The sequence below is a fragment of the Lolium rigidum genome, chromosome 7 (genome assembly GCF_022539505.1).
Source record: "Lolium rigidum isolate FL_2022 chromosome 7, APGP_CSIRO_Lrig_0.1, whole genome shotgun sequence".
NCBI lineage: Eukaryota > Viridiplantae > Streptophyta > Magnoliopsida > Poales > Poaceae > Lolium > Lolium rigidum.
Window position 1 is genome coordinate 351673924 of NC_061514.1, and position 144179 is coordinate 351818102.

A 144179-nucleotide genomic window follows, 5' to 3' on the forward strand; every position below is an offset into this window, starting at 1 on the left:
CAGCCGTCCAAATTGATGCCCGACAGCTGGCTCTTGGCCCGTTGTCTCCCAAACGTTCATGCCAGCCGTTGAAATCTCGGCTGAATCATCCGCGTGGACGATCTCTACTTCATCTCCATCCCACCGTATTAAGCATTGGTGCATCGTGGATGGAATGCAACAGCTTGGCGTGGATCCAATCTCTCCCTAGCAGGACAAGCATAGGTGCTCTTGCCGTCGACAATAAAGAACGTCGTAGGGATGGTTTTCCTTCCTACGGTCGGATCCACGTTCGTAACACCTTGTGCGTCGGATGCTTGGCCGTTGAAATCGCTCAGTGTCACGTTGGTCTTGATCAGATCCGAGCTAGAGCGTCCCAACCGACGTAGCATGGAGTATGGCATAATGTTGATCGCCGCTCCGTGTCCACCAACGATCTTGTTGACAGAGCTGCCCATTGATATAGCCTCGCAAGTACAGTGGCCTTCGGATGTCCGTAGCTTCTTTCTCGTGGCTTCTCAAAGATAACCGGCCGTGGGCCGCAGTCAAGTTGTGCCACAGGTGCTTCGTCTAATCCTGGAGCACTAAACTCCGTTGGAAGGATGAACACCATGTTTGTGCCAGCCGATGTCTCATCATCGGCTTTCTTTTGTCCCACCGGGCGTGCCAGAATGTGTTGCGGTCAGAAACCCACCGGCGAGCAGCGACGGGCAACACGGTAGAACCGGGAGGCTCCCGTGATCGCGGCCGGCCCCTGGTCCCTCCGAGCGACGGCCCGCAAAGACTCGGCACGCACGTCCGATGCCGGTGCAAGGGCGTGCCACCCGACCTATACCCGGTCGTGAAGGTGTTGGATGTGCCTCGCTTAGTTTCTCGCATGGCATACACGTAAACATTAAATACGAGCCTCGATCGGCTCTCAGGTTGTCTCCGTGAATCGGCTCAAAGAGCCGATCCACCCATGATCCGTACGAGGTGTACGAATATATGGTGGTCCCGCTTGATCAAAATAAAGCTAAAACGACCTACTACGATTTAGGGTTTTCACCACATAATCGGAACATCCTACTCGTGATTGAGCTCGGCGGCCACGCACGGTGATCGTAAACCGACCCTAGACAAGGCCAAAAAACCAACACGAAGTTGATCCCCGGAACATCCCGTCTAGGGCTAGCAAACTACACCCTACGCGCCACCGGATCCTTCAACCCGTTTGTAAGGCCTAACTATGCGTATATTAAACTAATCCTTCAAGAACAAGGAGCAATCATAACGGATCGGATCTACTAAATAATGATCAAGCGGGTGCCGCCCTTACACCTAAGATAGGTGTAAGGACGGCTAGACGTCTAAGGGTTGCACGTACGAAAGCATATGATACTATGAAACAATGCTAACCCTAACACATCTATGATAACTACATTGCTCGCCATCAACAAGGCTTCAAGCACGAGCAACGCATGAACGACGAATAAACGTATCGCCTAGATCGCAAGATGCGATCTAGGCAGCATGATGCTTACCCGAAGAAACCCTCGAGACAAGGGAGTTGGCGATGCACCTAGATTGGTTTGTGGTGAACGTGATTGTTGTTTATTTCATAAACCCTAGATACATATTTATAGTCCGTAGACTTTCTAACGTGGGAATAATCCCAACCGGGCACGAGCCAAACTCTATCTAACCGACACGTATCCTACTATATTACGTATACACGGGCAAACTAGCCCAAACATTGCATATAAGGCCGATTCATGTATTTCTTCCATGTATATCCTTCAAGCCCATCTTTAATCGCGGCCCACCTCTGATCCGGTCAAATTCTGGTGATAACATTCTCATCTTCAAGAAAGGAGGTAAGGAGAAACCAAACGAGATGGGTGGCAGCACCTGTGCGTATGTCTTATGTCATCCCAAGTAAAGAAAAAGATTTGTAAACAATTTGTACCCACCGGTAAATACTTGTTCGCTACCAATCAGGCGTAAGTTTTACCACTCACAGTGGCGGAGGTTATCAAAAATATGTCACAGAATCAATCGCAACTGAAACTGCTAGAAATTTTGGACAATTGTCCTGAGCTCTTGCAAGCATATGAACGAACAGATTCTATGGACACCAATATAAATACTTGTTTTTTCTCCCCATGTGAGCAGCGAAGAAGGCTAACAGCGGCCCAGCCTAGAAAATGGACGCCAATGTAATCTGGTGCTCATCTCAAGCAGTGGAATATCTCCATGTGTAGGAATACGCTAGTGTAAGGAGCTAAGAACATGGGGCGGACACATCTCGTTTCCCTCGACGTGGAGAGCCACGTTCCTGCACACCCGGTCGTTCAGGCAAGCGCGAATTTCAGACCTGAAAACGAAAAGTTCAGTCATAGATCGCGCGGCAGTTCGAGCTGAGACGCGCAGCAGAGCTACTGGGATGCAGGGGGCGAGCCAGCGAGACCAGCAGCAACCACGCGCGTGGTGTAGCAACTCAGGGAAGTGAACTGCTCCTCCGCCTCCAGGACGGCCTCCCCAAGGAAACGGAAGTCATCTCCGTCGGCTCCTCGTTGAAGTGCGGCCGTGGGGTAGGGGCGCACGGTGGTAGGGAAACGGGGTACCAGAGTAGGTGAACGGGGCGTCGGGGAAGATGCAGGAGGCAGCGGCGGTCGGGGAAGATGCAGGAGGCGGCGGCGGTTGCCGCGCACGGACAGGGAAGGCGGCGACGGTGGTTGGGGAGACGGGGCAAGCGGCGGCGGTGATTGCCGGGGACGAAGCAAGCGGCGGCAGCGGTTGCCGGGGACATGTGAAGAGGCCGCGGTTTTCGGGGACAGGGGAAGCGGTGGCGCTGTCGGAGACAGCGGAGGCCGGCGGTTGCCAGGGACAGGGGAGGAGGCGGCGGCGGTGCTTGCCGGGGTCACGGGAAGGCGCAGGCGGCGGCGGCGGTTGGGGAGACGAGGGAAGCGGCGGTGGTTGCCGGGGACAGTGCTGACGGAGGAGGAGTTGGTGGTGGTGGGTGCGGCCGTGCGGGGCAAGTGGTTGACTTTCTTTTTTCCCGCATCGCGCTCCTTATAGGCCGGTTGGTGCTCGTAATAATATTTTGAGCACCGGTTGCAAAATAGTGCAACCCTATATATATATATATATATATATATATATATATATATATATATATATATATATATACATATATATATATATAGAGCTATACTATTCTCGAACCCCCTTAAGAGTGGTTCTAGAATAGCTATTCTAGAACCCCCCAGGATGTTATAGACTAGTTATTCTACAACCCATCTCTAAAGACCTTCTAAACCCGACACAACCACCCAATCCCATCCAACCTTCCGCCGGCCCAACCCAGCCACCTCCCGCCAACCCCACCCCCCCTAGCTACCGCCCCCCAACCCCACCGCCCGTCGACCCCACCCTACCCCTCGTCGACCCTACCCCACCACCACCACCCACCAACCCCACACCTCCAACTTCCGAAGATCCCACCCACACCACCTCTCGATGACCCCACCCTACCTTACCTCCCGCCGACTCCATCCCGCCTTCTATCAAACCCACGCCACATACCGCCGAACTCATTTTTGAAAGTTCGCTTCATTTTTTGGAAGTTCGCTTCATTTTTCTGAAGTTCACTTCACTTTTTTGGGAAGTTCACTTCATTTTTCTGAAGTTCACTTTTCTTTTTTGGGAAGTTCACTTCATTTTTTGGGAAGTTCACTTCATTTTTCTAAGTTCACTTTACTTTTTTGGAAATTCACTTCATTTTTTTGGGAAGTTCACTTCATTTTTCGGAAGTTCACTTCATTTTTTTGGGAAATTCACTTCATTTTTCGGAAGTTCACTTCATTTTTTTGGGAAGTTCACTTCATTTTTGGAAGTTCACATTACTTTTTTCGGAAGTTCACTTCATTTTTTGGGAAGTTCACTTCATTTTTGAAAAGTTCACATTACTTTTTTCGGAAGTTCAATTCATTTTTCGGGAAGTTCACTTCATTTCTCAGAAGTTCACTTTAGTTTTTTTGGAAGTTCACTTTACTTTCCCCGGAAGTTCACTTCATTTTCGGGAAGTTCACTTCATTTTTCGGAAGTTCACTTTACTTTTTTTGGGAAGTTCACTTTACTTTTTCCGGAAGTTCACATCATTTTTCGAAAGTTCACATTACGTTTTGTCAAACAAGCTGAAATACTTTTTTTTGTCAAAATTCACTTAGGTTAAAACATTAGTTCACTTTGTACACTACGAGGAAGTTCACTTGGCACCACGTAGAAGTTCACCTTTTTGCACGCCGATAAAATTACTTCTTGTGGGAATTCACTTTTGTAAAAAATGAATTTCACTTTGTACCGCGTGGAAGTACACTTTCCATCTCATGGAAGTTCACTTTAAAATACGTCGTACAACTACATTTTGTTGAAATTCACTTTGGTCAAAATGACAGCTCACTTCGCAACGTCCTGAAGTTCACATTGTACCTCGAGGAAGTTCGCTGTAAAAAATTCAACACGAAAAAGTTGCACCTAACCAATATCTTTTCAACAAAATTTCAGTTGGAACTCGAAAAGTAGAATCATGTTTTGTCAAATCTGCTCTTAAACTGTGAATAATTGGTGAAAATTATATATATAAAAAAGTTGCGCCTAGTCAATAGCTTTCCAATGGAATATCATATGAATCAATCCAATAAACTCGTTTGGAAATTAGACCTCAAAAACCGCACGAAATTAGTGAAATCCGCGAAAATGTTGTTTTGTATATTCGAAATTATTTTTAAACAATAAAGAATTTGGAAAAACAATGAACACGAAAAAGATGCGAAATTACTATATGAATCCAATAGTATATTATATGCATCATTCCGATAAGCGATTCAAAGATTAAATTAAAAATACTCGTCCGCATAAACATTTAATTCTAATGTTCCGAAAATAGAATTATGTTTTTTCAAATCTGCTCTTAAACAGTAAAGAATTGGGGAAAATGATCTATATGAAAAAGTTGCGCCTAGTCAACAGCTTTCCAATGGCATATCATATGCATCAATCCGATGAACCGTTTAGAAATTAGACCTCAAAAACTGCACGGAATTAGTTAAATCCGGGAAAATACTGTTTTGTATATTCAAAATTATTTTTTAACAATAGAGAATTTGGAAAAACAATAAACACGAAAAAGATGATAAATTACTGTACGAATGCAACGGTATATTATATGAATCATTCCGATAAGCGATTCAAAGATTAAATTAAAATTACTGTCCGCATAAATATGTAATTCTAGTGTTCCGAAAAGTAGAATCATGTTTCTTTTTCAAATCTGCTCTTAAACTATAAAGAATTGGAGAAAACGATCTATATAAAAAAGTTGCGCCTAGTCAACATCTTTCCAATGACATATCATATGCATCAATCCGATGAACCTGTTGGAAATTAGACCTCAAAAACTGCACGGAATTGCTGAAATCCGCGAAAATGTTGTTTTGTATATTTAAAATTATTTTTAAACAATAGAGAATTTCGAAAAACAATGAACAAGATAAAGATGCGAAATTACTATACGAATCCAACGGTATATTGTATGCATCATTCCGATAAGCGGTTTGAAAATCAACATGAAAATACCGTCCGCACGAATATGCACTCGGTATTCCGTCGAGAAGTTCACTTGTGAAACACGCGGAAGTTCAGAAAGGGTTCGAGAATAGTTATTCTCGAACCGGTTCGAGAATAGCAGACCTATATATATATATATATATTGGTGTTAATCTAGGGTTTGCTAGTCATATATATAGAGCATGTTTTTATTAGATCGGGTTATAGGTAGTAGGTTGGGGTTATGTGTTTTAAGTAGGGTTTGATTAGCTAAGGTTAGTTATATATATGGTTTAGGGTTAATGCATGGCACATTTAATTTAATTAGAGGACCGTGAGCCCCCGGCCTGCTTGATACGCAATTAAGTGTCGTTGGCCTATATATAGGGTTTAATTAGGGTTTAGGGTTAGCTAGGGTTTAGGGTTAAGGTTAGGGTTTAGGGTTTAGGGTTTAATGTTTAGGGTTTAGGGTTTAGGGATTAGGGTTTAAGGTTTAGGGATCATCGATCGAGTGCGCACACACATTATTAGAGGCACCCGCGCCTTTGCGCATAAAGTGCATGCGTATATATGTGTGTTGTTTTGGCCACCCACGATATATAGATCGAGAGAGATTGAAATCCCCAAGAATATGTTCAAATATATAAAATATATGCATGAATGCATGGTAGGCCATTGTGATGCCCCGGAACCGGTACTCGAGGATTCCAGCCGATCCCGCCGAAATCCGCACGACATCGATCTCGAGACGCCCTCCGACACGACGTGCGCGACGAATCACACACGTGATGCCAGAGGAATTACCACGAGTAGTAACATTACAACAGGATTACAATAGAGCCCACAAGATACATATATTACAACAACGAGTCCGACGAGTCAAGATACAAATATACAATACAAAGATCCAAATCATACCGAAGATCGAATACATCCGAGTACGGACAAGATACAAATTGGACTAAGAGTCCTGAAGATAATCAGCGGCGTCCATAACCCTGCCCAGGCCAATCCGGAAGGGTAACCTTGCTAACGTCGTCTTCATCGAACATATCTTCATACCTGCCCGGTTATGTCCCATAAAAGCAGAAATAAGTACGGGTTCGTACTTAACAAGACTTCAAGACGTATAAGCATTCGTCAACTAGTCGTCCTTTGTACTTGAGGCACGCAGGGGACTTAGAGGACGCAAGAGGAACGTCATAGGCAATATGGTGGGGTTAAGCGGCAGCGCGCAAGCACTAAAAACCTATAGAGACAGTCTACAACATTCGTCTAATCAAAGAAGATGAGAGAGCGCATAAACTAACGAGCTCTATACTCGCAAACATAACACGACTCGATGTGTTCCCCCTCGCAAGGAAGTACTTACAAAGGCACTCACACGGTTGACAAGTTTTAACCAGCTATTATTTAAGTTGTTCTATCTTACTATGCAAGTTATTAGTATCGAGACAACAGGTGTAAGTTGTCTATGGTCGAGTCATACAGCTCCAAGTCGTCCATAACCGCGGACACGGCTTATCGATAAGATGTAACCCTGCAGGGGTGCCCAAATGTGCCCACACGCACGATCAACCCACTTACGACAGGTGGATATCACGACACTCACTCTCCTTCACTACAACAATGTCCAGGAATCCACCTAACTAAGTTAACCCGTTTCGGAGCCCGATCGAAACTCCGACACGGACCTAGCTGTTTGCGTCTACGTCTAAGAGGATCAGAGCCCACTAGAGGATGACCTCTTAACAATACTTACCACATCCTACGAGCGTGCAAGAGACAACGGGGTTACAAGGCACTCACGGCTTCCCCAAAAGTAACATCATATCATCTGACCACAAAGAAACAAGCTTGCACGCCCGAGAGAAACAAAGCATTCAAACTAATTGTGGCCACTGGACAAAGCTTTAGATTCCGGCAGTGGTCGAGGGGATACCCAGTAAGCATACCCACGTGTGGTTAGAGCGCTCAGTCTCGGAACAGATAACAGGAACTCGGGTCCTAAGGTAATTAGGAAACACAAGTGAGCCGTCACAAAATGATCAGCTGACCCACCGATGCCTCCGCTAAACAATTATCAACAACTAAAGTAACCATGATTCTTTCCAACATTTAACCCGATAGGATAACAATAGGGGTAACGAGATAAAACAACACTAGCATGCACTAGGACTCGCAAGGCAGACCCGATAACAAAACAACAGCTGTAGGGAGGTGGTGGTGGCAAAATATAGGCTTCTTGAGGTAACAAGTGGATAGGACACGTGACAAGAACGCAACTTAAGGCTAGCAAGAGGGAGAAGGCAAAATAAAATAGGTGAGCGAATCCTGCAGGGACAGGAGTATAGGGGAAATGATTGCATGTGAAAGCTTGCCGAGGGACATCCGGAGAACTTGGCGTATCTCACCGCACCACTTCGCGATCCTATCCGGGAAGAAGAAAATGCTGGATAAACAACAGGTGCAAGTCTTACTACTACGGAAGAAGAATCGGCATGCTCATGATATGATATGCATGCATGACATGGCAAACATGATGCGACAATGCAACTTATATCGAATTTAAACGGAATCGGAATTCCGACAAACAATTATTAGGTTCAAGTTATTTATCTACCCCGCATATTAATTGTTGGTTAGCATGGCAAAGACATGGCATATGTGATCTACGGCAAAATTAAATGGAACCGGGACAAGATATACAATCCCACATAATTCCATATTTAATTATTAGGTGTTTCCCTATTTAACCCCGAACAACCACAAGATGCACGATGCGTTGCAACATGTATGGATGATGTTGATGCAAAAGATATATGCACATGATAAGAGATGCAACAAGATATATAACACATTTATAAAATAGGATTGGATTGGCTTAGGGTCAGAGTCTCACGGTATCGGAACAAGGATGGTCGCCGGATTCAGGTTCAGAGGGGAAGAAGACACCTTCGGGTATGGGAACGGTCTTCGTTTCCGTGAAGAACATGAGGTTTCGGCTTCATTTGTCAGTGGCGAACTTGACCTTGCAACTTGATCATGCGCCGACGGTGCGGTCGAGGTTGCACTTGGTTTCGCGGGGAAGATCTCGAGAAGATCATTTGCGTCGTGCAAGAGTACCACACCACAAGCATCGCAACAACATCACCACATCGGAGTTGTAGCAACAGCTTCATCACTCCACACACCATCACGGCATCACCAGCATCAGCACATCACCAACTTCAACAGGAACTTCACCAGATCACATGAGCACCAACATGACGCGTTGACAGCGCATCATCAGACAAACATTGCCCGAGGCGCGTGCACCGGCGAGAGGCCAAACGACAGGTCGATGCTTCTGATTACCAAAATAGAGTTGTGGCCAAGCTGCAGGTCGGGGACAAGAAGAAACGCGACCGGAGGAGGCGAGCAGGCGCACGGGATGGCGTCGTTGAGGGAGGTAGCCAAGGCAGCTCTGACGAAAGAACCGACGCGCGCAGCAGCAGCGTGGTCCCGTGGCGAAGCTGCTGCGATGGAAGACGAGCACGGCCAGGACGAGGGCGTCCTGGTGGCGGCGGAAAACGGCGAGGGCTAGCGCAGAGAGGTGGAGGCCCGCACCCGTGGGGGCTCCTAGCAGTGCGGAGAGGCGACGAATGTGGCCATGGTCGAGCGGGGAGATGCTGGGCCGCAGGGTCGGGGTCCAGCGGCGCACGACCAGAGGACGGGGTGGCGTGGAACATGGCGGCAGCAGCCGACGTCGTTGGGAGGCGAGGCGCACGACCGGCGGGGTGGAGGCGAGCTCGGGGCGAGGAGGAGCGAGGCGAGATGGAGGCGTCGGGTTCGGAGAGGAGAGACTGAGAGGAAGAGGTGGGAGGACCTAGGCAGTAAAACAAAAGACAGAGGGGGTTTTCTGCAAGGAGGGCGAGCCGGCGGCGGGGGGTTAGGAGTGCAAAAATGCCAGGGGATGCATGAATGCATTGTAGGCAATGCATGCACACTAATTAATTATACATATATTATGAGGCAACATAATGAAATGTGTTTTCATTCGAGAGAACTTGTCAAAATTCAAGTTAATTAATTTATCAACGATAAATATATAATTAATTAATGAATCTCGGGGAAATGTTATTCAACATGATCGATATGATATAGGCCATATATATATATATTTATTGGTGTTAATCTAGGGTTTGCTAGCTGCTATATATAGAGCATGTTTTTATTAGATCGGGTTATAGCTAGTAGGTTGGGGCTATGTCTTTTAAGTAGGGTTTGATTAGCTAAGGTTAGTTTTATATATGGTTTAGGGTTAATGCATGGCACATTTAATTTAATTAGAGGACCGCGAGCCCCCTGGCCTGCTTGATACGCAATTAAGTGTCGTTGGCCTATATATACGGTTTAATTAGGGCTTAGGGTTTAGGGTTAGGGATAGGGTTTAGGGTTTAATGTTTAGGGTTTAGGGTTTAGGGATTAGGGTTTAAGGTTTAGGGATCATCGATCGAGTGCGCATACACATTATTAGAGGCACCCGCGCCTTTGCTCATAAAGTGCATGCGTATATATGTGTGTTGTTTTGGCCACCAACGATATATAGATCGAGAGAGATTGAAATCCCCAAGAATATGTTCAAATATATAAAATATATGCATGAATGCATGGTAGGCCATTGTGACGCCCCGGAACCAGTACCCTGAGGATTCCAGCGATCCCGCCGAAATCCGCACGATATCGATCCAGAGACCCCCTCCGACACGACGTGCGCGACGAATCACACACGTGATGCCAGAGGAATTACCACGAGTAGTAACATTACAACAAGATTACAATAGAGCCCACAAGATACATATATTACAACAACGACTCCGACGAGTCAAGATACAAATATACAATACAAAGATCCAAATCATACAAAAGATCGAATACATCCGAGTACGGACAAGATACAAATTGGACTAAGAGTCCTGAAGATAGTCAGCAGCGTCCATAACCCTGCCCAGGCCAAGCCGGAAGGGTAACCTTGCTAACGTCATCTTCATCGAACATATCTTCATACCTGCCCGGTTATGTCCCGTAGAAGCAGAAATAAGTACGGGTTCGTACATAACAAGACTTCAAGACGTATAAGCATTCGTCAACTAGTCGTCCTTTGTACTTGAGGCACGCAGGGGACTTAGAGGATGCAAGAGGAACGTCATAGGTAACATGGTGGGGTTAAGTGGCAGAGCGCAAGCACTAAAAACCTATATAGACAGTCTACAACATTCGTCTAATCAGAGAAGATGAGAGAGCGCATAAACTAACAGTTCTATACTCTGCAAACATAACACAGCCGATGTGTTCCCCCCTCGCAAGGAAGTACTTACAAAGGCACTCACACGATTGACAAGTTTTAACCAGTTATTATTTAAGTTGTTCTATCTTACTATGCAAGTTATTAGTATCGAAACAACAGGTGTAAGTTGTCTATGGTCGAGTCATACAACTCCAAGTCGTCCATAACCGCGGACACGGCTTATCGATAAGATGTAACCACCGTAGGGTGCCCAAATGTGCCCACACGCACGATCAACCCACTTACGACAGGTGGATATCACGACACGCACTCTCCTTCACTACAACAATGTCCAGGAAGCCACCTAACTAAGTTAACCCGTTTCGGAGCCCGATCGAAACTCCGACACGGACCTAGCTGTTTGCGTCTACGGCTAAGAGGATCAGAGCCCACTAGAGGATGACCTCTTAACAATACGTACCGCATCCTACGAGCGTGCAAGAGACAACGGGGTTACAAGGCACTCACCGCTTCCCCAAAAGTAACATCATATCATCTGACCACAAAGAAACAAGCTTGCACGCCCGAGAGAAACAAAGCATTCAAACTAATTGTGGCCACTGGACAAAGCTGTAGATTCCGAGCAAGTGGTCGAGGGGAGACCCGGTAAGCATACCCACGTGTGGTTAGAGCGCCGCCTCGGAACAGATAACAGGAACTCGGGTCCTAAGGTAATTAGGAAACACAAGTGAGCCATCACAAAACGATCAGCTGACCCACCGATGCCTCCGCTAAACAATTATCAACAACTAAAGTAACCATGATTCTTTCCAACATTTAACCCGATAGGATAACAATAGCGGTAACGAGATAAAACAACACTAGCATGCACTAGGACTCGCAAGGAAGACCCGATAACAAAACAACAGCTGTAGGGAGGAGGTGGTGGTGGCAAAATATAGGCTGCTTGAGGTAACAAGTGGATAGGACACCTGACAAGAACGCAACTTAAGGCTAGCAAGAGGGAGAAGGCAAAATAAAATAGGTGAGCGAATCCTGCAGGGACAGGAGTATAGGGGAAATGCTTGCTCGTTAAAGCTTGCCGAGGGACATCCTGAGAACTTGGCGTATCTCACCGCACCACTTCGCGATCCTATCCGGGAAGAAGCAAATGCTGGATAAACAACGGGTGCAAGTCTTACTACTACGGAAGAAGAATCGGCATGCTCATGATATGATATGCATGCATGACATGGCAAACATGATGCGACGATGCAACTTATATCCAATTTAAACGGAATCGGAATTCCGACAAACAATTATTAGGTTCAAGTTATTTATCTACCCCGCATATTAATTGTTGGTTAGCATGGCAAAGACATGGCATATGTGAGCTATGGAAAAATTATATGGAAACGGGACAAGATATACAATCCCGCATAATTCCATATTTAATTATTAGGTGTTTCGCTATTTAACCCCGAACAACCACAAGATGCACGATACGTTGCAACATGTATGGATGATGTTGATGCAAAAGATAGATGCACATGATAAGAGATGCAACAAGATATATAGCACATTTATAAAATAGGATTGGATTGGCTTAGGGTCGAGTCTCACGGTATCGGAACAAGGATGGTCGCCGGATTCAGGTTCAGGGGGGAAGAAGACACCTTCGGGTACGGGAACGGTCTCCGTTTCCGTGAAGAACATGAGGTTTCGGCTTCATTTGTCGGTGGCGAACTTGACCTTGCAACTTGATCATGCGCCGACGGTGCGGTCGAGGTTGCACTTGGTTTCCCGGGGACGATCTCGAGAAGATCATTTGCGTCATGCAAGAGTACCACACCACAAGCATCGCAGCAACATCACCACATCGGAGTTGTAGCAACAGCTTCATCACTCCACACACCATCACGGTATCACCAGCATCAGCACGTTGATAAGTCTCCAACGTATCTAGAATTTCTGATGTTCCATGATAGTTTTATGACAATACCTACATGTTTTGCTCACACTTTATAATGATTTTATGCATTTTCTGGAACTAACCTATTAACAAGATGCCGAGGTGCCAGTTCCTGTTTTCTGCAGTTTTTGGTTCCAGAAAGGCTGTTCGGGCAATATTCTCGGAATTCGACGAAACAAAAGCCAAACATCTTATTTCACCGAGACGGACCAGAACACCGAAGGGGAGACGGAGAGGAGGCCCAGGGCCCCCAGACCACAGGGCGGCGCGGCCTAGAGGGGGGGCGCGCTAGCCTATGGTGTGGGCCCCCAGGCACCCCCTTGCGCCGCCTCTTCGCCTATAAAGTCCCCCGCGACGTAAAAACCCAAAACCAATTGACGAAACTCCAGAAAGACTCTAGGGGCGCCGCCGCCATCGCGAAACTCCAATTCGGGGGACAGAATCTCTGTTCCAGCACACCGCCGGGACGGGGAAGTGCCCCCGGAAGCCATCTCCATCGACACCACCGCCTCCATCATGCTCCGTGAGTAGTTCCCCCATGAACTACGGGTTCTAGCAGTAGCTAGTTGGTACTCTCTCTCCCATGTACTTCAATACAATGATCTCATGAGCTGCCTTACATGATTGAGATCCATCTGATGTAATCGGTGTTGTGTTTGTTGGGATCCGATGAATTGTTACATTATGATCAATCTATCTATAAGTTTGTGAAGTTATTGTTGTTGCAATCTTGTTGTGTTTAATGCTTGTCACTAGTGCACGAGTGGCATGATCTTAGATTTAAGCTCTGTACTTATTGCTTAGATTGTATCTACAAGTTGTTTGCACATGTCTATGTCCGGAACCCGAGGCCCCGTAGTGACAACGAATCGGGATAACTGGAGGGGAAGGCTTAGGTATGAGGATCACATGTTTTCACCAAGTGTTAATGCTTTGCTCCGGTGCTCTATTAAAAAGAGTACCTTAATTACCAGTAGATTCCCTTGAGGCCCGGACGCCACCGGCTGATAGGACAAAAGATGTTATGCAAGTTTCTCATTGCGAGCACGTATGACTATATATGGAAAACATGCCTACATGATTATTAAATTGATGTTCTGTCTTAATGCTATTTCAATCCTACCAATTGCCCAACTGTAATTTGTTCACCCAACACTTGTCACTTGTTATTGGAGAGTTACCACTAGTGTAGATAGCTGGGAACCCCGGTCCATCTCTCATCATCATATACTCGTTCCTATATGACATTGGAAGTAGTATCAACTATTTTCTCGGTGCCATTGCCTCCGTGTTATCTAGTATCTGCTCGTTGTGTTACTCGTTACTATTGCTCTCATATTACTGTTGCTTTCACATCACCCCTGTTACTAGTGCTTTTCCAGGTGCAGCTGAATTGACAACTCCGTTGTTAAGGCTTATAAGTATTCTTTACCTCCCCTTGTGTCGAATCAATAAATTTGGGTTTTACTTCCCTCGAAGACTGTTGCGATCCCCTATACTTGTGGGTTATCAAGACTATTTTCTCGGCGCCGTTGCCGGGGAGGCATAGCTCTACTCATAAGTTCACCTGGGGAGTACACTCTACCTCTCTCTCTGTTTTTATTTTATTTTATTTTGTTTTGCTTAGTTTACTTTTGTCTAGTTTATTTGTGCTTAGTTTATTTCTGTCTAGTATTATTTTGCTTAGTTTAGTTCTGTCTAGTTTGTTTTTGCCTTGTTTTATTATATACCCAAAAATCCATAAAAAATTGAAAAACCGAAAAATTAAAAACTGTTGTTATGGGAGAACCCACAACCTATTTGGAGCTTATAGAATTATATAATAATTATAGAGAATCAAAGTCATGAGTGCTGTGATAGAAAAATTGAATACAATTGCTAAAATCTTGCTTAAACTCCATGATATAAACTGTTGCTCTAAACAGGATACTAAACATCTTAAATTCCAATGTGGCTATAGTGAAGAAGTTTTAATTAAGAACTATAATTGGAATAACTATATTCATTTTGGGTTCGAAGAGGTAGAACAATTTTTCTTATTTATGGGAGCCTCTGAGATAGAATCCTTCATGGTTAAAAATTATGAAACTTGTGTTTCTTGTAAGGACCTTAAAGATTATGTCTCTTCTATCCTTAATTTTTGCATAGAAAGTTACAGCGATAATCCTTATATTGATTATAAAGAGAGACTCATTAATGCACAAGAATGCACTCACAATTTGCAGGAACCTGTGAAAGAAGAAATTGATGAACCTGAAAGCTCATTGGATGAAAAAGAGGAGGAAATTGATGAACCTGAAAGCTCATTGGATCAAAAAGAGGAGGAGAGTGATGAACAAAAGGAGGAAGAATGGATTAGCTACCCATGCCAACCTTCTAATGAGAGTAACTCTTTATCTCTTACACTATTTGATTGTCCTCCATGCTTACCAAAGGAGGATGAATGTTATGTTCTTATGGATTCTCTTGAAATATTCCCTATGAGTAAAACTTGTGAGAATAATTATGCTACTGTTATCTATGATAATCCATGCTATTTAAATAAATCTTATGATAATGCTTTGTTTGTGCCTGACGTCGAAATGCATGGTACTAAAGAGTTTCGCTTGGCAAATGTTTATGATAAATCTCTAGATGATGGTCCTATGTTACTTGATAATATTAATTGTACTACTAATGAAAATGGGATTGGAGAGGTCTTGACTTTATCTAGGAGTCCCATATCTCTTGAGAATGATCAATCATCTTGTTACATTATTGATAAAAGTGGGTTTGAAAGTTTTAATCCCATTATTTTTGAGCTTGATAAAAATTATGTGTTTGTGGATCATGAGAAACATGCTTTATGTGATAGTTATATTGTTGAGTTTATTCATGAAGCTACTGAAAATTATTATGAGAGAGGAAAACATGGTTGTAGAAATTTGCATGGTACTAAAACACCTCTCTATATGCTGAAACTTTTGAAGTTACTCTTGTTTTATCTTCCTATGCTTGTCACTTTGTTCTTCATGAATTTATTTGTGTACAAAATTCGTATGCATAGGAAGCAGGTTAGACTTAAATTTGTTTCATACTTGCTTTTTGATGCTCTCTTTGCTTCAACTTTCATCTTTATGTGAGCATCAATAAATTGTTGAGCCCATCTTAATGGCTATAAAGAAAGGACTTCTTGGGAGATAACCCATGTTTTTATTTTGCTACTGTTTTGTTGTGTCTTGGAAGTTGTTACTACTGTAGCAACCTCTCCTTATCTTTATTTTATTGCAGTGTTGTGCCAAGTAAAGTCTCTAATAGAAGGTTGATACTAGATTTGGATTTCTGCGCAGAAACAGATTTTTAGCTGTCACGAATTTGAGTAGATCTCTCTGTAGGAGACTCTAAAAATTCTGCAAATTTTCATGCGTGTTCCTCAGATATGTACGCAACTTTCATTAGTTTTGAGTTTTCTGATTTGAGCAACGGAAGCACCTCTAAAAAATTCGTCTTTACTGGCTGTTCTGTTTTGACAGATTTTGTCTCTGTTTTTTGCATTGTCTCTTGTGGACTTTAAGCAAGACTTTCTAGACATGGAGAGCTGTAGCTAATGTTTTATTGAGTTCTTGCAATGTGTCACTACAAGACTAAAGTGGATTAAAGTTTTTTGAGTACTAACCGCTCTAATGAAGTTTATGAGAAGTTTGGTGTGAAGGAAGTTTTCAAGGGTCAAGAGAGGAGGATGATATATGATCAAGAAGAGTGAAAAGTCTAAGCTTGGGGATGCCCCCGTGGTTCATCCCTGCATATTTCAAGAAGACTCAAGCATCTAAGCTTGGGGATGCCCAAGGCATCCCCTTCTTCATCGATAACTTATCAGGTCACCTCTAGTGAAACTATAATTTTATTCGGTCACATCTTATGTACTTTACTTGGAGCGTCTGTGTGTTTTTATTTTTGTTTGTGTTTGAATAAATTCGGATCCTAGCAATCCTTATGTTGGAGAGAGACACGCTCCGCTTTTTCATATTGAACACTAGTGTTTTTAGTTTTACTTTTAATGTTCATGGCAAAAGTTAAAAGCTGTTGCATTTATTGCTATTTGGTTGGAAACAGAAAATGCTTCATATTTTCTTGAATAATTTGATACTTGGCAATTGTTTTGAGCTCTCAAGTAGATCATGTTTAAGCTCTTGCACCATGTAGTTTAAACCTATTAGTGGAGAACTACCGTAGAGCTTGTTGAAATTTGGTTTGCATGATTGGTCTCTCTAAGGTCTAGATATTTTCTGGTAAAAGTGTTTAAGCAACAAGGAAGACAGTGTAGAGTCTTATAATGCTTGCAATACGTTCTTATGTAAGTTTTGCTGTACCGGTTCATACTTGTGTTTGCTTCAAACAACCTTTCTAGCCAAAGCCTTGTACTGAGAGGGAATGCTTCTCGTGCATCCAAAACCTTGAGCCAAAACCTATGCCATGTGTGTCCACCATACCTACCTACTATGTGGTATTTTTCTGCCATTCCAAGTAAATACTTCATGTGTGATACGTCCAATTGCATCACTATTTTATATCATAATTTGCTGTTATTCATTGATATATTTCATATTGGGACACAATACTTATGTTATTTCATCTATTTTGCATGTTTCATGATTACTTGGAGATTGAGCACCGGAGCCGAGATTCTCGCTGGAAAAAGCACCGTCAGGATGCGATATTTCGGAAGATCAACTCGTGGAAGGAAGTTTTACGTAAAATCCTATTTTTCCGGATGACGGAGGAAGCCGGAAGGGGGAGCCAGCCTGGACCCGGGGTGGGCCCACACCATAGGGTGGCGCGGCCCATGGCTCCGGCCGCGCCACCATGTGGTGTGGGGCCCCCTCGGCCTCTTTCACCTCCTTTTCTTCGCGAAACCCTTCGTCCCGAAGACCTAAGCCACAGAGGAATCCTCACGAAGGGTTACAGCCGCCTCTGCGGGGCGGAGAACACCAGAGAGAAAAGAGCTCTCCGGCGGGCAGGAATCCGCTGGGGAAATTCCCTCCCGGAGGGGGAAATCGACGCCATCGTCACCGCCATCGAGCTGGACATCATCTCCATCACCATCATCATCATCTCCACCATCATCACCGCCATCTCCACCGCTGGACATCGTCACCGCTGTAGCAATTTGGGTTTGATCTTGATTGTTTGATAGGGGAAACTCTCCCGATACTGATTTCTACTCGTTGTTTATGCTATTGAGTGAAACCATTGAACCAAGGTCTATGTTCAGATTGTTATTCATCATCATATCACCTCTGATCATGTTCCATATGATGTCTCGTGAGTAGTTCGTTTAGTTCTTGAGGACATGGGTGAAGTCTAATTGTTAGTAGTGAACTATGGTTGAGTAATATTCAATGTTATGATATTTAAGTTGTGGTGTTATTCTTCTAGTGGTGTCGTGTGAACGTCGACTACACGACACTTCACCATTTATGGGCCTAGGGGAATGCATCTTGTACTCGTTTGCCAATTGCGGGGTTGCCGGAGTGACAGAAACCTAAACCCCCGTTGGTATATCGATGCGGGAGGGATCGCAGGATCTCAGAGTTTAAGGCCGTGGTTAGATTTATCTTAATTACTTTCTTGTAGTTGCGGATGCTTGCAAGGGGTATAATCACAAGTATGTATTAGTCCTAGGAAGGGCGGTACATTAGCATAGGTTCACCCACACAACACTTATCAAAACAATGAAGATTAATTAGCCGTATGTAGCGAAAGCACTAGACTAAAATCCCGTGTGTCCTCGAGAACGTTTGGTCATTATAAGTAAACAAACCGGCTTGTCCTTTGTGCTAAAAAGGATTGGGCCACTCGCTGCAATAGTTACTCTCGCACTTTACTTACTCGTACTTTATTCATCTGTTACATCAAAACCCCTTGAATACTTGTCTGTGAGCATTTACAGTGAATCCTTCATCGAAACTGCTTGTCAACACCTTCTGCTCCTCGTTGGGATCGACATTCTTACTTATCGAAGATACCGCGATACACCCCCTATACTTGTGGGTCATCAAGACTATTTTCTGGCGCCGTTGCCGGGGAGTGAAGCGCTATTGGTAAGCGGAATTGGTAAGGAAAACCTTTACTCGTTTGTGCTGATTTTATTTCTGCTCGCTGCTATAAGTCATTATGGAGAGATCTTCTCTTCAATTTCTATTTGGGAAATCTACTACTACTGCAACGGTAGTGGATGAGGTGCCAGGTGAGGAAGTAATACCATATAAAATACCTACGAAAATTATTGAACGTGTTATGGATAACCGCTATGAAGGGGATGGAACTGTCCATCCTGGTGATCATTTATTGTTTTTGCATGAATTATGCGGGTTATTAAAATGTGCAGGTATTGCTATGAATGAAGTTAGGAAGAAGCTATTCTCTATATCGCTGTCTGGTAAAGCGGCGCATTGGTATAAATTGTCGAAGAATGGTGATTCTCTTGATTGGGAGGACATTGTGCCTTTATTTTATTCCAAATTTTATCCTCCAAGTGAAATTCACAAAGATCGGAACCGCATATATAATTTCTGGCCTCATGATGGAGAGAGTATTTCCCAAGCTTGGGGGAGATTGAAGTCTTTAATGCTCAAATGCCCCATTCATGAGCTTCCTGGTAATATTATTATTGATAATTTCTATGCAAGACTTTCTTTTCAAGACAAGACCTTGCTGGATACTTCTTGTTCTGGATCATTTACACGCAACAAAGAAGAGTTTAAAAGGGACCTTCTTGATCGGATCCAAGAAAATACCGAAGGTTGGGAGAACGACAAAGACAGAGAGTCGGTATAATTTATGATTATAAATGCATTGAAGCTTTTATGGATACCGATACATTTCGTAATATTAGTGCTACATATGGTCTTGATTCTCAAGTTGCTGCAAACCTTTATAAAGCTTTTGCCTCTCATTATGAATTGCCTAAGAAGAATTTTGATAAGTATCATGAACCGTACAAAGATAAAATTGATTCATCTATTAATAAGTGTGTTGTAATTGAAACTGCTGATCGCGTTATTCCTGAAGCTTATATTGAAAAAACTCCTTTTCCTGCTAAAATGAAAGAGTACTCGTTATAAATAGTGCGGTTCATAAAAGTGAAAAGAAACCTAGAGAACCTCGAAGAACAAATAAAAGTTGAACTCCGTTGTTGCCATAGTTAAAGATCTTGTGACTGAAAATGATGGTCATATTATTTTCTGTGAAGATGCTTCTAATATTGTTTCACATCCTAATAAACCCAAACAAGCTAGTGTTCCTATGCTATCTGTTAAAATTGGTGATCATTGCTATTATGGTCTATGTGATATTGGTGCAAGTGTTAGTACTATCCTTATGAGCTATACATGGAGATTATGCACGAAATTGATTCTTGTGAACTTGAAGATATTGATGTGGTTATTCAGCTGGCTAATAGAGAAACTATTTCACCAATTGGTATTGTTCGAGATGTGGAAGTTCTATGTGGTAAGATTAAATATCCTGCCGACTTTTTGGTACTTGGTTCCGTCGCTAGTGATTATTGTCCTATCATTTTTGGTAGACCTTTTCTAAATACTTGTGGAGCTATTATAGATTGCAAGAAAGAGAAAATTTTGACTAAATTTGCTGGTGAATCTTATGAGTTTAACTTCTCTAAATTTACTAAAACTCCTTATAAAGCTGATTTGCCTAGTAATGATTTTAAAATGGAGCAAGTGTGCATCTATTGTTCTTGTTCCTAATAATCCTTTGCAGCAACATTTGGAGGATAGCGAGAGTGAAGTTTTTAGGAAAGAAAGAGATGAGCTTGAGGAGATTTTTCTTCGCCAACCTATTCTCAAACATGATTTACCGGTGGAAGACTTGGGTACAACACCGCCACCAAAGGAAGATCCTGTTTTTGATTTGAAGCCTTTGCCTGATAATCTTAAATATGCTCATATTGATGATAAGAAAATATATCCCGTTATTATTAGTTCTAAGCTTACAGAGTTTGAAGAAGAAAGATTATTGCAAATATTGAAGAAACACCGAGGTGCTATTGGCTATACTCTTGATGACTTGAAGGGGATTTCTCCCTCTATTTGCCAACACGCCATTAATATGGAAGATGATGCGAAGCTCGTTGTTGAACCTCGGCGTCGTCTAATTCCTAAAATGAAGGATGTGGTAAGAAATGAGGTATTACGACTTCTTGAAGCTGGTATTATATATCCTATTGCTGATAGTAGATGGGTTAGTCCCGTGCATTGCGTTCCTAAGAAAGGAGGAATGACTGTTGTGCCTAATGATAATGATGAGCTCATACCTCAAAGAGTAGTTGTAGGGTATAGAATGTGCATTGATTATCGAAAAGTTAATAAAGTTACTAGGAAAGATCATTACCCTTTACCATTTATTGATCAAATGCTAGAAAGGTTATCTAAAAATACTCATTTTTGCTTTCTTGATGGTTATTCTGGGTTTCACAAATTGTCGTTAAAGCTAAAGATCAAGAGAAAACCACTTTTACTTGTCCCTATGGAACTTATGCTTATAGGCGTATGCCTTTTGGTTTATGTAATGCTCTCGCTACTTTTCAAAGATGCATGTCCGCTATTTTTCATGGTTTTTGTGAGAGTATTGTGGAAGTATTCATGGATGATTTTTCCGTCTACGGGAATTCTTTTGATAGTTGCTTGCGAAACCTTGATAAAGTTTTGCGGAGATGTGAAGAAACTAACCTTGTTCTTAATTGGGAGAAATGCCACTTTATGGTTAATGAAGGAATTGTATTGGGACATAAAATTTCTGAGAGAGGTATTGAAGTTGATAGAGCTAAAGTTGAAGCCATTGAGAAGATGCCCTATCCAAGGGATGTTAAAGGTATTCGTAGTGTTCTTGGTCATGTTGGGTTTTATAGGAGATTTATTAAAGATTTCTCCAAGATTTCAAAGCCTCTTACTAATCTTCTTCAAAAAGATGTACCTTTTGTTTTTGATGATGATTGTAAGGAAGCTTTTGAAACTCTAAAGAAAGCCTTAACAACTCGCTCCTATAGTTGAACCTCCTGATTGGAATTTACCATTTGAAATTATGTGTGATGCTAGTGATTTTGCTGTAGGCGCTGTTCTTGGACAGCGAGTAGATTAAAAATTAAATGTTATTCATTATCCTAGCAAAACTCTTGATGCTGCTCAAAGAAATTATGCTACTACTGAAAAAGAATTGTTAGCTGTAGTCTTTGCTTGTGATAAATTTAGATCTTATATTGTTGATTCAAAATTTACAATTCATACTGATCATGCTGCAATTAGATACCTTATGACAAAGAAAGATGCTAAGCCGAGGCTTATTAGATGGGTACTTCTTTTGCAAGAATTTGATTTACATATTGTAGATAGGAAAGGTGCTGATAATCTTGTTGCTGATAATTTGTCTAGATTGGAAAATATTGCTTATGATCCTGTTCCTGTTAATGATAGTTTTCCAAATGAACAATTGGCTGTAATAAAGGTGAGTTCGCGAGACAGTCCTTGGTATGCTGATTATGCTAACTTTATTGTTTCCAAGTACTTGCCTCCAACCTTTTCAGCTCAGCAGAGGAGGAAATTCTTTTATGACTTGAGGCATTATTTCTGGGATGACCCACACTTATATAAAGAAGGAGTGGATGGTATTATGCGAAGGTGTGTTCCCGAATATGAACAACAAGAGATATTGAGTAAATGTCATGGCAGTGCTTATGGAGGACATCACGCCGGAGATAGAACCGCGCAAAAGGTTCTACAATCAGGTTTTTATTGGCCAACTCTCTTCAAAGATGCAAGGAAGTTTATTTTATCTTGTGATGAATGTCAAAGGGTTGGTAATATCTCCAGTACGCAATGAAATGCCTATGAATTATACTCTTGTTATTGAACCGTTTGATTGTTGGGGATTTGACTTCATGGGACCTTTTCCCTCTTCAAAAGGTAACACTCATATACTTGTTGCTGTTGATTATGTTACTAAATGGGTGGAAGCCATACCTACAAAAAGTGCTGATGGTGAGACCTCTTTAAAAATGCTTTTAGATGTTATTTTTCCTAGATTTGGAGTACCTAGATATATTATGACTGATGGAGGTTCTCATTTTATTCATGGAGGTTTTAGAAAAACTCTTGCTAAGTATGGTATTAATCATAGAATTGCTTCCGCTTATCATCCTCAAAGTAGTGGTCAAGTAGAACTATCAAATAGAGAAATTAAATCTATCTTGCAGAAAACCGTTAATCAATCTAGAAAGAATTGGGCTAGTAAATTGAAACACGCACTATGGGCTTATAGAACTGCTTATAACAACCCCATGGGAATGTCACCTTATAAAATGGTTTACGTGAAAAGCTTGTCATTTACCTTTAGAACTAGAACACAAAGCTTATCGGGTCGTTAGAGAATTGAATAAAGATCCTAAACTTGCCGGTGATAAGAGGTTGCTACAATTAAGTTCTCTAGATGAATGGAGAAGTGAAGCTTATGAAAATGCTAAACTCTTTAAAGAAAAAGTTAAAAAATGGCATGATAGAAGGATCATCAAAAGAGAGTTTAATATTGGGGATAAAGTCCTATTGTATCGGTCTCGTCTCGCATTCTTTGCGTGGAAATTACTCTCGAAATGGGAAGGACCATATGTTGTTGAGGAGGTGTATCGTTCAGGAGCAATTAAGATTAGCTCTCTCCAAGGCAATGCTACGCAAGTGGTGAATGGACAAAGACTCAAGCATTATATCTCGGGTGATTCTTATAATGTTGATGTTGATATTGTTCGAGTGGAAACACCGGAGGCTTTCATCAAAGGACAAATTGACAATCCGCGTAACTCGACTTTGAATAGGTAACAAGATCTGGTAATGAAAAGTTCGCGATTTACTTTCCGAACATTATTTTTGTTGTTTTTGGAAAATATGAAAAATTACGAGTTCGAAACGGAGTGGAAAGGACGCACGAGGGCGTGCCACCACGGGCCGGCGCGGCCCGACTCGGGCCCGCGCCGACCTATGGTCCGGCCACCTCGTCGCCCCTTTCCGACTACGGTTCGACCTCGGTACTTTCCGTTTGCTCGAAAATTTTTATTATAAAATCCCCCGGACCCCTGTAGGTCCGTATATCGTTTTCTCGACGTGTTTTGTTTCGAGCTGTTTCTGCCAGGATCTGTTTTCAGTTTAGAAGCACCATGGTCTCTAAGAACAAGGGCAAGGAGCTTCCGGATGAAGATAATCAAGATCGTGAGTGGAGAGAAGAGGACAAGAGCGTCAAGGAAGAAGCAAAGGAGGATGAAGGAGAAGTCGAAGAAGTTCCGCAAGAGCACCCACGCACCACCATTGCAAGCATCGAAGTGGTGACTAACTCGCTCAACGCCAAGAAGAGCGCACGGATTAGGACCGGAGGAGGACTTCCCCGCCATTACCTAGCTCCAAGGACATCTTCTTCAGGCATTCACCATCCTTTCCACAATTTAATCTACAATAATCAAATTGAAAGGACTCCCAAGGCAGCACTGCCTAGCAATTGGGATATAGATCGTTCTAACAATGCAGGAAAGACGGAGCCCGAAGCTGAAGGTTGGGGAAATAACTCCAAGAGTTGGGACTCGTCGTCGGACAGACTTCTTACCGCGTCGAGCACAATTCGGAAATGATTCGCAACCTCATATACAGGATTGATGAGCTTCAGGAACTTATTGAGAAGCTTGTCAGGAATTCATCACCACCATCGCCAAAGGAGTAATTCATCATCGGTATTGGCATCCCCTTGGTTTGTTCCAAGCTTGGGGGAGTGCCGCGGTATCACTTTATCATTACCTTTTACTTTTTACTATCAAGTAGTGTCATATCATGAGTAGGGAAGTTATCGTATGAGATGGGTTGCGGTATGGAAGTATCTCTCCTTTAGTTTGTCTATGTATCCCTTGGTGTGAGTTATCGTTATGGAATATTAATGAGAAGTCTTATCATTTACATATTGCACACCTTATTCTAGTTTGCAATTTCTATTATATGATTGATCTTGATTTTAGTATTGGTACCACTTTGGGATCATTGAGTAAATCTATTTGGTTTTGGCAAACTTAGCAATGGTCAATAGCAACAACACTTTGAGTTTAAGAATAATAGAGGAAACAAATGTAGAAGATATTATTATCTTTCTTATCAGTTCTTAGCTTAGTATTCTAAAAGTTAAAACTGTTTGTGCTTACAAGTAAGATGCATGATTGTTTCTATCACATGTATATTTGTTTGTTTCCTTCAACTCTTATGCTTGCTATTTAACCTTGCTAGCCAAAGACCTGTATTGAGAGGGAATACTTCTCGTGCATCCAAACCTGAACCCAAACCTATGCCATTTGTGTCCACCATATCTACCTACTGCATGGTATTTTCTCGCCATTCCAAGTAAATACTTCATGTGCTACCTTTAAACAATTCAAAACTTATTACTTCTTATTTGTGTCAATGTTTTATAGCTCATGAGGAAGTATGTGGTGTTTTATCTTTCAGTCTTGTTAGGCAGCCTCCACTAAAGGACTAGTGGCTTCATCCACTTATCCTATAATTTTGCAATAAGAGCTGGCAACGGGGTTCCCAGCCCCAATTAATCAACTTTCATTAATGATTCTCTTCACATGTTTTGCCCTGATTCATCAGTAAGCAGCTTAATTTTGCAATAGACACTCCTCCATGGTATGAGATTGTTGGAAGGCACCCGAGGATTCGGTTAGCCATGGCTTGTGTAAGCAAAGGTTGGGGGGAGTGTCACCCTTAAATAAACTAAAATACATGTGTAAACAAAAGAGAAGAGGGATGATCTACCTTGCTGGTAGAGATAACGTCCTTCATGGGAGCCGCTCTTTGGAGGTCTCGTTTGGCAAGGGGGTTAGAGTACCCGCTACCAGTCGTTGACAACAACAAACACCTCTCAAAACTTTACTTTTATTCTCTTTATATGATTTCAAAACTGAAAAAGCTCTAGCACATGATTTAATCTCTGCTTCCCTCTGCGAAGGGCCTGTCTTTTACTTTATGTTGAGTCAGTAAACCTATTTCCCTCCATCTCAAGCAAGCATTTGAGTTGTTGTGATTGAACTATTATATTGTGATTTGCTTCATCATGTCTTTATTCTTTCTTGTTTAGTACAAGTTTTACCTTGAATGAATATAGCTTTGAAAGTCATCAATGATTAATATGATTGAGTATGCAAGTTTACCATAAGCTTTAATATGAGAGCGCTGCTCAATAGATGAATATAATCTGTTAAATGTTCTCTGACCAAGAACAAAGTTTGCCATCACCAATTATGATTCCTTATGCACCTTTATTTGTGATTACCTTATACTTGTTTCAAGTTGAGTTATATGAGGAAGTTGTTTACTATAATGTCTTGTGTGAATGAATATGATGCTTCTCGTCCGTATTTTATTTATCGACTCTTCACTCCATAAACATGTGGTCCTGTTTACCGAGTTCGGTTTCGCTTGGGGACAAGCGAAGTCTAAGCTTGGGGGGAGTTGATACGTCCAAATTGCATCACTATTTTATATCATAATTTGCTGTTATTCATTGATATATTTCATATTGGGACACAATACTTATGTTATTTCATCTATTTTGCATGTTTCATGATTACTTGGAGATTGAGCACCGGAGCCGAGATTCTGCCGGAAAAAGCACCGTCAGGATGCGATATTTCAGAAGATCAACTGTGGAAGGAAGTTTTACATAAAATCCTATTTTTCCGGATGACGGAGGAAGCCGGAAGGGGAGCCAGCTGGACCCAGTGGTGGGCCCATACCATAGGGTGGCGCGGCCCATGGCCCGGCCGCGCCACCATGTGGTGTGGGGCCCCCTCGGCCTCTTTCGCCTCCTTTTCTTCGCGAAACCCTTCGTCCCGAAGACCTAAGCCACGAGAGGAATCCTCACGAAGGGTTACGGCCGCCTCGCGGGGCGGAGAACACCGCAGAGAAAAGAGCTCTCCGGCGGGCAGGAATCCGCCGGGGAAATTCCCTCCCGGAGGGGGAAATCGACGCCATCGTCACCGCCATCGAGCTGGACATCATCTCCATCACCATCATCATCATCTCCACCATCATCACCGCCATCTCCACCGCTGGACATCGTCACCGCTGTAGCAATTTGGGTTTGATCTTGATTGTTTGATAGGGGAAACTCTCCCGATACTGATTTCTACTTGTTGTTTATGCTATTGAGTGAAACCATTGAACCAAGGTCTATGTTCAGATTGTTATTCATCATCATATCACCTCTGATCATGTTCCATATGATGTCTCGTGAGTAGTTCGTTTAGTTCTTGAGGACATGGGTGAAGTCTAATTGTTAGTAGTGAACTATGGTTGAGTAATATTCAATGTTATGACATTTAAGTTGTGGTGTTATTCTTCTAGTGGTGTTGTGTGAACGTCGACTACACGACACTTCACCATTTATGGGCCTAGGGGAATGCATCTTGTACTCGTTTGCCAATTGCGGGGTTGCCGGAGTGACGAAACCTAAACCCCCGTTGGTATATCGATGCAGGGAGGGATCGCAGGATCTCGTAGTTTAAGGCTGTGGTTAGATTTATCTTAATTACTTTCTTGTAGTTGCGGATGCTTGCAAGGGGTATAATCACAAGTATGTATTAGTCCTAGGAAGGGCGGTACATTAGCATAGGTTCACCCACACAACACTTATCAAAACAATGAAGATTAATTAGCCGTATGTAGCGAAAGCACTAGACTAAAATCCCGTGTGTCCTCGAGAACGTTTGGTCATTATAAGTAAACAAACCGGCTTGTCCTTTGTGCTAAAAAGGATTGGGCCACTCGCTGCAATAGTTACTCTCGCACTTTACTTACTCGTACTTTATTCATCTGTTACATCAAAACCCCTTGAATACTTGTCTGTGAGCATTTACAGTGAATCCTTCATCGAAACTGCTTGTCAACACCTTCTGCTCCTCGTTGGGATCGACATTCTTACTTATCGAAGATACTGCGATACACCCCCTATACTTGTGGGTCATCAATGTGCTACCTTTAAACAATTCAAAAGTTATTATCTCTTATTTGTGTCAATGTTTTATAGCTCATGAGGAAGTATGGGGTGTTTTATCTTTCAATCTTGTTGGGCAGACTCTCACCAATGGACTAGTGGCTTCATCCGCTTATCCAATAATTTTGCAAAAAGAGCTGGCAACGGGGTTCCCAGCCCCAATTAATTAACTTTCATTAATAATTCTCTTCACATGTTTTGCCCTGATTCATCAGTAAGCAACTTAATTTTGGAAATAGACACTCCTTCATGGTATGTGAATGTTGGAAGGCACCCGAGGATTCGGTTAGCCATGGCTTGTGAAAGCAAAAGGTTGGGAGGAGTGTCAACCATAAATAAAACTAAAGTACATGTGTAAACAAAAGAGAAGAGGGATGATCTACCTTGCTCGGTAGAGATAACGTCCTTCATGGGAGCCGCTCTTTGAAGGTCTGTTTGATGAGGGGGTTAGAGTGCCCACTACCCTTCGTTGACAACAACAAACACCTCTCAAAACTTTACTTTTATACTCTCTATATGATTTCAAAACTTAAAAAGCTCTAGCACATGATTTAATCCTCGCTTCCCTCTGCGAAGGGCCTTTCTTTTACTTTATGTTGAGTCAGTTTACCTACTCCTTTCTATCTTAGAAGCAAACACTTGTGTCAACTGTGCATTGATTCTTACATACTTGCTTATTTGCATTCATCATATTACTTTGTGTTGACAATTATCCATGAGATATGCATGTTGAAAGTTGAAAGCAATTGCTAAAACTTAATCATCCTTTGTGTTGCTTCAATGCCTTTTACTTTGAATTTATTGCTTTATGAGTTAACTCTTATGCAAGACTTTTTGATGCTTGTCTTGAAAGTACTATTCATGAAAAGTTTTGCTATATGTTATCTATTTGTTAACAAACTATAGATCGTTGCCTCGAGTCACTTCATTCATCTCATATGCTTTACAATAGTATGATCAAGATTATGTAAGTAGCATGTCACTACAGAAAATATTCTTTTTATCGTTTACCTACTCGAGGGCGAGTAGGAACTAAGCTTGGGGATGCTTGATACGTCTCCAACGTATCTATAATTTCTGATGTTCCATGCTAGTTTTATGACAATACCTACATGTTTTGCTCACACTTTATAATGATTTTATGCATTTTCCGGAACTAACCTATTAACAAGATGCCGAGGTGCCAGCTCTCGTTTTCTGCTGTTTTTGGTTCCAGAAAGGCTGTTTGGGCAATATTCTCGGAATTCGACGAAACAAAAGCCAAACATCTTATTTCACCGAGACGGACCAGAACACCGAAGGGGGGCGGAGAGGAGGCCCAGGCCCCCCAGACCACAGGGCGGCGCGGCCTAGAGGGGGGGCGCGCTAGCCTATGGTGTGGGCCCCCCAGGCACCCCCTTGCGCCGCCTCTTCGCCTATAAAGTCCCTCGCGACGTAAAAACCCAAAACCAATTGACGAAACTCCAGAAAGACTCCAGGGGCGCCGCCGCCATCGCGAAACTCCAATTCGGGGGAACGAATCTCTGTTCCGGCACGCCGCCGAGACGGGGAAGTGCCCCCGGAAGCCATCTCCATCGACGCCACCGCCTCCATCATGCTCCGTGAGTAGTTCCCCCATGGACTATGGGTTCTAGCAGTAGCTAGTTGGTACTCTCTCTCCCATGTACTTCAATACAATGATCTCACAAGCTGCCTTACATGATTGAGATCCATCTGATGTAATCGGTGTTGTGTTTGTTGGGATCCGATGAATTGTTACATTATGATCAGTCTATCTATAAGTTTGTGAAGTTATTGTTGCTGCAATCTTGTTGTGTTTAATGCTTGTCACTAGTGCACGAGTGGCATGATCTTAGATTTAAGCTCTATACTTATTGCTTAGATTGTATCTACAAGTTGTTTGCACATGTCTATGTCCGGAACCCGAGGCCCCGCAGTGACAGAGAATCGGGATAACTGGAGGGGAAGGCTTAGGTATGAGGATCACATGTTTTCACCAAGTGTTAATGCTTTGCTCCGATGCTCTATTAAAAGGAGTACCTTAATTACCAGTAGATTCCCTTGAGGCCCGGCTGCCAGCGGCTGCCACCGGCTGGTAGGACAAAAGATGTTATGCAAGTTTCTCATTGCGAGAACGTATGACTATATATGGAAAACATGCCTACATGATTAATAAATTGATGTTCTGTCTTAATGCTATTTCAATCCTATCAATTGCCCAACTGTAATTTGTTCACCCAACACTTGTCACTTGTTATTGGAGAGTTACCACTAGTGTAGATAGCTGGGAACCCCGGTCCATCTCTCATCATCATATACTCGTTCCTATATGACATTGGAAGTAGTATCAACTATTTTCTGGTGCCATTGCCTCGGTGTTACTCATTATCGCTGCTGTGTTACTCGTTACTATTGCTCTCATATTACTCGTTGCTTTCACAACACCCCCGTTACTAGTGCTTTTCCAGTGCAGCTGAATTGACAACTCAGTTGTTAAGGCTTATAAGTATTCTTTACCTCCCCTTGTGTCGAATCAATAAATTTGGGTTTTACTTCCCTCAAAGACTGTTGCGATCCCCTATACTTGTGGGTTATCACACGTCACCAACTTCAACAGGAACTTCACCAGATCACATGAGCACCAACATGAGGCGTTGACAGCGCAGCATCAGACAAACATCGCTCGAGGCGCGTGCACCGGCGAGAGGCCAGACGGCAGGTCGATGCTTCCGATTACCAAAACAGAGTTGTGCCCAAGCTGCAGGTCGGGGACAAGAAGAAACCCGACCGGAGGAGGCGAGCAGGCGCACGGGGTGGCGTCGTTGAGGGAGGTAGCCAAGGCAGCTCTGACGAAAGAACCGACGCGTGCAGCAGCAGCTTGGTGATGCGCGTAGATGACACGTCCGTTGGGAACCCCAAGAGGAAGGTGTGATGCGCACAGCAGCAAGTTTTCCCTCAGTAAGAAACCAAGGTTATCGAACCAGTAGGAGTCAAGAAGCACGTCGAAGGTTGATGGCGGCGGGATGTAGTGCGGCGCAACACCAGGGATTCCGGTGCCAACATGGAACCTGCACAACACAACCAAAGTACTTTGCCCCAACGAAACAGATGAGGTTGTCAATCTCACCGGCTTGCCGTAACAAAGGATTAGATGTATAGTGTGGATGATGATTGTTTGCGAGAAAAAGTAGAACAAGTATTGCAGTAGATTGTATTCGATGTAAAAGAATGGACCGGGGTCCACAGTTCACTAGAGGTGTCTCTCCCATAAGATAAATAGCATGTTGGGTGAACAAATTATAGTTGGGCAATAGACAAATAGAGAGGGCATGACCATGCACATACATGATATGATGAGTATTGTGAGATTTAATTGGGCATTACGACAAAGTACATAGAACGCTATCCAGCATGCATCTATGCCTAAAAATTCCACTTTCAGGTTATCATCCGAACCCCTTCCAGTATTAAGTTGCAAACAACAGACAATTGCATTAAGTATGGTGCGTAATGTAATCAATAACTACATCCTCGGACATAGCATCAATGTTTTATCCCTAGTGGCAACAACACATCCACAACCTTAGAACTTTCTCGTCATTGTCCCGCATTTAATGGAGGCATGAACCCACTATCGAGCATAAATACTCCCTCTTGGAGTTAAGAGTAAAAACTTGGCCGAGCCTCTACTAATAACGGAGAGCATGCAAGATCATAAACAACACATAGGTAATAGATTGATAATCAACATAACATAATATTCTCTATCCATCGGATCCCAACAAACACAACATATAGCATTACAGATAGATGATCTTGATCATGTTAGGTAGCTCACAAGATCCGACAATGAAGCACATAAGGAGAAGACGACCATCTAGCTACTGCTATGGACCCATAGTCCAGGGGTGAACTACTCACTCATCACTCCGAAGGCGACCATGGCGGTGAAGAGTCCTCCGGGAGATGATTCTCCTCTCCGGCAGGGTGCCGGAGGCGATCTCCTGAATCCCCCGAGATGGGATTGGCGGCGGCGGCGTCTCTGGAAGGTTTTCCGTATCGTGGCTCTCGGTACTGGGGGTTTCGCGACGAAGACTATATGTAGGCGGAAGGGCAGGTAAAGGGGCGTCACGAGGGGCCCACACACCAGGGCCGCGCGGCCAAGGCTTGGGCCGCGCCGCCCTGTTGTCTGGCCACCTCGTGGCCCCACTTCGTAAGTCCTCCGGTCTTCTGGAAGCTTCGTGGAAAAATAGGCCCCTGGGCGTTGATTTCGTCCAATTCCGAGAATATTTCGTTACTAGGATTTCTGAAACCAAAAACAGCAGAAAACAGCAACTGGCTCTTCGGCATCTCGTTAGTAGGTTAGTGCCGGAAAATGCATAAATATGACATAAAGTATGCATAAAACATGTAGATATCATCAATAATGTGGCATGGAACATAAGAAATTATCGATACGTCGGAGACGTATCAGCATCCCCAAGCTTAGTTCTCGCTCGTCCCGAGCAGGTAAACGATAACAAAGATAATTTCTGGAGTGACATGCCATCATAACCTTGATCATACTATTGTAAGCATATGTAATGAATGCAGCGATCAAAACAAATGTAATGACATGAGTAAACAAATGAATCATAAAGCAAAGACTTTTCATGAATAGTACTTTCAAGACAAGCATCAATAAGTCTTGCATAAGAGTTAACTCATAAAGCAATAAATCAAAGTAAAGGTATTGAAGCAACACAAAGGAAGATTAAGTTTCAGCGGTTGCTTTCAACTTATAACATGTATATCTCATGGATATTGTCAATGTAAAGTAATATAACAAGTGAAATATGCAAGTATGTAGGAATCAATGCACAGTTCACACAAGTGTTTGCTTCTTGAGGTGGAGAGAGATAGGTGAACTGACTCAACATAAAAGTAAAAGAAAGGGCCCTTCGAAGAGGGAAGCATTGATTGCTATATTTGTGCTAGAGCTTTGATTTTGAAAACAAGAAACAATTTTGTCAACGGTAGTAATAAAGCACATGTGTTATGTAAATTATATCTTACAAGTTGCAAGCCTCATGCATAGTATACTAATAGTGCCCGCACCTTGTCCTAATTAGCTTGGATTACCGGGATTGTCATCGCAATACACATGTTTTAACCAAGTGTCACAAAGGGGTACCTCTATGCCGCCTGTACAAAGGTCTAAGGAGAAAACTCACATTGGATTTCTCGCTTTTGATTATTCTCAACTTAGACATCCATACAGGGACAACATAGACAACAGATAATGGACTCCTCTTTAATGCATAAGCATGTAGCAACAATTAATGTTCTCATATGAGATTGAGGATATATGCCCAAAACTGAAACTTCCACCATGGATCATGGCTTTAGTTAGCGGCCCAATGTTCTTCTCTAACATTATGCATGCTCTAACCATTAAATGAGTGGTAAATCTCCCTTACTTCAGACAAGACGGACATGCATAGCAACTCACATGATATTCAACAAAGAGTAGTTGATGGCGTCCCCGGGAACATGGTTATCGCACAACAAGCAACTTAATAAGAGATAAAGTGCATAAGTACATATTCAATACCACAATAGTTTTTAAGCTATTTGTCCCATGAGCTATATATTGCAAAGGTAAAGAATGGAAATTTTAAAGGTAGCACTCAAGCAATTTACTTTGGAATGGCGGAGAAATACCATGTAGTAGGTAGGTATGGTGGACACAAATGGCATAGTGGTTGGCTCAAGGATTTTGGATGCATGAGAAGTATTCCCTCTCGATACAAGGTTTAGGCTAGCAAGGTTATTTGAAACAAACACAAGGATGAACCGGTGCAGAAAAACTCACATAAAAGACATATTGTAAACATTATAAGACTCTACACCGTCTTCCTTGTTGTTCAAACTCAATACTAGAAATTATCTAGACTTTAGAGAGACCAATTATGCAAACCAAATTTTAGCAAGCTCTAGGTGTTTCTTCATTAATAGGTGCAAAGTATATGATGCAAGAGCTTAAACATGAGCACAACAATTGCCAAGTATCAAATTATTCAAGACATTTTAGAATTACTACATGTAGCATTTCCCGATTCCAACCATATAACAATTTAACGAAGAAGATTCAACCTTCGCCATGAATACTATGAGTAAAGCCTAAGGACATATTTGTCCATATGCAACAGCGGAGCGTGTATCTCTCCCACACAATGAATGCTAGGATCCATTTTATTCAAACAAAAACAAAAACAAAAACAAAAACAAAAACAAACCGACGCTCCAAGCAAAGCACATAAGATGTGATGGAATAAAAATATAGTTTCAGGGGAGGAACATGATAATGTTGTCGATGAAGAAGGGGATGCCTTGGGCATCCCCAAGATTAGACGCTTGAGTCTTCTTAAAATATGCAGGGGTGAACCACCGGGGCATCCCCAAGCTTAGAGCTTTCACTCTCCTTGATCATATTGTATCATCCTCCTCTCTTGATCCTTGAAAACTTCCTCCACACCAAACTCAAAACAACTCATTAGAGGGTTAGTGCACAATTAAAATTTACATGTTCAGAGGTGACATAATCATTCTTAACACTTCTGGACATTGCACAAAGCTACTGAAAGTCAATGGAATAGAAAAATCCATCAAGCATAGCAAAACAGGCAATGCGAAATAAAAGGCAGAATCTGTCAAAACAGAACAGTTCGTAAAGACAAATTTTATTGAGGCACCAGACTTGCTCAGATGAAAATGCTCAAATTGAATGAAAGTTGCGTACATATCTGAGGATCACTCACGTAAATTGGCATAATTTTCTGAGTTACCTACAGAGAATTAGGCCCAGATTCGTGACAGCAAAGAAATCTGCTTCTGCGCAGTAATCCAAATCTAGTATGAACCTTACTATCAAAGACTTCACTTGGCACAACAATGCACAAAACTAAGATAAGAAGAGTTTTATACAGTAGTAACAACTTCCAAGACTCAAATATAAAATAAAAATACTGTAGTAAAAACATGGGTTGTCTCCCATAAGCGCTTTTCTTTAACGACTTTCAGCTAGGCGCAGAAAGTGTATATCAAGTATTATCAAGAGACGAAGTATCAACATCATAACTTGTTCTAATAATAGAATCAAAAGGTAACTTCATTCTTTTTCTAGGGAAGTGTTCCATACCTTTCTTGAGAGGAAATTGATATTTAATATTACCTTCCTTCATATCAATGATAGCTCCAACAGTTCGAAGAAAAGGTCTTCCCAATATAATGGGACAAGATGCATTGCATTCAATATCCAAGACAACAAAATCAACGGGGACAAGGTTATTGTTAACGGTAATGCGAACATTATTAACTCTCCCCAAAGGTTTCTTTATAGCATTATCAACAAGATTAACATCCAAATAACAATTTTTCAATGGTGGCAAGTCAAGCATATCATAAATTTTCTTAGGCATAACGGAAATACTTGCACCAAGATCACATAAAGCATTACAATCAAAGTCATTGACCTTCATCTTAATGATGGGCTCCCAACCATCCTCTAGCTTCCTAGGAATAGAAGCTTCACGTTCTAGTTTCTCTTCTCTAGCTTTTATGAGAGCATTTGTAATATGTTTTGTGAAAGCCAAGTTTATAGCACTAGCATTAGGACTTTTAGCAAGTTTTTGTAAGAACTTTATAACTTCAGAGATGTGGCAATCATCAAAATCCAAACCATTATAATCTAAAGCAATGGGATCATCATCCCCAATTGTGGAAAAAATTTCAACAGTTTTATCACAGAGCAGTTTCAGTGAGTTTTAGCATTTTCCTAGCAGTTTTGCAGGCTTTGCATTAGAAGTGGAAACATTGCCAACACCAATTATTTTACCATTGATAGTAGGAGGTGCAGCAACATGTGGAGCATCAACATTACTAGTGGTGGTAATAGTCCAAACTTTAGCTACATTATTCTCTTTAGCTAGTTTTTCATTTTCTTCTCTTTCCCACCTAGCATGCAATTCGGCCATCAATCTTATATTCTCATTAATTCTAACTTGGATGGAATTTGCTGTAGTAACAATTTTATTATTATGATTTTCATTAGGCATAACTTTCGATTTCAAAAGATCAACATCAGCAACAAGACTATCGACTTTAGAAGCAAGTATATCAATTTTCCCAAGCTTTTCTTCAACAGATTTGTTAAAAGCAGTTTGTGTACTAATAAATTCTTTAAGCATAGCTTCAAGTCCAGGGGTGTGTTCCTATTATTGTTGTAAGAATTCCCATAAGAATTACCATAACCGTTACCATTATTATAAGGATATGGCCTATAGTTATTACTAGAATTGTTCCGATAAGCATTGTTGTTGAAATTATTATTTTTAATGAAGTCTACATCAACATGTTTTTCTTGGGCAACCAATGAAGCTAACGGAACATTATTAGGATCAATATTAGTCCTATCATTCACAAGCATAGACATAAGGAAGAGGTTTCTTCGACAGAATTTACCTTCTTACCTTGTGGAGCTCTTTCCGTGTGCCATTCAGAATAATTAATCATCATATTATCAAGAAGCTTTGTTGCTTCACCAAGAGTGATGGACATAAAGGTACCTCCAGCAGCTGAATCCAATAGGTTCCGTGAAGAAAAGTTCAATCCTGCATAAAAGGTTTGGATGATCATCGAAGTAGTCAGTCCATGGGTTGGGCAATTTTTAACCAAAGATTTCATTCTTTCCCAAGCTTGTGCAACATGCTCATTATCAAATTGTTTAAAATTAATTATGTTACTTCTCAAAGATATAATTTTAGCAGGGGGATAATATCTACCAATAAAAGCATCCTTGCATTTAGTCCATGAATCAATACTATTCTTAGGCAGAGATAGCAACCAATCTTTAGCTCTTCCTCTTAATGAGAAAGGAAACAATTTTAATTTTATAATGTCACCATCTACATCTTTATACTTTTGCATTTCACACAATTCAACAAAATTATTGAGATGGGCAGCAGCATCATCGGAACTAACACCGGAAAATTGCTCTCGCATAACAAGATTCAGATAAAGCGGGTTTAATTTCAAAGAATTCTCGCTGTAGTAGCAGGTGGAGCAATAGGTGTGCATAAGAAATCATTATTATTTGTGGTTGTGAAGTCACACAACTTAGTATTTTCAGGAGTACCCATTTTAGCAGTAGTAAATAAAGCAAACTAGATAAAATAAATGCAAGTAACTAAATTTTTTTTTGTGTTTTTGATATAGAGTGCAAGACAGTAAATAAAGTAAAGCTAGCAACTAATTTTTTTGTGTTTTGATATAATGCAGCAAACAAGAAATAAATAAAATAAAGCAAGACAAAAACAAAGTAAAGAGATTGGATTGTGGAGACTCCCCTTGCAGCGTGTCTTGATCTCCCCGGCAACGGCGCCAGAAAACAGTCTTGATGCGCGTAGATGACACGTCCGTTGGGAACCCCAAGAGGAAGGTGTGATGTGCACAACAGCAAGTTTTCCCTCAGTAAGAAACCAAGGTTATCGAACCAGTAGGAGTCAAGAAGCACGTCGAAGGTTGATGGCGGCGGGATGTAGTGCGGCGCAACACCAGGGATTCCGGTGCCAACGTGGAACCTGCACAACACAACCAAAGTAATTTGCCCCAACGAAACAGTGAGGTTGTGAATCTCACCGGCTTGATGTAACAAAGGATTAGATGTATAGTGTGGATGATGATTGTTTGCAGAAAACAGTAGAACAAGTATTGCAGTAGATTGTATTCGATGTAAAAGAATGGACCGGGGTCCACAGTTCACTAGAGGTGTCTCTCCCATAAGATAAATAGCATGTTGGGTGAACAAATTACGGTTGGGCAATTGACAAATAGAGAGGGCATGACCATGCACATACATGATATGATGAGTATTGTGAGATTTAATTGGGCATTACGACAAAGTACATAGACCGCTATCCAGCATGTATCTATGCCTAAAAATTCCACTTTCAGGTTATCATCCGAACCCCTTCCAATATTAAGTTGCAAACAACAGACAATTGCATTAAGTATGGTGCGTAATGTAATCAATAACTACATCCTCGGACATAGCATCAATGTTTTATCCCTAGTGGCAACAACACATCCACAACCTTAGAACTTTCTCGTCATCGTCCCAGATTTAATGGAGGCATGAACCCACTATCGAGCATAAATACTCCCTCTTGGAGTTAAGAGTAAAAACTTGGCCGCAGCCTCTACTAATAACGGAGAGCATGCAAGATCATAAACAACACATAGGTAATAGATTGATAATCAACATAACATAATATTCTCTATCCATCGGATCCCAAAAAACACAACATATAGCATTACAGATAGATGATCTTGATCATGTTAGGCAGCTCACAAGATCCGACAATGAAGCACATAAGGAGAAGACGACCATCTAGCTACTGCTATGGACCCATAGTCCAGGGGTGAACTACTCACTCATCACTCCGGAGGCGACCATGGCGGTGAAGAGTCCTCCAGGAGATGATTCCCCTCTCCGGCAGGGTGCCGGAGGCGATCTCCTGAATCCCCCGAGATGGGATTGGCGGCGGCGGCGTCTCTGGAAGGTTTTCCGTATCGTGGCTCTCGGTACCGGGGGTTTCGAGACGAAGACTATATGTAGGCGGAAGGGCAGGTAAAGGGGCGTCACGAGGGGCCCACACACCAGGGCCGCGCGGCCAAGGCTTGGGCCGCGCCGCCTGTTGTCTGGCCACCTCGTGGCCCCACTTCATAAGTCCTTCGGTATTCTGGAAGCTTCGTGGAAAAATAGGCCCCTGGGCGTTGATTTCGTCCAATTCCGAGAATATTTCCTTACTAGGATTTCTGAAACCAAAAACAACGGAAAACAACGAATCGGCTCTTCGGCATCTCGTTAGTAGGTTAGTGCCGGAAAATGCATAAATATGACATAAAGTATGCATAAAATATGTAGATATCATCAATAATGTGGCATGGAACATAAGAAAATATCGATACGTTGGAGACGTATCACGTGGTCCCGTGGCGAAGCTGCTGCGATGGAAGACGAGCACGGCCAGGACGAGGGCGTCCTGGTGGCGGCGGAAAACGGCGAGGGCCAGCGCAGAGAGGTGGAGGCCCGCACCCGTGGGGGATCCCAGCGGCGCGGAGAGGCGACGTATGTGGCCACGGTCGAGCGGGGAGATGCTGGGCCGCAGGGTCGGGGTCCAGCGGCGCGCGACCAGAGGACGGGGTGGCGTGGAACATGGCGGCGACAGCCGACCTCGTTGGGAGGCGAGGCGCGCGGCCGGCGAGGTGGAGGCGAGCTCGGGGCGAGGAGGAGCGAGGCGAGATGGAGGCGTCGGGTTCGGAGAGGAGAGACTGAGAGGAAGAGGTGGGAGGACCTAGGCAGTAAAACAAAAGATAGAGGGGGTTTTCTGCAAGGAGGGGGAGCCGACGGCGGGGGGTTAGGAGTGCAAAAATGCCAAGGGATGCATGCATGCATTGTAGGCCATGCATGCACAATAATTAATTATACATATATTATGAGGCAACTTAATCAAATGTGTTTTCATTCGAGAGAACTTGTCAAAATTCAAGTTAATTAATTTATCAACGATAAATATATAATTAATTAATGAATCTCAGGGAAATGTTATTCAACATGATCGATATGATATAGGCCATATATATATATATATATATATATATATATATATATATATATTGGTGTTAATCTAGGGTTTGCTAGCTGCTATATATAGAGCATGTTTTTATTAGATCGGGTTATAGCTAGTAGGTTGGGGCTATGTGTTTTAAGTAGGGTTTGATTAGCTAAGGTTAGTTATATATATGGTTTAGGGTTAATGCATGGCACATTTAATTTAATTAGAGGACCGCGAGCCCCCTGGCCTGCTTGATACGCAATTAAGTGTCGTTGGCCTATATATAGGGTTTAATTAGGGTTTAGGGTTAGGGATAGGGTTTATGGTTTAATGTTTAGGGTTTAGGGATTAGGGTTTAAGGTTTAGGGATCATCGATCGAGTATGCACACACATTATTAGAGGCACCCGCGCCTTTGCGTATAAAGTGCATGCGTATATATGTGTGTTGTTTTTGCCACCAACGATATATAGATCGAGAGAGAGAGAGATTGAAATCCCCAAGAATATGTTCAAATATATAAAATATATGCATGAATTCATGGTAGGCCATGCATGCACACTAATTATATATATATATTATGAGGCAACTTAATCAAATGTGTTTTTCATTCGAGAGAACTTGTCAAAATTCAAGTTAATTAATTTATCAATGATAATTATATAATTAATTAATGAATCTCAGGGAGATGTTATTCAACATGATCAATATAGGCCATATATATTAATTGGTGTTAATCTAGGGTTTGCTAGCTAGCTTCTATATATAGATCGAGCATGTTTTTATTAGATCGGGTTATAGCTAGTAGGTTGGGGTTATGTGTTTTAAGTAGGGTTTGATTATCTTGGGTTCGTTATATATATATATGGTTTAGGGTTAATGCATGGCACATTTAATTTAATTAGAGGACCGCGAGAGCCCCGAGGCCTGCTTGATGCGCACACTACGCCAGATATCATATTCAGTGACAAATTTCCTCATGACAAATGTCTGGTCTGTCATGTATTAAGGTAAGTAGGTGACGGATTGGCTTTTTTGTCACGCATGATCATACATGCATGACGGCATGAAATTGTCATTGTTAACCGTCACGGATAATCCTGATGACGAAATTGAGTTCGTGGTACATTAGTCCGTCATCGATTACTTGGTGGGACCAGGTTTTCAATGTGAATGTAGAAAAGAAATAAACTAGTTCAACAAATAGGAAAAAATCACGCTTATATGAGAATCGAACTAGGGACGTTTGAAGTGGAATTGATCGGGAAGTACTACCATTATACTACAAGCCGTTTGTGTTACTAATTTCGTACGTGATAAATTTTATATGGCTACTTATGGCAGTATAGGGCAATGATATAATAAAGTCTATGGCTCAGTAGCAACTGGATTAATGGACATGTTTTTCATAACAGGAAAAGATATTTTGCAGTACCAAATATTTTGTGATGTTGTTACCTGTAGTTGCTTGTATTTTTTCTGATTACCATAACAAGTACACACAATAATTAAAATGCAAGAAGAAGAATTAAAAGTAGATAAGATAGGTAGTCGAAGACTGCACATAAGTCGTGCACAAACAGAAGTCTTACAATGTACTGATACTACATAAGCAGTTTCATACTAGATAGGCAGCTTTGCTTTGTTTATATGCAAAAAAAAAGCTGCGGGATTAGGTAGTTCCATGGTTGAGCCAGTACATATTTATGTATTAAATATCGACCATCCAACATAACACTGTCAGTCAAGACACATTCTGGAAGTTGATGTAGACGTTGTCATTGATCTTGTGAAATGTGATCGCGTGGAGTTCACCAATCTCAACTGCTTGATCATTTGTAAATTCAGCCCAGCCATCCCTGAAACGGATCCTACCATCTGTTGAGGTGAAGTGGGAAGCTTCCCAAGTTGGTTCTTCATGCCCATCAATTTGCAGAGTAGCATGTCCACTGTGGGGGATATCCAGGCTTGTTGCAATGTACTTAGGGATGTGCTGTGCAAAAAACATGGTACCATGATTAACCAACACAGATTGTATTTATGAAAACATAACTTGAAACTAACAACAGCAACTACAAGTCTAAAAAAGGAGACATAAAAGTATTAAGGGATTTCTATTTTCGTGCCCTCGGGTCCTTAGTTGTACTCAGTTTTCCCCAGCTCCTTAGTTTTTCCTCAGTTTTCCCCAACTTCTTGTCTATAACCCGCAGAAAGAGCTCGGACGGAAGGAATCCCGTTTAGTTGACGTTGGTTGGTGCCGGCAAGTGGGGCCGCTGTTGGTGCCCCGCAGTGGACACGTCTCCACTTATCCGGATCATCGTGGGACCCACAACTTGTCCACGTGAGAGCGCCGGACCCATAGCTTACCCGGGTGACCGTTGCAAAATGGGAGCCCGAGCTAGCCCCGCGCCCATGCCCGTGCCATTGCTTCCCCTTTCTTTCTCCGCGCCCCATTGTTCTTCTTCTCCGCCGGCGGCAGCCCTTCTCCGGCACGCGGGTGATGTCTAGTTTCTCTTCGACCTCCCGTTCTTCATGGCCGCAGTATGGACCCGTGCCTTTGACAAGATGCCCCGACTGCCCACGCCGAGAGCCTCGAAGCGGTCGATCCGTAAGACGGACGAGAACGGCAACCGTGGACGTGAGTTCGTTGCATGCGAGAGCTTGCCATATAGAGAGGGGGATAAGGTTAGATCTCGCTCCAATTTCTCTGTTTTCTCTCGATTTTCTTGTTATTCCCTCGAATTTGGGATTTAGGGTTCACGTTGTTGTTTTCAGATCTTGAAGAAATGCAGGCATTTCGAGTGGATCGATGTGTACGTTCAGAGGCTTCAGTTGCAGGAATCAATTGGCGCTATTGGGGGGCGCAATTTGGGAGGGGGGACTTGCTGTAGAGAATGCGGCGGAGAGAGGAGCCGTTCCGATTAGGGACCTTCCGATTATGCCTAATGCTCCCAATGCAGAACTGGTGGAAGTGAAGGGAGAACCGAAGAAAATGAACAAGCAGTTAAGGCAGCTGATCGAGTTGAAGAAGCAAGCTAATCTGATGGCTGGTTGTTTTTTTTGTTGTATAATTACGATCGGATTCTTATCATTGCTCACCGGGCGCTAGAAGTTGTTACAAGGGATACCTAGTTACAAATCCATTATTCAGTTACATGTACTTGTAGTTGTTTTCAAAGTTAGTGTGTGCATTCACCGAAATTACCAAACTATATTCCCTAAAAGAAAAGGACAGCTAAAGATAGTTGATAATTGTTAGAGGGGTGACAAATAATGCAATCGCCGAAATTCGCAAAAATGTATGCCTCATGTTTATAACAAAATTATACCACTTTTAGGCCGTTTCAAAATACCAATACTATATCCCAAACTATATTCCCTAAAAGAAAAGGACAGCTCAAGATAGTTGATAATTGTTAGAGGGGTGACAAATAATGCAATCCCCGAAATCCGCAAATATGTATGCCTCATGTTTATACCAAAATTATACCACTTTTAGGCCTTTCCAAAATACCAATACCATATCCCAAACTATATTCCCTAAAAGAAAAGGACAGCTAAAGATAGTTGATAATTGTTAGAGGGGTGACAAATAATGCAATCGCCGAAATCTGCAAAAATGTATGCCTCATGTTTATAACAAAATTATACCACTTTTAGGCCGTTTCAAAAAACCAATACTATATCCCAAACTATATTCCCTAAAAGAAAAGGACAGCTCAAGATAGTTGATAATTGTTAGAGGGGTGACAAATAATGCAATCGCCGAAATCTGCAAAAATGTATGCCTCATGTTTATAACAAAATTATACCACTTTTAGGCCGTTTCAAAATACCAATACTATATCCCAAACTATATTCCCTAAAAGAAAAGGACAGCTCAAGATAGTTGATAATTGTTAGAGGGCTGACAAATAATGCAATCACCGAAATCCGCAAATATGTATGCCTCATGTTTATACCAATACTATATATTAAGTGGCAAACTCGTCATTGCATTCTCCACCGACGAGAGAGAGAGAGAGAGATGGGTGGCCACGAGAGAGAGAGAGAGAGAGAGAGGTTGCCACGAAGAGACGGATAGGGGTATACTGCCCGTTAGATCGGTGGATCAACGGTTCGTGGAGTCGATCCGTGTGACAACGGCTCAACCAATCGGGATAAGTTTGGGCTTCTCGAGCATTTGTGACAGGTACTTGAGGGCAAAACCGAGTAGTACTAAGAATCCAAGGGCACATAAATAGTAAATAGACTAAGGGATTCAAACAAAAGAATTACAAAATGAAAAATGTGTGTTTTGTACAATATAATTCATATTGGGCTACATCAAATTATTTGCAATTCAAATATACATGAGTGTGACAATTATGGCATCATTTAGACAAACTATGTTTTGGGAAAGATGTTTTGCAAAGGGGTTTGGGTGGAAAACCATGCATCTTCATAGCTACACTAGTGATTCCGAGAAGTGGCAATTTGTGGTAAAACTTGATTTATATATGTTTGTTAAGGTTTTCTAGGTGGCAGGTTGCGTAGGAAGACTCCATGAGTAGTTGCCACTATGTTTTTATTTTTTTGGATTTTTTTGCGCATGAAATGACTCAATTAGCTATGTTAATCTCATTTGTTGACTCTCTGTTGACCAGCTACTTGAGGGTAAAACTGAGTATATTGCACTTGCCGGTCTAAGTCCTCGAGGGGAAAACTGAGTACGGATAAAATTTCCGTATAAGGCCCGAGGTTATAACTGAGTACACCAAACGTCCCGGGGTTAGACTCGGGTAGCGGTGCACGCTGCAGCCGTGCATAGCGGACGCGTGTTGCCGTGCATAGCGGACGCGTGTTGCGGTACACGCCACCTTCGTCTTTATAGAGCCCCTCTTTCTCTCCCTCGACGCACGTTCTCACCGGCTCACTTCGCAACCGCCTCTCCTGTCCCATCATCTTCTCCACAACCGAAGAAAAAACCCCGAAGAAAACCGCCGGCGATGGAGAAGAATGAGATGCCCATTGTCGGCACATCAGCCGCCGCCCCCGTCCAGGCCCCCGTCGCTGCTTCCATCGTAGCAGCCGGCGCATCGGCCGCCGCCCCGTCCGAGGCCCCCGTCGCTGCTTCCAACGTAGCAGCCGGCGCATCGGCCGCCGCCCCGTCCGAGGCCCCTGTCGCTGCTTCCAACGTAGCAGCCGGCGCATCGGCCGCCGCCCCCGTCCAGGCCCCTATCGCTGCTTCCAACATAGCAGCCGGCGCATCGGCCGCCGCCACCGTCCAGTCCCCCGTCGATTGGGACCCGTACGAACCAGTGCAGTACGACGCGCCGGAGAACCCCTACGACACCACCATCGTCGACAACGAGCCGGAGGTAACCCTTTGTTCCCTAGTTCTTATCTCATTTCAATCATTTTGTGTTAGATCTACCGTTATTACGGTTCGTACATTCCTAGTTCAATCCTTTTTTGTTAGATCTTGCGTTATTACTTGTTCGTACTGTTCCTAGTTCGATCCTTTTGTGTTAGATCTTGCGTTATTAGTGTTTGTGATTTGCTTTTGTTTAAGATTTGTGCCGATGATGATGAATATTTGGGCATAAATTGATTCAGGGTTTGGTCGATAAACAATTGGTGTGTACAAATTTGTTGTGCATGATCTTTGGTTTGCTAACTCAAATCCTGGATATAAGTGTGTCCAATGTAATCGAGGCTACCTCTTTTTTCGAGCCCATATTATCATGCATGATTTTTTGTTCACTCTATTCCATCATCGTTGCAATTGACTCCGTGTTTTTGCACGATCTTTGGTGCTACGTGACAGGTGCAGAGCAGCGACGTCGACAGCGACGATGAGTCCTTCCACACCAAGACTCGTCACGTCCTCAGGAGGCTGCAGTCCGGCCATTACGATGGCCCTTTTGCTCGAGGCATTTACAAGTGCCCTTCGCAACAGGAAGCTCCGCGCCACCGACTTCAACTCCCTGGTGAACCATGCTGAATCCATTGGCAGATGTGGCGCTAGAGTTGGAAGGACCGTGAACGTGCATGCGTACATGGCCAAACACAAAGCACTTGGGATTCACTCGCGCAACCTCCAAGCGAGTCACACGCGCTACCTGGAGGCGTTGAACGTGCCTACTGCACTCTCTGTATGTGATCGCTCTATCCGTAGAGCAGCTTAATTTCATGTAAATTGTAGCTTATGTTGGATCTATCGGTACTACTTTTGGATCTGTCCTGAATATATCTATGCTATGTTGGTTCGTTGTATGCGAGCTTATCCTATATTTTTCTCTGGATTTGTGCCCTAGATTTCCTACCTGATTGGGTAAAAACGAAGGCATAAAGAAATGAATGGCGTTAAAAAACGAAGGAGAAGCTGCTCTAGATTTGCTACCAATTTGGGCTATCAAATATGAATGAGATCGAGCGATAGAGAGGAAAAAGGTACATTGAAAACCGCTAATGCTGGGCGGAAGAGACGAAACCACTCGTGCCCCGTCCCGGACCCACACGGCTCCACACGCTACGGCCCCACACGCTACGGCCACACAAACACGGCCTCGTCCTGTCCCACGCGGTCCCACACGACGCGACCCCACAAACGACATGACCCCACTCGTCAGCACGGAACGGTCAACTTAACGGATTCCTTCCGTCCGAGCTCCTTCTGCGGTTCAGACAAGGGCTTGGGGAAAACTGAGGAAAAACTAAGGAGCTGGGGAAAACTGAGTACAACTAAGGACCTGAGGGCACGAAAATAGAAATCCCAAGTATTAAACTTGTGGGACTAAGGGTATTTACCATGCTCTTTTGATCAACATCTGATTAAGTCATGCAGTGAATGAAAAGTGCGCCTAGACCTATTCCATTGAACTCAACATGACGATTAATGCTGCGAATACGGTCGTTGGTTAGGTCAACACCAGGGGCTACAGAAACAGCACGAGCTATGTCCATGAAGTCAAAATGTTCTGTAAAATTAAAAGAATTGATAGAAAAGAAATGGATTAATATAACTGTTATGAAAATAGAGCAGGGAATAGTAATGCAAAATCAATAAGCGGGTAAGAAAAACAAATGAGTAATTTACCATCAACTCTAATTTTCGAGAATCCTTTCTTGTTAACTCGGATGTAGGAAGATATAGTTGTCCTTAGTTTCCAAGGTCAGCTTAACCGTGTCCCCATGCTTCATGTTGTAGTCATACAAGAACCTCTGATAATCGCCTCCGAATATCATTGTGTTGTTGTTTCCATGGGCCACATTGAAGGCATAAAACTCTCTTTCTTTAGTTTCCGCAAACATAGTAAGCTTGTTCGCTATTTTGTCACGGAACTTGTCCCATGCGAAACAAGGCACGCTCTGCATTTAATTGTAAAAGAAACATCAGGGGACAATGTTAAAAAAATACAAGACTTCATATTTTAACAAACTACTAAAATTTTGATCAGCATGCTTGTTGGAAAAACAAATAGACAATTACCATGTGCTCACTGAAGTTGCTATGCAGACGGATGAAGAAAGAGCTCCTCTCAGTCCTCCTGTTCCCGCACGGTCCAGCGTGACTATGGCACAGCCGACACTTGTATGCCATCTAAAAAAAGTAGTATAAAGGATCAGGAAATGATACTACAATAATCCTACAGTTTCCAATAATCGAGTACACGAAATAATCCTTTGTAAAATGTAGTAATTAACAATTAGAAATCATATTGACAAAATTAGGAATAATTAACAGTTAGTACTGCAGAAAACAAACTAGTATAGCAGAAAAGACAATGCTTATCAGTTCATGAAATAGATTCTATAAGCCACTAGTGCAGGCGATTATAATGCTACATCTAGTAGATAAGATGAGTCATCAAAAAATGATAAACAAAGACCAGTGCATTCACCAAAAAATCAATAAAATACTTGGATCCAGGAACAAGACATAAATGCAATGACGAGACAAAATTTAAGGACAATGTAGATGATATATTGTATCCCCATATGTGGACACCAAGGTATGTAGCACATGTAGTCCCTCGAAAAGGAAAACAAGCAGATCTACATTACTTAAGCAGCTAGTAGATTTGTTGACCTAATGACTAATTACTTAATAATTTTTTGAAGGAGACAAATGAACAAGCATATCTACTTTTAACAAGCTTAGAAGACCAGATTTCATTGACCTAATGACTAATTAATTAAATCGAAAAGTAAAAAAGACCAGATGGGGTGGACAGTATGTACCAGATCTATCCTACTAGTATGAGATCCAAAAAGGGAAAGGGGAAGTACAAGGTTCAAAACAAACCCGGACGAGCGATGGTAGACGAGCTCGACCTTGCACCTGCCTCCGAGTTGGCGGCTGGTCCTCCCGTCGGTCCCTCCGGCAGCAGATTTTCTTGGTCCCTCGGGGCAGCAATTGTTCTAGGTCCCTCCAGAAATAGTGATTGCACGAGTGAGAGAGGCGTGTGTGAGAGATGATTGTGGACACAATCATACAAGCACAATGGCCCAGACAACGACCACGGCCCAAGATGGAATAAACGGGCCTAAACTAACCCAGTAGGAGGAAAACCGAATCTCAAAGCACATAAATAAATGTTAAGTTCCTTTGTCTAATTGATAACGGAATCTGTTCGTTAGCCTTTTGCAAATCATAACCGCCAACACGATCTGATCTCGGATCCTAGGGTTTTGGCGCGGCGATCACTTATACGGAGGGCGGCCTGGGAGGGCGGCGCACGTCTTTGGGTACCACACATGTGAGTTCCTCTTTGATGTGTGTTCATAGTTTTTTGGGTCTGTGGTTAGTTTTATCTTGTGTTCATGGCAGTCATAATATAGATTTGTAATATAAGCCCTTTTCATCTTTTAGATTATTAAGTGGTAATTATTTATGTTGTACATTGTTCACTAATTTAAGCCTTTTTCATATTGTAGATTGTTAAGCGGTATTTTCTTTATGGATAGAAATTGGATTACTAATGCTATTAAGTTTACACCTCAATACATGAGAGGGGTGGCAGCGTTTATGAATTTTGCGCGACAACATGTGAAGGAAGGTGAACCAATGTTGTGCCCATGCACCAAATGCCTGAATTTGCTACGGCATAAGGAAGACATTGTTGAGTCTCACATTAACTTGCAATGGTATGACCATGCACTATAACGAGATGGATTTTTCATGGAGAACCATTTAGTGATGATGAAAGCAATGAAGGTGCTTATGAAAGTGACAATGATGATAGCGAGTGAGCAAGGCGGTGCCAATTTTCATGATGATATGGACACTATGGTACATGATCTAGAAGAGTCTGGTAAGAAAGGTAGTTCTGAACCTAATCTTTACGCTAAGCTGATTGAAGAAGCGAAGCGAGAGCTTCATAAGGGATGCGGAACTACCTCTAGGTTGATGTTCATTATAAAGATGCTACATCAAATCATACAACCGCGTCACAAACAGAGCTTTTGATCAATTTTTTGGTGTCTTATGTGATTCTTTTCCAGAGGTGAGTTTTCACAGAACTTACGCCGAAGCTAAGCGTGCCCTTTCTGATGTTCGACTTGGGTATGAGACTATTCATGTATGCAAGCATGATTGTGCTCTCTTTTGGGGAGATCATGCTAAAAAATCCCATTGCCATGTGTGTGGACTTTCTAGATGGAGGGACATGGAAGGAAAGAGAAAGGTTCCTCATAAGGTGCTTAGGTACTTTCCTATAATCCCAAGGTTACAAAGATTTTTTGTTTCAAAGGAATTGTCAGAGAACACAAGGTGGCATAAGGACAAGAGGGTTGCTCAGGACAATATAATGAGGCACCCAGCTGATGGTGAGGCGTGGAAATTCTTTGACAAAGAGTTTGATTGGTTTCCTAAAGATGCACGCAACATCAAGCTCGGGATTGCGACATATGGTTTCAATCCATTTGGAAATATGAGCGCCTCATACAGTATGTGGCCAGTATTTGTTATTCCATACAACTTCCCACCTTGGATGTGTATGGATCAATCAAATTTCATGATGTCATTGCTTATTCCTGGAAAATATCAACCCGGAAAGGATTTTCATGTATTTATGCAACCACTTATTAAGGATATGATTAAGCTCTGGGATGGTGTGGATACTTTTGATGCATGCACGGGTAGGGATTTTCAGTTGCATGCTGCGTTCATTTGGTCAATTCATGACTACCCTGGATATGCCACATTATCTGGCAGAAGCACCAAAGTGTATTACGCATGTGTACATTGTGATGAAAATCCTTGCTTTGAGAAACTAACCAACAAAATTGGTTATGTTGGCCATCGTCGATTCCTTCGCAAAGATCATCCTTACAGAAAGAGTAGAGTTTTCAATGGTAAAATAGAGGACAGAGATCCACGAAGGAAATTCACACAAGAAGAAGTATTGCAGAAGATAAACATACTTAAGGATACAGAACCTGGCAAAAACCCTGCTCGTAGGAAGCGTAAACGTACGAGTGGAAGGTGAACCAAGCTGGCACCTCAAGGTTAGCTTCTTTGATCTACCATATTGGTCAAAACTGAAATTTGTGCACAACCTAGATGTGATGCACATTGAGAAGAATATATGTGACAGTATCCTTGGTACCCTTCTTGAACTAGAGGGAAAGAGTAAGGACACACATAATGCTTGGAGTGGATCTTGAGACATTCAATATAAGGAGAAAATATTGGATGCAACCTGTGGGAAGTAGATATGCCAAGCCACATGCACCATGGACACTTACTAAAGAAAAGAAAAGAAAGTTGTGCAGGTATCTTGCCAATGCTAGGTTCCCTGATGGATTTGCTGCAAACCTGTCAAGATGTGTGGATGTGGATGGCGGTAAAGTACACAGTTTGAAGACACATGATTGTCACATACTGTTGGTGGATGTGGATGGCGGTAAAGTACACAGTTTGAAGACACATGATTGTCACATACTGTTGCAGCGTGTGTTGCCAGCTGGTCTTAAAGGTGTTGCACCACGTGAAATGTATGAGGCGATAGCAGAAGCTGGGAAGATTTTTTAAAGAGTTGTGTTGCAAAACAGTGAGAGTTGATTTGCTTGAAAGAATGAAGGTTGAAATTGTTTTAATTCTTTGCAAGCTTGAGAAGTTATTCCCCCTGCTTTTTTTGACGTCATGGTCCACCTAGCAATTCATCTACCTCATGAGGCAATTCAAAGGGCCCTGTTCACTATGGATGGATGTATCCTATTGAGAGAAGACTAGGGTACCTGAAGAAAACAGTGCGCAACAAATCTAGGCCAGAAGGTTCAATTGTCGAGGGATATATTGTTGATGAGTGTTTGTCATTTTGCTCAAGATATTTAGATGATCACATTGAAACGAGGTTCAACAGAGCTGAAAGAAACCAAGATGACGGTCGAATAGTTGGACCACATGAGTTCGGTATCTTCTCTGACTGGGCTAAATGCTTGGGGAAATCATATTTGAAGCATTTTGAGAAAGAATTCGAGACCATGGTTTGGTATGTTCTATCTAATTGTGATGAGGCTCGAGCTATATAGAGTAAGCTTCATTTATCTAATTCAATTTTTGTTCACACTTTTGCATTATAGTGATTGGTATGATTAATACTTATGTATTTCATTTATAGTGATTTCCGTGATGAATTAAGGAGAAAGGGGGTAAATAACCTGGACAAGGCGGTTCAGAAAGAATTCCCAGGCTGGTTCAAAAACCATGTGAGTAATATGGAAAATGCACCAGAAGATTTGCGCTTACTAGCAAATGGGCCAGAACCAACAGTAGTAGTACATTCAATCTGCAATGTTAATGGTGCAAGATTCCGAACTGAAGCTCGTGAGAAGCATCTAAGCAGTCAAAACTCCGGAGTCATGACTACGGCATCTATAGGTGACAATGAACAAGAAGTGGAATACTACGGTGTTCTCTCTGAAGTTCTTGAGTTGCATTACATGGCGAATGATCATGGAGATAGATCAGTATTTCTTTTTCGCTGTAATTGGTTTGACCTTTCTAGCAGGACTTCGAAGATGAAGGATGATGGATTCTTCAAAAGCGTGAACACTGCAGTTTTATGGTGTAAGCATGCCCCTTTTATTTTGGCTAGTCAAGCTAAGACATGCTTCTACTTAGATGACACTGAATTTGGGGAACCTTGGAAGGTCGTTCAACTCTTCAGAGATAGAAATGTGTACGATGTTCCAGAAAAAGATGCACAAGGGAGCATCAATGCTTACCAGGAAGACAATTTTTCCTCAGATTTCATTGTCCATCAATCTGAGAACAATGAAGATGAAGCTGAATTCGAAGATCAAGAGGTTGTTTCCTCTGATGAAGTGGTACATGTCGATGCTCAAATTGTTCATGAAATATTACAAGCAAGAAGTCAAGAAGTAATAGACAGTAGTGATGATGAACAACAAGTTGACAAAGCAGCTGATGAGGATGCAAGAATTGAAGATTTTGATAGTGATGATGACCAGTAGTACATGTACTTTTGAAACCTAGATTGTACTTTTCTTTTCCATGAACTTGAAAACTTTATCAGTACAATTCAGCACATCATAGTTAATAACACGCAGGTCACATATATAACTTGATCCAAACTTACACTACCAACACTAATTTGTTCTGCTCACATAGTAATACTAGCAGGTCCACAAAAGTAAGATCATAAACACACATATTTGTCTTCACGCTCACTGAACTATAATTACAACATAGTTGTCCTAGCATTTCCATAAACCATGTACACGATAAGGTAGATCGGTTGTCATGACCACGGCGACGCTTGCGCTCATTGTTGTCCCAACTAGGGATGAGTGGCCTCTGGGGTGCAGTCCCTGGTTCACTATACTCACAATGCGGGCGAGTTCATAGGCGACATAACCATCAATGGAAGCATACTCCAGGTTCATATCGGATAGAGGCTTCCATTCCCAGTAATTATGGCCTTCGAATTTGTCGTAGTCCGTCACAAACTTCTCCTTCATGCCGGCGTACTTGGGGTGGATGAGCTTGGAAGCCATAGTAGCCATGCCAGCCCTGTTACCATAACCTGGTATTTTCAACATATCCTGGAGGTCCAGATGCTTGCCAGGTGGAATATACAGCCATTTCTTGTAAAGCAACCTGTGGTCAGTCCTTATGTCCACACCTACAAATGTGACATCCTTATTCTTCAGGAATTGCCTTAGCGCGTATATATTGTCTTGGCACCTAGATTGCAAAAATTACAATAAGATTGTTTACAATAATGTGCACTAAGAATTAGCAATATGGAACTCATAGGTTCATGAAAAAGCAAGGCTGGGCTTGCAACATTTCAAGATCAAGAGGTGGAGCATGTTTTAGTTCGAAGTGATACATATTATGCAGAGAACTCATCTATAGAAGTACAACCAAATCGGCTGAATATATAGAAGTACAACCAAATCAGCAAGATATCATATTACCTAAGAACAGTCGAATCTCTAGAATACATACCTGATCAAGTGGAAGACGAGAACGTGCTCCCTCAAAGCTATCTGCATGACCGCAATTTTTTTCTGCTGGAAGTCGTACTCAAGATCGAGCCCGACAAACCGGTACCTCTCGTCCTTGAGCCACTCCAGGTACATGTCGAGGATGCTTTCGACGGTGCTCATCTCGTTCGTGTACACAGCCTGGATCCAAGTGTCGCCATGCGCACGGAACTGGTGAACCTCTGTGGTCCGCTTGCCGTCGTCCGTGTCCCGGAAGACCGGCTCGAAGTTGGCGGGGGATGATGCTGCCCCTCCCATGGTGTGTCAGCAATGGCGGAGAGATAGGAGGAAGAGGAGAAGGCAATCGGCGCTCTTGACAACTGCGGCCTGACAAATCGGAACTACCAAGAGAATAAGAGGGGATGAAAAGAAGTGGGGTTTTTTATGAAGAAGTGGGGTTTTTTTACAGTAGTTCCACGTGTGACAGAGTCTCTGTTGACGAAGAAGTGGGGTTTTTTACAGTAGTTCCACGTGTGACAGAGTCTCTGTTGATGAACACGACTTAGTGGAGAAGGCAAATCGACGACGATTCGTTTTTTTCCAAGTTTATTAATTTTTGCTTGCGCATTGAAACCAGGTGACATGACTCCTATCGACCATGCGCATTAATCCAGGGTTGTAACTACCGGCCCAACCTTGCATTTAATTATTTGTTTGTCATTTTAGTAATAGTACAGTAGTAATTAACGAACTCCCACACTAGTTTTACTAGTACACCAGTATAACTGCACACATTAAATAAGTTAAGTCTAACTTTCAAACGATAATTTCATACCACAAGATCACCGCTCAATGTCTTACAACCGATAACCCATCTTGTAATGGTGCACAAATAAAAATCTTAAACGCAAATATGAAATTATTCAGGACAAATCAAATTTCCCGAAAAAAACTACTAAACTTCAATATCTAGAATGTGGAAAACAAACAGATAGGTGCCATGATCGCCAAGGTAGAGAATCATGAGCACCTTGTGTCCAATTTCGAATTTAGCTTCATGCGTCATGAACTTGTCCCATCTATTAATGCACACACGTCCATCATTTTCATTAGGAGAAGTGATGTACGTCGATGTCATCCTTGTGCCAAAAATACCAATAAGCGTAATACCACCAACAAGTGCCATGTCTTGGGGAAGTAGACGACGAGGTAGTTTACGTTGGAATTTTTTTAGACTTCACATAAAAATTAAAAATTATATTAAATAATAATTAATCAGTACTTACCACAAAATTCTTGTTTAAGTTGGACCAATTCAACTTATGCAACAGTCCATAAGCTCTTCCAAGATTGTAATCTCCTGCATCATTATGTTCTACATAAACTTCAAGCTTGTTCACCTTCGTAATGACCGTTTCCATCATTTTCCAATTAACATCGGTTCCAACAGTTGCAATGAGGTTATCAACTATTAGTCTCTCTCGAGCACCCAAATTGTAGTATGCTACAAATGAAATGTGATGCACAAATTAAATTTTGCATACATCATTTGGCACATTAAATTAAATCAACAAGTATATATTTAGGAAACCTATAATGGAATTAATTAAGAGATAGATATATTACTTGGATGAACGATAGGGTAATGTCCAGAAACAACACGGCATGAATCCAAACCCTTCAATTCATCAATGGAGAAACACACCTTCTGGCCAATATGAACGCAATATATTCTACAAAATTCCTCCCATGCATCACCACTAACGGTAGTTGTTTACGCTTCATTCGTAACCGTGAACACAAATTTAAAATTCTCTGGTGTAAGAAATGAAGCATGGAATATCTTCTTTTCATCTTTGTTCACTCCATATTTTTTGAGGAAAAGTGATCTTGCGTAGCATGGTAGAATCTACATGTATAACAAAATTAGAGGAGGCAGATGCTTGAATGGAATAATAACAGATCACCGCCTACAACATTTATTTAGTACATGTAAGTCCCCTAGATATGAAATAATAGATTAATGAACATACGTAAACAATGTGCGAGTTCATATGGATTTGGATAACAGATCGTACCGTCCTCTTCTCGAATACAGGATGTAGGTTAAAATCGAAAAACTTTTTCATCATAGTCGCGGCAGCACACAAACCCTTAGTGTCAAAACAAACACCACACTACATCGTACACAAGTAGGATTGTGAGTACAATCGCTCAGATCTACAAAACATGCCGACTATTTTCAACCCAAAGAAAAAAGAACCAACGAGATGGAGGTCATCTCGCGTTGGGAAAGATACATACCTACACATTCGCCATAGCTCTCCTTCTGTACGTACTACCACTGCGACGACGTCGGTAGATGAAAGAGAGGGAGGACAGAAAAGAAGAAGATGGCTGCAACTTCGGTAGAGGGAGCATGCGATCCAGATCATCAACGGGCCTTATATATGGCTCCCAATATTGTGTGTATTGCTCCGAATATTGTGGTTATTGTTTTTTTCACCTAACAACGAAATTTTCTCCCCCAACCCACAAAAAAAAGTTAAGTTATTTATTTCCATGTATATTTTGCGGCTGATATTGTGCCAAAAAAATTAAGAAATTATTTATGGAAAGTAATAACTACTAACCTTTTGCGGCAGATTTTCCTCTAGTGCTATGGTATTCTCCATAATTTGTTCTTGAGCTTGCCAAATGTTGTTTTCAATAACACATACTTTTCTGGGGTAATGTGGTGATGCCAAATCGAACCAGCATGTGCTCCCAATTCTATGAGTATCCTGCTTGGTACTTGCTTCACAAATGGTAGCCTCCGGTTTGAGTTTGAGGGTGAATTCAGTTTGGTTTGAGTTCATCAGACCAAAATGGGTACATATCTTGGTTTCATCATTACCAATGTGGTGATGCACCCTCGTGCCAAATTTCACACCATTTGGACTAAGATAGATCAAAAAGGTGTGCACGGGTGCTCGTCGGGCATGACCGTTGAACTACACACTCGATCACTTCCTCTAGTGCTATGATATTCTCCACATTTTCCATGCATGATATTTTTTATCCAACTTAATATCCACACATTGACCAAAACTCACGGTTTCACAGCAATTCAACCTCTTTTTCATTTTTTCTAAATTTAAAGTGCTATGTCAAACCTAGGTCGACCAGAGCCTACAAAGAACTTGCCAAATGTTATTTTAAATAACACACACTTTTCTGGGGTAATGTGGTGATGCCAAATCGAACCAGCATTTGCTCCCAATTCTATGAGTATCCTGCTTGGTACTTGCTTCACAAATGGTAGCCTCCGGTCTGAGTTTGAGTGTGAATTCAGGTTGGTTTGAGTTCATCGGACCAAAATGGGTACATATCTTGGTTTCATCATTAACAATGTGGTGATGCACCCCTGTGCCAAATTTCAAACCATGTGGATTAAGATAGATCAAAAAGGTGTGCACGGGTGCCTGTCGGGCATGACCGTTGAACTACACACTCTCAATCAGTTCCTCTAGTGCTATGATATTCTCCACATTTTCCATGCATGATATTTTTTATCCAACTTATTATCCACACATTGACCAAAACTCAGGGTTTGACAGCAATTCAACCTCTTTTTCATTTTTTTTAAATTTAAAGTGCTTTGTCAAACCTAGGTCGACCAGAGCCTACAAAGAGCTTGCCAAATGTTGTTTTAAATAACACACACTTTTCTGGGGTAATGTGGTGATGCCAAATCGAACCAGCATGTGCTACTAATTCTGTGAGTATCCTGCTTGGTACTTGCTTCACAAATGGTAGCCTCCGGTTTGAGTTTGAGTGTGAATTCAGGTTGGTTTGAGTTCATCAGACCAAAATGGGTACATATCTTGGTTTCATCATTACCAATGTGGTGATGCACCCCTGTGCCAAATTTCACACCATTTAGACTAAGATAGATCAAAAAGGTGTGCACGAGTGCACGTCGGGCATGACCGTTGAACTACACACTCGATCACTTCCTCTAGTGCTATGATATTCTCCACATTTTCCATATATGATATTTTTTATCCAACTTATTATCCACACATTGACCAAAACTTAGGGTTTGACAGCAATTCAACCTCTTTCTCATTTTTTTTAAATTTAAAGTGCTTTGTCAAACCTAAGTCGACAAGAGCCTACAAAGAGCTTGCCAAATGTTGTTTTAAATAACACACACTTTTCTGGGGTAATGTGGTGATGCCAAATCGAACCAGCATGTGCTCCCAATTCTATGAGTATCCTGCTTGATACTTGCTTCAAAAATGGTAGCCTCCGATTTGAGTTTGAGTGTGAATTCAGGTTGGTTTGAGTTCATCAGACCAAAATGGGTACATATCTTGGTTTCATCATTACCAATGTGGTGATGCACCCCTGTGCCAAATTTCACACCATTTGGACTAAGATAGATCAAAGAGGTGTGCACGGGTGCCTGTCTGGCATGACCGTTGAACTACACACTCGATCACATCCTCTAGTGCTATGATATTCTCGACATTTTCCATGCATGATATTTTTTATCCAACTTCTTATCCACACATTGACCAAAACTCAGGGTTTCACAGCAATTCAACCTCTTTTTATTTTTTAAAAAAATTTAAAGTGCTTTGTCAAACCTAGGTCGACCAGAGCCTACAAAGAGCTTGCCAAATGTTGTTTTAAATAACACACACTTTTCTGGGGTAATGTGGTGATGCCAAATCGAACCAACATGTGCTCCCAATTCAATGAGTATCTCGCTTGGTACTTGCTTCACAAATGGTAGCCTCCGGTTTGAGTTTGAGTGTGAATTCAGGTTGGTTTGAGTTCATCAGACCAAAATGGGTACATATCTTGGTTTCATCATTACCAATGTGGTGATGCACCCATGTGCCAAATTTCAAACCATTTGGACTAAGATAGATCAAAAAGGTGTGCACGGGTGCCTGTCTGGCATGACAGTTGAACTACACACTCGATCACTTCCTATAGTGCTATGATATTCTCCACATTATCCATGCATGATATTTTCCAACTTATTATCCACACATTGACCAAAACTCAGGGTTTCGCAGCAATTCAACCTCTTTTTCATTTTTTTTAAATTTAAAGTGCTTTGTCAAACCTAGGTCGACCAGAGCCTACAAAGAGCTTGCCAAATGTTGTTTTAAATAACACACACTTTTCTAGGGTAATGTGGTGATGCCAAATCGAACCAGCATGTGCTCCCAATTCTATGAGTATCCTGCTTGGTACTTGCTTCACAAATGGTAGCCTCCGGTTTGAGTTTGAGGGTGAATTCAGGTTGGTTTGAGTTCATCAGACCAAAATGGGTACATATCTTGGTTTCATCATTACCAATGTGGTGATGCACCGCTGTGCCAAATTTCACACCATTTGGACTAAGATAGATCAAAAAGGTGTGCACGGGTGCCTGTCTCGCATGACCGTTGAACTACACACTTGATCACTTCCTCTAGTGCTATGATATTCTCCACATTTTCCATGCATGATATTTTTTATCCAACTTATTATCCACACATTGACCAAAACTCAGGGTTTCACAGCAATTCAACCTCTTTTTCATTTTTTTATATTTAAAGTGCTTTGTCAAATCTAGGTCGACCAGAGCCTACAAAGAGCTTGCCAAATGTTGTTTTAAATAACACACACTTTTATAGGGTAATGTGGTGATGCCAAATCGAACCAGCATGTGCTCCCAATTCTATGAGTATCTCGCTTGGTACTTGCTTCACAAATGGTAGCCTCCGGTTTGAGTTTGAGGGTGAATTCAGGTTGGTTTGAGTTCATCGGACCAAAATGGGTACATATCTTGGTTTCATCATTACCAATGTGGTGATGCACCCTCAGTGCCAAATTTCACACCATTTGGACTAAGATAGATCAAAAAGGTGTGCATGGGTGCACTGTCGGGCATGACCGTTGAACTACACACTCCTAACTTCCTCTAGTGCTATGATATTCTCCACATTTTCCAAGTATGATATTTTTTATCCAACTTATTATCCACACGTTGACCAAAACTCAGGGTTTCACAACAATTCAACCACTTTTTCATTTTTTTGAAATTTAAAGTGCTTTGTCAAACCTAGGTTGACCAGAGCCTACAAAGAGCTTGCCAAATGTTGTTTTAAATAACACACACTTTTCTGGGGTAATGTGGTGATGCCAAATCAAACCAGCATGTGCTCCCAATTCTATGAGTATCTCGCTTGGTACTTGCTTCACAAATGGTAGCCATATCTTTAGTTTGAATTTGAATTTTTTGATGCAGAGATCGTTTCGTGGACAAATATTCCCTTCTAAAGATTGACTAAAAATTTGGGGTTCCCTCCCTTTTTTCTTTTCATGGCCCGCCAAAAACAGCACTCACGTAATTATCTTCTCCCACCGCCTCTAAATATAAATACTCGTGCCCACCCATCCCGCAATTCAGTTCCACCACCGTCTCAACCACGATCTACGCTTCTTCTCTCCACGGCGCGAAACAAGATCTCGCAAGGACGTCGGTGCCGATAGGCGGCGGATCTCGAGTTCATCATCGACGACATGGCGCACGGAGTACTTTGAAGCGGGACCGTGCGAACCACTCCTAACCCTACACCTAAGAAAAAGGCAAAAGTCGCAGGTCAATTCCATGTACTCTTCCTACCTTCGATTCATGTGGTACATCGATCTACAGATTATGTGTGTGTTTTGTAAATTTAGCGATGCATCGATTCACCTTGTACTGTTAGTCCTGATCATCTTTTTGTAAATGCCATAGATCAATTATATGAGAACCAGGAAAGTGGAAGAAGTTGAAATCCACGCAAAAAAGATTTGAGTCTCTCACATAAGAAGTTTCACACTAGATAGGCAGCTCTGTCTCTCATTTTCTTCACTTTTATAAGTTGTTTTCGACGGGTTCGATCGAGTTAAATGTACAACATATTGTGCCTACATTCAACACAACTCTTTTTCTCAATTTGTACATAGGTCATTTTCATCTTAAGTCGTAGATCCGGACGAGGACAATGTGTTGGATATTTTTAGATCCTTTACTGAATGTACTAAACAAACATATGTACAACTAGATGGATAGGTATAGCACTGTAGTTTTTCAGTCTATTGTCATACAAATTAAAACTGCATCTTTAACTACAATGTTTCAATTTGTATGCGGGTACTTCACGCAAAGTTTGAGATAATTACATCACGGGTAATGCTAATAAAATTACGGCGAGAGGAAGCTGCTTCTGCGGCTGAGAAAAGCAAGAAATTACAAGCCTCTAGGGCACAAAATATGGAAGAAGCTGTTGCTACCATGGCTGCCGGACTAGAAACTACACCTTTCTATGAGGGTGCAACTAAGGAAGAAATCATGCAAGCGGCGCATAAGTTTGTCTTTGGTGCAAAAAGTTGACCGAGACAAAACCAAAAACTCTAAACCTCAACGGGTAGAGTTAACAAAGGACCCTAACTATGAGCCGAGCTGATGCGAGAGATGGCCAATGCGGAGGAGGAAGAGATTGCTGGCGATGAAGAAGAGGGTTACATTGCTGAAAACTTGTCTAATAAGGTCAGAATATCTTGCATTACCATACATACATGTGGTCGATTCGCAAATTAATTACATACTAATGTCTCCTTCTTCTTGGAAGCAGGAATTGAGTGTTTGTACAGAACAGACACATCAACATAAATCTACCACTGTTGTACCTACGTCCAATGTATCAACAAGATCAAGAGCTAATGCAGATGCAGGAAAAGAAGGACAGTCTGCAGAGGAACCAAATGGAGCAGCACAATCTAAAGAAAGTAACTCAGTACAGTGCAACACAATCATAACAAATGAAGAGCAGCGTATGCACTGATTATGTAACCTTTCTTCTCTTATTTATATAACCTCTTCAGATATTCATGCTGTTTGTTTTCTCACTTAACAGAGCTGATCACAACCTCTAACGGACCCAAGAGGAAGCGAGGTGGACGCAGACCTACTATGGGTCATGGACTACACGAGTATACTAGAAGACATGGAGGTCTTAAGATGCAGATTGAGTTCTATGACGGCGCAAGAAGACCGAAAAATCCAATTCAAGCTGCTAAACTTAGTTACGCATGTGGTATTCACATTCGCGGCAACATGCCCCTAGCAAAACAACTGGAAAGAGTACAATCCTACGGATGGTGCTGCGAAAGCTGTTATTCCAAGCTGCTATTAGCACAGTTGATGTGAGTCCGCTAATTTTAACTATTTCCTTTTTCATACACACATATATTGCTGACTTTGGTTTGCTTCAAATCAATTGCAGGGAAAATTTGAGATGGATAGGCATGATGATCTAGCCAAAAAAGTCTGCACCGACATTATTCAGAACGGTATTCGTCAACAATGGTACATGCTGAAGAAGGCTTACTGGGAAAAGGTACAACATCTCACTCCTGAGCAAGCTTACTTGATGAAGCCAAACAATGTAGATGAGGGAAGCTGGAAAAGACTTGTGGACGAGTTGGTTCGATGAGCACTACCAGGTAAATAATTTTTTGGTCTTATTTACAATCGCATTCAACTACATGTTATCTACATAAGTAACATATTTACAATGAACATAGCAAAACCGTGAGAAGAATAAAATTAACCGTGAAGTCGTGAAGCAGCCGCATACAACAGGATCTAGAAGCTTTGTTGCCCACTTTGAGCATGTCGTAAGTATTTTACCTCTTCTTGACATAAAAATGGTAAATATAACAGTATAGTACTAAATCATTTCATTCTCTGAATCTTGCAGAAGAAACAGCTGTTATCACCAGAATTTGACCAGATCAGAGGTGGGCCGCGATTAAGATGGGCTTGAAGAATATACACGGAAGAAATACATGAATCGGCCTTGTATACAAAGTTTGGGCTAGTTTGCCCGTGTATCTGTAAATATAGTAGGATACGTGTCGGTTAGATAGAATTTGGCTCGTGCACGGTTGGGATTATTCCCACGTTAGAAAGTCTACTGACTATAAATATGTATCTAGGGTTATTGAGAAAGACAATAATCACGTTCATCACAAACCAATCTAGGCGCATCGCCAACTCCCTGTTTCGAGGGTTTCTTCCGGGTAAGCATCATGCTGCCTAGATCGCATCTTGCGATCTAGGCAGTACACGTTTATTCGCTGTTCATGCGTTGCTCGTGCTGAAGCCTTGTTGATGGCGAGCAACGTAGTTATCATAGATGTGTTAGGGTTAGCATTGTTTCATCGTATCATATGCTTTCGTCCATGCAACCCTTAGACATCTAGCCGCCCATACACCTATCTTAGGTGTAAGGGCGGCACCTCGCTTGATCATTATCTAGTAGATCCGATCCGTTATGATTGCTCCTTGTTCTTCAAGGATTAGTTTAATATCTGCATAGTTAGGCCTTGCAAACGGGTTGAAGGATCCAGTAGCACGTAGGGTGTAGTCTGCTAGCCCTAGATGAGATGTTCCGGGGATCAACTTCATGTTGGTTTTTAGGCCTTGTCTAGGGTTGGTTTATTATCACCGTGCGTGGCTGCTAGGCTCAATCACGCGTAGGATGTTCCGATTATGTGGTGAAAACCCTAAATCGTCGTAGGTCGTTTTAGCTTCATATTGATCAAGCAGGACCACCATTGATCGTATACCTCATACGAATCATGGGTGGATCGGCTCCTTGAGCCGATTCACGGGACAACTCGAGAGCCGATCGAGGCTCGTATTTAATGTTTACGTGTATGCCATGCAGGAAACTAAGCGAAGCAAATCCATCACCTTCCCGACCAGGTATAGGTCGGGTGGCACGCCCTTGCACCGGCATCGGACGTGCGTGCCGAGTCTTTGCGGGCCGTCGCTCGAGGGACCAGGGCCGGCCGCAGTCCCGGGAGCCTCCCGGCTCTCTCGTGTTGCCCGTCGCTGCTCGCCGGTGGGTTTCGACCGCAACACATTCCGGCACGCCGGTGGGACAATCTTCGACATCAACTGCATCGCCATCTACATCTGAGATGGCGGAAGGTACTCCAGTCACGTACGAGGATCTGACTGAGGAGCTCAAGAAGAAGTATGACGAGGTCAAAGCGGTCCTTGAAGCCGACCTCATGGGCTCTTTCCAGAGAACTCGCTCACACGGCATTAGGTGGAAAGGGTTCTCACCTGAAGGCGCGCTCGATGGAGTGGACCTGTCCGCCCCTTCAGAAGAACGCACCAGGTCTCTGCGTCAGGAGATTAATTTCATGGTGGCTCATTCGCTGCACCGCCATTCCGAGAGCCTGGTGAACACTTTGGAGCGTATCGCCCTTCGGGTGATCCAGGAAATCATGAGGCATCAGCACTCTCCGTCAGGACCTGCTCTAGGGACTCACCAAAGTGAGATACCACTCCAGTCCCGACCACCGCTGCCGTTCGCGTTGGCAGCACCAGAAGTGCCGAGTTCACCGGCATTCATCGTCTACAAGATCGGTGGTGACCCTAGTGATTACCAGTTCTTGTATGAGGCGCCTAAGGATATCCCTCACGGGTACACGTGCACATACGTGCCGGACTGCAATGAATCGGGCACTCACGAACCAGACTGCAACAGCAGGGACTTCTGGAACAGCAGGAGGAACTTCGGGAACAGATCTTGAGAAGCAAACGTGGCTAGCTAAGTATGCCACTCCGATGAACCTCCAGAGCTCAACTCCTGCAGTTGGCTCAGAGCTTGAGAAGCAAGCGTGGCTGGCTAAGTATGCCACTCCAGCGAATCTTCAGAGTTCGACTCTGCAGGCCAGGCACCGCGGATCGGATCGAGTACAATCTTGAGAGACCAGTTCGGCATGGTGCCGAAAAGGAGGGCAATCGGCTATTCCAAGCTGTACCCCAACGAGTATGATTTGATCCCACTACCACCCAAATATCGGCTCCCCGAATTCTCCAAGTTTAGTGGATCGGATGGCTCCAGCTCAATCGAGCATGTGAGCCGATATTTGGCACAGCTGGGCACGATCTCAGCATCGGATGAACTATGTGTGAGGTTCTTCACACGGTCCCTCACGAGATCTGCTTTCGGGTGGTACACATCGCTGCCACCGGACTCAATCCGGACTTGGAAGCGAGTTGGAAGAACGAGTTCCACATGCGGTATCACTCGGAGGCTTCCAAGGCCGGCATTGCCGATCTAGCACAAGTACGACGAAGCGCGGAGAAACGAGTGTCGGAATACATCCAGCGCTTCGGGACCGTTAGGAACCGATGCTATTCGGCTCGTGTGACCGAAAAAGAAGCGATCGAGTTGGCGGTGGTGGGTCTCGCATCGCCGATCAAGGATGTGGCCTCCCAAGCGAGACTACCCTTCACCGGCGCACATGGTGCGAAGCTATCATTATATGAACAGCGCCACCCGGAGGTGTACCGGGATAAATTCAAGCGTGCGGTGGTCCTGGTTGAGGCGGATGAAGACGAAGGCTCGCGGGAGATCAAGAGGTAGCGATGGCTGAATGGACTCGGGGGCAAGCCCCGTGTCCTGCAAATGGGTTAAGCCACAAGGTCCTCCAAGAGGGCTTGACTTTGACGTGACCAAGGCTGAGCAAATTTTCGACCTCCTACTTAAGGAGAAGCAGCTAAAGGTACCCGAAGGCCACAAAATCCCCACGGCGCAGGAGCTGAACGGAAAGCCATACTGCAAGTGGCATAACACGTTCACTCATGCCACCAACGACTGCAGGGTGTGGCGTCAGCAGATCCAAATGGCGATAGAACAAGGACGTCTAATTTCCAGCCAGTACGCCATGAAAGTCGACACACACCCCTTCCCCGCCGTTAACATGGTGGAGTGCACTTACCTGGGAGGTGCCCGCCAGGTTTCTCATTCAACATCAACATGGTAGGACCTGGGCACCACCCTGGTAAGGACAGAGACGAGGGCAGCTGCTCTCATAACAAGGACAAAGAGGAAGCCGTCCCACGCGATCGGCTCCGGCACGATGGCAAGCGCTACATCACAGAGGGAGAAGTGAAGAATGTGAGATATCAGCGACCTCTTGATTTCTACGGGAGCTTCTATTCTTGTAGACAGTGTTGGGCCTCCAAGAGCAGAGGTTTGTAGAACAGCAGCAAGTTTCCCTTAAGTGGATTACCCAAGGTTTATCGAACTCAGGGAGGAAGAGGTCAAAGATATCCCTCTCATGCAACCCCGCAACCACAAAGCAAGAAGTCTCTTGTGTCCCCAACACACCTAATAGGTGCACTAGTTCGGCGAAGAGATAGTGAAATACGGGTGGTATGAATAAGTAGTAGCAACGGCACCGGAACGAGTGCTTTGCCCGGGACGGTAAACAAGCGGTAGTAACGCAGCGGTAGTAACGCAGAGTAAAACGAGTAAACAAGCAGCGATAGCGAGTATTTAGGAACAAGGCCTAGGGATGACACTTTCACTAGTGGACACTCTCAACATTGATCACATAACGAGAATAGATAAATGCATACTCTACACTTTTGTTGGATGATGAACACATTGCGTAGGATTACACGAACCCTCAATGCCGGAGTTAACAAGCTCCACAATAATGCTCATATTTTAGTAACCTTTAGTGTAAGATAGATCAAAAGACTAAACCAAGTACTAGCATAGCATGCACACTTGTCACCTTCATGCATATGTAGGAGGAATAGATCACATCAATATTATCATAGCAATAGTTAACTTCGCAATCTACAAGAGATCATGATCATAGCATAAACCAAGTACTAACACGGTGCACACACTCGTCACCTTTACACACGTGCGAGGAGGAATAAAACTACTTTAATAACACATCACTAGAGTAGCACATAGATAAATTGTGATACAAAACATATTGCAATCATAAAGAGATATAAATAAGCACTTCACTACGCCATTCATAACGGTGAGTAAGTATTCCGTGAAATATAGCCTAAGAGACCCACACGGTGCACACACTGTCACCTTTACACACGTGGGACAAGGAGTCTCCGGAGATCACATAAGTAAAACTCTCTTGACTAGCATAGTGACATCTAGATTACAAGCATCATCATATGAATCTCAATCATGTAAGGCAGCTCATGAGATTATTGTATTGAAGCACATAGGAGAGAGATGAACCACATAGCTACCGGTACAGCCCCGAGCCTCGATGGAGAACTACTCCCTCCTCATGGGAGCAGCAGCGGTGATGAAGATGGCGGTGGAGATGGCAGCGGTGTCGATGGAGAAGCCTTCCGGGGCACTTCCCCGCTCCGGCGAGGTGCCGGAACGAGACTCTGTCCCCCGGATCTTGGCTTCGCGATGGCGGCGGCTCCGGAAGGTTTTCCGTATCGTGGTTTTTCGCCTCGGGGGTTTCGCGACGGAGGCTTTATATAGGCGAAGAGGCGGCGCAGGAGGGTCGAAGGGGTGGCCACACCATATGGCGGCGCGGCCGGGGCACGGGCCGCGCCGGCCTATGGTCCGGGGGCCCGAGCCCCCCTCCGGTCCTTCCGGGTGTTCGGATGCTTCCGGTGAAAATAGGAACCTGGGTCTTGATTTCGTCCGATTCGAGAATATTTCGTTACTAGGATTTACGAAACCAAAAACAGCGAGAAAACGGAACCGGCACTTCGGCATCTTGTTAATAGGTTAGTTCCGGAAAATGCACGAATATGACATAAAGTGTGCATAAAACATGTAGGTATCATCAATAATATGGCATGGAACATAAGAAATTATCGATACGTCGGAGACGTATCAAGCATCCCCAAGCTTAGTTCTCGCTCGTCCCGAGCGGGTAAAACGATAACAAAGATAATTTCTGAGTGATATGCCATCATAACCTTGATCATACTATTTGTAAACATATGTAGTGGATGCAGCGATCAAAACAATGGTAATGACATGAGTAAACAACTGAATCATAAAGCAATGACTTTTCATGAATAGCACTTTCAAGACAGGCATCAATAAGTCTTGCATAAGAGTTAACTCATAAAGTAATAATTTAAAGTAAAGATATTGAAGCAACACAATGGAAGATAAAGTTTCAGCAATTGCTTTCAACTTGTAACATGTATATCTCAATGATAGTTTGTCAACATAGAGTAATATAACAAGTGCAATATGCAAGTATGTAGGAATCAATGCACAGTTCACACAAGTGTTTGCTTCTTGAGGTGGAGAGAGATAGGTGAACCGACTCAACATAAAAAGTAAAAGAAAGGTCCTTCAAAGAGGAAAAGCATCGATTGCTATATTTGTGCTAGAGCTTTGGTTTTTGAAAACATAAAGAGAGCATAAAAGTAAAGTTTTGAGAGGTGTTTGTTGTTGTCAACGAATGGTAGTGGGCACTCTAACTACCTCATCAACCAGACTTTCAAGAGCGGCTCCCATGAAGGACGTTATCTCTACCGAGCAAGGTAGATCATCCCTCTTCCCTTTTGTTTACACATGTACTTTAGTTTAGTTTTTCTTTATTTATGGATGACACTCCTCCCAACCTTTTGCTTACACAAGCCATGGCTAACCGAATCCTCGGGTGCCTTCCAACAATCACATACCATGAAGGAGTGTCTATTTGCAAAATTAAGTTGCTTATCGATGAATCGAGCAAAACATGTGAAGAGAATTATTAATGCAAGTTAATTAACAAGGGCTGGGAACCCCATTGCCAGCTCTTTTTGCAAAATTATTGGATAAGCGGATGAAGCCACTAGTCCATTGTGAAAGTCTCGTCGAAGTAAATGACAAGATCGAAAGATAAAACACCACATACTTCCTCATGAGCTATAAAACATTGACACAAATCAGAGGTGATAAATTTTGAATTATTTAAAGGTAGCACTCAAGCAATTTACTTTGGAATGGCGGAGAAATACCATGTAGTAGGTAGGTATGGTGGACACAAATGGCATAGTAGTTGGCTCAAGGATTTTGGATGCATGAGAAGTATTCCCTCTCGATACAAGGCTTAGGCTAGCAAGGTTATTTGAAACAAACACAAGGATGAACCGGTGCAGCAAAACTCACATAAAAGACATATTGTAAAAATTATAAGACTCTACACCGTCTTCCTTGTTGTTCAAAACTCAATACTAGAAATTATCTAGACTTTAGAGAGACCAATTATGCAAACCAAATTTTAGCAAGCTCTATGTATTTCTTCATTAATAGGTGCAAAGCATATGATGCAAGAGCTTAAACATGAGCACAACAATTGCCAAGTATCACATTATCCAGGACATTATAGCAATTTACTACATGTATCATTTTCCAATTCCAACCATATAACAAATTAACGAAGAAGAAACTTCGCCATGAATACTATGAGCTAAGAACACATGTGTTCATACGAACCAGACGGAGCGTGTATCTCTCCCACACAAGCATGATGAACTTATTCAAACAAAAACAAAAACAAAAGCACACGAGACGCTCCAAGTAAAGTACATAAGATGTGGCCGAATAAAAATATAGTTTCAAGAGAAGGAACCCGATAATTTGTCGATGAAGAAGGGGATGCCTTGGGCATCCCCAAGCTTAGACGCTTGAGTCTTCTTAGAATATGCGGGGGTGAACCACCGGGGCATCCCCAAGCTTAGAGCTTTCACTCTCCTTGATCATAGTATATCATCCTCCTCTCTTGACCCTTGAAAACTTCCTCCACACCAAACTCGAAACAAACTCATTAGAGGGTTAGTGCATAATCAAAAACTCACATGTTCAGAGGTGACACAATCATTCTTAACACTTCTGGACATTGCTCAAAGCTACTGGAAGGTAATGGAACAAAGAAATCCACCCAACACAGCGAAAGAAGCAATGCGAAATAAAAGGCAGAATCTGTCAAAACAGAACAGTCCGTAAAGACGAATTTTAAAAGGGCACCAGACTTGCTCAAATGAAAATGCCCAAACTGAATGAAAGTTGCGTACATATCTGAGGATCACTCACGTAAATTGGCATAATTTTCTGAGTTTCCTACAGAGAATTAGACCCAGATTCGTGACAGCAAAGAAATCTGGAACTGCGCAGTAATCCAAATCTAGTATTTACTTTACTATCAAAGACTTTACTTGGCACAACAAAACATAAAACTAAGATAAGGAGAGGTTGCTACAGTAGTAAAAAACTTCCAAGACACAAATATAAAACAAAGTACTGTAGCAAAATAACACATGGGTTATCTCCCAAGAAGTTCTTTCTTTATAGCCATTAAGATGGGCTCAGCGAGTTTTAATGATGCACTCGCAAGAGATAGTATTTGAAGCAAAAGAGAGCATCAAGAGGCAAATTAAAAACACATTTAAGTCTAACATGCTTCCTATGCATAGGAATCTTGTAAATAAACAAGTTCATGAAGAGCAAAGTAACAAGCATAGGAAGATAAAACAAGTATAGCTTCAAAAATTTCAGCACATAGAGAGGTGTTTTAGTAACATGAAAATTTCTACAACCATATTTTCCTCTCTCATAATAACTTTCAGTAGCAACATGAGCAAACTCAACAATATAACTATCACATAAAGCATTCTTATCATGAGTCTCATGCATAAAATTATTACTCTCCACATAAGCATAATCAATTTTATTAGTTGTAGTGGGAGCAAATTCAACAAAGTAGCTATCATTATTATTCTCATCAAGTGTAGGAGGCATAGTATAATCACAACAAAATTTACTCTCCATAGTAGGTGGCACCAAAAGACCACTATCATTATAATCATAAATGGGAGGCAAAGTATCATCAAAGAAAATTTTCTCCTCAATGCTTGGGGGACTAAAAAGATCATGAAAACCAGCTTCCCCAAGCTTAGAACTTTCTATATTATTATCAACAATGGTGTTCAAAGCGTTCATACTAATATTACTACCAAGCATGCAAATAAGATTCCATAGGTTTTTTAATTTTCGCATCAAACAATCCAAGTTTTAAATCGGGAAATAGAATAAGAAGCTCATTGTTGTCCATTATGCCAAACTAGTGTAAACAAGAAACAAAAAGATGCAATTGCAGGATCTAAAGGAAATAGCTTCGAGCACAAACACAATGGCGCCAGAAAAGTACTGTTACCTGGAACCGGAGTATGAGTGCCTTTTACCTTTCATCCCCGGCAACGGCGCCAGAAAAGTGCTTGATGTCTACGGGATCTTCTATTCTTGTAGACAGTGTTGGGCCTCCAAGAGCAGAGGTTTGTAGAACAGCAGCAAGTTTCCCTTAAGTGGATTACCCAAGGTTTATCGAACTCAGGGAGGAAGAGGTCAAAGATATCCCTCTCATGCAACCCTGCAACCACAAAGCAAGAAGTCTCTTGTGTCCCCAACACACCTAATAGGTGCACTAGTTCGGCGAAGAGATAGTGAAATACAGGTGGTATGAATAAGTAGTAGCAACGGCACCGGAACGAGTGCTTTGCCCGAGGACGAGTAAACAAGCAGTAGTAACGCAAAGCGAAGTAGTAACTGCAGTAGAAACAGAGTAAACAAGCAAGCGATAGCGATATTTAGGAACAAGGCCTAGGGATTACACTTTCACTAGTGGACACTCTCAACATTGATCACATAACGGAATAGATAAATGCATACTCTACACTTTTGTTGGATGATGAACACATTGCGTAGGATTACACGAACCCTCAATGCCGGAGTTAACAAGCTCCACAATAATGCTCATATTTTAGTAACCTTTAGTGTAAGATAGATCAAAAGACTAAACCAAGTACTAGCATAGCATGCACACTGTCATCTTCATGCATATGTAGGAGGAATAGATCACATCAATATTATCATAACAATAGTTAACTTCGCAATCTACAAGAGATCATGATCATAGCATAAACCAAGTACTAACACGGTGCACACACTGTCACCTTTACACACGTGCAGGAGGAATAAAACTACTTTAATAACACATCACTAGAGTAGCACATAGATAAATTGTGATACAAAACATATTGCAACCATAAAGAGATATAAATAAGCACTTCACTACGCCATTCATAACGGTGAGTAAGTATTCCGTGAAATATAGCCTAAGAAACCCACACGGTGCACACACTCTGTCACCTTTACACACGTGGGACAAGGAGTCTCCGGAGATCACATAAGTAAAACTCTCTTGACTAGCATAGTGACATCTAGATTACAAGCATCATCATATGAATCTCAATCATGTAAGGCAGCTCATGAGATTATTGTATTGAAGCACATAGGAGAGAGATGAACCACATAGCTACCGGTACAGCCCCGAGCCTCGATGGAGAACTACTCCCTCCTCATGGGAGCAGCAGCGGTGATGAAGATGGCGGTGGAGATGGCAGCGGTGTCGATGGAGAAGCCTTCCGGGGGCACTTCCCCGCTCCGGCAGGGTGCCGGAACGGAGACTCCTGTCCCCCGGATCTTGGCTTCGCGATGGCGGCGGCTCCGGAAGGTTTTCCGTATCGTGGTTTTTCGCCTCGGGGGTTTCGCGACGGAGGCTTTATATAGGCGAAGAGGCGGCGCAGGAGGGTCGAAGGGGTGGCCACACCATATGGCGGCGCGGCCGGGGCCTGGGCCGCGCCGGCCTATGGTGCTGGGGGCCCGAGCCCCCCTCGCGGTCCTTCCGGGTGTTCTGGATGCTTCCGGTGAAAATAGGAACACTGGGTCTTGATTTCGTCCGATTCCGAGAATATTTCGTTACTAGGATTTCGAAACCAAAAACAGCGAGAAAACGAGAACTGGCACTTCGGCATCTTGTTAATAGGTTAGTTCCAGAAAATGCACGAATATGACATAAAGTGTGCATAAAACATGTAGGTATCATCAATAATATGGCATGGAACATAAGAAATTATCGATACGTCGGAGACGTATCACCTCTCTCTGATCACCTCCTCAACAAATATGTGAGTCAATACGACCAACGCCGACGATACGACAACGATGACGAAAGAGATCGTCTGGCTAGCAGGGACGCCAGGAGACATCGTCGGCATGATCGCAACGAGGAGAGATATGAGCGCCACGCCAAGGAAAAGTCAAGAGAGCAAGACGACGTGGACAGGCACTGGGACTGTCCCTTCTTCAGACACTGCTGGGATTCAGGAATGAGCCGATTGACTACAATCGGCAACTGCCTAGAATGTAGACAAAAGAAGAAGGATGCAGGTGACGTGTCCGTGTTCGAACGTCTAGGGCCTCTCCCGCCTCGGAACAAACATGCTGAGGCTTCTCGGGTGGAAGATCTCGAGGAGTTAGAAGACAATGATGAAGAAGAAGAAGATAAGTACCACCGGCCAAGGTGGTGCCCTGATGGACTCAGCCGTTCCCAAAAGCGTAGGGTTCAGTGACTACGTGGTTTGGAGGAAGCCGAAAGGTTATACCTGCACACGTTAAGGAAGGCGCGGCCTGATCTGGCCGCGAAAATTCAGCGAACCCTGGACGAAGAAGGTCGGCCACAGAAGAAAGAGTGGCGCCCCAGACAAAGGAAAGCCCATGATGAGACATCGGCTGGCACAAACATGGTGTTCATCCTTCCGGCGGAGTTTAGTGCTCCAGGATTAGACGAAGCGCCTGTGGCACAACTTGACTGCGGCCCACGGCCGGTTATCTTTGAGAAGCCACGAGAAAGAAGCTACGGACACCGAAGGCCCTGTACTTGCGAGGTTATATCAATGGGCAGCCTGTCAACAAGATGCTTGGTGGACACCGGAGCGGCGATCAACATTATGCCATACGCCATGCTACGTCGGTTGGGACGCTCTAGCTCGGATCCGATCAAGACCAACGTTACACTGAGCGATTTCAACGGCCAAGCATCTGAAGCACAAGGTGTTCTGAACGTGGATCTGACCGTAGGAAGAAAAACCATCCCTACGACGTTCTTAATTGTCGATAGCAAGAGCACCTATGCTGTCCTGCTAGGGAGGGATTGGATCCACGCCAACTGTTGCATTCCATCCACGATGCACCAATGTTTAATACAGTGGGATGGAGATGAAGTAGAGGTCATCCAAGCAGATGACTCGGCCGAGATTTCAACGGCTGGCATGAACGTTTGGGAGACGATAGGCCAAGAGCCACTCTCAGGCATCACTTTGGATGACTGCGAGCGCATCGACGTGACGAAGGACGGAGTGAGGCTGGTCTTATCCACCGGCCTGACCGTGTAACAAGAGCAAAATCTATGGACGAATGTGGCAAGGCCGATCCTTGTGATCGGCCCCAAAAAGTAAAAAGGGATAATCGTGTCTCAAGCATGTCACGTAGTTATACTGAAGCAAGACCAAGATGTAAACCTTCATTGAACAATTCAATCAACATGGAGGCTGATTCCAGCAATCGGCCAAAATTATCCTCACTATACGTTCTGCCCGTGTTCAACGTCGATCCAACGGGCGGCGGAAAGCGGAGATACGGGTTTACATCGGCTGATGAGATGGAAGAAGTCAACATTGGTCCTGACGAAACCGATGTTCAAGTACAGTGCCTTGGCTAACTACAGAGCCGATATCTGCCGTTACCTGACAGATTCGGCTCGGGGGGCACCTAATCAGATGAACATGTGCGATACATGTGTAGTGAAATATTGGGGGCCGATAGGAAAATCGGCCAGTAAAAAATCACGTTCCGTGCAGTGAGATATGGGGGCCGGTTTTAAATCGGCCAGTAAAAAAAAATGTGTGCATACAAATCACAGCCGATGCACAGACATCGACTTGAGAAAATACGCGAAGACAACAGTATACTAGTACAGCCGATGCACGGACATCGACTTCAGAATAATAAAAGCCGATGCATTGCTATCGACTCTAGAGGAACAAGCTCAATTGAGCAGGTTAACAGATGGGTTTCAGACCAGGGATCATGATATCTGAGATAAATCTCCCGGTCGATTTGCTGAGGAGTTGAATCTGCGCGTTTGAGGTTGGAGGATGGTTTGGACATGGACTGGACCTGTTTGACCGTGTGAATAGGCAACTGTTTGGCCTCAATTCGCGTTTATAGTGCAGGCCGATGCCCTGCCATCGGCTCTTTGTACAGCGACTTCGTTCGACAATCGGCAAAATTGACAAGAAGGCAAAATTAATGGGGGAATATTTTCTTCATTAATGAAAGGATTTCTTACAAAGAAAGAGCCGATTGCTCAAGGGAGGAAGAACAAAAGAAAGGTCTATTGACCAATCTGCTACTACTACTAGACCTATACTAGTAGATCCTAGTCTACGGGCCGTCGCTGCCCTCGTCGTCGTCCTCGGAGCTCTCGTCGGCGCTGCTGCCGGCGGGCTCCTCGTCGCTGCTCCCGTAGCCCTCTACGGGAGCCTCGTCCTCCTCGTCGTCGTCGCTGTCGTCGTCGTCCCACCAGGTGCGGAGGCGCTTCGCCGGTGGGTAACCCTCGAGGGAGTCGTCGTCATCGTCTTCCTCCTCCTCTTCCTCGGAGGAGGTGTAATCGTCCCAGGAGAACGAGTCGTCCTCGCTCTCCGATTCCAGTTCCCCATCAGCGAGGAACTGGAGGTCTTCATCTCCGCTGGTCAAGGACTTGTCGTCCTCGGACCAGACGGAGGAGGCGTGGTCCTCCTGGTCCCACTCCTCTGGGGCGTGCTCGTCGTGCGCCGCCATCTGAGCCGCCACCGGATCCCACTCTGGCGTGGGTTCGCGGGAGGAGGAGGAGGAGGAGGAGGAGGAGGAGAAGGTCTGGGAGGAGAGATCCGACGAGGCGGAGGAGGAAGAGGAGGAAGACATTTCTCTGAGATCGGGGTTTTTTGGTGCCGATGGCCGGAACAGAGCAAGGGGATGAAATGGCGAACTGTTTGGAGCGGTTAAATAAAAGAGGATATAGTGGAGATTCAATGCCACAGCAGTTTCCGAGGAAGTGGTGCCCAAAGAAAAGAAAAAAATTTGCCAGGTCACACGGAGAAGTTGAGGAGGCAAGGCATCATGATGATGGAGTGCTACGACGGTTACTGCTCCGCCACGACATGACCCGACGAAGAAAAAGCGAGTGATTTTGGAATTAGCATTTCCAAAACCGGGGGGCATGTGTTATCACCGAGAATTTGACCGGATCAGAGGTGGGCCGCGATTAAGATGGGCTTGAAGAATATACACGGAAGAAATATATGAATCGGCCTTGTATACAAAGTTTGGGCTAGTTTGCCCGTGTATCTGTAAATATAGTAGGATACGTGTCGGTTAGATAGAATTTGGCTCGTGCACGGTTGGGATTATTCCCACGTTAGAAAGTCTACGGACAACAATCACGTTCATCACAAACCAATCTAGGCGCATCGCCAACTCCCTGTTTCGAGGGTTTCTTCCGGGTAAGCATCATGCTGCAGTACACGTTTATTCGCTGTTCATGCGTTGCTCGTGCTGAAGCCTTGTTGATGGCGAGCAACGTTGTTATCATAAATGTGTTAGGGTTAGCATTGTTTCATCGTATCATATGCTTTCGTCCATGCAACCCTTAGACGTCTAGCCACCCTTACACCTATCTTAGGTGTAAGGGCGGCACCTCGCTTGATCATTATCTAGTAGATCCGATCCGTTATGATTGCTCCTTGTTCTTCAAGGATTAGTTTAATATCTGCATAGTTAGGCCTTGCAAACGGGTTGAAGGATCCGGTAGCACGTAGGGTGTAGTCTGCTAGCCCTAGATGAGATTTCCGGGGATCAACTTCATGTTGGTTTTTAGGCCTTGTCTAGGGTCGGTTTATTATCACCGTGCGTGGCTGCCAGGCTCAATCACGCGTAGGATGTTCCGATTATGTGGTGAAAACCCTAAATCGTCATAGGTCGTTTTAGCTTCATATTGATCAAGCAGGACCACCATTGATCGTATACCTCATACGAATCATGGGTGGATCGGCTCCTTGAGCCGATTCACAGGACAACCTGAGAGCCGATCGAGGCTCGTATTTAATGTTTACGTGTATGCCATGCGGGAAACTAAGCGAAGCAAATCCATCACCTTCACGACCGGGTATAGGTCGGGTGGCACGCCCTTGCACCAGCATCGGACGTGCGTGCCGAGTCTTTGCGGGCCGTCGCTCGAGGGACCAGGGCCAGCCGCAGTCCTGGGAGCCTCCCGGCTCTACTGTGTTGCCCGTCGCTGCTCGCCGGTGGGTTTCTGACCGCAACAACAGCGAACTGAGGAGGAGGAATTAGGTGCAATTGAATTGTACAAGATAAGCCACACAAACAAGGATGGTCTCATGAGCGACACAGCACATGACGCTTATGTAAGTACATGTATATGCTTGCAACTACATTTACTACAGTGTAACATAACTTATGTATTCATTAAAGATTGCACACTTTATTATTTTCTAATTAACATGCTAACACGGTGTTTTAATCCTACTTCAGGTGAAGATGGTTAACATGAAAATGGGGCCACACATGGAACATGAGCCTGTCAAATCTGATCTACAGATTGTTGAACAAGTTATTAAGGAACATAGTTCTTCGCGATTGAGTACCATCCTATCAAGCATTGGAGTGTCAGCTAGCTCCACGAGGACTTCCACTTCAAACGCACGGATTAAAGAGCTAGAAGCAAGGCTAGCAATTCAGGAGCAACAAGCTGTAGATGCAAGTGCAAAGTATCAAGAAGAGATGGAGAAGAGAATGCAAGCCCAAGAATAGAAATTTCGGGAGCTGGAAAGGAAGCGAGGCGGAACGAGCTTGAAGCCGCCAACAAGGCCAGCGAAGAGACTCGTCTTGCATTTGAAAAAAGGAAACAAGAAATGGATGCAATGCTTAGTTTCCTCTTAAGGACATCACAATAGTCCCAGGGAAACTGATGATATACTGTCCATCAAAAATAAATTGCTATAATAATTAGTTGTCTATTTTTCCTACTTTTCGTGCAAATTTTTGTAACAAGATTATTGATTTGGGTTACAATATTATGTGGTACCAATCCGAAATTTATTGCCATATTATTTTGTTTTATATTATTCCATGCAATGCCCATATTTTTTGTTTCCCCTATTTTTATTTTTTTTTATTTTTAACGTGGCAATAGGTTATTACAACAGAAAATGTAGTGTTGCGTCAAGTCTCAGTCGCCACGACTACCTGTTTTGTTCACATGTTGTGATAACTTGGTACCACGAACAAGGGTTTTGTTTAAATAGTTTTTCTCCACTAACATTCTGGCCGTTGTGGTACAGTGGCGCAACGAATAGTTTAGACTGTCGCTCTTGTTTGTACCTACTAATATTTAGGCCGTTGCGACTTCTATTTGGCGCCACCAAAATTATTTCTGTTGAAATAAAGTATAGCCATGGAATTTTCCATTGTCGCAGTAGTTTGTCGCTTCAACTTATTTGGCCGTCGCGATACCAGAAAATTCTTTTACCACGGCCGAGTTGTTTACGGCCATTCGTTTTTTCCACGCATATAAGGTTTGTTGTCATAGTTTCTTGCCACCAAAATAATTTCGTTGAAATAAATTATGGCCACGGATTTTTTTCATTGTCGCAGTAGTTTGTCGCTTCAACTAATTTGCCCGTCGCGATACCGAGAAAATTCTTTTACCACGATTGAGTTGTTTGTGGCCATTCGTTTTTTCCACGCATATAAGATTTGTTGACATAGTTTCTTGCCACCAAAATAATTTGTGTTGAAATAAATTATGGCCACGGAATTTTCCATTGTCGCGATAGTTTGTCGCTTCAACTAATTTGGCCGTCGCGATATCATCGATTTGACAATGACAAACAAATGTAATCTGTCACCAGAAAGTAATCTATGACGGAGATTCCATGACGAACCTTATGAGAAACAAATTTTGTCATCCGAGAGTAATACATGACGAATTTTGTATATTAGGTGACCAAAGTTGTTTGTCATTAAAAATAATATGTGGCGTAGTGGCAATTAAGTGTCTTGGAAGTTGTTACTACTGTAGCAACCTCTCCTTATCTTTATTTTATTGCAGTGTTGTGCCAAGTAAAGTCTCTAATAGAAGGTTGATACTAGATTGGGATTTCTGCGCAGAAACAGATTTTTAGCTGTCACGAATTTGAGTAGATCTCTCTGTAGGAGACTCTAAAAATTCTGCAAATTTTCATGCGTGTTCCTCAGATATGTACGCAACTTTCATTAGTTTTGTGTTTTCTGATTTGAGCAACGGAAGCACCTCTAAAAAATTCATCTTTACTGGCTGTTCTGTTTTGACAGATTTTGTCTCTGTTTTTTGCATTGTCTCTTGTGGACTTTAAGCAAGACTTTCTAGACATGGAGAGCTGTAGCTAATGTTTTATTGAGTTCTTGCAATGTGTCACTACAGGACTAAAGTGGATTAAAGTTTTTTGAGTACTAACCGCTCTAATGAAGTTTATGAGAAGTTTGGTGTGAAGGAAGTTTTCAAGGGTCAAGAGAGGAGGATGATATATGATCAAGAAGAGTGAAAAGTCTAAGCTTGGGGATGCCCCCGTGGTTCATCCCTGCATATTTCAAGAAGACTCAAGCATCTAAGCTTGGGGATGCCCAAGGCATCCCCTTCTTCATCGACAACTTATCAGGTCACCTCTAGTGAAACTATATTTTTATTCGGTCACATCTTATGTACTTTACTTGGAGCGTCTGTGTGTGTTTTTTTTTTTTGTGTTTGAATAAATTCGGATCCTAGCAATCCTTGTGTTGGAGAGAGACACGCTCCGCTTTTTCATATTGAACACTAGTGTTTTTAGTTTTACTTTTAATGTTCATGGCAAAAGTTAAAAGTTGTTGCATTTATTGCTATTTGGTTGGAAACAGAAAATGCTTCATATTGTCTTGAATAATTTGATACTTGGCAATTGTTTTGAGCTCTCAAGTAGATCATGTTTAATCTCTTGCACCATGTAGTTTAAACCTATTAGTGGAGAACTACCGTAGAGCTTGTTGAAATTTGGTTTGCATGATTGGTCTCTCTAAGTTCTAGATATTTTCTGGTAAAAGTGTTTGAGCAACAAGGAAGACAGTGTAGAGTCTTATAATGCTTGCAATACGTTCTTATGTAAGTTTTTCTGTACCGGTTCATACTTGTGTTTGCTTCAAACAACCTTGCTAGCCAAAGCCTTGTACTGAGAGGGAATGCTTCTCGTGCATCCAAAACCTTGAGCCAAAACCTATGCCATGTGTGTCCACAATACCTACCTACTATGTGGTATTTTTCACGCCATTCCAAGTAAATACTTCATGTGCTACCTTTAAACAATTCAAAAGTTATTATCTCTTATTTGTGTCAATGTTTTATAGCTCATGAGGAAGTATGTGGTGTTTTATCTTTCAATCTTGTTGGGCAGACTCTCACCAATGGACTAGTGGCTTCATCCGCTTATCCAATAATTTTGCAAAAAGAGCTGGCAACGGGGTTCCCGGCCCCAATTAATTAACTTTCATTAATAATTCTCTTCACATGTTTTGCCCCGATTCATCAGTAAGCAACTTAATTTTGCAAATAGACACTCCTTCATGGTATGTGAATGTTGGAAGGCACCCGAGGATTCGGTTAGCCATGGCTTGTGAAAGCAAAAGGTTTTGCTATATGTTATCTATTTGTTAGCAAACTATAGATCGTTGCCTCGAGTCACTTCATTCATCTCATATGCTTTACAATAGTATGATCAAGATTATGTAAGTAGCATGTCACTACAGAAGTTATTCTTTTTTATCGTTTACCTACTCGAGGGCGAGTAGGAACTAAGCTTGGGGATGCTTGATACGTCTCCAACGTATCTATAATTTCTGAAGTTCCATGCTAGTTTTATGACAATACCTACATGTTTTGCTCACACTTTATAATGATTTTATGCATTTTCCGGAACTAACCTATTAACAAGATGTCGAGGTGCCGGTTCCTGTTTTACGTCGTTTTTGGTTCCAGAAAGGCTGTTCGGGCAATATTCTCGGAATTCGACGAAACAAAAGCCAAACATCTTATTTCACCGAGACGGACCAGAACACCGAAGGGGAGACGGAGAGGAGGCCCAGGACCCCAGACCTCAGGGCGGCGCGGCCTAGAGGGGGGGCGCGCCAGCCTATGGTGTGGGCCCCCCAGGCACCCCCTTGTGCCGCCTCTTCGCCTATAAAGTCCCTCGCGACGTAAAAACCCAAAACCAATTGACGAAACTCCAGAAAGACTCCAGGGGCGCCGCCACCATCGCGAAACTCCAATTCGGGGGACCGAATCTCTGTTCCGGCACGCCGCCGGGACAGGGAAGTGCCCCCGGAAGCCATCTCCATCGACGCCACCGCCTCCATCATGCTCAGTGAGTAGTTCCCCCATGGACTATGGGTTCTAGCAGTAGCTAGTTGGTACTCTCTCTCCCATGTACTTCAATACAATGATCTCACGAGCTGCCTTACATGATTGAGATCCATCTGATGTAATCGGTGTTGTGTTTGTTGGGATCCGATGAATTGTTACATTATGAGCAGTCTATCTATAAGTTTGTGAAGTTATTGTTGCTGCAATCTTGTTGTGTTTAATGCTTGTCACTAGTGCACGAGTGGCATGATCTTAGATTTAAGCTCTATACTTATTGCTTAGATTGTATCTACAAGTTGTTTGCACATGTCTATGTCCGGAACTCCGAGGCCCCGAGTGACAGCAAGCTGGGACAAGCTGGAGGGAAGGCTTAGTTATGAGGATCACATGTTTTCACCAAGTGTTAATGCTTTTCTCCGGTGCTCTATTAAAAGGAGTACCTTAATTACCGAGTAGATTCCCTTGAGGCCGTGCTGCCAGCGGCTGCCACCGAGCTGGTAGGACAAAAGATGTTATGCAAGTTTCTCATTGCGAGCACGTATGACTATATATGGAAAACATGCCTACATGATTAATAAATTGATGTTACTGTCTTAATGCTATTTCAATCCTATCAATTGCCCAAGCTGTAATTTGTTCACCCAACACTTGTCACTTGTTATTGGAGAGTTACCACTAGTGTAGATAGCTGGGAACCCCAGTCCATCTCTCATCATCATATACTCGTTCCTATATGACATTGGAACTAGTATCAACTATTTTCTGGTGCCATTGCCTCTGTGTTACTGTTACTGCTGCTATGTTACTGTTACTATTGCTCTCATATTACTGTTGCTTTCACATCACCCCTGTTACTAGTGCTTTTCAGGTGCAGCTGAATTGACAACTCAGTTGTTAAGGCTTATAAGTATTCTTTACCTCCCCTTGTGTCGAATCAATAAATTTGGGTTTTACTTCCCTCAAAGACTGTTTCGATCCCCTATACTTGTGGGTTATCACACGTCACCAACTTCAACAGGAACTTCACCAGATCACATGAGCACCAACATGAGGCGTTGACAGCGCAGCATCAGACAAACATCGCCCGAGGCGCGTGCACCGGCGAGAGGCCAGACGGCAGGTCGATGCTTCCGATTACCAAAACAGAGTTGTGCCCAAGCTGCAGGTCGGGGACAAGAAGAAACCCGACCGGAGGAGGCGAGCAGGCGCACGGGGTGGCATCGTTGAGGGAGGTAGCCAAGGCAGCTCTGACGAAAGAACCGACGCGTGCAGCAGCGTGGTCCCGTGGCGAAGCTGCTGCGATGGAAGATGAGCACGGCCAGGACGAGGGCGTCCTGGTGGCGACGGAAAACGGCGAGGGCCAGCGCAGAGAGGTGGAGGCCCGCACCCGTGGGGGCTCCTAGCGGCGCGGAGAGGCGACGTATGTGGCCACGGTCGAGCGGGGAGATGCTGGGCCGCAGGGTCGGGGTCCAGCGGCGCGCGACCAGAGGACGGGGTGGCGTGGAACATGGCGGCGGCAGCCGACGTCGTTGGGAGGCGAGGCGCGCGGCCGGCGAGGTGGAGGCGAGCTCGGGGCGAGGAGGAGCGAGGCGAGATGGAGGCGTCAGGTTCGGAGAGGAGACACTGAGAGGAAGAGGTGGGAGGACCTAGGCAGTAAAACAAAAGACAGATGGGGTTTTCTGCAAGGAGGGGGAGCCGGCGGCGGGGGGTTAGGAGTGCAAAAATGCCAGGGGATGCATGCATGCATTGTAGGCCATGCATGCACAGTAATTAATTATGCATATATTATGAGGCAACTTAATCAAATGTGTTTTCATTCGAGAGAACTTGTCAAAATTCAAGTTAATTAATTTATCAACGATAAATATATAATTAATTAATGAATCTCAGGGAAATGTTATTCAACATGATCGATATGATATAGGCCATATATATATATATATATATATATTTATTGGTGTTAATCTAGGGTTTGCTAGCTGCTATATATAGAGCATGTTTTTATTAGAACGGGTTATAGCTAGTAGGTTGGGGCTATGTGTTTTAAGTAGGGTTTGATTAGCTAAAGTTAGTTATATATATGGTTTAGGGTTAATGCATGGCACATTTAATTTAATTAGAGGATCGCGAGCCCCCTGGCCTGCTTGATACGCAATTAAGTGTCGTTGGCCTATATATAGGGTTTAATTAGGGTTTAGGGTTTAGGGTTTAGGGTTAGGGATAGGGTTTAGGGTTTAATGTTTAGGGTTTAGGGATTAGGGTTTAAGGTTTAGGGATCATCGATCGAGTGTGCACACACATTATTAGAGGCACCCGCGCCTTTGCGTATAAAGTGCATGCGTATATATGTGTGTTGTTTTTGCCACCAACGATATATAGATCGAGAGAGAGAGATTGAAATCCCCAAGAATATGTTCAAATATATAAAATATATGCATGAATTCATGGTAGGCCATGCATGCACACTAATTATATATATATATTATGAGGCAACTTAATCAAATGTGTTTTTCATTCGAGAGAACTTGTCAAAATTCAAGTTAATTAATTTATCAATGATAATTAAACAATTAATTAATGAATCTCAGGGAGATGTTATTCAACATGATCGATATAGGCCATATATATATTAATTGGTGTTAATCTAGGGTTTGCTAGCTAGCTTCTATATATAGATCGAGCATGTTTTTATTAGATCGGGTTATAGCTACTAGGTTGGGGTTATGTGTTTTAAGTAGGGTTTGATTAGCTTGGGTTCGTTATATATATATATATATATGGTTTAGGGTTAATGCATGGCACATTTAATTTAATTAGAGGACCGCGAGAGCCCCGAGGCCTGCTTGATGCGCACACTACGCCAGATATCATATTCAGTGACAAATTTCCTCACCGACAAATGTCCGGTCTGTCATGTATTAAGGTAAGTAGGTGACGGATTGGCTTTTTTGTCACGCATGATCATACATGCATGACGGCATGAAATTGTGTCATTGTTAACCGTCACGGATAATCCTGATGACGAAATTGAGTTCGTGGTACATTAGTCTGTCACTGATTACTGGTGGGACCAGGTTGTCAATGTGAATGTAGAAAAGAAATAATCTAGTTCAACAAATAGGAAAAAATCACGCTTATATGAGAATCGAACTAGGGACGTTTGAAGTGGAATTGATCGGGAAGTACTACCATTATACTACAAGCCGTTTGTGTTACTAATTTCGTACGTGATAAATTTTATATGGTTACTTATGGCAGTATAGGGCAATGATATAATAAAGTCTATGGCTCGGTAGCAAGCTGGATTAATGGACAGGTTTTTCATAACGGGAAAAGATATTTTGCGGTACCAAATATTTTGTGATGTTGTTACCTGTAGTTGCTTGTATTTTTCTGATTACCATAACAAGTACACACAATAATTAAAATGCAAGAAGAAGAATTAAAAGTAGATAAGATAGGTAGTCGAAGACTGCATATAAGTCGTGCACAAACAGAAGTCTTACAATGTACTGATACTACATAAGCAGTTTCATACTAGATAGGCAGCTTTGCTTTGTTTATATGCAAAGCAAAAGCTGCGGGATTAGGTAGTTCTATGGTTGAGCCAGTACATATTTATGTATAAAATATCGACCATCCAACATAACACTGTCAGTCAAGACACATTCTGGAACTTGATGTAGACGTTGTCATTGATCTTGTGAAATGTGATCGCGTGGAGTTCACCAATCTCAAGCTGCTTGATCATTTGTAAATTCAGCCCAGCCATCCCCGAAACGGATCCTACCATCTGTTGAGGTGAAGTAGGAAGCTTCCCAAGTTGGTTCTTCATGCCCATCAATTTGCGAGTAGCATGTCCACTCGTGGGGGATATCCGAGGCTTGTTGCAATGTACTTAGGGATGTGCTGTGCAAAAAACATGGTACCATGATTAACTAACACAGATTGTATTTATGAAAACATAACTTGAAACTAACAACAGCAACTACAAGTCCAAAAAAGGAGACATAAAAGTATTAAACTTGTGGGACTAAGGGTATTTACCATGCTCTTTTGATCAACATCCGATTAAGTCATGCAGTGAATGAAAAGTGCGCCTAGACCTATTCCATTGAACTCAACATGACGATTAATGCTGCGAATCTAGCTGTTGGTTAGGTCAACACCAGGGGCTACAGAAACAGCCCGAGCTATGTCCATGAAGTCAAAATGTTCTGTAAAATTAAAAGAATTGATAGAAAAAAATGGATTAATATAACTGTTATGAAAATAGAGCAGGGAATAGTAATGCAAAATCAATAAGCGGGTAAGAAAAACAAATGAGTAATTTACCATCAACTCTAATTTTCGAGAATCCTTTCTTGTTAACTGGATGTAGGAAGATATAGTTGTCCTTAGTTTCCATGGTCAGCTTAACCGTGTCCCCATGCTTCATGTTGTAGTCATACAAGAACCTCTGATAATCGCCTCCGAATATCATTGTGTTGTTGTTTCCATGGGCCACATTGAAGACATAAAACTCTCTTTCTTTAGTTTCCGCAAACATAGTAAGCTTGTTCGCTATTTTTTCACGGAACTTGTCCCTTGCGAAACAAGGCACGCTCTGCATTTAATTGTAAAAGAAACATCAGGGGACAATGTTAAAAAAAATACAAGACTTCATATTTTAACAAACTACTAAAATTTTGATCAGCATGCTTGTTGGAAAAACAAATAGACAATTACCATGTGCTCACTGAAGTTGCTATGCAGACGGATGAAGAAAGAGCTCCTCTCAGTCCTCCTGTTCCCGCACGGTCCAGCGTGACTATGGCACAACCGACACTTGTATGCCATCTAAAAAAAGTAGTATAAAGGATCAGGAAATGATCCTACAATAATCCTACAATTTCCAATAATCGAGTACACGAAATAATCCTTTGTAAAATGTAGTAATTAACAATTAGAAATCATATTGAAAAAATTGCGAATAATTAACAGTTAGTACTGCAGAAAACAAACTAGTATAGCAGAAAAAGACATTCCTTATCAGTTCATGAAATAGATTTTATAAGCCACTAGTGCAGGCGATTATAATGCTACATCTAGTAGATAAGATGAGTCATCGAAAAATGATAAACAAAGACCAGTGCATTCACCAAAAAATCAATAAAATACTTGGATCCAGGAACAAGACATAAATGCAGTACAGACAAAATTTGAGGACAATGTAGATGATATATTGTATCCCCATATGTGGACACCAAGGTATGTAGCACATGTAGTCCCTCGAAAAGGAAAACAAGCGGATCTACATTACTTAAGCAACTAGTAGATTTGTTGACCTAATGACTAATTACTTAATAATTTGTTGAAGGAGACAAATGAACAAGCATATCTACTTTTAACAAGCTTAGAAGACCAGATTTCATTGACCTAATGACTAATTAATTAAATCGAAAAGTAAAAAAGACCAAGATGGGGTGGACGGTATGTACCGGATCTATCGTACTAGTAGGAGATCCAAAAAGGGAAAGGGGAAGTACAAGGTTCAAAACAAACCTGGACAGCGACGGTAGATGAGCCTGACCTTGCACCTGCCTCTGAGTTGGCGGCTGGTCCTCCCGTCGGTCCCTCCGGCAGCAGATTTTCTTGGTCCCTCGGGGCAGCAATTGTTCTAGGTCCCTCCGGAAATAGTGATTGCACGAGTGAGAGAGGCGTGTGAGAGAGATGATTGTGGACACAATCATACAAGCACAATGGCCCAGACAACGACCACGGCCCAAGATGGAATAAACGGGCCTAAACTAACCCGAGTAGGAGGAATACCGAATCTCAAAGCACATAAATAAATGTTAAGTTCCTTTGACTAATTGATAACGGAATGCGTTCGTTAGCCTTTTGCAAATCATAACCGCCAACACGATCTGATCTCGGATCCTAGGGTTTTGGCGCGGCGATCACTTATACGGAGGGCGGCCTGGGAGGGCGGCGCACGTCTTTGGGTACCACACATGTGAGTTCCTCTTTGATGTGTGTTCATAGTTTTTTGGGTCTGTGGTTAGTTTTATCTTGTGTTCATGGCAGTCATAATATAGATTTGTAATATAAGCCCTTTTCATCTTTTATATTATTAAGTGGTAATTATTTATGTTGTACATTGTTCACTAATTTAAGCCTTTTTCATATTGTAGATTGTTAAGCGGTATTTTATTTATGGATAGAAATTGGATTACTAATGCTATTAAGTTTACACCTCAATACATGAGAGGGGTGGCAGCGTTTATGAATTTTGCGCGACAACATGTGAAGGAAGGTGAACCAATGTTGTGCCCATGCACCAAATGCCTAAATTTGCTACGGCATAAGGAAGACATTGTTGAGTCTCACATTAACTGCAATGGTATGACCATGCACTATAACAGATGGATTTTTCATGGATAACCATTTAGTGATGATGAAGCAATGAAGGTGCTTATGAAAGTGACAATGATGATAGCAGTGAGCAAGGCAGTGACAATTTTCATGATGATATGGACACTATGGTACATGATCTAGAAGAGTCTGGTAAGAAAGGTAGTTCTGAACCTAATCTTTACGCTAAGCTGATTGAAGAAGCGAAGCGAGAGCTTCATAAGGGATGCGGCACTACCTCTAGGTTGATGTTCATTATAAAGATGCTATACATCAAATCATACAAGCTGCGTCACAACCCGAGCTTTTGATCAATTTTTTGGTGTCTTATGTGATTCTTTTCCAGAGGTGAGTTTTCCCAGAACTTACGCCGAAGCTAAGCGTGCCCTTTCTGATGTTCGACTTGGGTATGAGACTATTCATGTATGCAAGCATGATTGTGCTCTCTTTTGGGGAGATCATGCTAAAAAATCCCATTGCCCTGTGTGTGGACTTTCTAGATGGAGGGACATGGAAGGAAAGAGAAAGGTTCCTCATAAGGTGCTTAGGTACTTTCCTATAATCCCAAGGTTACAAAGATTTTTTGTTTCAAAGGAATTGTCAGAGAACACAAGGTGGCATAAGGACAAGAGCGTTGCTCAGGACAATATAATGAGGCACCCAGCTGATGGTGAGGCGTGGAAATTCTTTGACAAAGAGTTTGATTGGTTTCCTAAAGATGCACGCAACATCAAGCTCGGGATTGCGACATATGGTTTCAATCCATTTGGAAATATGAGCGCCTCATACGAGTATGTGGCCAGTATTTATTATTCCATAAAACTTCCCACCTTGGATGTGTATGGATCAATCAAATTTCATGATGTCATTCCTTATTCCTGGAAAATATCAATCCGGAAAGGATTTTCATGTATTTATGCAACCACTTATTAAGGATATGATTAAGCTCTGGGATGGTGTGGGTACTTTTGACGCATGTACAGGTAGGGATTTTCAGTTGCATGATGCGTTCATTTGGTCAATTCATGACTACCCTGGATATGCCACATTATCTGGCAGAAGCACGAAAGGGTATTATGCATGTGTACATTGTGATGAAAATCCTTGCTTTGAGAAACTAACCAACAAAATTGGTTATGTTGGCCATCATCGATTCCTTCGCAAAGATCATCCTTACAGAAAGAGTAGAGTTTTCAATGGTAAAATAGAGGACAGAGATCCACCAAGGAAATTCACACAAGAAGAAGTATTGCGAGAAGATAGACATAGTTAAGGATACGGAACTCGGCAAAAAGCCCGCTCTTAGGAAGCGTAAACGTACGGTGGAAGGTGAACCAAGCTGGCACCTCAAGGTTAGCTTCTTTGATCTACCATATTGGTCAAAACTGAAATTTGTGCACAACCTAGATGTGATGCACATTGAGAAGAATATATGTGACGAGTATCCTTGGTACCCTTCTTGAACTAGAGGGAAAGAGTAAGGACACACATAATGCTTGGAGTGGATCTTGAGACATTCAATATAAGGAGAAAATATTGGATGCAACCTGTGGGAAGTAGATATGCCAAGCCACATGCACCATGGACACTTACTAAAGAAAAGAAAAGAAAGTTGTGCAGGTATCTTGCCAATGCTAGGTTCCCTGATGGATTTGCTTGCAAACTCGTAAAGATGTGTGGATGTGGATGGCGGTAAAGTACACGGTTTGAAGACACATGATTGTCACATACTTGTTGCGGCGTGTGTTGCCGGCTGGTCTTAAAGGTGTTGCACCACGTGAAATGTATGAGGCAGTAGCTGAAGCTGGGAAGATTTTTTAAAGAGTGGTGTTGCAAAACACTGAGAGTTGATTTGCTTGAAAGAATGAAGGTTGAAATTGTTTTAATTCTTTGCAAGCTTGAGAAGTTATTCCCCCTGCTTTTTTTGACGTCATGGTCCACCTAGCAATTCATCTACCTCATGAGGCAATTCAAAGGGCCCTGTTCACTATGGATGGATGTATCATATTGAGAGAAGACTAGGGTACCTGAAGAAAACAGTGCGCAACAAATCTAGGCCAGAAGGTTCAATTGCCGAGGGATATATTGTTGATGAGTGTTTGTCATTTTTCTCAAGATATTTAGATGATCACATTGAAACGAGGTTCAACAGAGCTGAAAGAAACCAAGATGACGGTCGAATAGTTGGACCACATGAGTTCGGTATCTTCTCTGACGGGGCTAAATGCTTGGGGAAATCATATTTGAAGCATTTTGAGAAAGAATTCGAGACCATGGTTTGGTATGTTCTATCTAATTGTGATGAGGCTCAGAGCTATATAGAGTAAGCTTCATTTATCTAATTCAATTTTTGTTCACACTTTTGCATTATAGTGATTGGTATGATTAATACTTATGTATTTCATTTATAGTGATTTCCGTGATGAATTAAGGAGAAAGGGGGTAAATAACCTGGACAAGGCGGTTCAGAAAGAATTCCCAGGCTGGTTCAAAAACCATGTGAGTAATATGGAAAATGCACCAGAAGATTTGCGCTTACTAGCAAATGGGCCAGAACCAACAGTAGTAGTACATTCAATCCGCAATGTTAATGGTGCAAGATTCCGAAGCTGAAGCTCGTGAGAAGCATCTAAGCAGTCAAAACTCCGGAGTCATGACTACGGCATCTATAGGTGACAATGAACAAGAAATGGAATACTACGGTGTTCTCACTGAAGTTCTTGAGTTGCGTTACATGGCGAATGATCATGGAGATAGATCAGTATTTCTTTTTCGCTGTAATTGGTTTGACCTTTCTAGCAGGACTTCGAAGATGAAGGATGATGGATTCTTCAAAAGCGTGAACACTGCAGTTTTATGGTGTAAGCATGCCCCTTTTATTTTGGCTAGTCAAGCTAAGACATGCTTCTACTTGGATGACACTGAATTTGGGGAACCTTGGAAGGTCGTTCAACTCTTCAGAGATAGAAATGTGTACGATGTTCCAGAAAAAGATGCACAAGGGAGCAGCAATGCTTACCAGGAAGACAATTTTTCCTCAGATTTCATTGTCCATCAATCCGAGAACAATGAAGATGAAGCTGAATTCGAAGATCAAGAGGTTGTTTCCTCTGATGAAGTGGTACATGTCGATGCTCAAATTGTTCATGAAATATTACAAGCAAGAAGTCAAGAAGTAATAGACAGTAGTGATGATGAACAACAGGTTGACAAAGCAGCTGATGAGGATGCAAGAATTGAAGATTTTGATAGTGATGATGACCAGTAGTACATGTACTTTTGAAACCTAGATTGTACTTTTCTTTTCCATGAACTTCAAAACTTTATCAGTACAATTCAGCACATCATAGTTAATAACACGCAGGTCACATATATAACTTGATCCAAACTTACACTACCAACACTAATTTGTTCTGCTCACATAGTAATACTAGCAGGTCCACAAAAGTAAGATCATAAACACACATATTTGTCTTCACGCTCATCGAACTATAATTACAACATAGTTGTCCTAGCATTTCCATAAACCATGTACCCGATAAGGTAGATCGGTTGTCATGACCACGGCGACGCTTGCGCTCATTGTTGTCCCAACTAGGGATGAGTGGCCTCCGGGGATGCGGTCCACGGTTCACTATACTCACAATGCGGGCGAGTTCATAGGCGACATAACCATCAATGGAAGCATACTCCAGGTTCATATCGGATAGAGGCTTCCATTCCCAGTAATTATGGCCTTCGAATTTGTCGTAATCCGTCACAAACTTCTCCTTCATGCCGGCGTACTTGGGGTGGATGAGCTTGGAAGCCATAGTAGCCATGCCAGCCCTGTTACCATAACCTGGTATTTTCAACATATCCTGGAGGTCCAGATGCTTGCCAGGTGGATTATACATCCATTGCTTGTAAAGCAACTTGTGGTCAGTCCTTATGTCCACACCTACAAATGTGACATCCTTATACTTCAGGAATTGCCTTAGCGCGTATATATTGTCTTGGCACCTAGATTGCAAAAATTACAATAAGATTGTTTACAATAATGTGCACTAAGAATTAGCAATATGGAACTCATAGGTTCATGAAAAAGCAAGCTGGGCTTGCAACATTTAAAGATCAAGAGGTGGAGCATGTTTTAGTTCGAAGTGATACATATTATGCAGAGAACCCATCTATAGAAGTACAACCAAATCGGCTGAATATATAGAAGTACAACCAAATCAGCAAGATATCATATTACCTAAGAACAGTCGAATCTCTAGAATACATACCGATCAAGTGGAAGACGAGAACGTGCTCCCTCAAAGCTATCTGCATGACCGCAATTTTTTTCTGCTGGAAGTCGTACTCAAGATCGAGCCCGACAAACCGGTACCTCTCGTCCTTGAGCCACTCCAGGTACATGTCGAGGATGCTTTCGACGGTGCTCATCTCGTTCGTGTACACAGCCTGGATCCAAGTGTCACCATGCGCACGGAACTGGGTGAACCTCTGTGGTCCGCTTGCCGTCGTCCGTGTCCCGGAAGACCGGCTCGAAGTTGGCGGGGGATGATGCTGCCCCTCCCATGGTGTGTCAGCAATGGCGGAGAGATAGGAGGAAGAGGAGAAGGCAACCGGCGCTCTTAACAACTGCGGCCTGACAAATCGGAACTACCAAGTGGGGCTGAGAAGAAGTGGGGTTTTTTATGAAGAAGTGGGGTTTTTTACAGTAGTTCCACGTGTGACAGAGTCTCTGTTGACGAAGAAGTGGGGTTTTTTACAGTAGTTCCACGTGTGACAGAGTCTCTGTTGACGAACACGACTTAGTGGAGAAGGCAAATCGACGACGATTCGTTTTTTTCCAAGTTTATTAATTTTTGCTTGCGCATTGAAACCAGGTGACATGACTCCTATCGACCCTGCGCATTAATCCAGGGTTGTAACTACCGGCCCAACCTTGCATTTAATTATTTGTTTGTCATTTTAGTACTAGTATAGTAGTAATTAACAAACTCCCACACTAGTTTTACTAGTACACCGATATAACTGCACACATTAAATAAGTTAAGTCTAACTTTCAAACGATAATTTCATAGCACAAGATCACCGCTCAATGTCTTACAACCGATAACCCATCTTGTAATGGTGCACAAATAAAAGTCTTAAACGCAAATATGAAATTATTCAGGACAAATCAAATTTCCCGAAAAAAACTACTGAACTTCAATATCTAGAATGTGGAAAACAAACAGATAGATGCCATGATCGCCAAGGTAGAGCATCATGAGCACCTTGTGTCCAATTTTGAATTTAGATTCATGCGCCATGAACTTGTCCCATCTATTAATGCAGACACGTCCATCATTTTCATTAGGAGAAGTGATGTACGTCGATGTCATCCTTGTGCCAAAAATACCAATAAGCGTAATACCACCAACAAGTGCCATGTCTTGGGGAAGTAGACGACGAGGTAGTTTCTGTTGGAATTTTTTTTAGACTTCACATAAAAATTAAAAATTATATTAAATAATAATTAATCAGTACTTACCACAAAATTCTTGTTTAAGTTGGACCAATTCAACTTATGCAACAGTCCATAAGCTCTTCCAAGATTGTAATCTCCTGCATCATTATGTTCTACATAAACTTCAAGCTTGTTCACCTTCGTAATGACCGTTTCCATCATTTTCCAATTAACATCGATTCCAACAGTTGCAATGAGGTTATCAACTATTAGTCTCTCTCGAGCACCCAAATTGTAGTATGCTACAAATGAAATGTGGTGCACAAATTAAATTTTGCATACATAATTTGGCACATTAAATTAAATCAATGTTATCACCAGATTTTGGCTAAATCAGGAGGTGGGCCGCGATCAGGATGGGCTTGGAAGATTACACGTGGAGGATCTCTGAAGCGGCCCTGTTCGGTGGAGTTGGGCCAGATTGCCCATGTATCTTTAATTATAGTAGATTGTATCTAGATTAAAAGTTAGAGTTTATCTCGTGCACGGTTTAGTGCACGCCCACATTAGAAAGTCCGCTGGACTATAAATATGTATCTAGGGTTTATGGAATAAACAACAACCAACGTTCAACCACAAACAAATCTCGGCGCATCGCCAACCCCTTCGTCTCGAGGGTTTCTACCGGTAAGCGTCATGCTGCCTAGATCGCATCTTGCGATCTAGGCAGCACAAGCTGCCTACGTTGTTCATGCGTTGCTCGTATCGAAGCCTTTTTTATGGCGAGCAACGTAGTTATCTTAGACATGTTAGGGTTAGCATTGTTCTTCATATTACATGCTTTCGTAGTGCAACCCTTGCATGTCTAGCCGCCCTACACCTATCTTAGGTGTAGGGGCGGCACCCCGCTTGATCATAGTTTAGTAGATCCGATCCGTTACGATTGCTCCTTGTTCTACAAGGATTAGTTTAATATCCGCAATAGTTAGGCCTTACAAAGGGGGAGGATCCAGCGGCACGTAGGGTGTCGTTCGTTGGCCCTAGGCGAGGATGTTCCGAGGATCAACCTCGTGTTGGTTTTTAGGCCTTGTTTAGGATCGGCTTACGATCACCGTGCGTGGCCGCGAGGCCCAACCTGGAGTAGGACGATCCGATTATGCGGTGAGAACCCCACATCGTCGTAGATCTCATTAGCTTTACCTTGATCAAGCAGGACCACCATATATTCGGACACCTCGTCTGAATCATGGGTGGATCGGCTCTTTGAGCCGATTCACGGGATAACTCGAGAGCCGATCGAGGCTCGTATTTAACGTTTACGTGTGTGCCCACGCAGGAAACTAAGCGAGGCATCATCCACACCTTCCCGACCGGGTATAGGTCAGGTGGCACGCCCTTGTGATAAACATCGGTGCGTGCGACCAGGGAGGCTTTGCGGGCCGTCGCTCGGAGGGACCGGGGCCAGCCGCAGCCCTAGTTGTTCCCGGCTCTACGGTGTTGCCCGTCTCCGCCCGCCGGTGGGTTTCGACGTCAACACATTCCGGCACGCCGGTGGGACCGCCTTCGACATCCGCAACATCGCCATCTACATCCGAGATGGCGGAAAGCACTCCGGTCAAGTACGAGGACCTGCCTGATGACCTCAAGAAGAAGCATGATGAAATCAAGGCGGTCCTCGAAGCCGAACTCATCGGCTCCTTCCACCGAACCCGCGCCCATGGCGTCAGGTGGAAGGGTTTCACACCTGAAGGCGCACTCGATGGCGTGGACCTGTCCGCCCCGTCAGAAGAACGCACCAGGTCGCTGAAGTACGAGGATCTGCCCGAGGAGCTCAAAAGGAAACATGACGAGATCAAGGCAACCCTCAAAGCCGAACTCATCGGCTCCTCTGAGAAGGCCCGGCCGCACGATACCAAGCTCGCTAGAGACTCAAGTCCGTCGCCTGGCGTCAACATGGTGGATCTCAGCCACTCCATAGGCCAGCCGAAGTCCTCCTTTGGTGTCAACATGGCAGGGCTTGCAAGCCGCCATGGCAAAGATGAAGCAGAGAGCAGCCACTCCCGTGGCAACGATGAAGAGGAGGCCGATCCACGCGACCGGCCCCGAGATGATGACAGGCGGTACCTGGCAGGGGAGGGAATGAGAAGCGTGCGGTATCAACGTCCACTCTCCGAGCGCCTCCTCAACAAATATGAGCACCAGCACGACCGACGTCGGCGCTACGACGTAGATGATGAAAGGAATGGTCGGTCTGATGCAGAGGTCAGGAGGTACCGTCAACATGATAGAAGCGACGACGGATACAATCGTCGCGCTGAAGGAAGGTCAAGGGGGCAGGATAACATGGATAGGCACTGGAGCTGTCCGTTCTTCAAACATTGCTGGGACTCAGGAATGAGCCGATTGCCAACAATCGAGAACTGCCCAGAATGCAAACAGAGGAAGAAGGATGCCGCTAACGTGTCCGTGTTCGAGCGTCTAGGGCCTCTCCCACCTCGGAGCAAGCATGCTAAGCCCGCTCGGGTGGAAGATCTCGAGGAACTAGAGGACGATGATGAAGAAAATAAATATCATCGGCCCAGGTGGTGCCCTGATGGGCTCAGCCGTTCCCAAAAGCAAAGGGTTCAGCGTCTGCGTGGGTTGGAAGAAGCTGAAAGATTGTACCTGCACACGCTAAGGAAGGCACGGCCTGATCTGGCCGCCAAAATCCGGCGAACCCTGGACGAAGAAGGTCGGCCACAAAGAAAAGGGTGGCGCCCCAAGCAGAGGAAAGCCGATGATGATACATCGGCTGGCACAAACATGGTCTTCGTTCTTCCGACTGAGTTTAGCACTCCAAGATTGTATGAAGCACCTGTGGCACAATTAGACTGCGGCCCACGGCCGGTCATCTTTGAGAAGCCAAAGGAAAGAAGTTACAGGCATCTGAAGGCCCTGTACGTGCGAGGCTACATCAATGGGCAGCCTGTCAACAAGATGTTGGTAGACACCGGAGCGGCGATCAACATTATGCCATACTCCATGCTACGTCGGTTGGGACGCTCCAGCTCGGATCTGATCAAGACCAACGTAACACCGAGCGATTTCAACGGCCAAGCATCCGACGCGCAAGGTGTTCGAATGTGGATCCGACCGTAGGAAGAAAAGCTGTCCCTACGTCGTTCTTTATCGTCGACGAGCAAGAGTACCTACGCTGTCCTACTAGGGAGGGATTGGATCCACGCCAACTGTTGCATTCCATCCACGATGCACCAATGCCCGATACGATGGGATGGAGATGAAGTGGAAGTCGTCCGTGCAGATGATTCAGTCGAAGTTTCAACAGCCGGCATGGACATTTGGGAGACATCAGGCCAAGAGCCGCTCTCAGGTATCAATTTGGACGACTGTGAGCGCATCGACGTGACGAAGAACGGGGTTAGGCTGGTGTTATCCACCGGCCTGACCGTGTAACAAAAGAAAATGTCGATGGATAAACATGGCGAGGCTGATCCTTGTGATCGGCCCCAAAAATTTATGAAGGGGCATTACAAAACCTCCATCGAACAAGCAACATGGAGGCCGATTCCAGCAATCGGCCAAAAAATTATCCCCACCATCCATTCTGCTTGGGTATGACATGTTATCCAACAGAGCCGATACCATCAAATTCTTTTGACAGAATCGGCTTGGGGGGGCACCCAGGTGGATAAAACACGAGGATATGCAGTGGAAGCGTCTATATTGGAGTATGGGGCCGATTCACAAATCGGCCGAAAATTCAAAAAAATTTACGCATAGCCGATGTGCAGACATCGACTTAAGGATCAATGGGGCAGGGAGTGGATCTTCCCTTCAAGGACCCCTAGTTCCCATTCGCAAGTCTCCAAGATCGGCAAGGGCAGACCCTGAGGGCAGCATAAACATACAAGTCAGGGTAGGTGTGAGCCTGACGAAGGGAGCATATCTCTTCCCAGACCAGGAGAACCGCCGATGACGAAGCCATCGGCTGTCACGTGTTGGAGGGCATCAGAAATGCGGGGACATCTTCACCGGAAGATTGCTGCAGCCCGCCGAAGTTAATGAGCCGATCTGATCAAGCAAGGCGCAAGGTTTGAACTGAAGAAGCTCGGGGGAGGGCGATTCGCCCTGAAATTGCATTACGAATGGGAAACCGAGGATGATCAACGTGGTCGGCTCACTGCTATTCTCGCCCCGGTTGAGGCCCGGGGGGCAGCTCACCTTGAAGGTTCTCTGTTCTGGGGAGCCGATTTTATTGGAATCGGCTAACTCTGCATCACAACTTGCCTGAAGAATGGTGCTGATGTTACAAAATTATCAGTTTCAGGATGCAAGACGATCCAGCGACAAGCCCAGAACTATGTTGAGGGCACCTACTCAGCGCCAGATTACTAGCCTGCTGAATCGGCTGTATAAACTGTCAACGGATGAAAGGTGATCAATTGATTGGCCACGCACGATAGCACTCTCGGACCATGGTCGAGCCCAGTCCTGTTCGCCTGAATTACGGGTCCTCATCATTATTTCCACCCCGGCTGAGGCTCGGGGGGCAACTTGCTATGAGAGGTCCGTTGCTATAGGAAAGCCGATTTTGCTAAAATCGGTTGGCTTTGCATCTCAGTTTGATTTTGAGCAATGGTTGCTGAAAGAGAACAGAGCAGGATTATAAAACGTCACCACGAAGTGATGCTCGTCCTGTCGAAGTGGCAACTTCGGCGTTTAAATTGATCCGAGCAACGAGTCCTAGGGCTCTTCGAAGGCAAAGAGGATCTGGAAGGAAAGGATACGGCAGAAGAATGTCTGAAAGGCCTAGGGTTTACACGATTATGGCTTGGCCTTGTTTGGCCAGGAATTTGGGCCCGGATGGATCTATCTCGAAATTTACCGTGAGAGACCGATGCGATGCTATCGGCTTATTGGGCATCGACCAGTTTGGTAATCGGCAGAACTAGTACGAAAGACAATCGGCTAAATTATCATGAAGGGAATCGGCAAAATCAAAATTGGGGAATTTCTTCATTGATAAACCGGATTTCTTACACAGAAGAGCTGATTGCTCTCAAAAGAAAATGCTAGGGGATACATTGCCCCGTCTGCTACTGCTGGCCCTATGCTAAGATCCTATCTAGGGGCCGCTGCTTCCCTCGTCGTCGTCGTCGCCGTCATCGCCACTGTCGGCGCTGCTCCCTACCGGCTCGTCATCGCTGCTCCAGCGGCCGCCGGCAGGACCCTCATCGTCTTCGTCCTCTTCGTCAGCGTCGTCGTCACTGTCAACGTCGCTGAGGTTCCCGGGCCAGAGGTGGCGGCGTTTGGCCGGCGGCTCGTCGGAGGAGCTGTCTTCGTCCTCCTCCTCCTCCGCCTTCACCTCCTCGGAGGAGGTGAAGTCGTCCCAGGAGAAGCGATCGTCATCGCTCTCCTCCTCCGATTCCCCGTCGGCGAGGAAGCGGAGGTCGCTCTCCCCACTGGTCAAGGATTTATCGTCCTCGGACCAGATGGAGGAGGCGTGGTCCTCCAGGTCCCATTCTTCTGGTGCGCGAATGTCCGGCGGCGTCTCACGGGAGGAGGAGGACCCGAGGGAGAGTTCCGAGGAGGTGGAGGAAGAGGAAGACATGGTGTGCAGAAGGGTTTTTGGGAGTACTAATGTGGGGAGGACGAAGAGGAGAACTGTTCGATGCAGTTAGATAAAGGGGAATGGAGATTTAATTTGCGAACAGTTTTCGAGGGTGTGGTGCCAAAACTGTCAAATCGTGCAGAGAAGGTGGGAAGGCAAGTCGTCATGATGAAACATACTGCGACGGTTCTCCTCTGCCACGACATGACCCTTCGAGGAAAAAACAGAGTGGTTTTGAAATTATCATTACCAAAACCAGGGGGGCATGTGTTATCACCAGATTTTGGCTAAATCAGGAGGTGGGCCGCGATCAGGATGGGCTTGGAAGATTACACGTGGAGGATCTCTGAAGCGGCCCTGTTCGGTGGAGTTGGGCCAGATTGCCCATGTATCTTTAATTATAGTAGATTGTATCTAGATTAAAAGTTAGAGTTTATCTCGTGCACGGTTTAGTGCACGCCCACATTAGAAAGTCCGCTGGACTATAAATATGTATCTAGGGTTTATGGAATAAACAACAACCAACGTTCAACCACAAACAAATCTCGGCGCATCGCCAACCCCTTCGTCTCGAGGGTTTCTACCGGTAGCGTCATGCTGCCTAGATCGCATCTTGCGATCTAGGCAGCACAAGCCTGCCTACGTTGTTCATGCGTTGCTCGTATCGAAGCCTTTTTGATGGCGAGCAACGTAGTTATCTTAGACATGTTAGGGTTAGCATTGTTCTTCATATTACATGCTTTCGTAGTGCAACCCTTGCATGTCTAGCCGCCCTTACACCTATCTTAGGTGTAGGGGCGGCACTCCGCTTGATCATAGTTTAGTAGATCTGATCCGTTACGATTGCTCCTTGTTCTACAAGGATTAGTTTAATATCTGCAATAGTTAGGCCTTACAAAGGGGGGAGGATCCAGCGGCACGTAGGGTGTCGTTCGTTGGCCCTAGGCAGGATGTTCCGAGGATCAACCTCGTGTTGGTTTTTAGGCCTTGTTTAGGATCGGCTTACGATCACCGTGCGTGGCCGCGAGGCCCAACCTGGAGTAGGACGATCCGATTATGCGGTGAGAACCCCACATCGTCGTAGATCTCATTAGCTTTACCTTGATCAAGCAGGACCACCATATATTCGGACACCTCGTCTGAATCATGGGTGGATCGGCTCTTTGAGCCGATTCACGAGATAACTCGAGAGCCGATCGAGGCTCGTATTTAACGTTTACGTGTGTGCCCTGCAGGAAACTAAGCGAGGCATCATCCACACCTTCCTGACCAGGTATAGGTCAGGTGTCACGCCCTTGTGATAAACATCGGTGCGTGCGACCAGGAGGCTTTGCGGGCCGTCGCTCAGAGGGACTGGGGCCAGCCGCAGCCCTAGTTGTTCCCGGCTCTACGGTGTTGCCCGTCTCTGCCCGCCAGTGGGTTTCTGATGTCAACAATCAACAAGTATATATTTAGGAAACCTATAATGGAATTAATTAAGAGATAGATATATTACTTGGATGAACGATAGGGTAATGTCCAGAAACAACACGGCATGAATCCAAACCCTTCAATTCATCAATGGAGAAACACACCTTCTGGCCAATATGAACGCAATATATTCTACAAAATTACTCCCATGCATCACCACTAACGGTAGTTGTTTCTGCTTCATTCGTAACCGTGAACACAAATTTAAAATTCTCTGGTGTAAGAAATGAAGCATGGAATATCTTCTTTTCATCTTTGTTCAATCCATATTTTTTGAGGAAAAGTGATCTTGCGTAGCATGGTAGAATCTACATGTATAACAAAATTAGAGGAGGCAGATGCTTGAATGGAATAATAACAGATCACCGCCTACAACATTTTTTTAGTACATGTAAGTCCCCTAGATATGAAATAATAGATTAATGAACATACGTAAACAATGTGCGAGTTCATATGGATTTGGATAACAGATCGTACCGTCCTCTTCTCGAATACAGGATGTAGGTTAAAATCGAAAAACTTTTTCATTATAGTCGCGGCAGCACACAAACCCTTAGTGTAAAAACAAACACCACACTACATCGTACACAAGTAGGATTGTGAGTACAATCGCTCAGATCTACAAAACATGCCGACAATTTTCAACCCAAAGAAAAAAGAACCAACGAGATGGAGGTCATCTCGCGTTGGGAAAGATACACACCTGCACATTCGCCATAGCTCTCCTTACGTACGTACTACCACTGCGACGACGTCGGTAGATGAAAGAGAGGGAGGACAGAAAAGAAGAAGATGGCTACGACTTCGGTAGAGGGAGCATGCGATCCAGATCATCAACGGGCCTTATATATGGCTCCCAAGATTGTGTGTATTGCTGCGAATATTGTGGTTATTGTTTTTTTCACCTAACAACGAAATTTTCTCCCCCAACCCACAAAAAAAAGTTAAGTTATTTATTTCCATGTATATTTTGCGGCTGATATTGTGCCAAAAAAATTAAGAAATTATTTATGGAAAGTAATAACTACTAACCTTTTGCGGCAGATTTTCCTCTAGTGCTATGGTATTCTCCATAATTTGTTCTTGAGCTTGCCAAATGTTGTTTTCAATAACACATACTTTTACGGGGTAATGTGGTGATGCCAAATCGAACCAGCATGTGCTCCCAGTTCTATGAGTATCCTGCTTGGTACTTGCTTCACAAATGGTAGCCTCCGGTTTGAGTTTGAGGGTGAATTCAGTTTGGTTTGAGTTCATCAGACCAAAATGGGTACATATCTTGGTTTCATCATTACCAATGTGGTGATGCACCCCTGTGCCATATTTCACACCATTCGGACTAAGATAGATCAAAAAGGTGTGCACGGGTGCCTGTCGGGCATGACCGTTGAACTACACACTCGATCACTTCCTCTAGTGCTATGATAATCTCCACATTTTCCATGCATGATATTTTTTATCCAACTTAATATCCACACATTGACCAAAACTCACGATTTCACAGCAATTCAACCTCTTTTTCATTTTTTTTAAATTTAAAGTGCTATGTCAAACCTAGGTCGACCAGAGCCTACAAAGAGCTTGCCAAATGTTGTTTTAAATAACACACACTTTTCTGGGGTAATGTGGTGATGCCAAATCGAACCAGCATTTGCTCCCAATTCTATGAGTATCCTGCTTGGTACTTGCTTCACAAATGGTAGCCTCCGGTTTGAGTTTGAGTGTGAATTCAGGTTGGTTTGAGTTCATCAGACCAAAATGGGTACATATCTTGGTTTCATCATTACCAATGCGGTGATGCACCCCTGTGCCAAATTTCAAACCATGTGGACTAAGATAGATCAAAAAGGTGTCCACGGGTGCCTGTCGGGCATGGCCGTTGAACTACACACTCTCGATCACTTCCTCTAGTGCTATGATATTCTCCACATTTTCCATGCATGATATTTTTTATCCAACTTATTATCCACACATTGACCAAAACTCAGGGTTTGACAGCAATTCAACCTCTTTTTCATTTTTTAAAATTTAAAGTGCTTTGTCAAACCTAGGTCGACCAGAGCCTACAAAGAGCTTGCCAAATGTTGTTTTAAATAACACACACTTTTCTGGGGTAATGTGGTGATGCCAAATCGAACCAGCATGTGCTACCAATTCTATGAGTATCCTGTTGGTACTTGCTTCACAAATGGTAGCCTCCGGTTTGAGTTTGAGTGTGAATTCAGGTTGGTTTGAGTTCATCAGACCAAAATGGGTACATATCTTGGTTTCATCATTACCAATGTGGTGATGCACCCCTGTGCCAAATTTCACACCATTTAGACTAAGATAGATCAAAAAGGTGTGCACAGGTGCCTGTCGGGCATGACCGTTGAACTACACACTCGATCACTTCCTCTAGTGCTATGATATTCTCCACATTTTCCATCCATGATATTTTTTATCCAACTTATTATCCACACATTGACCAAAACTTAGGGTTTGACAACAATTCAACCTCTTTCTCATTTTTTTTAAATTTAAAGTGCTTTGTCAAACCTAAGTCGACAAGAGCCTACAAAGAGCTTGCCAAATGTTGTTTTAAATAACACACACTTTTCTGGGGAATGTGGTGATGCCAAATCGAACCAGCATATGCTCCCAATTCTATGAGTATCCTGCTTGGTACTTGCTTCACAAATGGTAGCCTCCGGTTTGAGTTTGAGTGTGAATTCAGGTTGGTTTGAGTTCATCAGACCAAAATGGGTACATATCTTGGTTTCATCATTACCAATGTGGTGATGCACCCCTGTGCCAAATTTCACACCATTTGGACTAAGATAGATCAAAGAGGTGTGCACGGGTGCCTGTCTGGCATGACCGTTGAACTACACACTCGATCCCATCCTCTAGTGCTATGATATTCTCGACATTTTCCATGCATGATATTTTTTATCCAACTTCTTATCCACACATTGACCAAAACTCAGGGTTTCATAGCAATTCAACCTCTTTTTCATTTTTTTTTAAATTTAAAGTGCTTTGTCAAACCTAGGTCGACCAGAGCCTACAAAGAGCTTGCCAAATGTTGTTTTAAATAACACACACTTTTCTGGGGTAATGTGGTGATGCCAAATCGAACCAACATGTGCTCCCAATTCAATGAGTATCCTGCTTGGTACTTGCTTCACAAATGGTAGCCTCCGATTTGAGTTTGAGTGTGAATTCAGGTTGGTTTGAGTTCATCAGACCAAAATGGGTACATATCTTGGTTTCATCATTACCAATGTGGTGATGCACCCATGTGCCAAATTTCACACCATTTGGACTAAGATAGATCAAAAAGGTGTGCACGGGTGCACATGCGGCATGACCGTTGAACTACACACTCGATCACTTCCTCTAGTGCTATGATATTCTCCACATTTTCCATGCATGATATTTTTCCAACTTATTATCCACACATTGACCAAAACTCAGGGTTTCGCAGCAATTCAACCTCTTTTTCATTTTTTTTTAATTTAATGTGCTTTGTCAAACCTAGGTCGACCAGAGCCTACAAAGAGCTTGCCAAATGTTGTTTTAAATAACACACACTTTTCTAGGGTAATGTGGTGATGCCAAATCGAACCAGCATGTGCTCCCAATTCTATGAGTATCCTGCTTGGTACTTGCTTCACAAATGGTAGCCTCCGGTTTGAGTTTGAGGGTGAATTCAGGTTGGTTTGAGTTCATCAGACCAAAATGGGTACATATCTTGGTTTCATCATTACCAATGTGGTGATGCACGCCTGTGCCAAATTTCACACCATTTGGACTAAGATAGATCAAAAAGGTGTGCACGGGTGCCTGTCTGGCATGACCGTTGAACTACACACTCGATCACTTCCTCTAGTGCTATGATATTCTCCACATTTTCCATCCATGATATTTTTTATCCAACTTATTATCCACACATTGACCAAAACTCAGGGTTTCACAGCAATTCAACCTCTTTTTCTTTTTTTATATATTTAAAGTGCTTTGTCAAACCTAGGTCGACCAGAGCCTACAAAGAGCTTGCCAAATGTTTTTTTAAATAACACACACTTTTCTAGGGTAATGTGGTGATGCCAAATTGAACCAGCATGTGCTCCCAATTCTATGAGTATCCTGCTTGGTACTTGCTTCACAAATGGTAGCCCCCGGTTTGAGTTTGAGGGTGAATTCAGGTTGGTTTGAGTTCATCAGACCAAAATGGGTACATATCTTGGTTTCATCATTACCAATGTGGTGATGCACCACTGTGCCAAATTTCACACCATTTGGACTAAGATAGATCAAAAAGGTGTGCATGGGTGCCTGTCAGGCATGACGTTGAACTACACACTCGATCACTTCCTCTAGTGCTATGATATTCTCCACATTTTCGATGCATGATATTTTTTATCCAACTTATTATCCACACATTGACCAAAACTTAGGGTTTCACAGCAATTCAACCACTTTTTCATTTTTTTAAATTTAAAGTGCTTTGTCAAACCTAGGTTGACCAGAGCCTACAAAGAGCTTGCCAAATGTTGTTTTAAATAACACATACTTTTCTGGGGTAATGTGGTGATGCCAAATCAAACCAGCATGTGCTCCCAATTCTATGAGTATCCTGCTTGGTACTTGCTTCACAAATGGTAGCCATATCTTTAGTCCGCTCGACTCCCTTTATATAAGAGGTGGTTTCGTGTTTGTACAAGTTACAGAGTCCGGGATGGTTTCTAACTCATCCCGCTAGATTACAAACAACACTTTCTATTACAATTCTACTTTCCTTAGTATATCTTGGGCTCTCGAACCTTCTTATTCTTCGGGTAGTGGGCCTTCGTTAAACCCCGGGTACTATCTATGGCAGGCCCATTTGGGATGCCTATGTCAGTAGCCCCCAAGATTTTGCTTGAATCGTAGAATCGGGGAAAATCTCCTCGCTTATTCTTATTCAACAATTTAAACTTTTCTATATTTCTTTATATAAATTTCTATATTGTACGGGGATATTGGTAGTTGGGGCTAGTTCATCGACGGATCAGGTACTAGTTAACTGCTCTAGTGGCAATCCGCAAAAACCTACTTCAAGATCACGTCCCTGGACATGATCTCGGGATGCTCGGTGCAAACTTCGACGGAGTGCCGCTTAAGGTCTTACCATTCTGTCGAGTCCCGATCAAATTTATCGAGTACCTAACGCGTCCGTTAGGATTTTTCTTCGTATCTGTTGATACGGATAAAAGTAGCGAGCGCAGTCTTCGGCGATGCCACGCCCAGCAGAATGGATCCGGGGGTCTTACCTTCGCAAATTTGCGGCATTCGAGAAATTGATCGCAACATTGGCGTTCGAGAATATATTGTCGAGTGCTTTTCCGGCTGTTGGAATGGCACATTTTATCGAGTCAAATATGACTTATATTAATCTCCCGATGGGAGTATATGTAGAGTTAATTATAACTCGAAATATACTCTCTTGCTTTTCTATCTTTCTTTCTTTTTCCTTTTTATATTTCATCGGGCACGCGAACAGCGTTCCCGATGGGAGTAGCCCCCGAGGCTACAGCCAAGAACTTGTGCTTGGTTGTAGGCTCAACATTTTAGTCCACCTTGTCGCTATATTGCCATTATCTCCCGATATTCTTTCTCTCTCTCTTCTTTTTTTTTATCTCTCGGGTGCGCGAACAGCGCTCCCGATGGGAGTAGCCCCCGAGGCTACAGCCAAGAACTTGTGCTTGGTTGTAGGCTCCCACAATTTCTATATTTGCCATAGTCGAAATTTTACTTTTATCGAAGTAGCCCCCGAGCATTTGGGCAAAAACTTGTTTTTGACCAAAAGCACCCGAAGAATTCAAATAACTTCTCCTGTCGCCATTCGTCTTTTATTTTTCTTGTCGACATATTTTCCGTTGTCAAATTCTCTTCAGCTCTATTAATAGTCGAGATTTTTCTGCCTTGTGGGTCCATTGTTCCCACCACGTTGACACGTCGTGCAAGTGGGGGACACACGTCCTCCGCTTTTCCTGGCGCACGTTCGGTAACGCCTGTTCCATTCCATCTCCGTAAAAATACCTTTTTACCCTCTTATCTACTGGATCTCTTTTCACCACACGATTTCTTCATCCAACGGTTCATTACTTCTCCCGAAGCCTATATAAACCTTTCTTCAACCTCCGTCCACTCCTTCGCTTGCGCCGCACATCTGCTCCCCTCTGCAAAAACTCCCCGCGCCCAACTCTTTCCGATCTTCCGCACGCACGAACATCTGCTTTTCCGGTCTTGTTGATGCCACCGCGTACGCGACTCACCCGCCACAGCACTCCGGAATCCAAGATGGCCGCTGAGGATCTTGAGTGGGAGAGATCCAAAATCTCCAATCAAGATGTCAATATGCTGAAGAGGCTTGGCCTGATGAAGAAGGAAGATGCCATCCGTTTTCCCAGCGAAGAAAGCTACCCCAAGCCTCCAATGGAGTACCGGGTTAGTTTCGTTGATCATCTCATCCGCGGCCTTTCTACCCCAATCCACGATTTCCTCCGCGGTCTTCTCTTTGTCTATGGGATTCAGCTGCACCAGCTGACCCCCAATTCCATCCTTCACATTTCTATTTTTATCACGCTTTGCGAATGCTTTCTTGGAGTCGCTCCTAATTGGGCTCTTTGGAAGCGCATTTTCTGCCTTCGCCGCAATGGCGCTCACAACGCCACTTACAACATAGGTGGTGTAGTTATCTGTGTCCGAACCGATGTCGATTATTTCGACGTCAAATTTCCTGACTCTGTCCAAGGATGGCGCAAAAGGTGGCTCTATATACACGAAGAAAGTGCCAATTCCGTGGAACACAACATAGTTCCTTTCGACGGAAACGCAAAAATTCAACGCCGCTACACTCGGGACGCCGAAGCTTCCGAAGAAGAGAAGAAGGCGACGAAGCTCTTATGTCTCGTATTCATCGGCTCCAAAATACTCGAGGCAAAGAGTTATCCGGTGTCCAAATCACTTGCCTATTTTCTTAGGAGTAGAGTGCGGCCTCTTCGGGCTCGCAAAAATCCCCTTTGGACGTATTCCGGTGCCAATGACGCCAATAGGCTCTCCGATGATCTTTCCGTGAAGGACTTGGAGAAGCTTATTCGAAGAATCACCTCGCTGAGCAAGAAGGATCCTATTCCTTCCTCTTGTCGCGTGGAGCCATACAGCTCCACCAATCCACTCCCCGAGGTATTTTGTCTTCTCGAATTTTTATTTTGTTCTGAATTTTCTCTGCATCTCATTGTATTGATATTTCTCTATTTTTCCTTTTGCCGCTATTTTCCTGTAGAATCATCCTACTATGGCTTCCCTTCCTCCTCTTCCTGAGGATGGAGAAGTCGAAGAAATGGGCATTGTCACTGACGACAATCAAGAAGCTCCATCCTTTGTGAATGATCCCGTGGATTCTCGAAAATCTGCGGGATCTTCCGAAGACACTACGTCGGTCCAATCTCCTCCTCCCGCCGTTTCTCCACCGAAGAAAAGGAAGAGGAGTAATGCCGAAGATTCCGGCACATCCAAAGCCGAAGAAGTTGTTCCTTCTCATCCGAAGGCAGCTTATGATCCTTATATTGAATCCCTCGTCAGCTCGTAAGTTACCTTGATTTCCCCTTATTTCTGTAGTCGAAGTTTTTCCTTGTCTTGCTTTTTATGCTATTTTGATCCTCACTTGCGGTGATGACGAGGAAGAAGTACCAACTCGTGACGTAGCTCCTCGGACGAGCACGTCACATACTTTAGTTATTTCGGAGAAGCTCTGTTGAAGGAGAAGAATCATCGCCTCCTCAACCAAATGTTGATACATCTACTCCTCCTTCGAGCCCCCTTGTCCCTTCACCAAAAAGGGCAAGGGTTGAAATGACCATTGAGCCTGTCCCTCAATTAAGCGGCTCTTCGTCGCAACTCTTGGATGATGTAAGTTTGTCGATGTCTATATTTCCTCTATTTTGCTTTTTTGACCCTTACTTTTTTTAATGCCGATGTTTTCTCCTTCGTTTTTCTTCTTTGACAGCCTATGATCAAAGATCTTATCCGCATCGGGTCCCAATTTATTGGGTACCGCGAGTATGCCGGCGAGCCGAAGGTAATAACCTTTATTTTTGCCGTTCTTCCTGAATTTTGCTCCTTTTTGTTTGTCGCGATTTTTGATCTTTTCTGTCCCTTTTTTATCTTGATAGAGAAACTTGCGAGAGGCCAACAAGCGTGCCGACGCCCTTGCTCACAAACTAGAACAAAGTGAGGCGGCTCGCGAGAAAGCCGAACTTGTCGCTAGCGAAGCTAAAGCCGAGGCTGATGATGCCAAAGCAAAGGCTGCTAGTGTCGAGGAACTGCAGAAAAGGCTTAAAGATGCTGAATCTGCTCTAGACGAGCGAAAGCTGCCCAAGCTGCTCGTGAACAAGGGATCCTCAAGCGTCTGAAGTCGCAAAGTCGGCGTACTCTGAGTAATATCATCAATCCCTTCTATTTTATTGTACTTCCTGTTTCTTGGTTTTTGGCTAATGTTTTGTCTCGTGGCAGCTCAAACAGACCAGGATTTTGATCTGGATAACCCCGTCAATGACCCTCTCCTCGACGCACTTTCTCTTCTGGAGTTTCATGGGCGTGAAATTCGTGAAGGCGTGGCAAATGCCAGTGCAGGTTTGTCGGCGTTGTTCCCCTACTTCTTCCCGAAGAAAGAGGAACCTTCGACTTTCCTTGCCCTTGCCAAGCTTTTCAATTCATCGGAAGACCTTGGACCGAAGATGCGTCGGGAGAATATGAAGGTTCTTTGTCGAGAATACTTGTTGCCCTAGTTGCCGACAGCCAACGGACGCTTGATTGGATGAAGGTTGGCGACACCGATCGGATAGAGCGATCGAGATGGAGGTCGGCGATCAAGGCAGCCAAGCCTAACACGAAGAAGATCTTGGCGTATCTCGGGATCAAGCCAGCTTCGACTCCTAGCTCCTCGAGGCCGGAGGTCTAGTTGCATGCCTCCTTGTTTCTTTTTCGTTTCTTTTGCTCTTGTCGCCATTTTAGCCTTGGCGACAATTACTCTCTTAGTCTCCACTGGAAAACTTTCTTTTGTAATGTACTGTGTAAATTTTCTAGCAAGTAATGAAATTTCTCTTCGTGCTTTTCATTGATCCTGGGCCTTTCTTTTCCGAGTTAATATTTGATAATTACTCGACCCCTCCTTGTTACGCCGTTGCTTCACCTGCATCTTCCTTCTCGAAGAAAGTACTAGTCGACCATAATCTCCTCGAGAGTTCATCAAGCGGACATTTGTCGGAAGATTTGCAAGAACTTCGACAACAACTTCAATCTATGAAGAAACAAACTTTGGCCATGATGGAACAATCTCGGAAAGCATCTGAACGAGAACAACTTGCTTTTCAACAAGCCCAAGAAGCTATGGCTGCTAAGGATGCTGCTGTCTTAGAAGCGAAGGGAGCCACAACCCGAGAAAATAGTATGCTTGAGCTAATGCTGGAAGCTAGCACAGATATGTTAGGTACGTTTTTGCAACCTCAAGACGCCTTCTCTTTATTTTTCTATGTCTTTTTTCCAATTTCTTGCCCTGTCGCTTTATCAGGCTCAGTTCTTGATTCTGCTGCCGAAGATCAGAGAGTGAATGAGAGAACAAATCTTCTTGTCAATCTTTCCCTTAATCATGGTTGTTTGTTACGGGCCACTCTCGAACAGAACCCAACAAATTGTTAGGTTCCAAGATCGTGCTTGCCAAGTGCGCGACTTTCTCAATTTTTGCACGGCGACATTAACCCTTGTCTATAGGAATCTATTTCCGCGAAACGAGGTTCCAAAAACTCTTCCCGAATTATTGGAGGTATTCGAGAGATGCTCCCCGCATCCATAACTTTGTGCGGGCTCAACTCACTGCTTCGGAGCGAGATTTGCCATGATTATAATAAACATCCGTTATCCAAAGTTGGACCCGACGAAGATTGTTGCTGGTTGCCTGGCCAAGAAAACGCGTCGGAAAAATGATATTGACTCAATCGATGCGATGGTAGCTCTCGTGGCCGAATCGATGATAGATGAACTTCTTCGGATGGACTCAGAGTTCTTTACCAAGGGTTCTTATGCTGAACATAAAACAACCAGGGGCTTGTCCGTAGATACTATCTTGGGATTTAACTGACTTGTATTATATTGGAAACCTTGTATCTCACTCTTTTTTTGTTTTCCCTCCTCTTTTTTTATATTTCCGAAGGAATTTATTGTATATTGCTGAGGTCCTCTATGTTGTTGAAGCCCCCGAGCCTAACTGGGCGAAGGTTGCACTATTTTTTCCTCCTTGAAATCTATCTTTTCTGTTGTAATAAGACATCCTTGCTTGTCCCTTGGATGGACTGCCAATCTTCGAGTGCCTTTGATGTAGAAATTCTATATTTGTATTGCGAGGTTCTTAGACCAAAGCACTTAAGATTTTTGATGTGTACGCTATATTTATGATTAGTGGCTTCCGTTTTTTATATTTGGCGAGGTATTAATGTACCAAGGCGAAATATTTCAGTGAATCTATATTGTATGTATTTTAAGACTTGGGCGTTGAGCCCCCGAGCGTGTCGAAAAATGAGAAGTATATCTCCACTATCTTTATTATATTGCAGCACCACGAGCCCGCCTCATTAAAAACCTTTCCCGGCCCCACTCGGTGCCCCGAAAAAGGAAAAGAGTGCGTCCGAAAACTCGTGGGCGTTTCGAGTACATTGAAGTTTTACAAGGACTATATTTTAGCTCTAGGCGTAGAACCGCTTGAGTTGCGCCACGTTCCAAGGGTTTTGCTCCTCCACCCCTGTCTTCTTGTCCTTTATCCTGTATGCTCCTCCTCCGATTACTTCCGTGACGATATAGGGACCAAGCCATGGTGACTCGAGTTTTTCATGACTTTTTTGCGTGAGCCGAAGGACTAAATCTCCCACTTGAAAGGATCTTGGCCGCAAACGTCGACTGTGGTAATTCTTCAAGTCCTGTTGATATTTGGTGACCCTTGATAATACTTCGTCTCGAGCTTCGTCGAGTGCGTCTACATCGTCTTCCAATGCTGTCCTTGAAGCTTCTTCATCATACGCTGTGACTCTAGGGGAGTCGTGCTCTATTTCTATTGGTAGTACTGCCTCCGCGCCATGGACCAGAAAAAACGGGGTTTCTTGTGTCGCCGTATTTGGTGTTGTTCGGATGCTCCACAACACACTTGGTAGTTCTTCAGGCCAGGTATGCCGAGCTTTTTCTAGTGGTCCCAACAGGCGTTTCTTGATGCCATTGCAGATAATGCCATTGGCTTTCTCGACCTGCCCGTTTGTTTGAGGATGTGCAACCGACGCAAAGTGCAGCTTGATACCCACTTCTTTGCAGTAATCTTTGAATTCGTTGGATGTAAAGTTACTGCCATTGTCCGTGACGATGCTATGAGGCACTCCAAATCTGAAGACGAGGCCTTTTATGAATTTTACTGCGGATGCTCCATCTGGCGAATTTATCGGCTTTGCTTCTATCCACTTTGTAAATTTGTCGACAGCTACTAGCATGTATTCCTTTCCTCCTGGCCATGATTTGTGTAACTTGCCCACCATATCGAGTCCCCATTGTGCGAAGGGCCACGACAAAGGTATTGGTGCTAGTTCTGCTGCTGGAGAGTGAGGTTTTGCGGCGAACCTTTGACACGCATCGCAAGTCCTTACTATTTCTTTGGCGTCCTCGATTGCTGTCAACCAGTAGAATCCTGCCCAAAAAACCTTGGCTGCGATGGCTCGACTACTCGCGTGGTGGCCACATATTCCTTCGTGCACATCCTTCAGAATTACTCTTCGTTCTTCGGGTGTTACACACCTTTGCAGAACACCTGAAATACTTCGCTTGTACAGTTCTTCTTTGATCACCGTGAAAGCTTTAGACCGTCGAATTACTCGCCTTGCTTCGACCGGATCGTCGGGTATTTCTTTCCTCAGGATGTATGATACATATGCTTGCATCCAAGGAACCTGTACCATCATCACAAGCTCTTGTTCATCTTCATCCTCCGTGGTTTCTGCGAGGGGTATCGAAGTTTTTTCTTTTCTCTGCACCTTTTTTGACTTTGTAGATCTCTCCGATATTTCTTCCCAAAACACTCCTGGCGGGACTGGGAGATACTGCGACCCGATGTTTGCGAGGACGTTGGCTTCATCGTTGCTCAATCTACTGATGTGGTTTACCTCACATCCATCGAATAACTTCTCGAGTTCATTGTACACCTCCTTGTATGCTACCATGCTATCATTGACTGCATCACATTGGTTCATAACTTGCTGGGCCACCAATTGTGAGTCGCCAAAGATTTTTAGTCGAGTTGCACCGCATGCTTTTGCCATCTTCATCCCATGTATGAGGGCTTCATATTCTGCTTCATTGTTAGATGCGTTAGGGAACGTCATCCGAAGGATATACTTCAATTTGTCGCCTTCAGGTGATATAAGTATTACTCCTGCACCAGCTCCTTCTACTCTCTTGGACCCGTCAAAATTCATGGTCCAGGTTCTCGACAGGTCTGGGGGTCCTGTGTTCTGCAGCTCCATCCACTCTGCGATGAAGTCCGGCAAAACTTGCGACTTGATTGCTTTCCTTTTTTCATACGTGATGTCCCGAGGGGAAAGTTCTATTCCCCAAAGAGAGACATGACCCGTAGCTTCTGGATTGTTCAGTATATTTGACAAAGGAGCCTCATTGACCACTATGATCGGGTGTGCCGAAAAATAATGGCGCAATTTTCGTGCTGTTGTGAACACTCCGTATGCTAGCTTCTGGTACTGAGGGTACCTTTGTTTTGACGGCGATAAAACTTCGCTGACGAAGTAGGCTGGCCTCCGTACTCCGTGGAGTTTTCCTTCTTCTTCTCTTTCGACAACCAGCGCCGTGCTTACCACTTGGGGCGTGGCTGCGATATATAACAGGAGAGGTTCCTTTTCCTTCGGTGCCACCAAGATTGGTGGTGTCGAGATTTTGCGCTTCAAATCTTCGAAGGCTCTGTCGGCTTCCTCGTTCCACTGGAATTTGTCTCCTTGTTTTATCAAAGCGTAGAATGGTAACGCTTTTTCTCCTAGCCTGGCGACGAATCTGCTTAAAGCTGCGACTCGCCCAGTTAGCTGTTGTATCTCTTTCAACTTTGTTGGCTTTCTCATTGTTACGATAGCTTGTATTTTATCGGGATTTGCTTCAATCCCTCTTGCTGAGACTAGAAATCCCAAGAGTTCTCCTGCTGGGACACCAAAGGAACATTTCGTCGGGTTCAACTTTAGACAGAATTTGTTGAGGTTGTCGAACGTTTCCTTGAGGTCCTCTATCAGTGTTGATCCTTCTTTTGATGTTATGACGACGTCGTCGATGTACACTTGCACGTTTTTCCCAATCGTGTCGCCAAACACTTCGCATCATCCTCCGATACGTTGCTCCCGCGTTTTTTAGACCAAAGGGCATTGTTCCGTAACAAAACACGCCATAAGGTGTAATGAACGCGAGTCTTTACTTCATCTTCTTCTTTTAACCTGATCTGGTTATAACCGGAATACGCGTCCGGAAGGAAAGACGTTCGCATCCAGCCGTGGAGTCGATAATTTGATCGATCCTCGGGAGGGGAAGTGATCCTTTGGACAATGTTTGTTGAGACACGTAAAGTCGACGCACATGCGAAGGACCTTAGTGTTTTTCTTTGGCACCATTACGGGATTTGCTACCCATGTGGCTTCTGTGAATATCTCTTTGATAAAACCAGCTTCTTGTAGTCGATTGATTTATGATAGACATAGCTTTGCGGTTTGGTTCCGAAAAACGCCGCAAAGGTTGTTTGATTGGTCTCGCTGATGGATCCAAATTTAGGTTGTGCTCGGCAAGTTCCACAGGTACTCCTGGCATGTCGGCTGGACACCATGCGAAGATTTTCCGGTTCTCACGGAGGAACTCGACGAGCGCGCTTTCCTATGTGATATCCATGTTGTTTGCAATAGATGTCGTCTTTTCGGATCTGTCGGGTGAATCCGCACCTCCTTAGAATTTTTCTCTGTATTGAAAGTTGATTCTTTATTTGGCCTTCCAACATCCGGCGATACGTCGTAATCAGTCATACTTTTTGACGCCAAATACTCAGCTTGCATCCCGAAAGTTTCTGATAACCGATGGAAATCCTTGTCGCACTTATCCGCTAAGGCGAAGCTCCCTTTGACTGTGATTGGTCCCTTGGGTCCAGGCAATCTCCACAATAGGTATGTATAGTGTGGTACTGCCATAAATCTAGCATATGCTGGTCGTCCCAACAAAGCGTGGTACTGTGATGGAAAATCCACGACTTCGAACTCCAGTTTCTCGATTCTATAATTTTCTCGGGTTCCAAACTGAACGTCGAGGTTGATCTTCCCCAATGGGTAACTTGGTTTCTCTGGTGTGATGCCGTGGAACCTTGTGTCCGTTGGCTTCGAGGTTTGCTAAGGATATGTTCATCTTCCTCAATGTATCCGCATACATAAGGTTTAAGCTGCTGCCACCATCTATGAATACTCGAGAAACATCAAAACCCGCAATAGCTGCCGGCGAGAATAAGTGCCGACCGCCCTGGTCGAGGAACTTGCTGCGGGTGATCCGCTATGGTGAAGCCGATGTCTTGCCACGACCAATTGAGGTACTCAAGCTGTTGGTGGAGGCATTTTCTCCGCCATGAACACCTGTCTCGAGATTACTTTTTGAGTTACGTTGGACGGCCTTCCCTTCGAATCATTGACACCGCTCCGTTTGAGTTAGGATCAACGTAAGGTGGTGGTGGAGAGTGCTGCCGCTATTCCGAGCTGATGCCGATTGTCGTCTGTAATCGCGGGAGGTGGCGGTAGGTGAACTTCGCTCCTGGGCTCCCGAGGATTTCTCTGTGCTGCTCGAGCGTGAGCGTTTTCTGCATATCTGAACATTGCCTGAAAATTTCGACAGTCTTTCTGCGCAGGTGCCACGACTTGTCTTTTTCCGTTCTTGTCGAGGAAAAAGTGCATACGGCACGGTCCGTTCGACATTTCTTCGGGGGACACAAAAGGTCTTGGAAACCTTGGCCCACTATTTTGTACGTTGCGGGAGTCGTCCCTATTATCACTTCGCTGCTCATTGCTTCTCCGATAATCATCTCGTTGTTTCCTCCTGTGTTTGCCCGAAATCCTGCCGAAATTTGCCACGGGGCGTCATAATTCGGATACGCCGAGGAAATCGTCGCCTCGATTGATAATTTCGACCACGGTCCTCCTCCGGCGACCTGTGTCGCTTATTGTGGACGGCGTCTTCTCCGTCCGCCCATCTATTTGCTATCTCCATCAACGCGGATACTTGTTTTTGGATTGGTCCTTCCCAAGTCCTCGACAAAATCTCCACGCCTAATTCCTGCGACAAACGCATCTATTGCTCTCTCGTCCGATATATTTTCTGCCGAGTTTTTTATGATGTTCCACCTTTGGATGTATTTTCTCATTGACTCATCCGGCTTTTGTCGACACGCCCTCAGCTCTTCTAACGACGCAGGTTTTTTGCACGTGGACCTGAAGTTCTTGACGAATACGTCCTCGAAACTTTCCCAGTTGTCGATAGATCTCGGCGGAAGTTTTTTGATCCAAGATCGTGCGGCTCCACTTACACTTGAATACTTTGCATGGCTGTTGCTCTAGTTCCTCCAGTTAACTTTACCGTCTCGAGGTAATCAATTAGCCAGTCCTCTGGATCTTGCAGGCCGTCGAACTTTTTGAAGTGATCAGGCAACTTAAATCCCGATGGGACTCGAGTTTTTCGTACTCTCCTTGTGAAGCACGGCAGGCCGCACATATCCTCGTCGTTAAGCTCCGGGGATTGCCGATGATCCCTTCTGCTTTGTCTCGCTCTATCGACCCTTGCTTGTGCTCCTGTGTCTCTTGCTCCGCTTGGTCCTTCAAGAACTGCCACCGTTGCCGCTGCAGGTCGTGGACTATTTTGCCTTGCCGCTCCTTCGGGAGGCGTTGCTACGAACGCTGTCCCCATAGCTCCAACCCCTGCTAACGCCATATTGTATAATGTTTCCCTTGGATCTCCTGGGGGTGGCCCGGATGCAAGGATGTAAGCTTGTGTCGCCATATACCCAGCTTACGGTGTCTTAGGGATAATATTTCCTCTTGTATCTATCGACATAAAGGACATGTCGAGGTTTTGAACCAAGTGCTCTCTTTACGCTTCGGGTATGTGTTGTAACCTTGATCTTCCTCCGTTCCGAGCCTCCCGTGGCTATCACCCGAAACTCTAGATTGTCCACTTAGATCTGCCCTTCTCCTGCTCGATGCGAAGCTGCCTCCTTTCTCTGTTCAACTCAGTCTGTCTGTTTTTCTATTTCTCGGGCAGTTCGTGCGAGCCTATATTGATAAGCTTGCAGTTCTTGAGCTGTAGCTGTTGTCTTCATTGGCTCCGAACCATCTAGGGCTTTTGCAGCTCTATCCCAGGCTGCTTGCGGAAGTTGAACTCTGACACGTGGTGTGGGTCCATCATATTTAGTGCCCATACCTCTCCTTAGATCTGAGGGATCGACATATGGATTCCCCAAATCGTCGAAAGCCTCCGATGTTTCTTCTTGATTTTCGATAGCATAAATCGATGATACTTTGTACTCGGATCTATGTTGGGTTTGGTGACATCATTGTTGAGATTGATGAAGACCTTGCCCATTGTGATGGATTTGTCGATGAAGTCGTAGCTGTCGACATCGCTTGAGCCATCGCTTATATATGAGTCCGCAGATGACTCAAACGATGTGTCGCCGAAGATCTTGGCGAGTTTCTCTCTTGCTCGATGCTGACGTAACGTGTTGCCGAAGTTTCTTCTTCGACTCGGTTGACGATGCATAGCTTGAAAAATCGGAATCGACCGCCGATGATCCCGACGAAATCGGAATTTCGACACGATACGATCCTTCCTTCTCGACGCGAAAGTGAAACCTTCCGAACGTCATCTCCAAGGGCTCCGCCAGATACGCATATGCATCCAAACGGGAGGGTGGGTGAGGAACAAAATCAACAAGACCAGCGGCGATCCGTTTACCTCGATCCATAGTGTTGCTTCCGGTTGACGATGTCGAAGATCTTGAACGTGCCATCGAGATCGGATCCTTACGCCTCTAATTCCCACGGACGGCGCCAATTGACAAGGGATTAACTTGTCAATGCCTATGGATTGTAGGCTAGGGTTTAGTTAGAAGTAGAGGGCAAGTAGATCTCGAAGGTTTCAGCCGAAAAGTACTCGACGATTATGAAAACTAGGGTTTGCAAACAATGATTCGGTGATCTCCTCGTCCCTCGACTCCCCCTTTATATAAGAGGTGGAGCCGAGGGTTTCGTTTTGTACAAGTTACAGAGTCCGGGACGGTTTCTAACTCATCCCGCTAGATTACAAACAACACTTCCTATTACAATTCTACTTTCCTTAGTATATCTTGGGCTCTCGAACCTTCTTATTCTTCGGGTAGTGGGCCTTCGTTAAACCCCGGGTACTATCTATGGCAGGCCCATTTGGGATGCCTATGTCATCTAGAGCCTACAAAGAGCTTGCCAATGTTTTTTTCAAATCACACCTGCTTTTCTTGGATAATGTGGTGATGCCAAATCGAACCAGCATGTGCTCCCAATTCTATGAGTATCCTGCTTGGTACTTGCTTCACAAATGGTAGCCTCCAGCTTGAGTTTGATTTTGAATTCAGTTTGGTTTGAGTTCATCAAACCAAAATGCTACATATCTTGGTTTCATTATTACCAATGTGGTGATGCACCCCTGTGCCAAATTTCACACCATTTGGACTAACGGCATCCCGCCAAAAACAGCACTCATGTAATTATCTCCTCCCACCGCCTCTAAATATAAATACTCGCGCCCACCCATCCCGCAATTCAGTTCCAACACCGTCTCAACCACGATCTACGCTGCTTCCCTACACGACGCGAAACAAGATCTCGCAAGGACGTCGGTGCCGATAGGCGGCGGATCTCGAGTTCATCTTCGACGACATGGCGCCCGGAGTACTTCGAAGCGGGACCGTGCGAATCACTCCTAACCCTACACCTAAGAAAAAGCCTAAAGTCGCAGGTCAATTCCATGTACTCTTCCTACCTTCTGATTCATGTGCTACATCTACAGATTATGTGTGTGTTTTATAAATTTAGCACTGCATCGATTCACCTTGTACTCTTAGTCCTGATCATCGTTTTGTAAATGCCATAGATCAATTATATGAGAACCAGGAAAGTGGAAGAAGTTGAAACCCACGCAAAAAAAGATCTGGGTCTCTCACATAAGAAGTTTCATACTAGATAGGCAGCCCTGTCTCTCATTTTCTTCACTTTTATAAGTCGTTTTCGACAGTTTCGTCAGTTAAATGTACAACATATTGTGCCTACATTCAACACAACTCTTTTTCTCAATTTGTACATAGGTTGTTTTCATCTTAAGTCGCAGATCCGGACAGGAAAATGTGTTGGATATTTTTAGATCCTTTACTGAATGTACTAAACAAACATATCTACAACTAGATGGATAGGTATAGCACTGTAGGTTTTCATTCTATTGTCATACAAATTAAAACTGCATCTTTAACTATAATGTTTTAATTTGTATGCAGGTACTTCACGCAAAGTTCCAGACATCACAGTTAATGCTAATAGCGTTGCGGTAGAGAAAGCCGCTTCTCGGGCTGAGAAAATCAAGAAATACCTAGCCTTTAGGGCAAAAAATATGGAAGATATTGTTTCTGGTATGGCTGCCAGAATGCAAAGTGCACACGTCTTTGAGAGTGCAACTAAGGATCAAATCATGCAAGCAGCGCATGCCTATGTCTTTGGTGCAACAAATAAACCAGAGAAAACCAAAAACTCTAAACCTCAACATGTAAAGTTAACAAAGGACCCTAACTATGAGCCAGATGATGCAGAGATGGCCAATATGGAGGAGGAAGAGATTGTTGCCGATGAAGAAGATGGTTACATTGCTGAAAACTTGTCTAATAAGGTCAGAATATCTTGCATTCCCATACATACATATGGTCGATTCGCAAATTAATTACATACTAATGTCTCCTTCTTCTTAGAAGCAGGAATTGAGTGTTTGTACAGAACAGACACACCAACAGAAATCTAACACTGTTGTAACTACGTCCAAAGTATCAACAAGATCAAGAGCTAATGCAGATGCATGAAAAGAAGGACAGCCTGCAGAGGAACCAAATGGAGCAACAAATACCTCACCAATTCTATTAACTTCTAAATAAAGTAACTCAGTACAGAGCAACACAATCATAACAAATGACGAGCAATGTATGCAGTTATTATGTAACCTTTCTTCTCTTATTTATTACAACCTCTTCAGATATTCATGATGTTTGTTTTCTCACTTAACAGAGCTGATCACAACCTCTAACTGACCCAAGAGGAAGCGAGGTTGATGCAGACCTACTATGGATCATGGACTACACGAGTATACTAGAAGACATGGAGGTCTTAAGATGCAGATTGAGTTCTACGACGGCGCAAGAAGACCGAAAAATCTAGTTCAAGCTGCTAAACTTAGTTCTGCATGTGGTATTCACATTCGCAGCAGCATGCCCCTAGCAAAACACTGGAAAGAGTACAGTCCTAAAGATGGTGCTCTGAAAACTGTTATTCCAACTGCTATTAGCACAGTTGTTGTGAGTCCGCTAATTTTAACTGTTTCCTTTTTTCATACACACATATATTGCTGACTTTGGTTTGCTTCAAATTTATTGCAGGAAAAATTTGAGATGGACATTCACGATGATCTAGCCAAAAAAGTCTGCACTGACATTATTCAGAACGGTATTCGTTAACAACCGTACAGGCTGAAGAAGGCTTACTGGAAAAAGGTACAACATCTCACTCTAGGGCAAGCTTACTTGATGAAGCCATGCAATATAGATGAGGGAAACTGGAAAAGACTTGTGGACAGTTGGTTCGATGAGCACTACCAGGTAAATGATTTTTTGTCTTATTTACAATCTGCATTCAACTACATGTTATCTACATAAGTAACATATTTACAATGAACATAGCAAAACTGTGAGAAGAATAAAATTAATCGTGAAGCTGTGAAGCAGCCGCATACAACAGAATCTAGAAGCTTTGTTGCCCACTTTGAGCATGTCGTAAGTATTTTACCTCTTCTTGACATAAAAATGATAAATATAAGAGTATAGTACTAAATTATTTCATTCTCTGAATCTCGCAGAAGACACAACGAACTGAGGAGGAGGAAATAGGTGCAATTGAATTGTACAAGATAAGCCACACAAACAAGGATGGTTTCATGAGTGACACAACACATGACGCTTATTTAAGTACATGTATATGCTTGCAACTACATTTACTACAGTGTAACATAAGTTATGTATTCAAAAAGAATTCACACTTTATTATTTTCTAATTAACATGCTATCATGGTGTTTTAATCCTACTGTAGGTGAAGATGGTCAACATGAAAATGGGGCCACACATGGAACATGAGCCTGTCAAATCTGATCTACAGATTGTTGAAGAAGTTATTAAGGAACATAGTTCTTCGCGATCGAGTACCTTCCTATCAAGCGTTGGAGTGTCATCTAACTCCAGGAGGACTTCCACTTCAAACGCACGGATTAAAGAGCTAGAAGCAAGGCTGGCAATTCAGGAGCAACAAGCTTTAGATGCAAGTGCAAAGTATTAAGAAGAGATGGAGAAGAGAATGCAAGTCCAGGAAGAGAAATTTCAGGAACTGGAAAGGAAGCAAGCAGAACAGCTTGAAGCTACCAACAAGGCCAGCGAACAGACTCGTCTTGCATTTGAAAAAAAGGGATTTCTATTTTCGTGCCCTCGGTTCCTTAGTTGTGCTCAGTTTTCCCCAGCTCGTTAGTTTTTCCTCAGTTTTCCCCAAGTCCTTGTTTGAAACCCGCAGAAGCAGCTCAGACGGCAGGATTCCCGTTTAGTTGACCGTTCCATGCTGACGTATGGGGCCGCGTTGTGTGGGCCTGTGTCGCGTGGGGCTGGTAGAAAGGGACCACGTGGGACAGGACGAGATAGCGTTTGGTTGCACGTGAGCAGGAGCTGGATTTTGTCTCTCTCGGCCCAAATTGGCATTTTTAAGAGCACCTTTTCCCCTCTTTCTCTCTCTGTCCATTTCACCAAATTAGTATCAAATCTAGAGAAGCTTCTATTTCTGCCTTTTGGCCCTCGTTTTTTGCCCAATATGGCAGCAAATCTAGAAGCTAGTATATGATAAATTCACAGCAGCATAATCAGAAAACTAAGTATAATACTCCCTCCGGTTCATATTAATTGACTCTATTATGGATGTATCTAGACACATTTTAGTTCTAGATACATCCATATTGAAGTCAATTAATATGAATCGGAGGGAGTACATAAACTGCATACAGCAGCCAAAAGCAGCCAATAACGTTGTTAATGTTCATGACAAACTAAGCTGGAAAAAATACAAGACGCACACAATGTATGGCCAACAAGAAGATTCCTCATTCCTCATATATTTCTTCGTCGCTCCATTCGTGCATTACCCCAAGATAATATTCATTGAACTCCTTCTGTCTGCAGTGTGCGGCCAATACATCCTCCAAACGGTATGGCCTGTGTTCATTTGTCATACTGTAGTTTCCTATTCTATCCACACGTAGTGGCCACTCATCCCAGGCCTTTGTATCATGAGAGTACTCTCTGATATAACTCAAATCCATGTAGTAGATGCAGCCAGGTCGAAGTGTCGGGTGCACTCTGGTGTCGACGGAGATACACCGGATATAATTCACGAAGAAGGCATTACTGTCAATGTTACTGACCGGATGGAGAGAGCGGCTCTGAGTGTCCACACATTACACCAATGGTTTGCCCGCCAAAGCCAGGTTGACCAACAACACAAGCAGCAGATCACCATCCGACTTCACAAGGTAGAACTTCTCATTTCCAAGTTCTGGAAATGAAATTAGTGTCTCCATCTTGACACTGCTCGCGCGCTGCTGCAACTGTACATTGGTGCACACTATTCTTCCGGACTCAAAATTGTCCACAGCTACTGCATACAATTCACCATTGAACGGGGTAATGCAACGCAGACAATGGTTCTCAATCGAAAATCTTTCTTCTCCCCAATCTTCATATATATCCTTAGTTGGAGTGCTCTCATCGACCCAACCAATTTCCGACGGGTAATGTGCGGCAATGAAGACCATAGTCGGGGATTTGATTACAGCGACTGAATCCAGAAAAACAGATGGCATCTGCGCCTCAAACATAGTGTTCGATTTCTTTGTGAGTGGGTTTAGAAGCCGTATCTTGTGCGGCGGATTCTTCTGGGCAAGCACGATGACGCCACGGCAAAAGCCGATGAAGTAGTATCTAAAATATATTGATGAAGATAACATTCAGCACTAAGATGTTTAAGATTGAAAATAAAAAGGTAGATTAACCCTATAGATATGGAGGAATTTGAACCTTGCATGAACTTCCGATAGATCTATGGTGACGTAGCGTGATGTGCCGAGTTGGAGGAAGGTGAACTCAACGACGCGTGGAAGGGCGTGGTCTAGCATTCGTGCAGGTGCACGTCGGGCTCAGGTAAACCTGAGCGCCAAATTCTACAGACTTGCCTCATAGCAGAGTAGGTGTCCGCGTACTCCTCGTTCGCCAGTAAGCATTCGCCGATCTTCTGAAGTGGTCCATCAGCCGAGAGAGAGGCCCAGTTCACGGAGGCGCCGCGCTTGGATGCGCCGCCCTCGGAGGCGCCGCGCTTGGATGCGCCGCCCTCGGAGGCGACGGGCTCGGATGCGACGGGCTCGGATGCGACGGGCTTGGAGGACGGGCTCGGAGGTGACGGGCTCGGGGGCGATGGCCGCCGGCGCATTCTTCTTCTCCATCGCCGACAGGGCTCGTACGACGGTTGGGGTTTTTCCTTCGATTTGGAGAAGTTCAAGGGACGTGAGAGGCGTGGTTTCGTGCGTGAGAGAGAATGAGACGTACTGTGTGCAGAGGGAGGGAGAGAGGGGCTTATGTGTCCTAAATGCGACCCGCGTCCTACGCGTCCACTAGTGCACGTTTGCACCGCGACACGCGTCACGAATGGCACGTCTTCCACTTCTGCACCGCAACACGCGTCCTCGAGTCTAACCCTGGAAATTTAGATATACTCAGGTATACCCTCGAGTCATATACTAGCATTTTTTGTGTGCTCAGTTTTCCCCTTGAGTGCTAATACTGGCTAGTGCAATATACTTAGTTTTACCCTCAAGTGGCTGGTCAACAGAGAGTCAACAAATAAGATTAACCAGTTAAATGAGTTATTTAATGTGCAAAAAATTCCGAAAAAGAGTGGCACTTACTCATGGAGTCTTAACCATAAATTGCCACTTCTCAAATCATTGATAGATCATAGATAAATCAAGTTTTGCCACAAATTGCCACTTCTCAAATCACCTAGTAGCTATGAAGGTGCATGGTTTTCCACAATAAGCCCTACCCAAAACAGCTTTCCCCAAAACATACTTTGTCTGAATGAGGCCATAATTTTCACACTCATGTATATTTGTATTGCAAATAGTTTGAGGTAGGCCAAAATGGGTTTCAATGTACAAAACACGCATTTTTCATTTTTTAAATCTCATATTTGAATCCCTTAGTCTGTTTACTACTCACTTGCCCTTGGTTTCTTGATACTACTCAGTTTTGCCCTCTTCCTTCACAAATTCTCACGGACGCCCAACATTGCCCTGATTGGTCTAGCCCATGTCACGCGGATCGTGCCCGCCGACCGTTGATCGTATGATTTAACGGGCAGGATAACCCCTATCTCTCTCTGGTCGGGGCCACCACCCTCTCTCTCTCTCTCTCTCTGTCGGCGGTTAGCTTCCACCCTCTATGTATGCTAAAGGGCGGTTACCCAGTACGCTAAAGTTTGGTTTTCTGCATTATTTTTCACGAGCTAAATTATAAACTCTTTTAGGCATTATTTTTAATGCAAAAAATGATAAACCATCACCGATTTGTACTTTTCACGCAAAAAATAATACACCATCACCCATTTGTTGTAGCCATTACTTTTCACGCAAAAAATGATACACCATCACCAATTTGTTGTAGCCATTACTTTCCACGCAAAAAATGATACACCATCACCCATTTCTTGTAGCCATTACTTTCCACGCAAAAAATGATGAACAATCACCGATTTCTTGTAGCCGTTACGGTAAAATGATAAACTATCATGAATTACCATTTCTTTTAGGCATTACTTTTCACGGTAAAATGATAAATTATATCACGAAGTTCCATTTCCGTCAAGATAGTCCGCATTACTTTTTGTTGAGATATACTCCCTCCGTCCACAAATAAGTGTACTTTTAGCTTTTGTACTAAGTCAAATATTTTAAGTTTTGACCAACCGTAAATAAAAAAGTAGCAACATATATGATGAGGTTTTGGTATAATTTGAAACTACATTTCAAAACGAATCTCGGGATACTAAATTAGTGTCATAAATGCTACTACTTTTTCCTATATATGTGGTCAAAGTTTAAAAAGTTTGACTAAACACAAAACTTAGATGACTACCCCCACAACGGTCATGTCTTCCTTAATTTATTGTGTAAACCCCCACAACGGTCACCTCCTCCTTAATTTATTGTGTAAACCCCTACAACGGTCATCTCTCCCTTATAAACACCCACGACGGTCATCCCTTGTGTCAATAGGTTCTGTCTCGGACGCGGACGGGAAGGGGAAGGGGAAGGGGCGGCCAGGGTGGTGGATCATCATCATTGCCACCACCACCGTCAACACTGCCATTGATCATAGAGGAGTTCTTCATCATCGTCTATGAAGATCCTTTGGTCAAGAAGGTACGTACGCGTTCCCACATATATGATGCATGTGATTAATTATGGGCATGTTCTAAAAAACCTTTAATTTCAAACGATCAGCGCTCGATCTCTTTGCAGGCACTCCCAAAAAAGTTTGCGAACTATCTTGACGGCCAGGAGCCAGCTAAGGTGTATCTACGAGCAGCTGACTGTGGTCCTCGTCTCTGGACCGTGGAGGTCCTATTTGACGGTCAAGGCCGGATGTACCTCGACAAGGGCTGGGAGAATTTCGCCATCGCGCACGGTGTGGATTTCGGCTGCTTCGTACACTTCAAATATGAAGGCGATGATGTGCTCACAGTGAAGGTGTTCGACGGAACAATATGCAGGAAGTACTACTACTCGGACGACGAAGATACTGACGCTAAAAGCGACGACGACGTGAAGCCATGCATCCATCCCCTTTAGATAACGGGATTATGACCAAGAATATATATGTAGCTTCATATGCATCGATTTAGAGATCTAGCTATTTTCCTATATATTATGCAATAAAAAAATTATATCGCAATTTCCACCATGATTCGAGCACCACAGCCTCCAAACGATACCGATATCGGCATGGTCAGAATGGCTATGCTCGCCGCCACTGCTAGGTCACCGTTGGGAAGCACCATGTTTAGCATAAGATTCACTTTAGATTAAGCTACGAAAATAGTCACCTGCCATTGGCTGAGGCGGCCCCACAGAGCGGCTCTATATGATATTCTCTAAATAAATAGACGACCCCAGCGGTCATTGGCTGCGGAGGCCCCACAGAGCGGGAATATATGATTTTCTCTTAATAAATAGAAGACCCCACTGGTCATTGGCTGCGGCAGCCCCACAGAGCGGCAATATATGTCTTTTCCTGAAAAATAGACGACCCCACTGGTCATTGGCTGCGGCAGCCCTATAGAGCGGCCCCATTTGTCATTGGCAGCACCGCGTATACAATCAGGAAATAAAACGGCCCACGCGTCAGCGACAGATGGATGGCTACCCGTCAAGATGAGACAGTCAGAGAGGAACTGCCCTCTGTGCAGCCCCACCCGTCAGATTAACGGTAACGGTAAGGCCTCTGACCTGGCGGCAACCCTCCTGTCCGAGCATCTACGAGGGGTTTCAAACTAGAGGGAGGAGAAAACTGAGGAAAAGTTAAGAGGCTGGGGAAAACTGAGCACAACTAACGAACTAGGGACACGAAAATAGAAATCCCTTGAAAAAATGGCAACAAGAATTGGATGCAATGCTTAGTTTCCTCTTAAGGACATCACGGCAGTCCCAGGGCAACACCAATCCATGATCACCAGCAAACTGATGATATATTGTCCATCAAAAAGAAATTGCTACAATAATTAGTTGTCTATTTTTCCTTCTTTTTGTGCCAATTTTTGTAACATGATTATTGATTTGGGTTACAATTTTATGTGGTTCCAATCAGAAATTTATTGCCATATTATTTTGTTTTACATTATTCCATGCAATACCCGTATTTTTTGTTTCCCCTATTTTTTTAATTTTTAACGTGCAATAGGTTATTACCACCCTAAATGTAGTGTTGCGTCAAGTCTCAGTCGCCACGACTACCTATTTTGTTCACATGTTGTGATAACTTGGCACCACGAACAAGGGTTTTGTTTAAATAGTTTTTCTCCACTAACATTCTGGCCGTCGTGATAGAGTGACGCAACGAATAGTTTAGACTGTCGCTCTTGTTTGTAGCTGCTAATATTTAGTCCGTTGCGAGTACTATTTGGCATCACCAAAATAATTTCTGTTGAAATAAAGTATCGCCACAGAATTTTCCATTGTCGCACTAGTTTGTCGCTTCAACTAATTTGGCCATCGCGATACCAGAAAATTCTTTTACCACGATTGAGTTGTTTGTGGCCATTCATTTTTTCCACGCATATAAGGTTTGTTGACATAGTTTCTTGGCACCAAAATTATTTGTGTTGAAATAAATTATATCCACAGAATTTTCTATTGCCGCAGTAGTTTGTCGCTTCAACTAATTTGGCCGTCGCGATAATCATAGATGATGGATAAATAATCGTCATCCATTCTAGGTTTGACAATGGCAAACAAATGTAATATGTCACCAGAAAGTGATCTATGATGGAGATTTCATGACGAACCTAATGACGAACACATTTTGTCATCTGAGGGCAATACATGACAAATTTGGTATATTAGGTGACAAAAGTTGTATGTCATTAAAAATAATATGTGGCGTAGTGCATGGAGCACAAGCGGAGCCAAAAGGAGGCATCCTAGACATGTCAAACCCATGAAACATAGCGTCATAAATGGTGGGCATCACAAAGTTCTCATATGGCACAAGATTCATCTCGGGATCAGCCTGTGGAACAGGCACATTCCACTCACGAGGAAACTCATCGTGCCTCCTTCTAGGAGCTCCATATGCAAGCATCCTTATTGTATTAGTGCATTTCTGAATTGATTAGAAACCAACCATTCTTGCAGTCTTTCTTCATCGTGTGGTCGCCGGACGTTCCGTGAGGAGTCGGCGAACGCCAAAGCGAGAGGAAGGGTGAGATGGGAGGCACGGTTGGTGCATGTCCGACATTTGAATAGGCGGCAGTAATGGCGATTTCGCAGGGTGGGAGAGCCCTCGAGACAACAATAGGCTATATGGAGGGAGAATGTTGGGTCACTAACATGTGGTACCCGTTCGGTATCCTACGTAGCTTCGGAGTAGATTTGTCTCCGGCACGCCGGTGGGGGAAGGTCTAAAGGCGCCGGACACGTTATTCAGCCGCGGCGGACCGAAATTCCCTTCGGTGTAGGGGCTGAACATGATTGTATGTCCATAGTGTCTAATAGCATTTTTGTGCGAAACACAATACAATCATAGACGCTTGTACATACACTCGCCCATACGAACCTACGTATGCAGTGGCGGAGCTCCATGGAGCCACGGGGGTGCACATGCACTAGGGTAGCTCTTGTTTTTAACCTGCAGTTAACTGCAAAATCAGTGTGTGCACCCCCATAATCAATCATTTGTGCATCCTAGTGAGACAAATCGGCACATATTACATGCTAGTGCACCCTGATCTAGTTTGCTCTAGCTCCGCCACTGTACGTATGCACACCATACCTCTATGAGCATATTCGAGAGACTAAGTCCAAGAGACTGATTCGACGGATCTTGAGATTGACGAAGTTACCAAAGTCACCTCGCTATCGACAGGAACATAACCTCACAGGAAAGAATATTCCGCATTTATGTGACACCAGGTGTGAAACATAAATTAACTCTTATAAGCTGAGGGTATCACTCGGTTCTTAGAGCATCTCCACCGGCAGCCCCAAAATAGGCGCCGACAGGGGCGCCGGCACAGCATCCTCTATTTGGGGACGCTGCTCCCACACCGGCTCCCCCAATACGCCAGCCCCGGTAAATTTTGAAATTTAAATTCAAATTTGCAAAACGATATTCATACGAAGTTCGAACGAAATTTGTAAAAATTTAACGCGATTTCAAACTAAAAAAACTAAAAAAACAACTAGCGGCGCCGAAGTCCAGGTCATCGCCGTTGGATGACCCGAAGGACCAGCTGTCGACGTTGTCGGCCTTCTCCTCCTTTAGCGCCGGCAGCTCGGATGGTTCGGCAAGGTCGACGTAGTTGGCGCCGTGGTCCCTAGCGGACCAAACCGCCGCCTGCCGCGGGTCGATCGCGATGTGACGGTAGTCTTCGTCGACGGAGCGGTCGAGGATGAAGTTTAGGGCGGGGAACTCCTCGTCGTCGTCGTCGCCACGGAGGGCCGCTTGCGCCTCGGCCTCCTTCTCCCACCATTGCTTCTTCGCCGGCGGAAGTGGTGGCGAGGCGTCCTCCTCCTTGACGCGGGATTGTCCGATGGGCCGGAGAAGAGGACGCGCGCCTCGCCTCGTCGCGAATGACGACGCCTCTGGAAGGAGGCGCGAACGCGGCCGAGTGCGTGCACGCGACGGCAGAAGATCCAGTGCGTGAGGTTCCGGACGCCGCGGTCCTTTCCGGCGCCCTCTGCCGGGTAGGCGACGGCGCCATGTTCGCCGCCTGCGGGAAGTATAGCGGCTCCCGTTGCCCGCAGACGCGCGGACGGAAGCCGTACTGCGGAGCGTGTCGTCGACGGAGCTTCCGTACCACCAGGCATGGAGGTCGACGTTGTTGAAGCGGCCGCCCGAGGAGTTGTCCGTCCGCGTGAGCTCGACGGCGCGCTCGTGTTCGAAGCGCCCTGCCCAGGACGGGCTTTCGAGGGCGTTTGCCGGCAGGCTCCTCTCCTCCGGCGTCATCTCAGCCCGCCGTTCCCTGGTGAGGGCCCGCGTCTGTGGTCCTGGCGGTGGCGGCGGCGGCACGGCGAAGCCGCCGTCGGAGACGTGCCAGCCGTGCGGCAACTTGTACTGTACTGGCACGGGGATGCGGTGCCAGTACAGTATACGTCGGCCTCGTCGAAGGTTAGTTGCGTCGAGCGGAGCATGCCGCCGGCCTGGTCGTTGTGCGTCATCGCGTCGGCGGGGTGCGTGCATGGTGGTTCACGCGGAGGTTGAGGACGGCGGCAACTAGGGTTGGACGGCGGGGAAAAGCCAGAAGTGCGCACCGGTGGGGTTTTAAGGGAGGCGACATACGCGCATTGAAGGCGGGTAGGTAAGGTAGGTGGTCGCCGCGTGGCCAGTCGCCGCCCTCGCTGTTTTGGTTCCCGCGCGGGAGGCCATTAACGCCGATGACCAACCTCCCCGCGTCGTTTCCGATGCGAACCGTCGCGTCCTCTCGCTGACAAGACGCCCCCACCCGTGAAAACCGTCGTTCCGCGAGGCGCCGGCGCGCCCGATTCACGCCCTTGGCCAAGGGGCCGGCACAGGATTGCCGGCGATTCTATTTGGCTCGAAAATTGGCCAGCACCGTTTGAAGTGCGCCGGTGCGAGCCCATTTTCGCTCCCAGCCGTCAAATTGCTATCGGAGCCGCTATCGGGGCGCTGCCCTTAACCATCCAACCATATGTTGGTTGTTCGCATGCAATAGCCCTTCAAATCGCGGCTGAGATGCTTTTACTCCACTCTCTTTACCGTGCTACGGATGGTAGAGTTAACCTGCATCATGAAAACCGAGTTACTCACCTCACCGCTAGCCCGTGACCAGATATCGCTATGCACGGGGCACGGCGAGTGATTCAAGAGGAGGGGCGTACGTCGGTACTGTACGTAGGTACGCGTGAATTGATTGTTCCAGGCTGGTTCCTTCAGCCCGCCCTATCTGCGTGTTGTGCACCACCACTGCCAGTACGTTTACGGCGATGCTACTGCTAGCTAGCTGCTTCTGCTTCCTCCATCCTCCCCTCGATCTGGCGATTCAACATTCACGAGCCTTTTCACGGGAGTACGGCATCGCCCTGTCCCCCGTGTCGGTACAGCATTATTATTCAAAACAGAGGTTTTGCGATGGAGCTGCTGCTGCACGCGAGAGCCACAAAAGATTTCGCAGCATCTCGCACGGCCGGGTGGAGCATCGGGTGTTGGGGGCCACGTTCTGGTAACGGAACAAACCTATTTTTTGTACGTGTGTGTCGGAGATCGATCGGAACAAGATGTGGATCCACATCTCCTGCGACCTGCGAGTAGTGTGCACGAAGCGTCCATCACAGTTTTACTCGGTCGAAAAGAAAGCTTGTTATCTGAATGAATGTAGCAGCGCGTGCATATACGACGACACGTATGCATCTCTCTTTCTTTCGCCTACCTACAGCTTTGGTAAAGCATAGATATATCTCATCATTTGGCGTAGTAGATGCCCAGCACAATCATGAATTTCAAGTGCGCGGCGTCACGCCTCGTTTGATCTTAGAGTGCAGATCTCCTAGAAATCTTTAGAGGTGTAAAATTTCTTTTCAAGAGGCTGAATTGGGTCTAGTTGATCCCTCAAAGGCTTTAGAGGAGTAAAAAAGAAATTTGCTTTAGAAAAATTGTGCCCTCCACCTTGCACCTCCCATGACCACCATTAGGCTCCGCCGAGACCCCGCACATGCCATGTTGATTTCGTCGCCCAAAACTCCAACCTGCGACCGCAAGCTCTCAGTTGATTTCTGGCCATCTCGCAGTCACTCGCCTATTGTTGCCAACACTGGAATCGGGCCATATCTCCGCCACGACCACGTCGATTTGGTCGCGTAAAATCCAACCTGCGGCAGGAAAGATTCGCCCTTTGAGCCCATCCCTTCTCACAACTTCGACACCGACTCACTCCGCCGACCAACCTTCCCACCTCCTCCGTCCTCAAAGTGTTCGACGAATTGACTCCACAACACTTCATAGTTGTGCTTTTATCACCCTCTTTCCTTCATTTGAACCCTTCCATGTGTTTGGCATTGAATAATTTGGTTTGTAATAAATTTAATTTTTTTAATGAGTTAAAGTTTAGGGGATTGGTTAACTCAAAAAAAAAGTTTAGGGGATTGGCTAGGAACCGATTTTATTTAGCAGACTAAGTACAAGAGTTCAAGGACATGGAGTAGCTAGAGATGTTGTTAAGTTGCAAAGATACCTCCTGACGACCTACTATAGCAGCGCAGGCCAATCCATAGGCCAAACCCAAGGAAAGCCTTTTTCAGCTTTGTATTTCAGGGCCTTAAGACGACTGAGCGATGGTTTGCGCATGGACATCTCGCCTGGGCTTTTCAACAGGTCTGCGTTTGCAAAATTCACAAGTAAGAGCATGCTCTAAGCTCCAAAAAAAAAAAAGTAAGGGCATGCTCAGTAGTGAGTCACTACAAAGCTCAAAAAAAAAAAAAAAAACTAGTGAGTCACTACTGAGTACTGACAGTGTGTAGCACGAGACTGTGCAAGCTAACTGGGACTAGCGAACGAGCTTGTAACTCTCACAAGACCTGGTAGTCGTGAAGGACTAGCTTTTTTTTTTTTTTTTTTTGCGAGAAATCCACCGATCGATTAATAATCATCAACAGTAGTACAAATAAGCCAAAAGGTAAAGAAAATTACAACTTGGTACTCAGACCACCTAGCGACGACTACAAACACTAGCACGAGTCGAAGGCGCGCCGCTGTCCTCGCCCCTCCATCACCGGAGTCAGGCAAAGCTTGTCGTAGTAGAGCTTGTTGTAGTAGACAGACGGGAAGTCGTCGTGCTAAGGCCCCAAAGGACCAGCGCACCGCAGCAGACAACCATCGCCAATGATGACAACCGTAGATCGGAAGAGACTATCATGAAACCACACCAATAAACACGAAAACCGACCAGATCCCAGGAGATCCGAAGGGCACACAACTCCACGCGCCCTCCGTCGGCGCTAGATGCACCACCGGAGCGAGGATAGGGCGGGGAGGACCTTATTCTGACTTCAGGATGTAGCCGCCGCCTCACCATCCCAAAAGAGAGACTGAAAAGCAAACTAAATTAAGAACGGAAACTCCCCGCCGGCGAGGGACCGTGGTCCGCCACACCTCCAAGGCCCCAAGGCCAGCGGAGGCGGAGCGGACCGACGGTATCGCTGGCGAGGAGGACGGAACCCTAGATGAGTTTTGTGGCTTCTTTCCGCCACCGCCTGTGCAAACCCTTCGCACGTACCGGTTCAGTTTGGTCACCAATTGGATTCTTTATCGTGAAGGACTAGCTTAAAAGCTTCCATATTAGATAACCGGCGGGTTCTTTACTTGGAGTCTGTATAGGCAACACGGAGGAAACAAAATACAGTACTTGCTGCCCCATATATACCGCCTACCGGAATAGAGATTATATGATCATCATTGCTAATGATGGTGTCTGATTAAGCCTGTACTGCAGGTAGATTAGCATCTTCTGGCGGTACGAAGAACTATCATGACAAAAGGTTCATCGGCAATGAGCACTTGAACATAATCTTCATGAGAACTTCTCTGGATCCAGGCAGAGCTAGACAGGCATTGCAAGAGAGGATCCGACTCTATAACCAAGCAAATCCAACAAAAGAAAAAGAATGCTACTGAACTAACTCAGTAGCTGGCTGCATCTACCTGCATTGTGGATTTGTGGTGCTACTTGAGTAATAGTATTTGCTAGAGATTGAACTTGCTAACCACCAAGGCAAATCATGTTTTGCCTTTATATATAAAAGGCTGTCTTACCGGCATGAAGAGAAATATGATGATGAGGCTCTTACCTTAACTAGGACAGGTTCATACCATTGTCATTTCGGGAGTCAAAGAAAGATGCTTAGTGCATTTGACACATGCCACATGTTTCTTAATGTCATCTGTCAGCGTCACATAAATTAACCAGGTTAGCAGCACTATATTAGTCTGACGCACAACGCATCCAGAAGGATGATTTGTAACATTATAGCACATGACTGTGCTAACTGCATATAGGCAAAATTAAGGAAAATAAATATTTGCCAGCTTGATGCCAAATAGTACCAGCTAATTCATAGAGATTATATGATTATTTCTAATGATGTTATCTGATTCAGCTTGTGTTGCAGCTAGATTAACATCTACTGGCGGTAGTAAGAACTATCATGACAAAAGGTTCCTCGGCAATCAGCATAATTTTCATGAGAACTTCTCTGGATCCAGGCAGAACTCTTATAGGGAGTTTAGAACAGGCCAATTAGTAAATTAAACAAAAGGAAAGGAATGCCATTGAACTCACTCAGTGGCTGGCTGCGTATACCTGCATTGTGATGCTACTTGAGTAGTATTTGTTAAAGACTGAACTTGCTCAGTTAGCAAGGCAATCATGTCTTGCCTTTATCAATAAAGCTCTCTCTTACCCGCATAAAGAGAAAAATGATGAGGTTCTTACCTTAATTAGACAAGGTAATGGCATCTCGGGAGGCAAAGAAAGATGCTTAGCACATTTGGCACATGACATATGCCTCTGAATGCTGTTGCTACCGTGTAAACCAGAAGTAGCAGCAGAGTAGTCTGGCGCACAAGTAGATCCAGACGGATGATTTGAAACATTTGAAAGCAGACCAGAAGAGAATCAGGCAAGTTAGAGATATAGTTATGATTAGACTTCGTCAGTTGAGATCAACATAAATATACCCTGGAGACTCATCCCCTGCACCTGCATTGAAACACGAGGAGGAAAGTCAGTGTGTTAATACAACCTCACAAAATGAGGTCTACTAAGAAAAGTGCATACGACCTCACAAATGAAGAGGCCAGATACTTCTTCTATTCAGAAATACAGTATATGAACCTCTGTAACTTGATTACATTAGTCAATCCCCAAGTATACCACACCACGCCTTCGATCTTAAGCTGCAATACTTCTTTACAACCTGCTATAGCAGGGTAGAAAATCCATAGCCAACCCCCAAGCAAAGGCCTTCTGATTTCTGTACTTGAGGGCCTGAAGACAGGAGCCGGCGATGGTTTGTGTTTGGACATGTCGCCTGGGCTTTTCAACAGGTCTGCGTTTTGCAAAATTCCAGCTAATGCAACTAAGAGCAGGATGCGGATGTTTACTACTAACCGCGGTATCATGACTGTGCAAGCTAACTGAGACTGAAAGTCTCAAACTACCGAACGAGCTTGACATTGCAGGCGCGCTACTGATGTTGTCTGATTCAGCTTGTGCTGCACATAGATTAGAATCTTCTTGCGATACTAAAAAGAGCTATCATGCCAAAAGGTTCCTCGGCAACCAGCATAATCTTCATGAGAACGTCTCTAAATTCAGGCAGAAATTCTATAGGGGAATAAAAATTAGAGAATGCAAGATTATAACAGCCAGTTAGTAAATTCAACAAAAGAAAATGGAATGCTGTTGAACTCACCCGGCAATCAGCATAATCTTCACGAGAACTCTGGATTCAGTTCAAGCGTAACTTCTATAGGGATGTTGCTACTTGCAAGAAAATGAGAGAATGCAAGTTTGGTAGCTGGCTGCATCCACTTGCACTGTGGTGATACTTGAGTAGTACTGCATGTTTCAGAAAGGATGTAATATTTGTTGAAGTCTGAACTTGCTCGCTTGGCAAGGTAATCATGTTTTGACTTTATCAATAAAGCTCTCTCTTACCCACATAAAGAGAAATATGCTGAGGTTCTTAGCATAACTAGGCAAGTTAACCGTACCTCTGAGAGGCAAAGAGAGATGCTTAGCACATTTGTCACATGATGAAATGCCTCTGAATGCCACTGTCAGCGTGTAAATCAGTACTAGCAGGGTAATCTGGCACACAGGTATAGTCCAGAAGCAGGATCTGAAACATTTGAATGCAGTCCAGAATAGAATCAAGCAAGTTGGAGATATAGTAATGATTAGACTTCATGAGTTGAGATCAACATATATACCCTGGAAACTCATCTCCTATATCTGCATTGAAACACCAGGAGAAAAGCCAGTGTGCTAATCAAAACTCACCAAATGAGGTCTACTAAGAAAAGTGCATACTCTAAAAAAAAAGTGCATACAACTTCACAACTGAAAAAAGGCCAGATTTTTCTTCTATTCAGAAATATAGCATAAGAACCTCTGGATCTTGATTGCATCGCCAACCCCCAAGTACACTGCACCACGCCTCGTTCGACCTTAAGCTGCAAAGATATCTCTTGACAACCTACTATAGCAGGGCGGGCCAATCCATAGCCAATCCCCAAACAAAGGCCTTCTGATTTGTGTACTTCAGGGCCTGAAGACAAGAGCAGGCGACGGTCTGCGTTTTGCAGTATTTCAACTAATGCAAGAAAGAGACAGCTGTGTTCTTTTCACAACTACCCACGGTATAGCACATGGCAGTCGAGGACTATCTCGCAAGGGTAAACACTTCTAGTCAAAAGAAATACTTTTACTCAAAAGGATAGATTGTGAGTTCTTTACTTGAAGTCTATAGAGGCAGCATTGAGGAAAAGAAATACTTGCTGCCAAATACTAGCTAATGCAATCGAGATTATATGATTATTACTAATGATGTTGTTCTGCCAGATATCAGCTAATGCAGATTATATGATAATTACTAATGATGTTGTCCGATTCATCTTGTGCTGCTGGTAGCATCTTCTGGCGGTACAATGAAGAGCTATCACAACAATAGGTTCATCGAAAATCAGCATAATCTTCATGAAACTTTTCTCTGAATTCACACATAACTTCTATACGGGTATTGCAACAAAAAACAGAATAATTTAGTAAATCCAAAAAACAAAAAGAATGCTATTGAACTCACTCATTTGTTGGCTGCATCTACTTGCATTGTGGTGCTACTTGAGTAGTATTTGTTCAAGGTAACCATGGTTTGCATTTATCGATAAAGTTCAATTACCCGCATGAAGAGAAGTATGATGACGAGGCTCTTACCTTAATTACAGCAGGTTCATGGCATCTCAGGAGGCAAAGAAAGATGCTTAGCGCATTTGACACATCTCTCTGAAAGTCACCGTCAGCGTCATGGCGTAAACAGAAGTAGCAGCAGTACAGTAACAAGAAGTCCAGAAGGAGGATTTGAAACATTAGAAGCAGTTTAGATATTCCAGGATGAAGCTGAGGAAGATTGCTAAGGAATGATTTGGCATCTGCTATCTTATCATGCCTACAGACTACAGTACACCTGTAGTATTGAATTGTAAGTTCTCTCATTGAGCTTGCAACCATGAGTAACCATATAATGTACTAAATCAATAGCTTCTTCAAACATCGAGTTGGCCACATAACTCTTAACAAAGATATTGTATGTTTGAAGAAGCCTGAAGATTTCATCTCAGAGAACAACAACCTTGAGACTTCTTTCATCTGCCCTTTTCTATCAGATAGATGAAGGGTTCTTTAGTTGAAGACTACGTAGGCAATATTGAGTACACATACTTGCAGCCAAATACTAGCTAAGGCAATACAGATTGCATGACTATAACTAATGATGCTGTCTGATTCGCTTGTGCTGCAGGTAGATTACCATCTTCTGGCAGTACTAAGAAGAACTATCACGCCAAAAGGTTCCTCGGCAATCTCAGCATAATCCTCCTGAGAACGTCTCTGAATTCAGGCAGAACTTCTATAGGGGTATTCCAAGAAAAATGAGAGGATCCAAGATTATAACAGGCCAATTAGTAAAGTCAACAAAAGAAAAGGAATGCTATTGAACTCACTCGGAAATTAGCATAACCTTCATGAGAACTCTGGATTCAGTTCAGGCGTAACTTCTATAGGGGTACTGCAACTTGCAAGAAAATGGGAGCATGCAAGTTTATAGAAGGCTAGTTAGTAAATCTAACAAAAGAAAAGAATGCTACTGAACTCACTCAGTAGCTGGCTGCATCTACTTGCATTATGGTGCTACTTGAGTAGTATTTGCTAAAGACCGAACTTGCTGTTGACGTCAGAAACCCACTGGCGGGCAGAGACGGGCAACACCGTAGAGCCGGGAACAACTAGGGCTGCGGCTGGCCCTAGTCCCTCTGAGCGACGGCCCGCAAAGCCTTCTGGTCGCACGCACCGATGTTTATCACAAGGGCGTGCCACCTGACCTATACCTGGTCAGGAAGGTGTGGATGATGCCTCGCTTAGTTTCCTGCAGGGCACACACGTAAACGTTAAATACGAGCCTCGATCGGCTCTCGAGGTTATCCCGTGAATCGGCTCAAAGAGCCGATCCACCCATGATTCAGACGGGGTGTCCGAATATATGGTGGTCCTGCTTGATCAAGGTAAAGCTAATGAGATCTACGACGATGTGGGGTTTTCACCGCATAATCGGATCATCCTACTCCAGGTTGGGCCTCGCGGCCACGCACGGTGATCGTAAGCCGATCCTAAACAAGGCCTAAAAACCAACACGAGGTTGATCCTCGGAACATCCTGCTTAGGGCCAACGAACGACACCCTACGTGCCGCTGGATCCTCCCCCTTTGTAAGGCCTAACTATTGCGAGATATTAAACTAATCCTTGTAGAACAAGGATGCAATCGTAACGGATCAGATCTACTAGACTATGATCAAGCGGGGTGCCGCCCCTACGCCTAAGATAGGCGTAAGGGCGGCTAGACATGCAAGGGTTGCACTACGAAAGCATGCAGCATGAAGAACAATGCTAACCCTAACATGTCTAAGATAACTACGTTGCTCGCCATCAAAAAGGCTTCGATACGAGCAACGCATGAACAACGTAGGCAGGCTTGTGCTGCCTAGATCGCAAGATGCGATCTAGGCAGCATGATGCTTACCGGTAGAAACCCTCGAGACGAAGGAGTTGGCGATGCGCCGAGATTTGTTTGTGGTTGAACGTTGGTTGTTGTTTATTCCATAAACCCTAGGTACATATTTATAGTCCAGCGGACTTTCTAATGTGGGCGTGCACCAAACCGTGCACGAGTAAGATTCTAACTTCTAAACTAAGATGCGATCTAATATGTTACAGATACATGGGCAATTAAGCCCAACTTGGTATAAAAGGCCGATTCACGTATTCCTTCTATATATATTTCTTCACGTCCATCTTGATCGCGGCCCACCTCTGACTCGGTCAAATTCTGGTGATAACACATGCCCCCTGGTTTTGGAAATGACATTTCCAAAATCATTACGCTTTCTCTCGTCGGGTCATGTCGTGGCAGAGCAGAGCTGCCGCAGAATCCCCATCATGATGCTTTGCCCCTTCCACTTCCCCATGTGGCCGTAAAATTTTCCTGTTGGGCAACATCTCCTCGGAAACTGTTGTGGCATTGAATCTCCCTCATACCCCCTTTATTTAACCGTTCCGCACAGTTCAATCCCGCATCTCCTTCGTCCTCCTCGCATTAGCACCAAAAACCCTCTGTGCCGCCATGTCTTCTTCCTCTTCCTCCGAGTTCTCCTACGGGTCCGACTCCTCCCGCGAGACGCCGCCGGAAATTCGTGCCCGGAAGACCGGGACGAGGAGAGCCATGCCTCCTCCATTTGGTCCGAGGACGACAAGTCCTTGACCAGCGGGGATGAAGATCTTCGGTTCCTCGCCGATGGGGAACTCGGAGCCAAAAGCGAGGACGACCGGTTCTCTTGGGACGGCTGCCTCACCTCCGAAGAAGAGGGAGAAGAAGACGACGACGACGACTCCCTCGAGGGCTACCCGCCGGCGAAGCGCCTCCGCATGTGGTGGGACGACGACGGCCAGCGACGACGAAGACGGGGATGAAGCCCCTGTGGAGGGCTACGGGAGTAGCGACGAGGAGCCCATCGGCAGCAGTGCCGATGAGAGTTCCGAGGATGACGATGAGGGCAGTGATGGCCCGTAGATTAGGGCCTAATAATAGTAGATTGGTCAATAGACCCTTCTTTTGTTCTTCCCTCCTTGAGCAATCGGCTCCTCATTGTAAGAAATCCAATATTAATGAAGAATTCCCTTAGCTTGATTTCGCCGATTTCTTTCATGCTGAGTTTGTCGACTGTTGGCCTAATCCATGCTTAGTGACTGATGGTAACGCATCAGTTTCATGATAATCTGCGAGACCGGCCAATTTAGCCATCCTTCCAAGCTAGCTGGCTTCTGCCGATGACGATGACACAGCCGATCTTAGCAAGCTGGCGACTTAATCTTTGAGCAAGCGACTTTAAAAGAGCCCTGGAACCGTCTTGGATGCTCAAACTGATGACTCTGTAACAGAACACCGCTCTCCAAACCAGTTGTGTCGCAGGGCTAGCCGATTCCAACCAAATCGGCTCCCCAGAGCAATGACCTTCAGGGCGAGCTGCCCCCCCGAGCTTAGCGAAGGCGAACCAGACACATGTGCCGACATTAGCCTTAACTCATGACGTAGCCCCCAAGTAGAAAACCTTCAAGGTGAGCTGCCCCCCGAGTTTCTTCAGTTCTTCCTGCGCCTTGCCAGTTAGATCGGCTCCTTTCCTTGACCTGATCTGCACGTCCAGGCTGCTCTTGGCCTTGTCCTTGAAGAGAAGATCCGAGCTCTTATTCCTCTTGAGTCGATGGCCACGCACCGGCTTTTGTATCCTTAAGTCGATGTCTGCTGCATCGGCTGTGCTCGAAAATTTTCAGAATTTTTCGGCCGACTTGTGTATCGGCCCCCATACTCCCATACCCATCATCCAAAGATGAGCTATCTCTATCGCATACCCTCGTGTTTTGTCCACCTGGGTGCCCCCCCCGAGCCGATTCTCGTCAAGAGAATTGATGGTATCGGCTCGTTGGATAACATGTTGAACCCAAGCAGAATGGTGGGTGAGGATAATTTTGGCCGATTGCTGGAATCGGCCTCCACGTTGCTTGCTCGGCGAAGGTTTTGTAAGTTCCCTTCATAAATTTTTGGGGCCGATCACAAGGATCAGCCTCGCCACGTCTGCTCATTGATGTGCTCTTGCTACTCGCTCAGGCCGGTAGACCGAACCAGCCCAATCTCTGATTTTATCACGTTGGTGCGCTTGCTGTCGTCCACCTTGGATGTATCGTGTAACCGTGGAGCGCTAAGCTTTGCCGGCAGAACGAGCACCATGTTTGTGCCAGCCGATGCTTCATCATCGGCTTTCCTTTGCTTGGGGCGCCACTCCATTTTCCGTGGGCGACCCTCTTCATCCAGGGTTCGCTGAACCTTTGTGGCCAGGTCAGGCCTTGCCTTCCTCAATGTATGCAAGTATAACCTCTCGGCTTCTTCCAGGCCGCGCAATCGTTGAACCCTGCGTTTCTGGGAACGGCTGAGTCCGTCGGGGCACCACCTTGGCCGGTGGTACTGTCTTCTTCTTCTCCCTCGTCTTCCGAATCTTCGAGATCTTCCGACCGAGGGGACTCAGCTCGTTTGCTCCGTGGCGGGAGAGGTCCTAAGCGCTCGAACACGGACACGTTGGCTGCCTCCTTCTTCTTCCGGTTGCATTCGGGCAATTGCCGATTGTTGGCAATCGGCTCATTCCCGAATCCCGGCAGTGCTCGAAGAAGGGACAATCCCAAGGCCCTGTCCTCGTCGTCTTGCTCCCTTGCCTTTCCCTTGGCACAACGCTCGTGCTCCTCTTCATCGCGATTATGCCGACGATGTCCTCTGGCTTCTCTAGCCAGACGATCTCTTTCATCATCACTGCTAGACCGTCGGCGTTGGTCGTACTGACTCACGTACTTGTTGAGGAGGTGATCAGAGAGAGGTCGCTGATATCTTATGTTCTTCACTTCTCCCTCTGTTACGTAGCGCTTGCCGTCTTGGCGGAGCCGATCGCGTGGAGCGGCTTCCTCTGTTTCTTTGCTATGAGAGCAGCTGCCCTCATCTCCACCCTTGCCAGTGTGGTGTCGGAGATCTACCATGTTGATATTGCACAGGAAACCCGGCTGGCACTCTGCATGGCAAGCATACTCCACCATGTTTACGGCGGGAAAGGGGTGTGTGTCGACCTTCATGGCGTATTGGTTGAAAATCAACCGTCCGTTTTCTATCGCCGCTTGGACGTGCTGACGCCACACCCTGCAGTCGTTGGTGGCATGGGAGAGCGAGTTATGCCATTTGCGGTATGGCTTTCCATTCAGCTCTTGCGCCGTGGGGAATTTGAGACCTTCGGGTATCTTCAACTCGCTTTTCCTTGAGTAGGAGGTCGAAGATTTGCTCAGTCTTGGTCACGTCAAAATCAAATCCCCGGGCGGGCCTCGGTGGCTTTACCCATTTGCGGGACACGGGGGTTCCTCCCCGAGTCCACTCAGCCATCGCTACTTCTTGGTCTCCCGCAGGAACTTCGTCTTCCTCTCGCATCGACCGGGGCCACTGCACGCTTGAACTTGTCTTGGTACAGGTCCGGGTGGCGCTGTTCATATGCTGAAAGTTTCTGAACCACGTGCGCCAGCGAGGGATAATCTGCTTGGGAGGCCATGTCCTTGAGCCGTGTTGCAAGGCCTGCTACTGCCAACTCGACTGCTTCCTTTTCAGTTATACGAACCGAATAGCATCGGTTCCTAAGATTCCTGAAGCGCTGGATGTATTCTGTCACAGTTTCTCCGCGCTTCTGACGTAGCTGTGCTAGATCGGCAATGCTAGACTCGGAAGCTTCTGAATGATACTGGCTCATGGAATTGCTCTTCCAACTCGCTTCCAAGTTTGGATGGAGTTCGGTGGTAGCGATGTGTACCACCCGAAAGCCGATCCCGTGAGGGACCGTGAGAAGAACCTCACGCGCAACTCATCCGACGCCGAGATCGTGCCCAGCTGTGCCAAATATCGGCTCACATGCTCGATGGAGCTGGACCCTCTCGACCCACCGAACTTTGTGAAGTCCGGGAGCCGATATTTGGGTGGCAGCGGGATCGGTTCGTAGCTGTTGGGGTACGGCTTGGTGTAGCCGAACGCCTTCTTTTTCGGCATCATACCGAACCGATCTTTCGGAATTGTACAAATCTGATCCGCTGTGATGGCCGAAGGTGTCGAACCCCGAAGATTCGCCGGGTGGCATACTTAACCAGCCATGCTTGCTTTTCCGGTTCTAAGCCAACTGCAGGAGCTGGGCTTTGGAGGTTCGTCGGGGCGGCGTACTTAGCCAGCCCACGACCGCTTCTCGAGATCGGCTCCCGACGTGCCTCCCGCCGTTCCGGAGGCCGGCTGTTATTGCAGCCTCGGTTCGAGAGTGCCCGGGCGTTGCCGTCCGGCACGTATGCGCACGCGTATCCGTGCGGGACCTCCTTAGGTGGCTCGGGCAGGAATTGGTAGTCACTAGGATCACCACCAATCTTGTAGACGACGTATGCCGCCGAGTTCGGCAGTTCCGGTGCTGCCCATGCGAACGGCCGGGGCTGGAGCGGCATCTCTCCTTTGAAAGTCCCTGCAGCCGGTCCCGACGGGGAGTACCGGTGACTCATGATTTCTCGGACGACGCGCGAGCGACACGCTCCAAGGTGTTCACCAGTGCTCTCGGAGTGGCGGTGCAGCGAATGAGCCACCATGTAGTTGATCTCCTACCGCAGCCGACCTGGTGCGTTCTTCCCGACGGAGCGGACAGGTCCACTCCATCGAGCGCGCCTTCAGGTGTGAAACCCTTCCACCCGACGCCATGGGAGCGGGTTCGGTGGAAGGAGCCGATGAGTTCGGCTTCGAGGGTTGCCTTGATCTCGTCATGCTTCTTCTTGAGCTCATCAGGCAGATCCGCGTACGTGACCGGAGTGTCTTCCGCCATCTCGGATGTAGACGGCGACGTGGTGGATGTTGAAGGTTGTCCCACCGGGCGTGCCAGAATGTGTTGACGTCAGAAACCCACTGGCGGGCAGAGACGGGCAACACCGTAGAGCCGGGAACAACTAGGGCTGCGGCTGGCCCTAGTCCCTCTGAGCGACGGCCCGCAAAGCCTCCCGGTCGCACGCACCGATGTTTATCACAAGGGCGTGCCACCCGACCTATACCCGGTCGTGAAGGTGTGGATGATGCCTCGCTTAGTTTCCTGCAGGGCACACACGTAAACGTTAAATACGAGCCTCGATCGGCTCTCGAGTTATCCCGTGAATCGGCTCAAAGAGCCGATCCACCCATGATTCGGACGGGGTGTCCGAATATATGGTGGTCCCGCTTGATCAAGGTAAAGCTAATGAGATCTACGACGATGTGGGGTTTTCACCGCATAATCGGATCATCCTACTCCAGAGTTGGGCCTCGCGGCCACGCACGGTGATCGTAAGCCGATCCTAAACAAGGCCTAAAAACCAACACGAGGTTGATCCTCGGAACATCCTGCTTAGGGCCAACGAACGACACCCTACGTGCCGCTGGATCCTCCCCCTTTGTAAGGCCTAACTATTGCAGATATTAAACTAATCCTTGTAGAACAAGGATGCAATCGTAACGGATCAGATCTACTAGACTATGATCAAGCGGGGTGCCGCCCCTACGCCTAAGATAGGCGTAAGGGCGGCTAGACATGCAAGGGTTGCACTACGAAAGCATGCAGCGATGAAGAACAATGCTAACCCTAACATGTCTAAGATAACTACGTTGCTCGCCATCAAAAAGGCTTCAGCACGAGCAACGCATGAACAACGTAGGCAAGCTTGTGCTGCCTAGATCGCAAGATGCGATCTAGGCAGCATGATGCTTACCGGTAGAAACCCTCGAGACGAAGGAGTTGGCGATGCGCCGAGATTTGTTTGTGGTTGAACGTTGGTTGTTGTTTATTCCATAAACCCTAGGTACATATTTATAGTCCAGCGGACTTTCTAATGTGGGCGTGCACCAAACCGTGCACGAGTAAGATTCTAACTTCTAAACTAAGATGCGATCTAATATGTTACAGATACATGGGCAATTAAGCCCAACTTGGTATAAAAGGCCGATTCACGTATTCCTTCTATATATATTTCTTCACGTCCATCTTGATCGCGGCCCACCTCTGACTCGGTAAAATTCTGGTGATAACACTTGCTCAGTTAGCAAGGTCATCATGTTTTGCCTTCATCAATAAAGCTCTCTTGCCCGCATAAAGAGAAATATGATGAGGTTCTTACCTTAATTAGAAATATGATGAGGTTAATGGTATCTCGGGAGGCAAAGAAAGATGCTTAGCACATTTGGCACATGACAAATGCCTCTGAATGTCACTATCAGCGCATGAACCAGGAGTAGCAGCAGAGTAGTCTGGAGCAAAACTAGTCCAGATGGACGATTTGAGGAAACATTTGATAGCATTCCAGAAGAGAATCAGGCAAGCTGGAGATATAGATATACCCTGGAGACTCATCTCCTGCACCTGCGAGAAAAGCCAGAGTACTAATAAAACCTCACAAAATGAGGTCTACTAAGAAAAGTGCACACAACGTCACAAATGAAAAGGCCGGATATTTCTTCTATTCAGAAATACAACACATGAACCTCTGTATCTTGATTACATTAGCCAAGCTCCAAGTACACCGCACCACGCCTGGTTCGATCTTAAGCTGCAAATATACATCTTGACAGCTTACTATAGCAGGGCGGGCCAATCCATAGCCAACCCCCAGGTAAAGGCCTTCTGATTTCTGCACTTCAGGGCCTGAAGACAAGAGCCGGAGATGGTTTGCGTTTGGACCTATCACCTGGGCTTTTCAACGGGTCAGCGTTTTGCAAAATTTCAGCTAATGCAAGAAAGAGTCGCTGTGGTTTTTCACGACTAACCACGGTATAGCATATGATTGTGGAAACGTGGTTGTAACTCACACAAGAATTAGCAGTCTAGGACTAGCTCGCAAACGGTAAGAATTTCGAGCAAAGAAAT